Source organism: Plectropomus leopardus, chromosome 15, assembly GCF_026936395.1.
Source record: "Plectropomus leopardus strain MGB_pleo_1.0 chromosome 15, ASM2693639v1, whole genome shotgun sequence".
Lineage (NCBI taxonomy): Eukaryota > Metazoa > Chordata > Actinopteri > Perciformes > Serranidae > Plectropomus > Plectropomus leopardus.
The window spans coordinates 11481492-11604315 of NC_142190.1; the positions used below are offsets into that span (position 1 = coordinate 11481492).

At 37.9% G+C, this 122824-nt stretch overlaps 5 protein-coding genes, 1 long non-coding RNA gene and 11 other non-coding genes across 26 annotated transcripts; 12 read left to right on the plus strand and 5 right to left on the minus strand.

Annotated features, from left to right (window-relative positions):
• Nucleotides 1–26929: 26929 nt before the first annotated feature.
• Nucleotides 26930–37032, minus strand: znf346 (zinc finger protein 346). 4 transcript variants are annotated; one of them, XM_042499991.2, is made up of 7 exons: nucleotides 36915–37032; nucleotides 34224–34327; nucleotides 33196–33288; nucleotides 32490–32637; nucleotides 31426–31674; nucleotides 31237–31336; nucleotides 26930–30235 (listed from the first exon to the last, which is right to left on the minus strand). In XM_042499991.2, exons 1-7 carry the CDS (start codon nucleotides 36970–36972, stop codon nucleotides 29923–29925), a joined length of 1065 nt encoding a protein of 354 aa, XP_042355925.1. In that variant the 5' UTR covers nucleotides 36973–37032; the 3' UTR covers nucleotides 26930–29922. The 4 variants fall into 4 exon arrangements, with proteins under 4 accessions (XP_042355925.1, XP_042355924.1, XP_042355927.1 ...); XM_042499990.2 differs by having other exon boundaries at nucleotides 31426–31677; XM_042499993.2 differs by having other exon boundaries at nucleotides 27611–30235; nucleotides 31444–31674.
• Nucleotides 37033–38801: 1769 nt separating this feature from the next.
• On the plus strand, nucleotides 38802–38874 carry trnav-aac (transfer RNA valine (anticodon AAC)). Its single transcript has one exon. It is a non-coding gene; the product is annotated as a tRNA-Val (tRNA).
• Nucleotides 38875–41381: 2507 nt separating this feature from the next.
• trnad-guc (transfer RNA aspartic acid (anticodon GUC)) lies at nucleotides 41382–41453 on the minus strand. The gene has a single exon. It is a non-coding gene; the product is annotated as a tRNA-Asp (tRNA).
• A 1516-nt stretch (nucleotides 41454–42969) lies between these two features.
• Nucleotides 42970–66611, minus strand: st6gal1 (ST6 beta-galactosamide alpha-2,6-sialyltranferase 1). The gene is made up of 9 exons (XM_042481527.2): nucleotides 66349–66611; nucleotides 64216–64309; nucleotides 53582–53788; nucleotides 52689–53057; nucleotides 52294–52558; nucleotides 51977–52074; nucleotides 51108–51209; nucleotides 50638–50812; nucleotides 42970–49840 (listed from the first exon to the last, which is right to left on the minus strand). The coding sequence occupies exons 2-9, from the start codon at nucleotides 64225–64227 to the stop codon at nucleotides 49569–49571; spliced, it is 1500 nt and encodes a 499-aa protein (XP_042337461.1). The 5' UTR covers nucleotides 64228–64309; nucleotides 66349–66611; the 3' UTR covers nucleotides 42970–49568.
• Nucleotides 52955–53683, plus strand: LOC148187242 (uncharacterized). The gene is made up of 3 exons (XR_015778944.1): nucleotides 52955–53092; nucleotides 53413–53453; nucleotides 53557–53683. It is a non-coding gene; the product is annotated as an uncharacterized LOC148187242 (long non-coding RNA).
• Nucleotides 66612–67952: 1341 nt separating the features above from the next.
• Nucleotides 67953–68024, minus strand: trnae-cuc (transfer RNA glutamic acid (anticodon CUC)). Its single transcript has one exon. It is a non-coding gene; the product is annotated as a tRNA-Glu (tRNA).
• A 605-nt stretch (nucleotides 68025–68629) lies between these two features.
• Nucleotides 68630–68701, plus strand: trnaw-cca (transfer RNA tryptophan (anticodon CCA)). Its single transcript has one exon. It is a non-coding gene; the product is annotated as a tRNA-Trp (tRNA).
• Nucleotides 68702–69528: 827 nt separating this feature from the next.
• ncf1 (neutrophil cytosolic factor 1) lies at nucleotides 69529–77163 on the minus strand. The gene is made up of 11 exons (XM_088088752.1): nucleotides 77013–77163; nucleotides 76770–76850; nucleotides 76568–76643; nucleotides 74746–74911; nucleotides 74551–74609; nucleotides 74240–74362; nucleotides 73416–73523; nucleotides 73222–73339; nucleotides 73024–73137; nucleotides 71114–71289; nucleotides 69529–70804 (listed from the first exon to the last, which is right to left on the minus strand). Exons 1-11 carry the CDS (start codon nucleotides 77112–77114, stop codon nucleotides 70641–70643), a joined length of 1287 nt encoding a protein of 428 aa, XP_087944878.1. The 5' UTR covers nucleotides 77115–77163; the 3' UTR covers nucleotides 69529–70640.
• A 2102-nt stretch (nucleotides 77164–79265) lies between these two features.
• Nucleotides 79266–79338, plus strand: trnav-cac (transfer RNA valine (anticodon CAC)). Its single transcript has one exon. It is a non-coding gene; the product is annotated as a tRNA-Val (tRNA).
• A 139-nt stretch (nucleotides 79339–79477) lies between these two features.
• trnav-aac (transfer RNA valine (anticodon AAC)) lies at nucleotides 79478–79550 on the plus strand. Its single transcript has one exon. It is a non-coding gene; the product is annotated as a tRNA-Val (tRNA).
• A 71-nt stretch (nucleotides 79551–79621) lies between these two features.
• trnav-aac (transfer RNA valine (anticodon AAC)) lies at nucleotides 79622–79694 on the plus strand. The gene has a single exon. It is a non-coding gene; the product is annotated as a tRNA-Val (tRNA).
• A 1460-nt stretch (nucleotides 79695–81154) lies between these two features.
• On the plus strand, nucleotides 81155–81227 carry trnav-cac (transfer RNA valine (anticodon CAC)). The gene has a single exon. It is a non-coding gene; the product is annotated as a tRNA-Val (tRNA).
• Nucleotides 81228–81359: 132 nt separating this feature from the next.
• trnav-aac (transfer RNA valine (anticodon AAC)) lies at nucleotides 81360–81432 on the plus strand. Its single transcript has one exon. It is a non-coding gene; the product is annotated as a tRNA-Val (tRNA).
• A 1439-nt stretch (nucleotides 81433–82871) lies between these two features.
• Nucleotides 82872–82943, plus strand: trnad-guc (transfer RNA aspartic acid (anticodon GUC)). Its single transcript has one exon. It is a non-coding gene; the product is annotated as a tRNA-Asp (tRNA).
• Nucleotides 82944–83382: 439 nt separating this feature from the next.
• Nucleotides 83383–83454, plus strand: trnad-guc (transfer RNA aspartic acid (anticodon GUC)). The gene has a single exon. It is a non-coding gene; the product is annotated as a tRNA-Asp (tRNA).
• Nucleotides 83455–83580: 126 nt separating this feature from the next.
• On the plus strand, nucleotides 83581–102110 carry uimc1 (ubiquitin interaction motif containing 1). 7 transcript variants are annotated; one of them, XM_042498700.2, is made up of 23 exons: nucleotides 83581–83674; nucleotides 84018–84109; nucleotides 85861–86000; nucleotides 86366–86444; nucleotides 86994–87112; nucleotides 88136–88304; nucleotides 88512–88678; nucleotides 89694–90440; nucleotides 91019–91070; nucleotides 91267–91373; nucleotides 91618–91730; nucleotides 92198–92315; nucleotides 93060–93164; nucleotides 93582–93634; nucleotides 94632–94813; nucleotides 95093–95163; nucleotides 95570–95678; nucleotides 95831–96136; nucleotides 96680–96758; nucleotides 96847–96943; nucleotides 97158–97206; nucleotides 98050–98083; nucleotides 98988–102110. In XM_042498700.2, exons 2-23 carry the CDS (start codon nucleotides 84067–84069, stop codon nucleotides 99169–99171), a joined length of 3123 nt encoding a protein of 1040 aa, XP_042354634.2. In that variant the 5' UTR covers nucleotides 83581–83674; nucleotides 84018–84066; the 3' UTR covers nucleotides 99172–102110. The 7 variants fall into 7 exon arrangements, with proteins under 7 accessions (XP_042354634.2, XP_042354637.2, XP_042354635.2 ...); XM_042498703.2 differs by having other exon boundaries at nucleotides 95831–96094; XM_042498701.2 differs by having other exon boundaries at nucleotides 85861–85991.
• A 568-nt stretch (nucleotides 102111–102678) lies between these two features.
• Nucleotides 102679–121406, plus strand: LOC121952734 (hexokinase-2-like). Its single transcript, XM_042499549.2, has 12 exons — nucleotides 102679–102937; nucleotides 103558–103616; nucleotides 106817–106930; nucleotides 113224–113386; nucleotides 113551–113699; nucleotides 113873–113992; nucleotides 114148–114243; nucleotides 115215–115314; nucleotides 116836–117019; nucleotides 117463–117618; nucleotides 117966–118199; nucleotides 119530–121406. Exons 3-12 carry the CDS (start codon nucleotides 106817–106819, stop codon nucleotides 119720–119722), a joined length of 1509 nt encoding a protein of 502 aa, XP_042355483.2. The 5' UTR covers nucleotides 102679–102937; nucleotides 103558–103616; the 3' UTR covers nucleotides 119723–121406.
• Nucleotides 121407–122824: the final 1418 nt, after the last annotated feature.

Below are 122824 nucleotides of genomic sequence, written 5' to 3' on the forward strand. Positions count from 1 at the left end.
CAGACATATTTAAAGAAACCTCAGGCGCACTTGCACATTGGCAAATCTCCAAACTCTTTGTATGACCGTCCATCTTTCCCTCCAAACACTCATTGTAGCCCGAGCCAAGTAGGGGGCTCGAGGCTGCGCAATCAGATCCTTGGATCCCTCCTGGCGTTTGTTCCCCTGGCTTGTTTTCACTGTCAACACACCACTTGAGAGAATTAAGGGGAGCCAAGTACCTGGAGCTCAGGAGGTAATAAAGCAGTCAAAGCACAATTAAACCTTTAGAAACAAGTTGAGTCAAGCTTATTTCATTCCAATTCGCAACACAGAGATTCAGTTATAAAGGATGCATGTGTGCACTCATGATAAAGCAATGTGATGGAGAAAAAAATGCATTTTTAAAGCTTCTCTTCAGCTGAGAAAGCAGTTGATTCAACAGCTAATCTCTGAGATGAAGGACATCTGTTCCTATTCATGCACACACACAATGGTGGAATGTAATTGAGTACATTTACTCAAATACTGTTCAGATTTCAGGAACTTGAGTATACTCTTCTCATGCCGCTTTACACTTATGTTCTGCTTACATCACAGAGGTAAACATTGTACTTTTAAGTCCACTACATTTGTCTCATACCTTTAGTTACTTTCCAGATTACAGTTCTTAATCCCCTTCCTGTCCAGTGAAAACCATGTATCTCCAGATGTGTTGATATTGAAAGGGTAAAGGGTTCCTTTATATGTTGAGAAATTTCTGTTGCATTGTCTAACGTTGCCTGTGATCTCTGAACTCATTGGCTTTGATCTGACGATGATAAAGTCTCCAGGGTGAGGATCAATATTTCGGGCTGATCCAGTGTAACCAACAGATACCAGAGTCAAGACTTCCTCTTCCATTTGTCACTCAGTTTGGCTCATCTCTATAAACAGATATCTTCACATCAATGCAGATACATTTTTAGAAAAGCTAATATAAAGATAGCTCGTTGTCATATGAAAGTCAGTGGGTTTTGAGATTGCATTTTGACAAACTCATTTGCTGATTAGCATATTAACAACACAAATCGATGTTAAAAGAACAAACAATATTTACCTTGCACTAGTGAACAATATCAAAAAATCATGAAACATCTCTGCTGAGGTTACTGATGACAAAAATAATATAACAAGTTTGTTTCGATCTCATGCCTTTTTCGCTTCCATTTCTCTGCTCTGCGCTGAGTTGAACTGCCAGTCAGAGTGATTTCTTTCACCGACAGGCTCCACTGGGGCTGGTGCCAATTCATCATGCCAAATTGGCTGAAAAAAGCCGTCAATGACCGACTAGTGTCAACAGTGCAGGACACTCAGCAAAAACTAAGACGACAGACACTCACTGACAGCCAAATATTGACCGAAAGCTGAAGGCAAACTTGGTTTGTCAGGGATCTTAAGCTAAACTCTTTAAAACCCATTTGGATCAGCTGGAAAATGCATTGTCACCAAGCTGAAAACAGGGCTTTTTTTCTAACAGCACGAGAAGTTGACTTTTTAGAGATTTGTGGTTCTCACAGGACAGCCACGCGACAAACATATGATGATGTTATAGAATATGATGCATTGCTGTAGATTAAACTACCCAACTGACTATTAAGGAGTTAGTAGTAAAATGCAATTCAACGGTGATATTAAACGTCATATATAATAGTAAAACACTGACAGGGAATATTAATTGCACAATGAGTGCTTTTACTTTCCATACTTTAATTGCAGTTCGCTGGTAATGCATACTACTTTTACTTAAGTAAGATTATAAACGAAGGACTTATAATAAAGTTCAAACTGATGTGTTAGAAAATCACGTCTGATAAGCAAATGTTTGGTATTTCTATCAAAAAACACACTTATTAGTACAGTTGTACACACAAACACTCACACACACAAGCATATTAGTATAGTAGTACAGACTGTGTGTTTCTTGTGTGAGTAATCTTCTTCATCCGATGTTAAACCTCACACAGCCACTTTCACACTCCCGTCAGATTCCTTCTGCGTGGCTGAAAGGACGACTGTATCTGGGTGGGAATCAGTTTACACCACCAGATGATTCTGCCATGAAAGATGGTGTTGTGTGTACAGTATGTGTGTGTAACTATGTGTGAATGTGTGTGTGAGTGTGTGTGTGTGTGTGTCTGAATGCAGAGAGAACCAAGGAAAGTAAGTCAAAAAAGACTATTAAATATTTACTGACATGCAAGAGTTGTAGATTTTAGCTTTAACATGCATGTCATTTTGAGATACTTGCTGCATCAATTTGCTCTAAGTTATAAATGCATTTCATGAATGTTCCTGGCCAGTCTCATGAGACATAACAATTGATCATTTTATCCCATGTCGCGTCACAGTAAACCCCAACTGTTGCTGCATCCTGGATGCCTCATGACCTATGGAACAAAATCATGAAGGGATCTCTTTACGGTCAATATGAGTGAGAGGGAGTGCTCACAGGAACCAATAAGTCACATGGCTCACGGGTATTAGACTCTGAACTTCCCCTTTGAAGCAGCAACTTTCAGGGCTGAAAATGCAGCAAGCAGTAACATATAGGTGCCCCGGAGGCATCCTGATCAGATGCCTGAACCACCCCAACTGGCTTCTTTTGATATGAGAGCAGCTCTTTTTTAAGCTCCTTCACGATGTCTGAGCTCCTAAGTCTATTTTTAAGGCTAAGCCCAGCCACCCTCCAGAGTAAAATCATTTTGGCTACTTGTATCTGCGATCTCATTGTTTTGGTCACTACCCAAAGCTCATGACCATAAGTGCATTCCACCACATCACTGCTGTTGCTGTACAAAACTGCCTTTCCATTTCATGCTCCATTTTAACCTTCACTCCGAGATACAGTACTTGGACTCCTTCACTGAGGGCAGTAACTCTCTCCCAATCCAGAGGGGGCAATCCACCATTTTCCGGCAGAGAATCATAGATCTTGAGGTGTTGGCTCTCATACTGACAGCTCAGCTGCAAAGCGCCCCAGTGCATAACTGGAGGTCATGGCGTTATTAAGCCAACAGAACCACATCATCTGCAAAGAGCAGAAATAAAATTCTGTGGTTCCCGTACCAGACACCTTCCTCTTCCCAGCAGCATTTGAGATCATGTCCATGAATATCACTTTGTTAGGAGGACATGCATTCACTTAATCTGCTCTCTGTGATGATCTATGCTGTGTTTGAATTAAACTGAACTGACCATATCGTTGCAGATCTTCTGAAAAATTTTAAGACACTGTAAAGGGATGTAAATTCTTACTAGAGCTCCAAAGGGGTATTAACGAATGCAGTAGTGTAATGCTTTCGTATTTCCAGCTGTTCTTTTTGAAACTATTTGTTTGTTGCTGGTTTTCAAGACTTACTTCTTCCGGCTGATCAAATTGATTGAAAGGCTGAATGGCACAGGCGGGAATGAGAAGTCGATTTTGATATTTTAACTGAACTTCTTGACAATAATAAACGTATCCATTGCCAGACTAATAATTCAGAGCTCACAGCGGGAACTGATTTGTGAGGAAGTTTCAATGTCTCCTTCTATTTGTGAGGATTTTTCCAACACTCCTTGTCTTCTCTTGTCAAATGAAATCATCAATTAGTCGGTTAAGACTAAGAATTTTTTAAAATCCTTTTTATTAAGTGTTATATCATCTCATTTGAATTTTAGAAATAAAGAGCCTGAGTCATCTCAACACTCCAACATTTTCCAAATCAGTCTGATGATGCTAAGTGAGTACCCAGCAAAACAAGATCACATTTATACCCGTTGCATCATCAGAAAGGGAGGGAATGGGTGAGGTATATTGAAGGTTAGGGTGGATGTAGAGGGGGGGTTAGAAAGTGAGATAGGGAGGTGGTAGAGGGGAGGTAATCACGGAGGAAAAGGGGAAGGGGGAGAAGCTCGTAGGGAACAAAGAGGCACTTATACAACCAGCAGCAACAGCTGAAAACATCCTTAAGCCGAACTGGCTTAGAGTTGTGTTTGTGGTGTGTGCATGTGTGTGTGTGTGTGTGTGTGTGTGTGTGCATTCTGCATGTTGTGGCTGTGCATTTTTATTCATGTTTAAAATATTTATGAATGAAATTTAAAACGTGTCTATATAATATATGTATTTTGTTGAATTCTGTTATTCTAAACTGGAGAGTAAAACAAATACAGGCATAGCAATTGGATTTTTTTTACCCTGCTGCTCTTAATTGCGCTGAATTTTGCATAGAGCCCTTTTAAATAAGTAGTAAATGTATAAAAAAGAAGACCCAGGAGTCTTCAGGTGAAATTATCTCATTTGCCTATCCTCAAAGTATAAATATATGAGATTATTTCCCCTGAAGATGGACTGCCTAGGTTTTTCCCATGGTTGTCTGCAATAATTTGAGATATCTGGATCTGTTTTTTGTACTTTCACCTGCCTCTCCAAAGAGCACCTGTAGGACCAGCCCTCAGAGCAAAGCATCGCTTCCTTCTTCCATTTTAACCTAAGTAACCTACTTGTAATGAGGGTGATATAAGAAGAAATGGCCACAGGGTTATTAAAATCCAGATGGCTAATCCTCCATGGAACAAGAATATGTTCTCAAATTGCTTTAGTATGATGCTACAGAAAATGAGTGTTAAGACAACACTAGGATTCATCTTCTGGGGACCATGAACCTTAGTTTCAATACAACTGGAAACGATCTTTGAAATAAAGTCTTGGCAAGTATAAGATCTCACTGTCTTCCTTCTCTCCTCCACAGTTCCTCCCTCCTCCGTCCTCAGCATATCCATCACTTCACCACTCCTTCTCTCATATCTATGTCCCTCCTTCATTCATTCACACTCCCTTCCTCCCCTCCCATCCTGCTCTCCCTTATCTCCCACCCTTACTCCATGCCAGCTGTTGTTTTGAAGGGTCTGCAGGTCAGGATCCAGGCAGGACCTCTACAGACCTCAGCCAGATAAATTCAGGCTTTGTGAAAGGAGGAGAATATAACCCATTCATAATGATCACTTGTGTTTATTATTATTATATACTGGAGAACGAAGGAGAAAGATATGTGCTTGTCTTCAGTTTTGATCACTCGAGTTTATGCAAAACTCGAGTGATCAAAACTTAATTGATTTATCAAATGCGTTATTGAAATTAAATACCAATACTGAGTTCTACGTTTCACCTGCCAGAAGGTATGCAGTTGCATGAAGTAATATAGTGCCTAGCAAATAAAATTTCTTTCAGAATTTTGCCATAAGTTGTCTTTGTTGGCCACCCATACATGAAAAGATGGACAATGCATCTCTACTTCCTCCCATTGCACAAAATGCAGCCAAAATATCACAGAAACTGGCGCTGCGATCTTGCACTAGTAAGGTCATGCACTACAGCTGTATAGCAGTAATCAGCCTTTACTCCCCTTTTTTACTACATCAAATAACTAGTCAAAACCTAACTTAGAAGAAAAATGAACACTTGAACAAGCATCAACATCATGAGAACTGCTTAAAATTATAGAAAATATTTTTGAAAAAATACATTTGATGTGTACTTTGATTTTCTTAGTTTGGCCCATGTCCCATCTGCTAGCATGGCAGGCGTGGGGCTAAAGACCAAAACATCAGTCAGCAGAATCCTCAGAGAGACTGAGCCAGAAAACGACCAGAAAGGCAGACTCGTGTGTTGCAGTGCTGTATTCACATCCAGTGGCAATGCAGTCTATCGCCCATATTTAGCGGGTAAACCCATGTGCACTCATTAATTTTGGTGAGACAGGGGTAACAAAGGCAGGCTAAAATAGTCTGGTGGTCTGGTGGGAGCAAAGAGAGAGAGCTGGGTATCATAAGCATAGCAGCGGTAAGAACAGCAGTTCTCTGTTCAGTCTGACAACATGTTTTGTCGCCCTGAACGACAGATTATCACTAAATCCTGGAAAGATGCTTTCAGCTTCCAAGACCTTGACTCAATGTGAGCTTTGTCCTCAGCATCAGGGAGGGGAAGGTGAGTCTTTCTGAACCTTGACCTTTGAACCTGGAGGTCACATGTCCCTGGAAGCCATTTCTGAGGGCCAAAACTACACAGCCGGGCAGCTGGGAGGTCTCCATCTCAAACTGCAGTAAGAGTACGCGATTGTTCTAAAAGCGTTCTTTGGAGGTCTAAAACCAAAGAGCTCAACAGTTTAGCTTGACATGGACCCTCTGCTCCATGCTTTCTTTATCTTTTAGGCCAATTCTCCTAATGATCCCATGGTAATCTATATCAGACTATGGTGTCTAAAAACATTATTGTCAAAAAATATGACTTAGTAGAGCGAAAAACTGAGCAATACACCACCAGACAAACAAGACTTTAGAATGATGCTCCTCCTAATCTAATGTTGAAACACTGACCTTTACTATCTTTTCTGCTCTTGTGCAGCTTTTAGTGACACTGGCCAACCCGTTCTCATCCAAAGTCATCACATGGTGCTGCTCTGTCAGTGACCTTCTGCGTCTACTTATGACATTTTAGGTATACTTATGTGTACGCCATTACCATGATGTCAACAAATGCACATGGTGGGATATCAGAGCATGGTCCTTTTGTTTACACCACATGAGCATATGGCAACCAATGCGGACTGTCATAATGGTTGAGATTTGGCAACAAAGTACTGTTATTTTTTGACTGCATTGGCATAAATATTTTTAAATGAAATTTTGGAGATAAAAACTGTGTTGCAAAGGATGTTTTTTTGTCTTCATGTAAGACCATTTCCTCTATATTTCTGTCAAAGTTCGGCACTGACAGCATTTTAATGACGTTTTATGTAACATTTTCTTTCCTTTACCTCCCTTTACTAAACTACCACTAACTCTCTTAAATATTTTTATCTGCCGATCTCTGACATGACAGATTTTTCTTTTTACTCTGCGGTATTGTTTTTTGTGAATAAAACTTGTCCACTTGCAGAGCAGGTTGTCTCACAGAAGTAATTTGGGTGGCATCAATTATGTTAATGATCAGCTGCTCACAAACTCATGAGCAGGTGGCATTCATCAAGGGGAGACGACCTATTTACACCAGGTTTGTGTCACTATAAGACTGAGCAGAGTCTGACTACTGAAATGTACCTACAGAAATCCAGCACAAAGGTTGCCACTTGACCTGAAAGAAACTCTAACAACCAATATTCATGTTTAAGCAAAATATTTTTAGCTCTGCTGAACCTTATCAATCCCTACTTGACCATGTTTTAAAAAAGTGCAAGTTGAAGTCTGAGCTGCAATAATGGGTGGTCCGGGGATCACAGGTAGGAAGTGACCAGCAGCTGAACGACAAAGTTCAACTCAAGCAGTTAAGTCAAGCCACGGGGCCCTAAGTGAACAATGACCAAATTAAATCCCTCATAATGTTTCACTTCTGTGATGTAACCTTTCCTTTCCTACTGGCCTTTCAGTCAGGATATGGCCAAGTCAAGCAGCAAAGCCACACCACTGTGCCCAGTGAGTTAAGTCTAAGCCCCATTCAGGAACTCTCAGCCTATAGTCACAAAAGTCTGTGATAGAAACTTCCTCTCTCTCTTTGCATTTGTGTAATGACAGAGTTAAAGGTACTTTCAGACAGCAAGCAGTCACTGCTGCCATCTTGGATGCCCCTGTGGAAGATCATATGTGATGAAGTGCCCTCAAAGGCACCATTCCAGTGAAAAAAACAGGATGAAAAGCCTTTTAGATGCTCTTCCAGTGGAGAAACAAGTTAAGATACCAAGGGTGCACTGGACACAGCATGATTAAGTTGTCTTTTGGTTGCCCTTCCAGTGGTAGATGCCGTGAAATGCCCTTAAGGGTGCTATTCCAGTGGATAAAGCATGATGAAGTGCCCTCTAAGATGCCCTCCAAGTGGAGTATATGTAGTGAAGTACCCTCAAGGTTGCCATTCCAGTGGGGAAAATGCAATGAAGTGTCCTATTGATGAACTTTCAGTTTAGAGAACATAATGAATTGGCCACTGGGATGCCCTTCCAGTGGAGAAAATGTGAAAAGGTGGCCTCCAGGGTGTCCTTTTAGTGGAGAAAATGTAAGGAAGTTTGCTCTGGGTGCCTTTCCAATGAAGAAAACATGATGAAATTCCCTAAAGAGTGCCTTTCCAGTGGATAATATGCAGTGAGATGTACTCAAAAATGCCCTTCCAGTGGAAAAAAATGGAGGAAAGTGTCTTCAAGGGTGCCTTACCAGTGGAAAAAATGTGATAAAGTGGCCTCCAGGGTGTCCTTCCATTGGGAAAATGGGAGGACGTGTCCTCTACCAGTGGAAAATATTAGGGGAAGAGCCATCTAGGTTGCCCTTCCAGTCAAGGAAACGTGCTGATGTGCCTTTCATGATGATTCAAGGAAGAAGAGAAACACCAATACAACGGCTGATTCCAGACTTTTGAACTGTAATGTTTAACTTTTACATCTTGAATCCCCTGGTTTTCTCGGAATGTCTGAATATTTTCACCTCACTTATCCAGCAGTACAAACACGCTGTCATCTTCTTCCTGACAACCATGAAACCAGTGTAGACGTAGTGGCTTATGCTGAAACACAAGGCCGACATCCTGCTGCGCATAACGTGCTAATTAGATTTGGCCTGTGGTTGTTGCCGTAATCAAATCTATCCGGTGCTGCAGGGCCGAGAGGCTGAAACCTGATCTGAAATCCAAAATATGCAATCTGTTTCCTCTCGAGTCCTGGCACGCTGCACGATCTGTGCACCCCAAGTGTGTGTGTGTGTGTGTGTGTGTGTGTGTGTGTGTGTGTGTGTGTGTGTGTGTGTGTATGTAAGACTGTACATGTGGATGTGTGCATTTATTATTGTGGGTGTGTGCACCTTCTATCCTACTGTGCTCTGTTCTTCTCTATATTCTTTTTCTTTTTCCCTCTTCTCTATTCTGTGTAACTTCTTTTTTCTCTCTCTAGACTTCTCTGCTGTGGTCACTCAATTAAGCTCTGCTAGTCCTATGACTCTACTAAGTGTTACACCAACTAATTGGTCTGGTTGGCATTATGTATCAATTACCCCTTGTGTTACTTTGACTTTGCAATGAAAACTTTGTTTTTGTTTTTTGCGTGTTTGCATTGTGAACAAATAACCCCAAAACAGAAGAGAAAATTGAGTAAAAGGGGCCTGCGTTTAACAACAGCAAAATTATATCAACGTATCCATGTACAATCCTTTACAACCTCACTGTTAACTGTTTAATTTAGAGATAGAGTACAGTAGAATAGTCTTTTTCTGTTCCCATGCCTTCAGACTGTATCACAGCCTCCAGCTGACTGTGCTGTGGATCCACCTGTTCCTCATGCTCAGAGTTGCTTCCTGATCCGGATGTGGGAACGTGAGAATATGGATGACTCCGCAAGGAAAACAAGTCAAGTTTTTTTATCGGAAGAGTTGGTGTTATTATCCTCCGGATGGGTTTTGTGGTGGAATGTGGCAGAGCTGAAATATCCCGGAACAAAGGCTGTGCTCACTTCTCGTGTTTTGGTTGGCTTCATTTTCTTGTGTTTTGCTGTTTAAATGTGGTTTCGGGGCTTCGTGCTTGGTGGGCGCACAGAATAGAAAAAAAAAACAAAACAGAGAAAGAGAAGCACTTCCCAAACAAACCCTTTCCTCTGCAGTTGCACCACTGCTGTAAATGCTGTGGTCTGTGGATATTACAGTGACAGATTCCTGTAAGTCGCCTCATTCAGTCTTTTAACAGCCAAAACACAAACACAGGATGTTGTTGGGTAAATATTAAGTAGTTAGTTGTGTATTGTTTGACATATTTCTGTTGCGTGTGTAGCTCCAGGGAGTCCTTCCAATTCTGATTTTAACTGGTCTATACAATCCGTAAAATAACTCCATTTTTCTCATTTTATGGCATTGTAATCTAGGTACAATGCATTATTTATTTTAAAAACACATCTAATTGCATCTTATTTACTACAAAGCGATTTATTTTTTTAGGGGAAAACACATATAAGTCACCAAAAAATGACAATAAACAACATTATTTTTATGTTGGCACCCGTTGTTGTGACACAACTCAAGACTGGCAAATGATAGAAAAGTTTCACTGACAAATAGGAGAGCAAAGAACTTATAGGAAGTCTTTACTAGTTTATGAAGTTATCTATAAGAACGTGATATTTGTGTAGATTGTAACCAGATTTTAAGTTTTATTTTTAAAGTGCTATATTCAGTGCAGCTCGTTATCTTTTCTTAGCTTGTAAACCCACTGATCTACCAGAATATAGTGTGTCAGTGTTGCATAGGGCCTTGACTATACAAAAGCAAAGCAATCACTAGAGCAAATGTTTGCATTAATTTGGAGAGCACAATGTTTTTGTAACTGACAGAAATGACAGACAAAACTATAAGGACCCAAGGTTAGAAATGCTTTAGTTGTCATTGATATCCAACCTCTTAGTAAAGTGTCAAAATGCTGCAGATAAGATATGACATTTCTTGAGTGATATATTGGAAGTACTCAATTAAGAACCTGCAGTGCCTATAGAGGACACAGAGTCAAAGAAGGACAGACAGATAAAGAGATGGAGACAGAGGGTGAGAGAGGGAGTGGTCTTACTGTTTTCTACACTGGGGATGGGAGGTGGTGGTGGTGATGGCGGTGTTGGTGGTGGGAGGAACAGATTATGCAGAAAACCACTTCCAGAGGAAGTGAGTTTTAATGCTGACAGCGTTCCTGCGGAGGCTGTTATGCTAATCTGCCCCCCTTGTTAAACTCTGCAGAATGTCCGCGGTGGAAAACGGGAAATGTACCATGAAAAGATACAAACCAGGCCAGCAAAGGGGGAGGGAGAGAGAGACTTTGACTTTAAAGGTCCAGTGTGTAGGATTTAGGGTGATATACTGACAGAAATGGAATAGAGTATAATATTTATCTTTTCTTTAGTTTAGTCATCTGAAAATAAGAGTCATTTTGTGTTCTCTACTTTACAAATCGTCATTTATAGCTAAGCAGGGAGCAGGTCCTGGTCCATAGAGGTTGCCATGTTGCGCCGCTATGTTACAGTAGCCCAGATAGGACACACAGTAGTAAGCAAGTCCTCTGTACCTTTTTATTGTGGAATGGCTATATACAGTATTTTTACCAGTTTAAATTACCAGATCAGGACACCTCTGCAGATAATTCGGCTTTGAGTAAAAACCTCCTTAACGTCTGGATCTTAAGTTATCTGAAACAAAAGTTAGGACGCCTAAGCAGGTGCTGGACAAGCAACATTGGGAAACACTGATTTGTTTTGTGAAACTACTCTATTCATTGTTTTCACCAGTTTAAATCACCTGGTCTGTTTGTTTTCGAGAGGAAGAGACCTCGGCTTAAAATTTGGCTCCCAGTAAAAACCTCCTGAACAGTAAACAGTTTGTTCAGCACACAGTGTTTCCCAGAGAATTAGCACCTATGAGTGGCAGTAGCTGATGATGGGCACAGCCAGAATTCAGTTTTGGTGGATAATTGATATGTCGACCCAGTTAGAGCTGATCAGGTCGATGGATAAAGGAAGCAGCTGCTGCTGCGGAGGTGAGTGAAAACAAACTTCAAAACCCAGCGCAATCATCGGTTAAGATATTACTTTCACTGCGCCTGACATTCTGCTTCTCCGCCTGTGCCAAGAGTCACTTCACGCTCCAGAAGTGTGATGCAACAAATGGTCAAGTGGTATATATATTCCATTAGTGTGCCTAATAAATGGTACAGCTCCACCAATATGACATAAATACATGCGTGAGACTCTGACATGGGAGAAGTTTCATCTAGTTGCAATCTGCAATCCTCACCACTCGATGCCACTAAATCCTACACACTGCTCCTTTAAAAATAATTGTTAAATAATTAACTAATATCTGAAAACAAAACAAGCAAACATGTGCAACATGTGCATAAATAGCATAGAAAAAAACAAAATGGGACAATGGGAAAATTTAAAACAACCATTTCAGAAATCAAAACAAATCAAAAGCTCTCCCATCAGCAGCACAGAGCCTCCTCCACCGCCCGGACCGCTCCGAAAGCATCCAGATTGTTCAGTATCTGATGGTAAGCCTGTTCAACCTTCGGACGAGTGGCAACCAGTCCCTTCATGACCTGAACACCAACTGTACATCCTGCACCCTTGACCTTATTCTTCCGGGAGATCCAGACAGTGAGCTTAGCTTAGAGTGAGAGAGAAGAAAGAGAGGAAAGAGGGAGGATGCAGTGCATAGGAAGCATACAGGAAGCAAACACGGCACGTTTTTTATCCCTCCAGTGCCAATGCTACTGCACTCTTACCCCACCCTTGACATCTTGTTTTCAGAGTGGACTGAATCCACCCCCGACACCACCACCTCCACGTCCACCCACCCACCCACACACACACACACACATACACACATTTCAGCACCACACCAGATTTTACAGCTGGATGAAGAGCATCAATGGGAGCAGTGAGCGAGCGGCCAGACAATGGACACAGCGTCCAGGCCGGCACGCCAACCCAGGATTTCCTGGCTTACACCACAAAAAAAAAAAAAAAAGAAAGAAAGAAAAAGTCAGCCCCTTCCGGCGGCTCACTAAAGAATGAAACTCTTGTATGTACCCAGAAAAGAAAGGGCATGTTGGGTAATCTCACAATCCAGACAAGTGGTGTTAGTATCAGTTGGTGGGCACATATCAGGTGGTTTGTTTTTGACTGTCATTGTGAGTTACTGGCGGGGTCCGCCGCCCGGGCAGCTCGGCCAGTCTGACACAACAGGGCTTAAAAAAGCAAACAGGGGCGAAATGAGCGGTGCCTTCAAACGGGAGCGCCACCCCAACATCAAACACTCTGAATCTGACCCGATCCTCCCTTTCACTGTCGCATGAGCCTGCATGGAAGCTGTCAGGCCTCGTTAACGGAGAGACGCCCACCGCCAGCCTGTCTGCCGTCCCAACCGTCTGACCGTCTGAATGTCGGCTGGTCTGTGCAGCTCTCCGTCTGACATCTCAACCCTCCGTCTGACTGTCTGTCGCCGGCTTTCTGTTCGTCTCTGCTCCTCCACACACAACTTGTCCCTGAAGTTTCGAAGGAGTGGGGCAAACGGAGCATAAAGATTGGCTCCGAGGTTCAAAATATGGGGAGCTACAATGATCTCAGCTCCCCTCCAAGAGACATGAATGCCCCAAAAAGCATCATTTGAGAACTTTTGGAGGCAGCTCTGATCGTCACTTTTTGGAGACACTGTTTTATATCTGTGTTAATATTGTTTTCTTGTATCTTTAGGGTCCTGAAGAAAATAATAGACTGATAATAACTCTTTTAACTGTTAAACATCTTTGTTTTGCATTTTTTTGATATCTTTGTTCACACCGACTATCTTTCATTTTTGGACAATCTGTCTCAGTCTCTGTTTTTTACTTTAAACATGAATTGTTTAGTTTTTTAAGTTCGCCAAATGTCTCCAGAAGCTGCTCAAAATCTGTATCAACGGTTGAAGTGTTTCAGTCCAAAGTTTTAAACCGACCGACATAGAGCTGCAAGCATGGTTAATGAAGTATCAGTGAGTGAGGTTTGTGTGCATCTTTTAAGCAACACCTTGGTGGTGCTCAATTCTTTATTCATTAAACTGTGACAAAACAAAAACTCAGTCCCTCACTGTTTCACCCAGCTCTGATTTCCTGTAAACCAACTCTGCATCCTGTGATCTCCTGAGGAGCACAGCATTGGGGATTCCCTCATCCTTCCTGCCCTCCCTCCGTCTCTCCATCCCATCATCCTTTTACTTCCTCCTCCTCTTTGCAGGGGGACATAAGCCTCTTATCAACTGGCTCCAGGGAAGCTGAGTGGCTCACTAACTGTTTAAAATGTATTGCTTTCACACTTACGGTCTTTGAATGCAGACATTGGTAGGAATAAAAATACTTTTTGGTCATGTAAGCAATCTAAAAACAGGATTTACTACATTTAACAGTTTTTTTTCTCATATTAAAGCAACCTGAAAATATCTGAAATACACACAAAAACTGACCATCTACACTGTTAACGTTAAAAAGAAAACAGCATCTTCCTCTGAGGTATAAATCCAGCCTTACAGGTGGCTCAGACTCACCCCAGGGAAGTAAAAAAAACTCTACCTCAGAGAACAACAGAGGAGGACAGAGAAGGTTTTTGTGCCGAAAGGAAACAAGAGAAGCCACCGATTATCAGCACCAAAGGCAAAGATCCCTTCATTCTTAAAAACCCAGAGCGAGGCTCTGAAGCCTAACATGCTCTTTCATCCCCCCTGATTTGAAACACAAAAGATCCTCATGACTCTGAGAGGAGAGGTGGAGAAAATCTTTAATCTCTCTCTTAATTTCTGAAACAAAATAATCTTCTAATTTGTTTCAGTGGTTTTATATTTTCATGTAGGCAGTGCGAGTAATACAAACTATCATTATCTGAGAAGTTTACTTGTTGCAGAAGGTATGCTAGACTAGAGGAGACACATAGTTAAGATAAACAGCAGCAGAAGGCCTGATATCCAGTTGTCAATACCAATACTACGGAAACTCATCGATTTTCGATAAAAAAAAAAAATGCACGATGAACCCCATTTAAGCATAATGTAACCTTGAATTTTTCCAAAGAAATGTGGATGTTTATCTTTGATTCGCTTTGCTACGTTGAAACTATGTCCTACTTTTGTCAGAAAAGTTTGATGGCACCATTTGCATGCTGAATTTTGTGAATTTATTATTAATCCACAGTGAAGGCAAAGTACTTCTGTACATGACCTCTTTATGTTTTATAAACCCATTCTCAATCCAAGGTTATAAAATACAGATTCTTTGCCACAATGCCAATGGCAGACTTACGCTTCTGTATGAGATGCACCATGCTTTTAACTATTTCCGCTGTCTGCAGCGATACTTGACACTGTAAGCGACTGATGTGGTTTAAAAAGCGATAAAGTCTATAGGTCAAACAAAACTGGACTTTTATCCAGGACACCACAGTTCGTATCCAATGTGAAACCAAAAGTCAATGTTATTTTTACATAATGTCTTGCAATTTACATGCATTTGTTGAATGCTATACACAGATGAAGTGAATGGCTGGGTTACAAACACAGCACTGACGTTGTGTTACAATGTGTTTCAGATATGTGCAATATAGATACACACTACACTAACTATTAGATGCATAGTGTAAGTGTTGCAATTAAAGACCTGGAAATGAGGACAGGTGGGTTTTTCATTTCAAATGCAGTCATTGCAGCTGCACTTTTCACCAACTTTCTCATGTTGCTGTCATTCCACGTAAAACCTATGTTTCTCTTTGCATTTTTATGCAATAAATGTCTTAACTTTACTGATGCGTTTTTCATCAAACAGGATTAAAATGTCTTTAGTCCTGTATTTGGTTTAGTTTTTCGTTTACATAAAATTTTTCCCCTCCTTTAAAAAAAGTTATTATTTATTGTCTGTCAATTACCCCGGTTGTGAAATAAAGATCTGTTCCCTAAATAATAAACCTGCGGCTTTGCTTCCTGAGTGTTTTCTCCAGGTATTTGGCAAATCGTGTAATCCTGCTTCCTGGAACCTCGTACCCTCCACCCCCTCAGGTGAGGGAGAGATGCCCGGCACAGCGAGCGGACATCCGCAGACCATCATCCTGCAACGGGGGGGTGGGGGTCAGTGACCCGTGTCTCCTTAAACGACCAGAGGTTAGCCAAAACAGAGGTGTTGGATTCAGGCAGGGTTTCACTGAGCTCCAACCTGTAGCCTCCTGAAAGGAAGTCATTGTACTGTATGACTCTGAAAACATCCCTCCCTCTCTGTCTCACTGAGTTCACTTTCACTCAGGGCTAATTGTGCTGAGGAAAGAAATTTTTTTTAAAAACTGCAGAGTGAGACTCATTTAAAACTAACACTGGAAGTGTGTTATATTAATATAATGTAATATTTTTATTTAATTTAATTTAAGCAAAAATATTAATAAAGAGAAAATAGGTCGTATATGTAACTGCTCACAATAAGGTCTGTGGATTATCTTTAGTCACAGAGTCATAATTTCTGGAAAGAGACATTGCTGTTGAGTTTTTCAAATGTTTTGTTTTGGGGTTGGGTTGTTTTTTTGGGTTTTTTTTTTGCGCTCTGAGCACCACAAGCCCAGTGATATCTAGTTTCATTGTATTGAAGAGAAGGCAGACAACTCAATAGCCAATATCTCCAACACTCCTTGATAAGTAGCACCACATGTATGAGAAAAAAATATGTAGTTTTGATTTTGGGGTGAACTGTGTCTTTAAACCTCCAATAACTGTTTCCAGCACCAAATTAAAAAGACCTTACTATGCAGAATGGGCTCTCAGATTGTTATATTATATAACAATATTGACATTTTAACAACTTTGTAGACTGTAGTTTAATCTAAAATAATGCAATGATTATCCTGATTTTCTGTAAAATGTTGCAACAACAATCTGCAACAATTGTAAAATAGATGTACTGAAGTAAAAACTACAATAATCTGAAATTTATTTGAGTAGAAGTATGAAGTAGCATGTGGATGTTGTGGCGTAAATACTGTTTTTTGTTATGTGGGTGAATTATACTGTAAATAAAGCACATGCTGATGAACCCTCCCGTCCACAGACACTTTCACATACACTCCCACTCTCCTGCTGTCTCTTCTGAGCAATGCTAGTTGTATTAACTGCCGTTCAGCCTGCGATCTGCTTCACATTGAGAGGATCAAAGCCTGGGGGGGGGGGGGTTGTGTGAGCAGTAATGTGTTTCCACAGGGGAGTCCTCTCCCTGGGAAAGTGCAATAGGTTAGAATATCAATGAGACGTGCCTGAGAGCGTAACCGCTCACCTGTTGTCTGACTGCGGCTTTGGCACTTACTCTGCGGTCAGGAGGCCGCTTCAGCTTCCTCTCGACTCTGTCTGTTTCCCAGCAAACATTTTGACACTGAATAAATCATGCAAACATTACAGTGCCGTAGTGGAGTAAAGCTGCTGTGAGATAACTAAGTTTGCAGGCAGGAAGGTTTCAGTCCGTCATTTTTTCTGTTTCAGAGTTTTCAATAAAGCTGTGATATATTATTATCACTGTTTCACATTTAGCCAGAAGTGGAAGAGGTATTCAGATTCTTTACTGAAGTGAAAGTACTAATGCTACTCTGTGAAAATATTTGACTGCAAGAAAATGTCCTGCACTATATGGCACAGGTGTTAGTTCTCCCTTAACTTATGATGTAAAGTTGAGGCTTTAGCTGCGCTCATATGGAACCAGACATGAAGAAACATGAGTGACGATATTTTGTGATCATGATGCTGCACTTTTGACAAATACTGGAATGAAATATACTAAATAAAATAATGTTGTGTTTATCATTTTATATATTTTTTCTAGTAATGTCCAATAATTGCCCAGATTTTTGCCTTGCCTTTTGCCTGTATTTTTGTCTTTTGTGAAAGAGCTACATAACATCCAGTTGTACTGCAAATTCCCTTTCCAGGGGATGGCAAAAATTTTAAATATTTTTAACACTGAATGGCAATGCTGTCTACTATTGTCAGTATTCCCTGCTGGCTCATTTTACCGACCTGCTATCGTCCAACAAAATGATATCCAGTTTGCGAGTTCCATCATCACGGTTACAATAGCTGCCTGGCAGACATGAGCCACAGGGTAGATAAATATTAAAATATCATATCAATAAGTTAAGTTTCTATTGGGTTACTGTGCTGCAAAATGCTATGCAATTATTGAAAAGATGATGCTGTGTGACAGAAAAAATGCTACACCTACTGTGGGGGCAGCTGCAACTTAGAGTTATGTTGCAACTTGTTTCCATGGTTATTTCAGTAATGCATGAATCACGATCCATACAGATTCCACGTTTTTTGCAGCTTCAGATCCATTGTTTTCAATGTTGATGCGTGGAAGGGACACTAAAAAGCATGAGCCATTACATTTTTGACATTCGGTGAAAATCAAAAGCTCTCTGCATCTGGCAAAGTCAATCAATCACAGCATATCAGTGTTGATCATCAACAATTTTGTGTTAAAACATTTCAGATTGCCCTGTAGGACTCTTGGGTCTGCGCTGGAAACAATTCTGAGCCAGGAAACAGAGAAAACGGAAACATTCAGTTGATCCAGCTGTTTTCGCCCTTTCTCCCCTTCCTACTCTATCTGTCTCACCCGCTCCCCCACCCCCCTCCCCCCCTTTTCTCTCTCCCACATATCAAGTGTCCGGGGGAGAAGAGGGGGACGAGGAGAAGGAGGAGGAGAAGGAGGAGGGGGCTCAAACAGGTGTCTGACTGTCCCAGCAGCCCGTTGGTTGGTCTGCTACAGGTTTTACATCGTGCCCCCAGCTGCTCACTCATGCATGCGTGCACACACGCACACGCACACGCACACGCACACACACACACACACACACACACACACACACACACACACACACACACACACACATACCACCATTTGTCCATCTGTCACAAGAATTAGAAGTAATCCAGAGGAATTTTCAGATGTCATGGAAGAAGAGGTGTGTGCATGTGTGTGTGTGTGTGTGTGTGTGTGTGTGTGTGTGCATGTGCGTGTGTGTGTGTGCATGTGCGTGTGTGTGTGTGTACTTTACTGGGGCTGTAACCCGACCACCCGGCCACCTGCAGCAGGCTGAGAAACCCACAGAAAAAGAGGACTCACACTCTCTCACTCTCTCTTTATTATTGACATGCCTACAGACGCAATGTACAGAATGTGCAGGGGGTAGACAAAATAATGTAAACACCTCATGGAAAAAGACTTATGCTGACATAACTTCTTTTCAGATACACCCACACACACACAGACAAACACACACTAAGAGACATGACTGATGAGACAAAGTGATGAAACTATCAACGAACAGACACAACTACACACACACCTACAGCCATCAGGTAGCACAGGAGGCAGATGTTGGTGTTTCCCACCTGGCTGCCGGTCAGTAACAAAGTGGCTTGCTGACTGATGGCTGATGGGAAATGGTCCTGCTGCATGCTGGGGAATAAGCTGATGACAGCCTGATCTGCCTACCTGCTTTGAGTGGCTGTTTCTTCTCTGTAGTCTGCTGTTTTATAATATATAACAATATTAGTTGATTTGTTTTGGACATTTGTTGAAATCTGCTTCAAAAACAGCACCACCCATGTCTCACCCGGCCACAGTCCTGTTTGGAAATGCCATCAATTTCTTGCTAAAAACACACCGTTTTGGTGGCACATACAAATGTAATGCATATGTGGTCTGCAGAAACTTGCAATATAGTCTGATGGCTGCAGAAAGTCTTATTTACAATTTTGTTTTTTATAAAATGTTTTAAGAGGCAGTAATGATTTGTACATGAAGAACAAACCACTGAACGCACTGTAAAAACAAAGCACTGGAACAACTAATTAAATATTTACAAATTAGATCTGAATAAAGACACTTGCATGTGACGGGACTAAAACTTGTTAATTAAATGAAAGTTTAATGATCTCTCAAGAGAAATTGGATAATATAATCAAAACAAATTATCTCTACGTGAAGAAGAAAACTATTTCTTTTTACTAAAATACTCCACAGTGTTGCTGGACATGCAAGGCTGCTCTCAGGGGCCTGTCATAATTAATTTTCCAACTTTACTGTTGTTTCAACTATCTTCAGTTACTTCGTACATTTGAAGGTTTAGAACTTTTCTTCCGGAGTGTTTTGTTCAGTGTGATTAAGTAAAGCAGAGTCAGATGCTGTGATGTTTTTGGGGTTGATTTTTTTTTTTTTTTATTTGAGATGTGAACCCTTTCAGACGCCATAAAACTTCATGGGATTGATTTTTCTTTTGATCCTTTGAACACATGCAGCACATAGTACAGGAAATGGAACAAGACACCAGAGTAAAGAAAAGCCATGTTCTGTACCATGTTTCCTCGACCCGCTGCATTCAAAAAAGACCAGCGGTGGAAGAAGCACTCAGATGCTTTAACTAAAATAACACAGTATAAAATATTCTGTTACAAGTAAAAGTCCTGCAGTCACACTTGTTAACTATGGATTAATCTGATGACATCAATATTGTTACTAATACATACAGTTTCAAATATTAGCTAGGAAAATTAGCTAATTGTAAATTTTGAGAATTTTCATACAAAAATTACACAAATTGTTATCAAGATAGTTTTTTAATTTTCTGCCAGTCAACTAATCTAATTGATGAATCGACCAACATTTCAGCTGTAAAGTGTTGGGCAGTTTACTTTAGAGGAAAACATGTTTTGTAATATGCTCCTCATATGTTCTGTTTGCTAAAATCTTAATTTTAAAAAAATAATTAAAAACAAGCCTTAACTTTTCCATAATGCCTCTTTCTAACATACAGCAAGCAAACTCTGGTGACTGAAAGACAAAAAGTGTCCAACTACACCATTAGGGACAACAACAACATTCAGGTAGCCTATTATGCCTTGTTCTCAGTTTCTGTGACCGGTGTGATGACGTCTAACGTCCCAGACAAACACTGTAGTCCAATTTAGCCACTTGTTAGCAACTGTCTTTTTTATACCAGTAAAACCTTAGAAGTTCAAAAATTTGTAGTTACTATATGAATCCGTGCAGTCAGATAAAGCTGAAATCCTCCATATGTAAGCTGTGTTCAAAACTGTCCCCTCTTTCACTCAGTCACAATTCACTATGTATTATGTATTACATAGTGCACTATATAGGGAATAACCTAACAAGATTTCGGACGCTACATCGGAATTTTTTTCCCCCGCAAAAACACGACCACATTGTATTGTGGTAGACGGGAGTTGAATGTAATGCACATTGTATGTACACTCAACAGCAGAGAATTCGGACACGACTATAAAATGGTGAACACACTAGATAGTGCACTATATCCGTGATAGGGGACGCTTTCGGACACAGCTGTACACTACATTCAACTCCCGTCTACCACAATGCAATGTGGTCGTGTTTTTCCGGGGGAAAAAAATTCCAACGTAGAGTCCGAAATCTTGTTTGGTTATTCTCTATATAGTGCACTATTTAATACACACTACATAGTGAATAGTGAGTGAGTGAATGAGGGGACGGTTTTGCACACAGCCACAGTCTATGAGATGGATAAACTGAAAAAAAAGCCAAAAACTACATGCTGCTGTGATTGGTTGATTCCGCTGCGCCCACCTCCCTCCGAACGATCCATTCTAGATTCTAGCACAGGGTTCTATCATCAACCATATCCTACAGCCTAACAGCACGCATGTATGGAAAAACGAGGGTCCTAGATCTGCGGTCTTGAAACTCCAGCCTCCAGATACACCCTTCTCATTAAATGAGGTACAGCGGAGTTCCCGCCCCTCCCTCCATACCATACATTCTCACATCAACCATGGACTTGGGACAGCTATGTATCCCTTAATGCATTTTGCACCAACGAGCAGCAACAGCGGTCGCAAAGAAGAGTCACAACTGTGAGTTATCATTTTTTCGAAAATACTTGTTTTCAGAGATTTGAGGCCTCCAAGCCAACTTTGCAATCTAGCTAATGTTATTACGTTAGCATATCAGTAAGATAGCCTAGCTCTGGGGCGGCGACAATAACAAAATCCATGTGAATATATACATATTATTTATAATAATGATTGATAAGATACACACACACATACACACACACGTAAAGTAAGTTAAAATAACACATGTAAGTTATAATTTTTAGAAATTACTAGTTTTTGGAGTTGTGAGGCCTCCAAGCCAGCTTCGCCGTCTAGCTAATGTTATTGCATTAGCATATCAGTGAGTTAGCCTAGCTTCAGGGTGACGTCAATAACGACAGAATATATATACAAATATATGCATATTATTTATTATAATGAATGATAGGATGCACACACACAAATATTTATTTATTTATGGAGTAGAAGTATAATTTGTAGAAGTCTGAAGTAGCATAAAAAGAAAATACTCAAAGTATCAGTGTCTCATATTTGTGCTTAAGTTCAGTACCTGAGTAAATGTACTCTAGTTTAAAAAATAAAATTATTAAAAAAAATTATGCCACTGAATGCTGAAACCATCTCAAATTAAAGCGACGACAAGGTGACGCTTTGGGTAGCCAACTAATTTACTTAATAGGACACACTTTATATGAACCATACTGACGCCTTTACCAGCTGTTGATCCAACGCGTCCTTTTTCCTCTGAGTATAATGAGAGCAGAAAAGAACACCTGGATACAACATCTGCATTTATATTACAATTCAGCATCAGGTTTACATACAGACAATGACAAATATAAAGATTCATGACAGTTTAAGAGTCTCACAAACAAAATCTGGCAACCAAAGCATCTTTCCAGACAAGGAGCACATTCAACTGACAATAAAAGGACAATTTATTCATACTCATCCGTTGGTGGATTCTGTAAAATGATGCAGACTGCATTTTAATACTGACATTCTCGTTTAATTGAATTACAATAACGGTGGAGCCCATTCAGCCTGCAAGGGACCAAGACAAATTGTCTTGTCTGGCTGCTCTCACACACTGTCCTGATGTCACCCAGTGAGCTCCAAATACTGTACAGTATTGCACACACATACAGCTGCACAGCTACACCTTATTGACATTGGTATGTTATTTCAGCCATATGTGGGTTTTTTTCAAAAACAATTTTAATCAGTGGTGGAATGTAACTAAGTACTGAAGTCCTGTACCAAATTACAATTTTGATAGGCTTTGCTTGAGTATTTCCATTTTCTGCTGCAATTCAGAGATAAGTATTGCATTTTTAACTGCACTAGATTTATTTGCTTTAGTTAACAGTTACTTTGTCCATAAAAATATGCTGATTATGTGTTATGATGCAGTATGATACAAATCTACACAGTAGTTAAATTGGCTTCACAATGACAAATTGAAGGTACTCCATTGCATGCCAGAGGAAAATGTTGCACTTTTCTTAATTTGATAATATTATTTACTAGTTATTTTACAGATGTATATCATAAGCACAAAACATAAATACATTCATTATTACTAATTATCTACTTTTAATGTCCCACAATGACCAAGCAAAGCATATTTGCAAATGTATTAAAAGGAAAAAACCTGACATATCACATTGACATAAGTATTCAGATAATTTGCTATGACACTTCAGCTCAGGTGTCTCTCATTTCTCTTGGTCATTTTTGAGTTTTTTCTACACCTTGATTGGACTTCACCTGCAACTGATTGGATATAATTTGGAGAGGCACACACCTGTCAAATTAAGGTCACAATGAAAACATATCAGAGCAAAAAACCATGCTATGATGCCAAAGGAACTTACTGTATAACTCAGAAACAGGACTGTGCCAAAGTACAGATCAAGAGAGGGCTAACCCTCTAACCAACCCCAAAACTATGAAAAGTCTGGAAAACTGCTTTTCCCCAATGTCATCACAAGGGTTTTGATCTTAGCAGCAGTGTTAATGAAGCTCAATGTCTTTGCCCTTGCTTCATGCCTGAAAAAAATACCAGTGCTTTGGTGCTTTCTTAACACACAGACTTGAAATAAACCTCACATAGATTCACAAACATAAAGCATGTTTTTTTCAAACACACAATGGTCTTTGTTGCTGCATAGATACATGTTAACTTCAGTAAAGAGACGTACCTGTGCATGTGCCAACAGACAGTTTTTATTTATGCATTAACTGACCTCCACTGTGTGCTTGGCAGGCGCAGGAGAAAGATAAAGGAGGAGCAAGCTGTCTTTGTGTCTGACAACTTAATATCTGCATGTTAAACACACACAAAATTCAATTGTGTGTTGAAAACTTACCCCAAAGCATCACTTGGGGCTTGAACTCCAAGATTTGAGGCTGTCGGGGGTCAACAGAAGTGAAACCTCAGCCAGGAATGACTCGACGTTGTGTTGAGTTCAGAACAGTCTGCATGTGTTTTTATGTGCATTCATCTTTGTATTAGCTGTGGATAAACACTCGCTGACACTGACAACTACAGACTGCAGGAAAAACACTGAAGACTGTGAGGACTTAGTGTGTTTCAAAAGAATCCTTGTCCAGTCGTTGAACGTCTGAAACCCCTTCCTCCTCAGGCTAAAGCTTCAACAGCCTATTTTCATAAGATAGAAAGCTGTTATATTTTTTAAGTTTGTTTGGCGTGTTGTTTTTTTTTTTGACATGCCCCTTTCCTACTTTTTTGAAATGTGTTCTTGGCATCAAATTCAGAACAAGTGTATATTTACATAAAACAAAGTTTATCAGTTTGAACATAACTTGTCTTTGTACTGTATCCAATTGAATATATGGTAAAAGGTACTTGCAAATCATTACAAACTGTTTTATTTACGTTTTACACAACATCCTAATTTTTTTTTTCATTGATCATATAATCATATAATACAGCTAATCTACCCAGTAGTATACAAAGTATTTAAAATTGACTCTGTACTGTATGTTAGTGATAAAAACAGAATAATATGATAACACTGTGAAGGAGCCATTCTGCATAATGAGTACTTTTCATACTTTAAGAAATTTTTGCTGGAAATACTTAAGTACTGTCAATTAAGTTACTTAACCAAGGTATCAGAGCACTTCCTTCTGTGTGCTGAGCTCATTGCAGACAGGTCATATGAGGAAAATTAGTGTTTTTAAATAGGGTCTGAACCCTGAACAAGCCTTTATCAAAGCCAGTCCAGCACCAAAGAGTAAGTGCACCACCATGTGGACAGAAAAAGATGACGGAGTTGGGTGAAGTTCATTTCTCTCAAACAAACTGAGGTTAATTGGCAGTGGTGGACAAAGTATTCAAATCTTTTACTTCTTTCTTTAACACCCAAAACCTCAAAATAATTATTATTAAAAAAACAACACCCAAAACTTAAAATCATTAAAAAACTTTTCTTGTGTTTTTTATGTAAAAATCTTAATTTGTGAAGAATCTAAAGCTGTCAGATAAATGTAGTAAAGTAAAAAGTGCAATATTTTCCTCTAAAATGTAGTGGGGTAAAAGTATAAAGTGGCATGAAAAGAAAATAGTCAAGTAAAGATCAAGTACCTCAAATTCACACTTAAGTACAGTACTTGAGTAAATGTACTTCCACTACATTCTACCACTGTTAATGAAGATACTTTTTCCTCCTTTACTCAGAGCTTTGTTTTGTCTTTTTCAGTGTGCGACTGGATGAATGATGACGTCAGTTTCTTTCTCTGGCTTTTGTCTTTGTAAGCAAAAGCAGGAGTGTTAAAACACACAAACAACATCTAATACATGTACTTGTTGAAAATCTATCAACATATACTTGTTCCAAAATCATGCATGCATTAATGTGCTGCTTCAGCAGCTTCCATGATTCATTTTAAACCTTTTCCAATGAGACCTTTCTTTACATGCCACAGTAGGAAAAGCACAGGTGTAACTAATAACATTAATCATGGCTGAATTCAACTTGGGGTATGTCCTGGTATTGCTGCCTGCTGGCTCACTGTGACACGTTTAGAGCCATCGTTAATGTTACTACTATCACCTGTGCTTTTGTCAAAATGTCTGTTGTGAAAAAGGTCCATCACGACAGTATCTTACTCATGTTTTCATCCTTACAAAGAATCTTGAGACATCGATATCATTTAAACAACATGTGCTTGTTGAAAATCTTGTTCCAAAATCATGCACGCATTAATCTGCTGCTTTGACAGCTTTAATGACTTTAAAAAGGTTTTCCACATTTGTTGGGAAGCCAAGAAGTGACATTGTTGCTTGACAGCAGCTGATTGCACAACTCTTAACTGTGCTTGAATGAAGCCTAGACCTCGTTACAACTAAATCAGTTTCAGCAGTAGGAGACAGAGACAGTTTGAGTGAGTTTAGCAAGTGCAGTTTGGTGTGTGTGAAGTTTATCGTGTGTTTATTGATGCCATGTAAGTCAGTTTCAGCTGTAATAGTTTATATTTAACAGCTTTGTAGGATTTATTCGGATTATTGGAATACAGTATGTACTTTTACATACTTAATTTATCTCCTTGTTTGCAGGGAATTCAAATATACATACATACGGGCCGTGGGGAAGAACAGGCCCACCAAAGAGTCCGATCTGACCCACTGGACAACCCAATATTGATGCACTTGTGAAGATTAAGAGGTGCCAGGTTTCAGGAGCAAGTTAAACCGTGAGTAGCCTACTTCATGTCCATCTCCTCTCCTCCTGCATTTGTTTGAGCAAAAAAATCCTTTTGTTTTCATTCCTTTAAGCTTCATTGTAATTGATAACGATGATAACTGCATAAAACTCAGTGGTGGACACTAACAAAGTACATTTATTTAAATACTGTACTTAAGTATAGTTTTTGAGTATCTGTACTTTACTGTTTTGGGTTTTTTTTTGAGACGTATTACGTAAACGTAATACATTTCTATAAAAGCTCTTGTTACTGCTACATTTGCTTGAACACAACACTTTGTATTTTGTATTAATATAGGCTTTACAGCATATTCAGCAAGCTTTTCATTATACAGGTTGGACAAACAAGTCAGTGCATTCAGTGGGTTGTTTTAGTCATAAGGATCTGTAAATGTATTCTGATAATATACAACAATGCAATGAGATAAAAACAAAGTACTTTGAATACTTAAGTATTTTTTAAAGCAAGTACTCAATACTTTTACTCTAGTAATAATTTGACTCAGCAACTTTCACTTGTATTGGAGTAATATTTCACCCGCAGTATCTTTTTTTTTTTAATCAAGTAAGAGAGTTGTGTACTTTGTACACACCTGGTTATACTGTATACTGTTATATTTTCTAAAATGGTTGTTGTACTGTGAAAATCGCATACCGCAAAAACTATTGCCCAAAAGTTGGAAGTGGCGAGTCAGGGGTCAACACACATCTTGTGTTAGAGTAAAATAAGCAAACAATCCAACTCTCTTAAAACATTTTACTTTTTGCACATCTTTGCGGCATTTATTTTCCCTCAGTTATACACAACTTATATTGAAAGTAAACCTTAAATCACAAAACACCTAACACACAAATGATGGGGGTCAAAACAAAAAAAGGCCTTTGTATTTTATACACCATGAACTTTTACAGTATGTATGAGCCCTCTTTGTAGAAATACATCCCAAAAAAACAGGTTGAACATTCAATACTAAAATATTCAACCGCTCATCTTGTATAAGGACAAATGGACTAAAAAATTTTTTATTCTATATTGACATCACTTTCTAATTTGACATCACTCTTGAAAATTGATGTGGTAAATACTGTAATCTCTGCTATTGACAGTACTTACAGAGCTCAGAAAGAGTCTATCAGTCTTTTCTAGAGTTTATAAAGCCCCAATGCAGAAGCAAAGTATTTAAAAATCTTTCACCCTTCAGTAAAACAAAAACTCAACAGTACAAAAAAGCTTACACACACCGCTGTTAGAGATTTTAAATAAGAGGACAGAATCCATGTTTCTCATCATAATCCCTTCCATCCATCCAGACTCCTGAAAATGTTAAAAATTGACATCAATCTCTAAAAAAAGCTTTTTGTTGACAAATTCTGGTGCTCTTTGAAGCAGCAGATGATCTAATTTATGCTCTCTGAGAGCATGATAACTTTTTTTTTTTTTTTTTCAGCAGGCATTAATGATGAGCCTCTGATAAAGATTTACATTCTCACAATATTATTTGACCTGCAGGAAAATGATTTACTCCTTTTGCTATGCAACTTAAAGAAATTGTGGAAATAAATCATTTTACAGGGATACAATGTATGATTGGGTTATTAAACTGAACCTAAAAATAATCGTTTTACCAATTGTTTATTGTCTGTTTACAATGAAACTGTAGTGAACGAGAAAAAGTAAACATAAAGTAATTTGGGTCACCTGAACAGAAAAACTCAGCTCAGTCCAAAACATTAAGAAGAAAATCTACCAATTCGCAATCTGATACTTGATGACACAAAACAAGTGACAATTCAATGAAAAACAACCCAAAAAAGCAACTTCTGGAGATATTTTGGCTTTAAATAAAAATATATATATAAAAGAAATTAAAAAAGTAAAATGCAAAGTAAAATTCAACTAGTGATTAATATGATATCAGTTTTTAGAAATTAGATCCAGCACCAAGACAGAAAGTTTCTCTTTCCATCTGTCTGGACAGCGATGACGTTAACAAAACTGGCTACAGTGACTCATTCGGCTGTGCAAAACTTTGATTTTACTTCTTTTCCAATGTCTTCAACATCAGGTTTAGAAATAATTAAACTTTAAGAAAGCAGATAAAATTAATGCCTGTTAAGTTAATATTCAATCAATAAATAAATACAAATAAATAAATACTCCTATAAAATAAATCCTGAAACAAATAAATGGGGCAATATAAAAATAAATTTAAATATATAAATGTGGCAATGTTGTTCAATAGCTAAATGAATAGGTTTTTATTTTTTGAAGACACATTTTTCAAAGGACTCCTTATATTAATTTTAGGGATGGGCATGAGTACTCGAGTACTTATTTGGATATCAGTATTTGGGCTCGTTAAGCAACTCGGTGTCAGATGCTATCTGCTTCTACCAAGTTAGCTCCTGCTAACTGTGCAGACATTAAACTGAGGAGAGCGGCTCCTTAACGGCCCTTTAGTGCTGATTCTAACCTATATAACATAACGTTAATGGCAGCAACAGAAAGATGGCTGAAATTTCTTATGTGAAGGAAGTTGATGGAAGTTCTCAAATATGAAATTTACTTAAAATACGCATCCCTATTTATTTTATCTTTTTTTTTTCATCCAGATGAATGGGGTGAGAAATTGATGCGGTATTATGAAATAAAAGTACCCTGAAATAAATAAAAGCAGTCCTTTGAAAAAAAAGTTTTAAAATAAAAACCTATTTATTGAACTATATTGTATGATTTACATATTTATAATTACACCTATCTACATATTTATTGCCTCATTTATTTATTTCAGGATTTATACCAAAGACTGGTTTACTTAAGTACATATTTACTTATTTAATATTGACTTTACTGGCATTTCATAGCGAAGATGTTTCAATAAATACATTCACTGGAGATGCAAAACAACTCTATTCAGTTGCAGAGAAAAGTGAGGTGAAAAGCAGCTTTGCTTTGAATGTTCATTGATAACATGTGGCGCTCATACTAGATGTTAGTATTGGTTACATGTTAGTCAGGGCTAAATGATAACAATATCCCACTCTGTATCCGCCTGACTATACCAAAGTTTAAACAGAGTTTCTGGATTTAGACTTTCTGCTGTTTTTACGTTGATGTGTACTACAGCGGTCCTGAGCTGATACTAAGAATAGTATCAGGGCTGGTATCGGGGCAGAGCATATGTTAATCTACTGATATCGGCAGAAATAAAGCCAGCCTGTCATTAGTACTCTGCTGTTAGGTCTACCTCTGCCTGCACACAACTCAGTACGTGTCTCATTTAATGAAAATCTGAATTTTGCTGGTTGCTGACTGCAGATTGTTGTTAAATCAATGACTTTGCAAAGCTTCTTTTGTCACATGAAAGAAGAATTTAGAAAACTTATTTCACATGATACCCAGCCCTAATGGACTTTGACTTTCTCCAGTCAGTTCAAGTTTGTAACAGAAGACGACTCTCTTTTTTTAATTTAACTTAAAAAGTATTACTGTGTCCCGTCCTTTCACCTATTCACAAGTTTGATTCATTTGAGGAAAGAACTTCAATTGTTTCAATTGGGAACTGAAAATAATAAAATAGCACGCTGGGGTATTCCAAGGTCCAGATGACTCTGTTTACCAGATGAAAGCCTACTGAGGTCTATGGAGCTTGATGTTAATGTGTTAACGGGGGCTGGTTGTTGTGTGTCATTCCAAGTCCTGACTGAAACCTCTGCAGTCTAGACCAGCCCAGTCTCAAGTAAATTGGTCCTCCTCTGAGTACTCTGTGTCCTCCGGAGCGTACTGGTTATCTTCGGCTACGTACTGTGTGTCATCCGCCAGGGCATACTGGTCATCCCCGGGGGCGTACTGGTCATCCCCAGGGGTGTACTGGTCATCCCCGGGGGCGTACTGGTCATCCCCAGGGGCGTACTGGTCATCCCCGGGAGCGTACTGGTCGTCTGCCGCAGTGCACAGGTTGTCTCCGCCAGCAGACTGGTTGTCGGCCTCGTACGGTTGTTCTGCTGCGTCTTGGTTCTCTGCAGTGTTCCGGCGTGATTTTTTCACTCTATTAAAAGACATATTAAAGTTTATTTCGACTTCTCTCAGTCCCTCCAGGGTTTTGCAATGCTGCAAATGCAAAATTAAAGAAGTGTTTGACCGATACAAAGAGGGTCCTTAAATAAAACTATGCAGTAGAAAGACACAAATACTTTTGAAATTGGTGCTACATGACCAGAGAAAAAGGGCTGGTCTTCACTATTGCTCAACAGGCAGAAAACCTACAACTTCAAAAAATGCACCGCACCACACCAGACCAAAAGGCGCTGCCACTGGTAGGTGCAATGCAGTAACAGATTCTTGGTTTGTGTATGATCAGCGCTGCTTAGTTTTACCATTTGATCTCCGTTTTTTCGGCCTCTGTTTTCACTGTGCAGGAAACACTATGGTGTTCACTTCCTGTTCACAAACTCTCGCCATCACAGCTTAACACTAAAATGTGTCTCTTAAAACAATTTTGGAGAGACATTGGCAGTGCAATGACATAATCTTCATATTTGATCAGGATTGCCTAATTTTAACATTTGATCAGATTTCCGTCTGAGTTTGAGAGAGAGGTGCTGGTCTAACAGCCTGAGAGCCAGCAAATCTCTGTCAGTTGACATTCAATATGTCATCTTTCTAGCTGCTTTCTTAGGAGTAGCTTAGCTCGCTAACTGGCTAATGGCTGCTATCTCGCTGGTTAGGATCAGTGGTGCTTGATTACATGTTTCCACAATTCTGCCGACGTAGTTGTATGTGGATTTAAAATGCAGTTCTATTTACACTTGTGTTCAACATGGTCACATTGTGCCCTGACCCCCTCCGGAGGTGGTTTGGGCAATTGGATCACAATCTCAGTATGTTTTGGGTGCATTTACACCTGTACTTGAATGTGGTCAAGCTTTATCCAAATTCAATCCGATCATACAAAACACACTTTAATGCAAGTTGTATATTAGGATGAGTAATGAAACAAGCTAGCATTGAAACGTGATTATCAGGCTGAAAAGCTGTGTGTGCACTTACTGGTTCTTATGTTTGGCACCACTGATATGAAAATGGTACTGCTCCACGGAGTTCAGCTCAAGGTTGCAGACGGTGCACGGGTAGCCCTTCACTGTGGAAGCTGTCGACACACAGACAAGGAGAGATGTTAGTTTTCTTTAGGTCTGTAAGGCTGAAATCTTCCACACGGAAAAACAAAGACATGACCACCTGGTTCTGTGGCCTGACCTGGTGCAGTGGAGGGGCCGTACGTCTCCATCAGTTTCAGCTTGGTCATCTGTTTTCTATGCTTCTTGCCCACGTAGTGCTGCTGGGCCATGAGTGGGTTGTTGAAGGAGGCCTGGCAGATTGAGCAGAAGCGGTCCGGGTTGTTGTTGTTGCCGCCCATCGCCGGCATGCCGCTCGAATCATCTGCAGGTTTCTTCTTAGGCTGCGCTGTTGGTGGTGTTTGTGAGGCTACTGCTGGTGACGAAATAAAATAAAAATAATAAGCATCTTTACAAGCATCTGTTACAAAGGAAAACATGTAAATAATCAGAGCTGGGTATCTGTACTTGCACCCTCTTTAAGGTATCAGTCAAATTAACCGAAGTAATATCAGTAGTTCTTCAGTCAATGCCTCCATTTAATCTTTTTTTGTACTCATGTTAAAAAAAAAGACTATTGTGTGGTTTTTGCTCTGAGATGTAGTGAGGTCAGGTGCAGTGTATTTGATGAATTTGGCAGTTCAGCGTGCCAAGATGCCACCCAAACATTCAAGAGTATGAGGGCTGCCCCTTGAAAGTTGGAGATTCAAATCATCCCTCAGTCAACTGAGACTGCTTCAAGTCGAGTAGTCGTTTTTTTTCTGTACAGTGTACTTCTGTGTTGTGGTCCCCAGATTATGCTGCAGAGTGAGTGCTTTTGACTTTCACGTTACTCTTTGCAGCTTTGACATGCAGGCAGTGGCATGTAGGGAGACAAAGACTGCACTGAAAGGTCAAGTAGTTATGAATTTACATCTCATAGCAAGTTAACAGGATTCTGTCTTTGGCTTGTGTTTGATATCTAGTGTCTGCAAAAAATGTTGCACATTCACGATCCAATGTTAGCACATTTAGCTTGTTTACTATATGACATGAATGCTGCTGTCACACTGAACATCTTGAGGACCCCTTCAGACTTTAAAACTTTCTATGGAAAACAAACAGAATCGTTGAATATTCGTATTGAACATCAAAATTCAATTCCAGCTCCATAATTCTGAGTTGGGCACAGCCCTAGAAAGCACGTACCTGGGGCCTGGGGACCAAAGGTTTTCAGCCTCAGGTGCTTGGCGTGAACTTTGCCCTGGTAGTGAGATTCGGCCATCACAGGAGAGGAGAAGGTCATGTCACATAAATGACACGCCTTAGACCGGTCGCTGTCTCCGTTGTTACAGTCCTGTGTACAAAGACACACGCAGCAACATTAATCATTCATGGCTACGAGAGGCATCATTTGTCTTATTAAAAAAGGATGACATGTCACTGTACGATACATAATCAGCTCAAGAGGTCCACTATGTTACTATGTTCTCTGTCGGGGCTTTCAATTACATCAGCTGTGAGATGCGGTTAACTGATACACCTGTTCTTCATTGTAATATATATTTAAGATAAAATTAGGCTAGTTTTCCCTCAAACACATATGTTTATTTTTAATTAAGTGTACCAAGAGGTGTATACACAAGGATGCTAAAGTAAACAGAGGAAGCACTACTGAGAAAGTGGTGCAAAAAGCAGCAGCAACATTCAGGGTTAAACTTAAAATACACAGACCTCCTGCAGAAATGTTGACAACATCCCGGGATAAACTACTACTGTTTGCTCAAGATCAAAAATATGTTTTCAAGTTTTCAAGTTTTATTTTCAGTTGATGGTTGGCAAATGAACAGTGACTCAGAGCATTAGTTCAGTTTGGGATGACGGAAAGTAACTTCTGTGGTGTGTTTTTACTCACACTCTCAGATGGTGACTTGAACTTTTTGACCGCTGGCTCCTTCTCATTTTGGCTGGAAAGATAACGGCGCACTTTGTTGGCATGTTTCTTGCTCTGAAAAGACACAGGTGCAAATGTTTTATCACAAAATGGACAACAAATATCAACAACCCGATCCAACAGCATCTAATTTACTTCCAGAAGTACAGAAGTTTATTTGTCACACAGAGAAGAGGCGGCTTCTGCTTTTTGATAGCTGGAGTGTTGCTTTCAACGACTTTGGCAGATGGACAAAACATTTCATATTCTGTCCTGAACAGGAAAACACACCTCCTTCATGGTGAAAATGATACATAGCACTAGTGCTTAATCGAAGTACTGAGCAAATTTTTAAAAAAGCAGTTCACGTTTGAAAACATTTTGTCAAAATTGTTTTTGAAAATCCACGCTAAATTTTCTGAACATCTGGAAACGGTTTAATCTCTTCTTCTATGCAAACATAATTTTAGCTAATTGAAGAAACTACATCATCGTATAAAAAACGTTGTCACACCTCAACGCATTAGAGCTACGTTACCTCAACAGCTACAGAAAATAAATATGCCGTTATGTTACATTACATGAAAGGTTATTCACGGATGATTAGTAGTCATTACACACAACAAAATTCCATGACTTTTCTAAAATTTTTCAATGATTTCTACTTATTCCACTACTTTTCCAGGTTTTCCATAACTGGCACCCTGTTTTCAGTCAGCAAAAAAAAAGTGCATCACAGCCAAAAGTTTGGTTACTTTAAGTTGTTTCCATTTACATATTTTTCTGTTTCTGTGATCAGACAACTTAATTTGATCATATCTCATTGATATTACCTACCCTGCAGGCTTTATTTGGAAATGCTACTTAAGTAATAATAAACTCATTAATATGATGTAAGGTGTGGTATATACATCATACGCAGAGTTCACCCTTTAACACTGAGCATAGTAGCACCGTTAAAAATAAAATCCCCTGACAATGAAACAGCAGCAGACTGTGGGCTCACTGACCTGATAATGAGTCAACTTCTGAGACTCCGAAATTAGGACAGCACTGCAGACTTTACACTGGGAGTCAGAAAACAGGTCGCTATGCTCCTTTATCATCTTATTTACTGCAGGAGGAAAGAGAAACAGAAGATTTCAAATCAGGTCACATCTTTTGGGAAAATCTAATTATAACACAACGTGAAAAAAAAATCTGTGGCAAAAGTTCAAACAGCAACTCTGTTCAGGATTGTTTTCATTTATCAAGACAGCTCAGTAGTGTGCACCTTTAATAGTGATGAAATACTCTGTATTAGACTTATTTGAACAAGAACCTTATAAACAGACAATTTATGGAGTAGCATTATTCCCGCCCTAAGACATGTTAACAATACATACAAGTGCTCTGGCAAACAAATCTGTAACAGCGGACACGTACACATGTTTTCGGTTTTACTGAGTTTGAGTCACTGTTCTTGGCTCACATGATCAGGAAAAGTTATTTAACAACTAATGATACATTAGACAGGTGTGATTAAGTCAAGTTTTAAACCAGAGGATTTAACATGGTTGGATATGACATTTTAGGACAGGACATGACATGTCATGATGTCTTTTAATTAGTTGGTTTAGATGAGCACTATTTAATTAAGCAATTTCAAATGTTGAATACATTACTGTCAAAGTTTTAAGGCTTTGTGTCGTTCAAAGGTGTTCATTACAGCTTTATTAAAATAAATTCAACTGTGTCATTGCACAGAATATAGTCAGGTACTAAGACAACAAAATGCAGTTTTGCATCTAACCAGAAGTGCAAAAAGCAGTTAAGTACGCAGTAATGTACTGAATAATATATGATATGGGGAAAATCAAATATCACATTACCTTCAACCTCAATCTCACTTTTAAGGCAAATTGTATTGTCATTGGTATTTTCATATTTACACACTGATTTTTTTTTTAAATTAATAATCATCATCAATGTGACTACAGTGTTTAAGTAAATAAAAGCAAATAACAGAACAGCTACAACATAATGGGTAAGAAAATGACATCATTACTGAAATGCTGCATTTGAAACAAAGGAAAAGACAACACCCACATTATCAAAAACCTAAGATGACACCTAGTCTCATATCAAGATATTGATGTAATAGCAAGCATTGCAGCTATCGTTATATATATATTTTTTTAATAGTAAGAGAGACGATGCAATGCTCACTTTATATTTGGCACTGAGTGTGCAAGAGCAATAATAATGTAATGATATAATATATAATAGTTTAACAGTCACAGGACATTTTCTGCAGTACTTTAGGCTTTTTCAATGTTTTTTTACAGTGTGTTATTTGTGCTTTGACTGAGTAAAGGACCTGGATACTTCCTCCAACACAGCACTTCAGGAGTGCAGAAATAGTTACACAAAAAGACAAAAATGGAAGGGACTATTCGTTATTTATAACAGGGGAGATTTTGGTGCAAAGAGGGTGAAGCATGTCAAATATTTTTTTAAGCAGAGGGGAGGGACCTATGATTTTTATTTTGGTTTAGGGGAGGGGCATACAACTTTAAATGTCCGTATTTTCTGTTTATTATAATGCCATTTTTTTAAGAAACATAAGTTTTCTTTAAAAATTACCTAAATCACACCAATTATCATAACCAGAAACTGTAAAAATTGACATAATCATTAGATTTTCACATTTTTTGACAGCCCTCTATCACATTTTGTGGGACGAATGTTTACATTATAAAATAAAACAATCACCAAATCTTTGTGTAAAAGAGTGATATTTCATCAGAATCCCTCCATTCTGCATGTCTCACTGAAAAATTTGTCTGTACCAACAAACCAGCATGCAAGACAAGTTTTTTATTTGTGATTTCGGGATTTCTTCTTTAAATTTTCACTTTCAAACATCTCATGTTAAGTTGTGCTGTTGTTGTTGTTTTTAAATTTATCTACCTATCTATTTAACTACTAATTTATGGTGGAGGGAGGGTCGTGCATTTATCCCAAGTAACTCAAAGAGGCTCAAGGAAAAATATATTTGTAGCTTTGGGGAGTGTAAAAAAACAAACACACAAAACAAAGTCACACCTCAGCTACCTCCTCCTCTAGTAAATAAAGAGCAGTCCCTAAAGTGTGCAAACAGCAGAAATGCATGACAACCATTCAGCAACGGTGATCCAGCCAAACAAAGATGTACTGACAGGTAGAACAAATCTCTAACACAGATATTAGACACGTCTGCTTTTAAAACTATATATTCAGTCATTTTTTAAAAAGTTTAGCAAGCATGCTCTCCATTCAGAACATGTGTCTTGTGCTGCTGACGTTAAACGTCACACAAGTGAGATTGACCGTTATAATGTTAGCTAACCCGGTGGCCTAAAAACATGCATGTCTCGTGACCCAAATGTAGACATGTCCCCCTCTTTTTCCACTAGTCCACGGACCGATGAATTGATTCACGATCGTTAGAAAGCAACAACGGATGCAGACACGCTCTCATCGACCTTGGAGGTGAAACGGCCACAGCTAGCTCCGCTTAGCACAAACCTGCTCAGCCTGCAATGCCGGCTATCGTTAGCTTGCAGGGGGCTAACGGCAAAACTAGCAATCCGAGCCCGATCAACCGCGACTGAGACTGAGTGTACTGATGCAGGCTTGTTTCAAATAAAACGTTAAAACAACGAAGAAACAAGTCGTACCCTCCGCCAGCCCCGAAGGTAAATAAGGGAAATCGTCCGTTTGCATCTCGACGGCCATAATTTCTGCTCCGAGCCAGCGGCGTCCCTTTGCGCATGCGCAACTGACAGGTAGACAGTGGTAGAGAGGGTAAAATTACAGAGGTCTCACTCTGCCTTTGTTATCTAGGCTAAAATAACAGGATTTCATTTCCCCCCCTTCAAAATATGACCTTTACTTTCAAAAATAACACTTTCCTCTTTATTCAATAGTTAATATGCCATCTTCTAAAACATTTTATCAACAATTAATTTGCTACTTTCTTTTCTATTTTGCATAATAAGTATTTACTTAAGAAGTTGACATACAGTATGCTTTGAACCCTTGACACAAATCCAGTCTTTGAATAAACAACAAGCCATTAAAATTCATAAACAAAACATTAATCCCTTTTTTTAATAGTTACTTCTGGGCACTCCTACACTATCAATATCGCATTATTGATAGTTTTGGTTAGTAGAGTGAAGAATTTGTCCAGCGCAGTGAAGTAAATTAGTATAGCAGCTTCTAAATCTGATGAACCATCAGGTAGCAAAACAGTAAGAATAAAAAAATAAATAGCAAAAAGTGTTACACACCTTTGTATTGTTGATTATCTGTAGAAAATAGACCTAGAAATATAAGTATATCTGTGAGTGATTGTTGCAGATTTTATACCCCTATTAGGACAATGTATCCTCCGGGATACAGACACTGAATGCCTAATTATCAAAGTTGTTATAATACAAGTTATTATTTTTCAACAACATATAAAATCATCTTTAAAAAACAATTTTATAAATAAAGTTCCCCCCAATATATAATAAACATAAAAAAACACGTACGTCTTGGTTATCGACTTTGTTCACGTGGGATTATACTTTGGAATTTGCTTCCTATGTTAAGTATATTTTTGAATATTGGCATTAAGTCACATCACCTGAGTAGTTGACCCATCTCCCTCTTCAGTGTTTCACATTATTATCAAGTTCGCCCACTTAATGCCCCTCCCTCCACAACCTGTCAAATTACTGTATCTCTCAGGATACAGGAACCATTTTTAAAGTGATTCACAGTGGGAATTGTTTTTGTACTTGTAGTATACATAAAGAGCCAGAGTGCATAAAACAGCATCAAAGTAGAGCTTGTCTATCACAAAAAAGTGCCAGTGCCACACACCCCAACAGAGGTCCTAGCCAAGACACTAATGTCCTAAAATATGAGAAATGTACTAAAATCCTGGCAATGTCCAAAAATCATCAAAATGACCTGATAATCGTAGATACATTCTGAAATCCTAGTAATGTCATAATGTCCTAGAAATGTCCATTTATAACAGAAACATCCTAAAGTCCTAGATATGTCCTAAAATCCTAGAAACATGTATGGGACCGCTGCGATTGACCAATGGCCTCCTGTCATTTTGCAAAATTGCCCCCAAAGTATGTCTGATTTAGTCCTTAAAGACGATCTTTGAATCAGCCTGTGATTTATCCATGAGCTCAAGTTTGTGTTGCAGTTTTTCAGATTAATCCACTAGGTGGAGATCATAGTCTGTATTTAGACAAATAGCCATTAATGGATCAGACACACTCACACAACAGAGGGCAGAGCAATGCTTCTGTGGAGGGCAGCTTCAATACAGTCAGTAAGGGCAATATGTAATAATAGCATTTGAAAGCTGTCGTTTGTAATAGTAGAGCTTTTCAATACAGACTAAACGTCTAAAGACAAAATCTTGTAAACATACGACATGTGTCTTTTAGAGCTTCCCTCCACCTTTACAGTTCATTCATCTTCTCTAAAGCCATACACTGACAACTCATACACGACTTTACTTAATGTAGAATGGCGTTTAATGTGCACCATTAGTTTCCGTAGTGTAGTGGTTATCACGTTCGCCTAACACGCGAAAGGTCCCCGGTTCGAAACCGGGCGGAAACATGTTTTGCATTGAAGGACTGATACCTTTGATAACTGATAAACATACTGTTACGACGCAGATGTTAGCTTCTAATTCATCAGTTAAGGGGTTAGTTAATGAAAAAGCAACGTAAATTGTCGTTTTTAACAGTCTTTGTCTCGTCTTTATGTACTTCTCACCGTTGTCAAAGCATGTTTGACATTTAAGGTAAAGCCCCGTCTCTGACTGAAACCCAGTGTCACATTTGTAAAACCTGTAATCTATTTGTGAAAATACAAAAAAGTACATTTCATTGATTTTTTCCACCAGGTTTAAACCCACTATATTTAGATGGGTCAAATGTGGACTATATTATCACAGAGAGGCTAAATATGATCAAAAACAGATTCAGATTTGCAAAACCTTTATTATTTTTTACCTAGTCTAATGTGGTCATTGCAAAAATAAAAAAACAAAACAATAAAATCTTAATATTTTGCACTTGCACAAATAGGATAGAGATTTCCAAACTATTTTTTTTTCTTTTTTTTCAAACAATCCTTACCCTCCCTGTGATATCTAGTCCAGATTTGACCTGTTTTATTATGATGGTTTCTGATTAGGACCTGGTCCAATGTGGTCAACATGTTAAAAAAAATATTATTCTAATTTTCTAGCATGATTTTACAACAGTAGGAGGGATATTTTGGAGTAACATTGTCTGAATGCTGACAAATATAGCGAAAAAGAGCTCGCATGCAGAAAATTGCAAAAATTAATCAGGCAAACAGTTCTGATTTCCGAGCAAACACAACTTTTGCTGATGTCCCGAAACGGTCATATCCTACCTATAAACACCAGATCATGTAGCACCATTGATGACCCCCACAAATAAGATTGTACCGCTTTTAAACCATGGATGTATTATAAGGAAGTCTGGATACAGCCGTGGGGGCGGGGCCTCATTCATTTCTAAGCTTCTCAGTGGCGCATGTTTTAAACAATACTAGAAGTAACTGTGCGCGCTCCCGCGATGTGCATCACGATCAACTCAGCAACAACAACACAGTCTGATTGTAGCTAGCCGTTAAGATTGACGCAAGTTTTTTCGCTCAAACTCAACTCAGCTGAAGCCACAGAAGTCTTCGTGTAAGCAATACTTCGGCAGTCTTGTTTTTTTTTTCTTGTTTTTGAAGGGCGGGGCATGTTAGATCCCTTTAGAGCTCTGTCGTTGGGAAACGTTAGATATAAATGTAGTTGCGGTGATTGTATGGTATTTACGGTAATGTTAATGTTTGCTTACTAGTTAGCGTCCTAAACGTTAGGTTAACGCACTTAACGCTAAGTATGTTTTAATATCAGTCACGATGTTGCGCGTTGACTTGGACTAAAAGTAATTTTTAACTGATGTTATGTCATGCTCACTGAAGGTAATTAACTGTGTGGAGGCTAATTATTACGACTTAATGCTGTGGTATCAATAATTCCGACAAGCTGTGGATGTAGCAAGCTAAGCTAGCAGCGATTAGCATAATATTAGTCTTAGTTTTGTAAATTGATACTAACTGCGTAACCTTAGCTAACTAACTTTTGAGTTGATGAATTTATACCTAACCTCCTGTTGTGTAGTGGTAACACACTGGTCATATCTGAGAGAAAAACTGGGTCCAATGATGGCGGGAGTGTTGCCGCTTTGATGTTGCTTTCACAGTCACAGCTAACACAGCTACTGCAATAATGTTAGCGTTAGCCAACCTAGTACCTCAAAATTGTTGACCAAGAAGTATCTGAACAGTACTCGAGTAAATGTACTTAGTTACATTTCACCACTGTAAAGAGGATAATAATATTAACCTCAGTTTACAATGATTAATAACAAATGACTGGTGTGCAAGGTTGGAATAAAAAATAGCATTGCTTTTAAGGACTACATCTTAGGTGCAAAGTGTTATATTTAATTTTTTTTATATTACTGTGAATTTAAATGAAATGTTTAATATTCTGTACAATGTTGGAGGCACTTGTGTGTTCACCTGCGACGTATGCAGTGTCCAGTCAGCCACCGCTTTTCCACAGAGATATCAAAGTAAGTTTTTGACTCACCCAAAATCTTTATAACTTGCTGTATCTGTATTCTTGTCTGTCTTCTCCCAGTGGTTTAATCTAAGTACATTTCCTCAAGTACTGTGTTTAAGTGTGATTTTTAGATACTAAAAGCAATATTTACTAATAATCTAATACGCACTCTAAATGGGGCATGTCTGGTGTATTTTCAGTATTTTCCACTTCAATAATTAAACTGCATTTGTTTGATAATACAAGTTAGCACTGCAAACATAGTACTGTTAAATATCATAATGGTTGTGAAGTAATTCTGCTTTTACATTTTTTGTTGTATTCAAAGTGTAGAGCAGTTGAAAGTGTGTAGAATTCTCCATTTGTGTATTTACTAAAGGACTTGTTTTGAGAAAATATAAATGTTGCCAAAACTATCAAATACTGTGCTGAACAACAAATGAAAAAAATTCTAGATAGAAAAATATTGAACCTCCCCGTCGGGGAATCGAACCCCGGTCTTCCGCGTGACAGGCGGAGATACTGTCCACTATACTAACGAGGAGTGACGTGAAAAGGTTGGTGACCAAATATGGTCATGTAGGTGGCTGTCGCTGTCATTTGTCTTACTTTCTTTCTGTAAAATTTTCATTTCTCAATCATTTATTTAATTCACTGAATTTAACAGGCTTATAGTTTGGTCAGGCATCTAATCCCCTTTACACAAAACCATTGCTCAGCAAAGATGGGAAATACATTCAAAATATTTATGTAACTCCTTGAAACGTGGGCAAATTGGCTTTTTTTATTTTCAAAAACATGGAAAGAAGATAATGAGCAACCAAAGAAAAAATGACCCAGAAGTGAGAGGGAAATCTGTGAAAAGTTACCTTAACATTTGCCAAAAACCTTAAAAAAACAAACAAACAAAAAACAAAACAAAATATTTTTATTATTATTAAACCAACATCTTGGCTTAATTTTATGTTTCACCAATGAATAGCCTTGATAATAAAGATTTTTTTCATAGGAGTGCTCTGGGATAGCCCTTTAATACATATAATAATGATATTTATGAATTCATTGGCCATTTTTCCTCTATAGTCCTCTAATAGTCCTCTGCATCTACTAATATCTTTTTTTGCGTCTCTCTTGTTTACTATGCCGGTAATACTGTTTTCTTTGGTGCTCATGTTTCCAGTAAAAAAACGCAATGAATAAATTGTAGAGAATCTCACCAAGTTATCATTGTGAGTAGTATGTCCATAGTGGCAAAAGTTAGACACATATGCCAGCTATGCATATGCAGCTAACTAACGTTAACTCCAGCAGGTAGCCAAAACAACCGGGTTTTCTACATTTAAAGAACTTGTATAAAAATGAACTTAATCGCAATCAGACCGGGCATGTAATTTAGACAGGCATTTATTTGAAGCTTTACGGTATAGAGAGAGAATGAGAAAGACACATACACATTTAGATACTTCACAAATCGACAATGACGTATTTATTTTCTGAATGTCTATCCAGTATACATACAGACACAGAAATACAGGTGTAAATAAATGAATAAAAGCAGACACGTTATAAACAGTTTACTGTACAGAAATATTGAAGAAGGCAGCATATCTGTTAATGTCCAAATTAATTACCAACATTTATTTATTAATTTCTGCATCTAATCATTTATTTTTATACTTATGTATTAATCATCCTATACATATTTATCTATGTCAGATACCTTTTTCAACATCTATGTTGGGCTATATATGTATTTTGTTAAGTAATTCAACTATGTTATTATTTTATTATTATTTTAGCATTTTTTTCTTGTTAAATAATGAATCAGTTTTTCGTCCTCCACACTATTAGCAACTAACAGTTTGACCAGCAGAGGGCGTACTCCTTTGTCTTCAGTCTGAGGTATATGGAAGATTAAAAAAAAATGTTTTTCATTTAGTGTAGACACAGTTAAAACTCAGATAAAACTGAAATACATATAGTGCTATATGTGGGCCTTTTAAATCTTCCTTAGTTTCTTCATACATAATTTCCACAGTCTTTAAGGATGATTTCCAGCCTTTTTGTTCAGTTCTTTATTGACTGATGGCCTCAGTTTTACAGTTTTAAATACATAGATTTTCTTCATCTCAACATCTGGACATGATTATCACAACCTCCTGCTCACACACAGACAAAAGGGCTGACGTGACACCTGAAACATAAAGTCATTAACAAAGCATCTTGAAAACAGTTCACTGACAGCATTTGTAACAAAATTAGGAATCCTCAAAATAAAACTCTAATGATAATAATATTAATGATAATTAAAATAAATATTAATATTATTAGTCATCCAATTGAAGCTTTACTTAAACATGTACAGCACTGATTTTGGAGGCAGTGTCAAATGTGCCCAGGGTTAAAAATATAGTGTTACGAAACCAGAGAAGCAGAGTGAAGTGCATTTTATAGCCTGTGTGAATGTGAAATGTAATATTCAAGCAGTGGAGATTTTAAATCGATGGTGATCTCTTAAACTGGCCAAAATGATTTGTGTGCAACCAAAGAGTGATTTTTCCTTCTCAGATTGTTTTATCTAAACACGTTTTAGAGACCTGAGGAAGTGAAGTATCCAATAATTCACCAGAAAACAAGGTTAAAGAGGCTTTGCAGCATTCTAGTTTCTCTGTGAGGGTGCACTTAGGCACAGTGGTGCTTTGTGCTAAATAAATATCCACGATGGTAACATGCTGATATATAGCAGGTTGCATGATCACCATCATAAATTAACATATTAACATGAGAACAACTATTGGTAGATCCAAAGTACAGCTGAAGCTGATGGGAATGTCATTATTGCATTGGAGCAAAGGATTGATCCAAATTTCATCACAATCCATCCAATAGTTGCTGAACTCAAAACAACATATGTCAACCTCATGGTTGCACGAGAGATAAAGTCAGAATCACCAAAGTTAGAGATTCATCTCTTGACAAAATTTCATGATAATCCATCCTATGAATGTTGAGATATTTTAGTTTGGACCCAAAGTGGTGGATAATTTGGTTGATAAAATGTTAATAATTTGGACTAGTTTTTCACCTGGGAACAAGCAATTTATACATATGGCAATCACACTTAAGTTATTTAAGGTTTATTGAATTTAATTAAAAGCTGAACTCAAACAGAAACTGGTTAAAACACAAGTAAAAGGAAAAAGGGAGTTTTCCATTATTATGAAATGCTTATGAAAGTTTAATGTTGTATGCTTCGTTGCATGTTTCTGGTGAACATGGAAGCATTTTTTCTTAATTGCATTTTTGCTTTCACAGCAAGAGTGTGAGCTCAGTACCAGAGGAGAAAAATAGTAAATACAATCAATCACCACAGTTAACAGCTTAACATGCAACCCATTCAGAGAAAGCACAAGGTTGAAGGCAAAAGAGATGAAAATCTTTAAGCTAAAATAAAAATGTCAAAACGTTTCACAAATTAAATGAGCAGGAGTTGAGACAAGCGTGCAACTGCATAGGGAGAAAATGTTCTCTGTGTTTTGTCTGAAAGCAATGACATCAAGTATTTGCCTCCTAAATATACAATAAAGTCCTGGTAAAAACATGAAAACAAAATGATAAGAAAAAGAATAGCCGGCCCACTTTGTTCCTTGGAGTTTCTTGCTCAGGCTCTTAGTTCATACTGAGGTGAAACTTTGGCCCTATTGAATATTAGACAATATATATTTCTGGGAATTATGCCTGACAATGACTGGGTCTGTAGCCCAGCTTGTGGCTCTGTAAGGTAAAAACAGCTGCTGGAGGAGGGTGGTATTCTCAAAATCAGTGGCATCTTATATTGCGGTTCTCTTTTCTATAAAATCTAAAAATTCTAGACACATAATATCCATCCTCCAAGGACCCAACCTGTCTAATTCAGGCTCATTATCTTTGCATGCTAATGAGCTGGCTCATGTGATGTGCTAATAACAATATGCATGTTTTATTTCACATTTAGTGAAGAAAAGTAATGCAGTAAATGCAGAATTCATGCATGCAAATCATCTCTCCGTCCATCAGAGATGTAGAGTGTTTCCTTTGTTGCTACGCTGCTCTGGAGAAAACTTTTTACAGATGGTACACATGCGTCGTAGTAATAGAATAAAAGACATAATACCCACGAGGCTGTTCTTTACTGTGATAACACTAAAAGTACAACAGTGATACAGACGTGTGAGCAGACTAGAGATTTAGTTCCTGGAACATTTTTCAGACACAGTTTTGGAAAATTTGAGCTGCAAGATGAGACGCCAAGGTGTCATAATGTTGACAGATGGATGCGATTTCAGTTCCGTTATTGAACTACTCACACAACCCATGAAGAAGTCTTACTGGCTATTATCAGCCAGTTTTGTTTCGTGCTAACAGTGCTTGCACAAACCTCGTCTTTAAGAAAGAAATAACCAAAACATAGCGTATATTATTAATTCAGGTTGGGTTAGAGTCATATGAGGTCCAATCAGTTTGGCTCCTAAAGAAATTGCCATTTTGGGAAGTATGATAATTTGCTTACTTGACGAGACTTAGATGAGAAGACTGATACAACTCTCTTTTAGAGCCTGTTGTCAGATTAGTTAAATTTTGCATAAAGACTGGAAACATGCTACAGTCCAGCATATAATTCTCCATAAAACCATAATTTGTCATTTTTGCATTTTGGTTAATATATATACTAAATAAACAAGGTATGTATGTAACAAGGTATTTCTTTTACCTTTGGACAGAGCCAGGGTAGCTGTTTGCTCATGTTTCCAGTCTTTATGCTAAGCTAAGCTAAGCTAATTCTCTCCATGGCTCCTGCTACACATTTAGCATACAAACACTTAAGTGGTCAGCAAACTTCTTGTCTAATGCTCAGCAAATGATTTAACAATTCATATAGACCTCAAACACCGATGGGCGACAATGTATGTAAATGTGACAGGTATGGTATATTCATTTTGTAATACATATTTTTCAGCAAAAAACAACAACAAAATAAACACATAGCAAAAGAACTACTAGCATTCTTTTAAAGGGACAGTTCACCTCAAAATCACAGTAGATACATGCTTCCCTCTGAGCAGTGATATGGTTGGTGGGTGTAGTTTGGTAGAAAGAAAATAGTTCCTACATGAAACTATTCACAATAAGGTCTGTGGATTGTCTTGAGTAATCGGGTCATGATTTCTGGAAAGTTGAGTTATTCAAATGTATTTTGTGATGCTTTGAGCACCAAAAGCCAAATGCCATATAGTTCCCTAATTTTGGAGAGAAGGCAGACATCTCTATAGCGTGTAGCATTTATGTATTTGGGATGAACTTTCCCTTTAAGGTCTCACCAGAGACTGCAAGGGAGCTTATCTACTATGTTAGATAGAAGCTACCTTACCAAGTTTATGCAGATGAATATTTGTAAAAATAAAACTCTAGTTGTGCTGCACATGGCTGAGTCACAGAATCACATTATAGATCGTCCTCCTGGGTATTACTGCTGTAATATATACACTTTATAAGAATTATAAAAAGGCTATTTGAAACAGGTTGTTACATGGTTGACTATGTTGGTACAAAACAGTTAGTCTGTTTAACTTGTAGGTTTTTTCTGTATTGTTGGATTATTGTTAAGTTAATTGGAGTTAAGTCATCTGCAGGCAGTATTTTCCTCAATAAGTAGATCCAGTGACATGTGTGTGCAGGTATGTGTGTGTTGTGTGTAGACATACATCAGCTCTCTGACCACTTGACTCACTCCACAGGTTTCTTAAAGGTGCAGTTAATCATTCTTTAGTGAAATTTCCTTGTTTTTTTTTCATACTCCACAGTCAGATGAGAGATCAGTTTCTTCTGTGGATCCAGAAAAGAGTCTGTGCGTCTTAGTTTAGGAAAAAAAGACCAGAAGCAGAGGGAAATATACACAGACAACTACAAAGCTGTCTAATTCATAAACTGTATCTCATTTAAGCGCTAATTTGAGCTAATCACCCAGCCGACAGATTGCAACCTCCATGTTTTCACTGTATTTTGAGGATGTTTACTTCTTATGTTGAGTTTTTTGTTGTCAGACTATGTCCACAATAACTCATTTTTTGTCCACATTTGTGTTTCAAGATCACTTTCTTAAAGATCTTTTGTCCACACTCAAAAACCTTAACAAAATGGCTACATCTCTTCTTTGTCCTCCTTTATTTTGGAAAACTTAAAACAAATCTGGAAAACTCAAGACTTTTAAATATTTTTAAAGGAAAGAAACGGAAATACATGCTTCTTAAGACTTTTCAAGACCTGCAGATAGTTTAGTTACAAACGAACAGCAAGCTGAAGTTGTAAGATTTATCCACTCTTGAAAACATTTTTGGAGAGAGGAGAGGAGGAGACGCATTTTTAAATTTAACCAGCTTAATGTGGGCGTACTTTAACTGTGACTCACAGGCTCCTTTGTGTGGCGTGGAGTTGTGGAGACTACTCACCACAGTAAGTAAAGTCTGAGAACAAATGCAATCACATTTGGAGGAAACTGCTGACTTCTAGCCAAGTGTTTATCGAGCTCTGAAAATAGAGCTGTAAAAAAAAATCCCCAAACTAAAATCCAAGCCACAAGAAACTTGTCTGAAACCAAAGCAAAACCGCAGCATTTTCTGTCTTATTCATGCATATATGTGCCATTTGATTGTACGTCTTTATGAACTCGCAAGACTAATTTAAAGTGAGCTGAGTAACAGCAGTGAATCAGATTGGTCCTCAGTATGATCGGATGTTAGGGAAGCATTATCGGCAGTGAAAAACTGATCCAGAAACTGATCTAGGCACTACCACAAAACAAAGAAAAAACTACTCCACAGGCAGCTCCTTTTAGGACAGTCGAGCTCAATGTGAAACAACAATCAAAAGGAAAGTAACATTTGTGATTTGGTTTCAAAGTAAAAATCAAGATGGGAGTGAAAGAGTGAGCGTAGCGCCTCACAGTGTAATATCTTACAGTATATACACAAAATGTAAAGGCCCTCTCTGTACAGGTGTGCGTGGTAGTTGTTTTGTAATGTGTGATGAGGAATGAGGTTTATTTGGCTACAGACCCACTTCTCTGGGGGCTCGGTTTACGAACTTGGTTTGTTTCATGATTAGATTTAGATTAAAGGACCATACCACTAATTTGACATGTTTCAGTCCCATAAAACACAAAATTGTGTGTGTCATATTACTGATGTGCAGTTTCCAGTGCCTGCTGTTTGCATTTAGACTTCAGACTTGATTGATATACATGAAAGTGTGAAAGCGTAATGCTCATTAGTAATCTGTTTACGTACAAAAATAGATGTCGTTCGTTTTTAATATTGTAAACTGCACTGCTCTCATACTTCCATGCATCATTTATGTTGGCATATACTACACATCCAATATGGCACTAGAGGGCAGAGTCAAAAGTTTCACTCCTCAACAAACTGTGGAGGAGGTCGTAACAATAACAAGTTGTAGACAGCAGTGGTCTGCAAGGCCATTTAATACATCACGACATTTGGACTGAGAATTCTATTCACTAAATTTTAGATTTGTTCGATTATGCCATGTTTTTTAAAAGTGTTCTTTGGCTACTGTAGTATCTCAATTTCTGGTGATACTGCTCCGTTTAGTGCATGTCCGTAAGCCATCGGAAAACACAGAATACGGACATACTGGGTGCAGAACATACACAGAAGGCTCCGTATATCTTATGTTGAGCATAATGAGCCTTTTAGAGATCATCATTTTTGTTTATTTTGTCACTGCTAAGGTGCAATAAGAGACTAAAAGTATATTCATGAACATTTATGGATGCAAGAGTTTACCACAGAAAAAGCTCAGGTTAAATACTCAGAGGTGGATTCATCATAATATATTATTTCTTCTTATTATTTCTTCTGTTTCTGGTCTTCTTATGGGATTTGTAGAATAACAATAGACTTGTACTTAAATGGCAATGCAATTACATCCTTTGTTTACTGTGACAGATAATGTTTCTTAATCAAGTTTCAAGTCTTTCTTTCTTGATTTTGGTCATTCATATTTAATCAACTTTAAGTACTTAAGGCTACATTGTAGTTTATTTTTTCACGCCCCATTGTATATATTTATTTTACCTCTTCCATAAATTTGCCAGTAAGTGTTGACGGTGGGCAGGAGCTGATTTTTGTTTGAAAGATACTGTATCTAAAACCTGGTAGCATGCTTTGTAAAAGACTTGGCTAATTAATTTCTCTTAAAAGTATACATTAAAGTAACTGCCGTAAACCTTAAAAACAGTGGCATGGTCCTTTAAAGATTGATTTCAGAGATGAACAGTATCAGTGGAACATCCTCATAAGATTATGTGTGAACAGCAGGCACATCTATCAGTTGACGCCAGTTTGTGTGTGTGTGAATGTGTGTGTGTGTGTGTGTGTGTTTGTACGTGAGTTGTTTACAGCCTATAGCAACAGCATGTAGTATTTATAGTGAGTGGCACAGCGTTCCTTTTGTTCTGGCAGTGAGAATGAAGTGTTCATGCGTCTGTCCTCATGTTAACGTGTCTTCATGCTCATTGTGTGTGTGTGTGTGCGTGTGTGTGTGTGTGTGTGTGTGTGTGTGTGTGTGTGTTTGTGTGCTTCACTATTCCTGTATTTCCCAGTCAATGGTTGGGTAAACCTCCAGCAGCCTGGGTGCAGTTCAGCTTTCTGAACCCAGGCAGCTTGACGCGCCCATGGGAGTAGATGTCTCGGTCAGACCCCTGGTTCATCCGCTTGACCAGGTTCTTCTCGTACAGCAGAGGGTGGTAGGCGCCAAGTGTGCAGGCGGCATCATAGAAGCGCTGGTAGTAATGGCAAAGCTCCGTCTTCCTGCGGGATGGCAGGAACTCGTAAACGTGCACCAACTCGCACAGCGACATCATCAGGACAGTGCCTGGGGGGCATAGAAAGTAGAGAACATTTGATCACATTTCTTTTACAGAGGAACTGTTTTAAGTATCTGGCGGTATTCTTTATTGTACGTGACAGCATTCTTTTACTGAACTCTATGGTGTTTCTTTCTTGTACTCAACTGCATTTCTTTACCATACTCTTCTGAGTTTCTTACAGTACTCTACAGTACTCTATTGCTTTTATTGACTGCATTTCTTTACCATATTGTATAGCTTTTCTTTACCATACTTGACTGTTTCTTTACCGTAGTCTACTGGGCTTCTCTAAAGTGCTCTACTTCATTTCTTAACTGTACTCTGCTGTGTTTCTTTACAGTACTCCATGAGTTTCTCGACCGTTTTCTATTGAGTTTCTTTACCATACTCTACTGTGTGTCTTTACTATACTTTACTGCATTTATTTAACTACTCCACTATGTTTAATTACTTCTCTGCACTGTGTTTCTTTTACCATAGCCTACTGTGCATCCTAACTGTTTTCTTGTGCCTTTTATTTACTGTGCACTACTGTGTATCTTCATCATATTCATCTGCCTTTTTTTTTTACTGTTCTCTACTGCATTTCTTCTTCTCTACCATACTCTACTTTCTGTTCATGTTGGCAATACACAGACTCGCTTGACTAAGATGGTAACAAATCTGTATTCTCTCTCCTCTCATTGCCAAAAAGCAGAGTGCAAAACATTCAAGTAGTAGCTTCTCATTTTCAGCTGGTGCAGACCATCACTTTAACCAGTCAAAAGAAATGCTTTAATGAGAATGTTGACTTTTCAAATACCGAGCAGGCCAGAGGAAGGCGGGTTCTTCTGGATGGGCTCGGCCATGTTGTCTTGTATTCGTTGCCAGACCTGCCACTCAAAGCGAGGATGCAGGATGTAGAAGGGCTGCATAGGATGAACCCTCCTGTATCTCTGGTACTGGGTGAAGATGGGATAGTCCGTCCTGTTGTACCACTGTAGGGGGGGTCACAGAGTACAACTGAGACTTCTTTAAATCATTGTTTAGTACTATGGGTTTACATTCCTGTGTCTGTACACAGCTGAAGTTAATGATCAGATGTTCTTCTTCTCTCTGAGAAAGTTCAAACTGTGAGCAGCCTCCCAAAGTTGAAGGGGCAGACATGGGGCAAAATTTAATCTATTGAAGTCAAAAATGGCTTTTTCTAAGGGTTAAGGATGCTTTTGTGTTTTCATTCTGCTGACACTGTGTGAATGCAGCATTACATGTGACCAGGCCTTTGGACCATACCTGAGTGAGGTCAGCAGAGAAGGGGGCGGGGTCCCAGGCCACCAGAGCACCCGAGCTGTACAGAGAGCTCGACAGAAAGCGATGGTCATCAGATGCCATCACCTATAGCACAGGCGCACATTAATTTAAATACAAATGCAATATATCTATAGCTACAGCATAGGCTGACTATTTATTTCATTAAAAATGTCTTAATTCTAATAAACAGTCTTTAATAAACCCACTGAAGAGCTCCTGGAGTACAAACTTGTTTGATTCAAAACCTCTCATCCTGTAAGTCGGTCAAACCATTTACAAACAGTCTTTGGCTGAATGGAAACTGAGATACATTATCTCTGCTCCATCAAAGTGCTTTCAAGGGCAGCTTGAGTACATATGTGAGATTACATCTGTTATTATTTAACCAAAATAGAACTGAAGTTTCTCATCCTCAAAATTGGAAATGTTCAAGCTTAGAGAAAACCGCAGAATCTGCCTGAGAATCAAACATTGAAAATAGGAACTGCGAATAGCTTATTTGGCATACTTAAAGGTTAAGGTCATGCTATGGTCATTACCTGTACTTGCAATTATTTGAAAATTTATTCTTAAACTTGTAGTAAATGTAAAACCCAAGATAAGAAAAAAACTGAAGACTTGTGCTAAGTTTACCTCTTTCTGAAATCTGACATTTTATCCATCATAAATATTCACGTAAACCACATAAGGATCTCGTCAAAATAAGTTTGGGGAAAAAAAGCATTCATCTTTAGGTACAGCTTCCCTTCTTTGTCTTAACTTTTTATATTTAATTCTGAGTGCTATACAAACACATGAGGACTATCTGTGTCAGTTGCCGTAAATATCCTTTAGCAAGTCAGTGTGTTTACCTGTGAATTGATGAGGCGGATAGTAGTTTTTGAACCGACATCCTTCTCATAGCCAGTGGTCGGCGCGGCGTTGAAGCGCAGCACAGCATCATGAGAGTCTGTGGTTTAGTAATAGTAATAATATTTTTAGGAGAAATTAAATGTTATTGATGCAACACATGTCTGTTTTTACCTCTGTAAATAACTAACACAAAAGTGAAAGAGAACGTGAATGTAAAGATGTCCAAATGTTTGTTTTTCTTATCAAAGGTTTTTAAAAATATCTGCAGAAACCATTCATTCATTCTTAAAACATGATTATGCTAAAAATATCTCACCTATCTCTTTGCCAAGTCCAGAGTTGCGGAGGGACCCTGCTGATGACACCACAGCACAACTCCTGTACGGCCCCAGGTCAGAGGTCAGCTGGTTTGGTGGCAGTTGTGCGGCCCAGGGCACCGACGAGAAGGGCTGGAGGTCAGACGTCAAAGTTGTGACCTCTACCTTCTCCTTCATCTGGCAGAGAAGCTCAGGACCACTCAACTTAGGCCTGCTAGACACTCCGCCAGGGCCGGAGAACTCGACTCCGTACTTATTCATTGCCTGACAGAAAAATCAAGGTAAGAATTATGCCAGTATAGTTAAAATATTTAGAGTACAGTTACATTTTGTGATTTAAATCAACTATTTATTACAAAAAGTTCAATTTTTCTCCACCGAATACTAAAGTTACCTGGTAATTCTGCACCACCTTCCTCAGTCTGCTTCCCAGCATGTTACTGGACATCTCGTCATCCCACACCTCTCCCAAAAGCCCGTGAGGTCCGAAGAACTCAGCATCCCCCACTCTGCCACTCAGCTCCCCTCTGCGGCGGCCTCCAAACAGGGTCTCCAGGGCACGCGTGAAGGGGCGCGGCAGCAGACGAGAGAAAAACCCAGCGGTCTCCCGCTCTCTCGGCTTCCGCTTTGACAGCCCTTCCTCGGCTTCATGGGTGTGGTTTGGGGAGGAGAGGACAGGGATTGGACGGTGAGGGTCACCTGGGACAACACCTGGGAGCTTCTGAGGGTCGATGTACATGGGCTTGGCTCCGCCTCGCAGCACCTGTGGGAGATAGAGGGACGCCGATGTCAAGTCAAGTAGGTCAAACATCCATGGTCACTTTTATGATATTTGAAGTGTAAATGCAATCACCAGAATTTAGAGTGTTAGCCTCGTGTTCGGCTATAAATGAACTACACTATGACTGCACGGCTTCAATGTCATAAAATCATATTCTGTTCTGATGTTCTTAAGTCTCATTTAGCTAGCAGCTTTTTAAGACACGTAGAGCAAAACATGAAAGTATCTTAAGCTTGCGTTAAACATAGACCTATTTTCAGGCATCAAACCAAAATTCCAGAAAAAAATAAAAATTGAAAAAAAAACTGCTACATTCTAACTAATTTCTCGGTTTTAGGACTCCTTCCTGCACTACTCTATAGTCATCAAGCATCTCAGGTAAGGAAATCACTCCTCATGGGACTAAAATGATCAGAACAACAGAGGTAAGAGCATTTTATTGACTTTTCTAACTTAAAAAATGGGTGTGGCTTTGTGTTAGGTGACAATGAAATATGGCAGCAGACCTTGATGACAGAGTGTGCACGAGGCTGAGCCCGTGTCCGAGCCTGGACACCAAAGATGGCGTCAGTGACGGGCACGCTGTTTTCAGCACAGATGGCGTAGAGCAGGGCCATGGAGATGCAGAAGAAGGCCATGCAGAGAACTCCACGGCGAGCCCGACGCCTCAGACGCCACAGCAGGCTGACTCGGTCCATCGCCGCCCCAGGGATCTGCAGAGGACATTTACAGTTTACTGTCTGGTAAGTCTGTCTGAACTTTTAAAATGTATCCAACACTTTAAATCAGGATGGCAACCGTTTGCAACAGCTGGGCTAAGCTAATAAAACAGCCTACTGTGTTTCAAGTATCAATTTAAGTAGTTGAGTTTTTTCAATTTTTTCAAAAAATCAAGTTTGAGCAAATAAGAACTAATGTGTAATTTGTTTTAATTAATTTAAATGTTTTTAAAGACGTTTTTTATACAAGTTTGTTATCTAAAAATGCAAACTGTTTCCACACATTTCTTTAGTGGTGTTTGTTGGTGTTCCAGTTTTTTGAATTGCATGCTTTTTTTGTATCACGTTCAAAACATTGAATTTTGGAGAAAAAGAAAATGACAGGCCCATTTTTTAGAAAACACTGCTCATCTGAAAACAGCTGACAGACACAGTTAGAGACTAGCTGATGAACACAGTGAAGCATTTAGCAGCTGAAGGGACAGATGCTTCCTTCATGAGGTGAGGACTAATGATGAAGTTTAAAGAGACAGAATATTGGACTTAGATTTATCAGTTGGACACAAAAAAACCACTGCGAATGAATACTGCTCTGTGTGGAAATAAGCAAATGTTTGCAAACAAGTTCAAAATATCGATTTTAAAAGGTGTTTTCACAGTTTTGTGCCCCAAAGAATGCATATATTAATTTGTATTTCTCTTTACTGTGAGGGTAAATTAAATCTTGACTGATGTGGTCTTTGAAATCACTTGATGGCAGCACTTATCTGCGCTGTGAGGTTTTTTTTTTTTTTTTTTTGCCTGAGCAAGTGGGTCAACAGGATCTCCTTTCCCCTCATAAAAGACAGACTGCATGAGACAGAAGAGGAAGCACTGAAGCTCCTTTCCTCAGCATTTAGGGAGTTTGTGGCTGACATTTACACAACTCCCAACAAATAAGGAGAATAATTCCTGGAAACAAAAAAATAAATCCAACCAACTATATTTGCACATTTTACTAAGGTAAAAATTATTATTTGCAATTCAGTCTTCGCTGGAAGCCTTCTTCACGTGTGCTGCGTTTTAATGTGACCTATTATTGAGCTATTAATCAATACATTTATTAATCAATTATTGATTCACATAATCATTTGAAACTATTTTTGAAAATTATTCCTTTTATTTCTCATTTTAATGTAAAATAATGGAAAAATTATTGACTTTAATTCAAAATAATGGTGATATTGCATTATTTATTTATTGGGTTATCATTCATATCATTTCAAACATAGTATATATATGAACCATGTTTATTGATTTTGACAAAGCCTTTGATACAATGAATCATCAGATCCTGCTGACCAAACAAACAGTGCTGTCCTCTTATCAGTCTTAACAGTTCTCAGATGGTTAACCACTAACATGACTGGTTATTCCTCTAAAAAAATCTATATGTGTGACCCTATTCATTTTGCAAAACAAACTCTAAACATCACAGAAACGTACAATCATACATATACATATCTTGGTGTATCCCTCAACTGTCATCCAAATTATTGACACCCCATTGTGCGCTTTACTAAGACGATCCATCAGAAATTGTCTGTCTATAATAAGATCAGAACCCCTCTGTTTCAGACATACAGCATATCTACATGCAGTCATTCTCTCAACAGTATCCTACTGTCTCCCATTTTGGTCCCTCGCCACAAAGGAAACCATTGAACCAACAGCTAGACTATTACAGATCTTACAAGATCCATGAAAAACTTCTTCTTTGGACTCACCACTGCACTCTCACAGTCTAACTTTTCAGAATTACACAAATAATCCAGCCATTGAATTTTACTTTCAGATCCAGAACAACTCCAATCTTAAACTTCCTGCTTCACTTCCAAGTCACAACACAAGACAAGACTCATTTTTCCTGTACCGCCTTATGAAATCAGTTATTGTCAGACATCATTTTTTGCACCTACGCTAAAATCTGGAAGAAGATCTCATAGTACCTTAGACCAATAATGTCTATAACTCATTTTATGCATAAATATACACACTGTTTGATAGGACATACTTGCAACCACTGATTCAAATCTCACACAGTCTTGCTTATGCCACTAAAGACCTTTACTCTGTAATGTCTATGTAGCTGCCTATGTTTTGTTGTTGTCTTGTCTCTGTCTGTCTTGTCCAGTTTTTAACTGGAGTCTAACTGGAGTCAGGCCAGTTTTCACTATAACACACCTGATGTTACTTCTAAATCCTTTCCTGTATAAATAAATAAATGAAAAACGTACACTCACACCATGACAGTCTGTCCTCCGAAGAGCACTGACAACTGTAAAATTAGGATCAGTATCAAGATTGTTTATATTAAAGTTAAGTCCATATTTTTTATAGAAAGACAAGATATTTAGACTAATGCTACGGCTGTTGTGATGTTCTTAATGTGGCAGCAGTGTTGTTGTTGAGCTCTGGCTTTGTGCAAGCCAGCTGCTGTAGAAATAACACAGCGGGAACATATTGATTGTATAAGTTCTCTGCATGCAGCCAGCTGTGCAGTCATGTGTAAATTTGTTTTCCATAGGGTCTGCTGTATGCGATAGATTTCATCGATTTCTGTCTTCTTCCAGTCCATTTGGCCATATTGTGTAGTAGCAGGGAAAACTGTGCCCAGGTGACATGTACTGTATAATACTGGATCCAGGGTTTGATGTTGTTTCTCCATCCATTTTCTGATGCTTATCTAGGTCACGGTGGCAGTCGGTGAAGTAAATTAGCCTCCCACCAATAGCTGCATCCCCCGCTCAGGTGTTCCCAGGCCATATGGTGTTAATAATCCCTTCAGAGTAGACCAGGAACAAGCTGGGTTCACTCCCAGTTGAACATGCCTCCACTGGGAGGCATCTCCTCCAAGAATCACCACGTTATTATGATGGTTTTTATGTCCATGGAAGTCGTTCTTTCAGGGGAAATAGCTTGTCGTAGGGTCTCTTTAGACAAGTTGGTTGCAGATGAGAAGCCAAACCAAGAGTTATTTCACCACAAAGTAAATATTTTCTTTTGCCTCATCACTTGGAAACCTTGCATCAGCTGATTTTGAGACATTCTAGTACCTGCTGTAGAAAACGCTGAGTCATGTAAGACTTCCGTCCGTCCTGGAGGGATTTATATTTGCTCAGTGATTACATTTCACTGTATCACTGCAGCTTTTTGTGAGACTGAGCCTCACTCTTGAGCACTAGCTCAGCCACAAGGCTTTAAAAAAATCTTGGACTGTTGGTGAGGCCTAAAGATGATGGTGGTTGGTATGTTAGGGTTTTTTTTTTCTTCAGAGCAAAATATCTCAAATCACATTGAGATTGGCTGTTAATATTTGAATGAATACTACTGTATTTGTCATTATTATTAATATTCATTATGTTTCTTTTATTTTTGCGGTAACTGATAATTGAGGCTTTGGGGGATGTAAACAGGAAGTATAATGTCAGTGAGGTCTGCTGTGTGCTACAACTTGAGTCTACTTTTTGTCTGTATTTGTACTTATTTTAGGCAAAATAGCACAATTAAAAGTATGCAGAATTAGGTATTCCTGAATGCACTGTGCCTAAGGATGTACAGACAACTATCAGTGGATTACGCTGATAATGAAGAAAACCTTAAAACGTGATGTTTCTCAGGCAAGGTCTGCAGGCATAAGAGATGTCTTTTTTCTGTGCTGATTTATGGACATTGATTCATGTTGCTATATGTCTGTGCATTTTGATTTGACTGAGTTATAACTCCTGGAAGAAGTATGATGTTCGAAACAAATGGCAGCAAGCTACTATAACTAACCTCTAGTTGTTCTTAGAGCTCCTGCACCTGTGTGTTTCACCTCCCAACTCTCAACAGTTTGCAAATCTCTCACGATCAGGGGAAAATGTGCACTAGATAGATAAAAATCTATTGAAGAAATTAACTTGATTTCATTCTCACCCTTCAAAGGATACAGATGAATATAATGAAACAATTTTGATTATTGTTTTAGTCTTATTTTTGGTTTTTTTTTGCTAGACCCTCGTGTTTAATATTGAACACCTGTCCGTAAACCACTGATTTCCTCTTTCTTCTCCTTCACTCATTATTATCACTGTTATTATTATTATTATATGATCATTACGTCTGCAGATGTGCTGTTAACATCGATTAAATCTGACTGGTAGTCAGTTCAAATTACTGTAAAAACACTGTGGAATAAAAGGGCAATCACTGGCTCCTGTAATGGACTTCCCCCATTTTCTTCTCTCTCTTTTTTGCTCTTTCTCTTCAGGCATCTCTCGTCCCGCCTTCCCTCCAGTTTTTCCATCCTCTGATGAATCAAGCCATCTTCCTCCTCCTCCTCCTCCTCTCTGCTCTTTCTCCCTGATTTCACCCATCACCCCAGGCAGTGATGGCCTGCTCCCATGTCCTTATTCTCCTTTGTTGTTTCATTCACTCACTTGTGTACAGTATTTAGCAGCAAAGATTCGGTTAGAAAACCTGTGTTTTTTATGTGGTTTGTTTTATGTTGTGTTTAAAGGAAGTAAATGTCAAAGTTTTTTTTTCAAATGACTAACAAAATATTCTCTCACTCATCTGTAGTGGTAATCACACAGATAGTCTATGGATTATTAGCATGATTATGCAAGGGAGCATTTTCACAACTATGAAGGACCACAAGTGTCATTATATTGACTGATAATAAAGCATTTAATTCATTGATATCTTAATGGATAATAAAATAATTTAATTCAGAAATCCATTAATCCATAAATAGTAAAAGTAAAAAAGATTTCTGAGATTAAAAAGGCAATCATTATTTTTTTTTTTTTTATACAGCAAAGGATTTAAAAGTTAATATGTATGTTTAAAAAAAGTAATACAAGTTATTGTTCTAATGTAGTTTGGGATCTGGTTCCAGATTTTAGTGAAGGTGTGAAACAATGATTTTTATCCATAACTGTTTTTATAAGGCTTTACGGGGAAAAGTGCATGCGAAATTGATCTAGTGATGCTTTCTTGTGTTGTGACTTGGAATGAAGTAGGAAGTGTAGGATTGGAGTTGCTGTTTTGGATCTGAAAGTAAAAGTCAATGGCTAGATTATTTGTGTCGTTCCTAAAAGTCAGGACGTTAGACTATGAGAGTGTAGTGCAGTGTTGAGTCCAAGGAGGAAGCTCTCCATGGATCGTGTGAGCTCTGTTATATAGTCTTGCTGTTGGTTCAATGGTTTCCTTTGTGGTAAGGGACCAAATTGGGAGACAGTAGGATATTGTTGAGAGAATGAGGTCATGTAGATATGTGTCTGAAACAGAAGGGTTGAGATATAGTCTAATGTCTAATAAATGTACAGTTTCTAATTGAGCTTCTTAGTTAGATTCTCAATATGGTGTCAATGAGTGAGATAACAGTCAAGGGATACACCAAAATATTTGCACGTTTCTTAGATTTTTAGTGTTAGTTTTGCAAAATGAATAGGGTCAGATATATGACACGCAGTTGTCATTTTCACAGCCAGCGCCCATGTTTTTTCAGTACCAACACCCTCTGTGTGTCAATCGACATGAAGCAATCATACCATTGATCAACAATAACCTGGCCCTGTATTTTCATGCTATTTAAAGGGCAGCCGATGTTTGTTCTGTGGAACAAACGCATAGTAATTGCATTGATCCGACATTTTGTTATCCGACGTTTTGTGCCCAGCGGGCGGAGCTCTCCATGACTTCTTTTCCTCCGCTGCAGTTTGTCACTCACAGGGTGGATAACTGTCTCTTTAACTAAACATTTATCAAAATTGTTGCCAGTTATTTTAGGGTTTATTAACTGATCAATCGACATTTATTGCTTCAGCTTTAGATTAATCATTTGTCGAAATAATCCAAATTCATGTCTTTACACGACAGCTTAAGAGCTCCCAAAGTTAGTGTTGCATGAACTTTTCAGGAATTCAAAACCAAAAAAAAAAATCATTGGGTTTCTCTTTACAAGCTACTGAAATGGAACCTCCTGACGTCTGGTTCAGTCTGTGAATGAACCATCTGTCCTTCCAGCTGAGATTAAACAAAGAGACTAAAAAGACAGAAAAGATTTCAATGATTGACCTCAGTGAGATAATAAAGAGGCTTTTGGGGGAAACAGCTGCTTCCACTTTGCTTCAACTGAAGGAAGGAGCTGTTTGGATCCTCTTTTATGGATGATCATAGGGACCTAAACAGAAAACATTTAAAATTGAACATTGAAATTGAAATTTAAATGGTGAATTATTGTCCCAAAAAATATTGCCTATATTAAAAGCGTCATTTGAAATTATTAACGACATTATTCAAATTGTATTTTAAGTGGTGCTGAAATGTGTGGCACTTTGCACCGTACATTATGACAAAAACATTGCACAGTATCCTACAAGATATTAAAACAACTAACTGAATGAATGCTAACGAACATTTATTCACTTTGTATTTAACATCACAACTCATCTCCATTTAAACACACACAGTCATGTGGTTACTCTCTCATGCCTGAGTGCACACCATGGATGTATTATAAGGAAGTCAGTACACACACAAATTTACACATATACATGCACACACACACACACACACACACACACACTCCCAGGCTTCTCAGGATTTCTCGTGTGTCCAAAGGCACCTCTCTCATTTATCCTAGATTGAAGATATCAAGCCAGTGTGACTGTGTGTGAGGCTCTGACATACTTTCTGCATTGAACTTAACAGTCGCGTGGACATGCATGCAGTTCCATCCATTAAGTCTTAAGGGCACACGTGTGTGTTTTGTGCACGTGTGTGTGTGTAAAACATGATCAGAGCTAATGGTTAGTCTTCCTCCTCCCATTTTGCTCTGATTATCTTGATAATAATTTTAACCGGCTATTATTTCTAGTGACAACTAGCAATGATTAATTCAATTTATCACACACATACCTATACTTTCAAGGCTCATTTATACTTTCTTAACATATAAAAATAGATACATCCATTTCAAACATTGTAAATGTCATGCCCTAATACTTCCATGTGTTCTGTATGTGGGCTCAGATACAGCCAGTAGATGGCACGAGAGTGCACAGTGAAAAGTTACAGACAACAACAAACGAGGCAACAGTGGAGGAGGTTGTAATAATGTACCTTGAAACAGAGGCAGCATTTTCGAAAGCAGTGGTTTGTGAGACAATTAAATACATATGGACAGAGAATTCATTTCACTGCATTATCAATTTGTTGTGTTACGCTTTAAAAAAAAAAAAAGAAATCTTGCTTGAACTACACCCAACGCCCCGTCAGTCTCCAGTGGCACTGCTACGTTTCATCCATATCTGTAAGCCCTCAGAAAAGGTGCAAAAATACGGAAGAAATGAACACAGACAGAAGGCTCCAACTGTGTCTGTACCTTACATTGAGCATAAATCAACCCTTGCTCTCTTTCTGATGGAGATCAGACCAGTTTTATCTGTATGATAAGTATCTGTCGCAGGGTTACAGACATTTTGGTGCCTCTCTCAACTAAATAACAGTATTTTAGCATTTTAATTTTGAACTTGTTTGCAAACAGTTGCTTATTTCAACATCCAGCAGTTACAGAGCAATATGAGCATTACTCTGGAGTCTTTATGGTTACGTTCAACTGAGTCCAGTATTCACTCTTTTAGCTCAGTTTTTGGTCTCCACCAACTCCTGCTGTGTTCACCACCTAGTCTCTGTGTCTGTCTGTATCTCTGAAAATGACACTGGGGGCAGTGAGTGTGAACCACAGCAGTAAATTTTTGGGCTTTAACGATAAACACTGAGCTGAAATTCACAATAAAGCTCTGTTAAAGCCAAATGAATCTTCAGATTCAGCTAATAATTCTCTATAAATTCATCACTGCCAAAGACACCCAACACATTATCCTTTCATACATTGTTCGGTTTTTAAAAATATTGATTATAGCTGCTTTAAGTTCTGCAGTTTTGAATCAATATCAGCACAGTTGAGGTGTGAATCACCTGAAAAATGAGGCTCACACAGCTGTGGATCTCCGACATGGCTGCCAGATGATGTGATGCCTGAATGAATGAATGACTGAATGAAACAGCTGCATCACGACAGCACTGCAGTCTGCAGAGCTTCTCAGCCTCAGACAGATGGTGTTGTCCCCCGATATCTGCTTAAAGATGTCACCCTAATCCCCTTCACAGACACATACAGACAGGCACACACACACACACATAACTACACAACCACACAGGCAGTCAGAGGTGTGTGCGTGTGTGTGCGTGTGTGTGTGTGTGTGTGTGTGTGTGTTTGTGTGTGACTGTGTGTGTGTGAGTGTGTGTGTATTATGCATGGGTTTATGGAGCTATAAACTACTCAAGATTAAAAGGTAGGAGTGTGAGTGTGTGAGTGTGTGAGTGAGTGTGTGTGTGTGTGTGTGTGTGTGTGTGTGTGTGTGTGTGTGTGTGTGTGTGTGTGTGTGTGTGTGTGTGGTTTTTTTTAATCCGGCCTGGCGGAGTATGAGGGAGTTGGATGGTTATGTATGTGTCAGCAGCAGCAAAGCTCTGAATCAAACCACACAGAGGTTGATTGGTTGGTAGCTGTCGGGTGCAACGTGACATTTATGTTTCGGCCGATCAGAAAACCAAATCTAGCTGCACGGCTCTATGTTGTCTTCTGCCAAATCATAGATTATGACAGTTATAGGAAAAAATACTGAGAATCAATCCAGTCTGGTCGAGCAGACTGGAAAATTTCAATGATGAGGTAAATCTGTGCTGGATTGACATTGCAATCCCTGGAGCCACACCACATGCATGACTAAAAAGTGGTCACACTTTAAGTGGCAGAGGTCAAGATATATATATTTAATCCCTGATATGGGTCATAAACACTTAATCCTACATTGCCCCAGGATCATTTAACAGTGCACTTCCTGTTTCGAATGTAATGCTGACTGTGTTTCAAAGCATTTCTTTTAGCAGATGAGTGCAGTTAAATTTGCACGACTCCTACTACTGTAAATGTATCAGAGCAGTGAATGAATAATGGCACGTACAGCAGCTGTTACTACTGTTGAAGCTGTGAGTCATCTGCACATCTTCTCTCAGAAAACACACATTTGTGAGGGGAGAGCCACCTGAGTTTTCAAATACTGACACTGTGAAATTTTAATTGCACACACTGGACTGGACTGATGTTTGCTGTCAGCTGGCTTGAAGCAGTGGTGCAATAAAATTAAGTACATTTACTCAAGTACTGTGCTTGAGTAGAAATTCAAACTACTTGCACTTTACTTGAGTATTCCTGTATTATGGAACTATTTTTTCACTCCACTACTTGTCAGATTGGACCTTTTACTGCACTACATTTATCTTACAGCTTCAGTTACTTTTCATATTATAGCTCTTGGGTTGAGAAATTGTACTCCTTAAGCTAAAACTCTTATAAAACCCTCATGGCTGAAGTCATGGCTGTTTTTCTGACATCATAGCCCTTTTTACACAGAGATCACACTAAAGAGCTGCTCCTAAGTGTCTTTTTTATGCCTCCTTTGCATATTAACACAGAACCAAACAACGGCGACATGATCCTCGAGTGTTTGATTTTAAATAGCATAGTGGCATCGCAGACCCAAAACAAGCTGTAACGTTAAACACAACAGTGTCGGCCTAGTGTTACATGTAACACTGAGATACCAGCGGCAGTGCTTTATGAACAATAACAATGGCACTGACATTTCAAATAACAATCCTTTACCTTTTCTGTTTTATGCCAGCTGGTCTCGTCATCTGCTTGGAGGGTAAGGAGCTCCCAAATCTTATTGTTTTCCCAGTTTCCGGATATTTACGTCTGCTGTTCTTCTTTGACTTAGCTGATAATTGCTACTAGCTGCTTTTTAAATCTCCCACAGCAGGTATCGCACATAACACATAATCAAAATGTCACACCCATCCTGCCCATGGTCCAGTCCTGCTGGCTGTCCTTTTTTATACAGACACAGTTTTGGCGCTGTGACTACCTGGTTTGCTGGCTCAAAGGTGAGACAACGTTACGCGGTTCTCACAGGACAGCCATGCCACACACGTACAGTATGATGATCTTATAGAATATGATGCTTTGCTGTAGATTAAACTACCCAACAGTATATAAAGATGTTAAATTTAGCATAAACATCAACAGCAGTTGCAGGCAGCGTACACATTAATGCAGCAGTAAAATTAATCCAAAAAGATCATATATGATAGTAAAAACACTGACTTTTTACTGCACAATGAGCACTTTTACTTTTCCACAAACTTTTTTTTTTCAATACTTGCATACTTTTATGTAATTAAGATTTTTAATGAGGGCTTTTCACTTGTGGTGGAATATTTTCACAATGTGGTATTAGTACTTCTACTTAAGTACACAGTGGTGATGTTACCTTGTAGCCCATGGTGTGTGTTGAACGGCACGCTGTGTTGCTATTGTTGTTGCTTAGAAACAGGCTGCTGCCTTCAGGTTTCCCTTCATTGCCTCTGTGGACAGAGATACAAACAGTAAGCGTTCAGCATGAGATTAAAACTTAAGAATCTGTCACCTCTATGTGCAAACTTGAGAATGAAAGCTACTTATTACGTTTCTTAAGACTTAAAAATGCTCTTAAATTTGGTACAGTCACTCGCAGATGACTCAAACACCTCCTGGGTGACTGTATGAAATCTAATTGGTCATGATGAATATGTGTAATTAAAAAAGGTTTTGCTTGTTCTTCGAATTTGGACTGTTGGTTGGACAAACATTGTGAAGGTATCACTTTGGGCTCGGGGTTATTGTGAAGGCATCTCTCTCTTCTTTTCAGAATTTTTACAAACCAAACAATCAATCAGTTAATGGAGACAATAACCAGCAGATTAATCCATAATGAAAATAATCATTAGTTAATGGTTCAAATTGAGCTCTGCTTCAACCAATAAGTAAAATCCTGCTTTTACATTGATGCATTAGTAATAATGATCCAATGATGTAATATATAATATTATAACAGCATAATATAACTGCATTTGCTACATTTTTCTAATTTTACCAGCATACTTTAAGTAACATTTTCAGTGAAAGACTTTTACTGCTTACAATGCATTATTCTAACAAATAAATCTTAATATAACTGCAACACAAAGTGCTTGCATTTTCAGCTCCCCATAGATCAGATTGTAACATTTAGGGTATACTTTTAGGAATTTTAGGTGTAGCTTCTCTTATATTTCAATAGTTAAAATCTCTACAATTCAAATCAGTGTTGAGGAGTACCTAGTTACATGCAACTAGTTAAAGTAATTAAATCACAAAATAAATGTTACTAAAGTCAGTTAGAGATTCTGTAAAAAATATGTAATTTAAGAGTTACTGATATGTTGGTGATTACAAAGGGTTGACGTATGAAAAAAAAAGTTTCCGTTAGAAGTTTATATTACAAATAAAACTTTCATTCTGTTGCTTTAAATCTTTTTGTTGTACAGGAATGCCTTCCTTTGACATATTTTTGGACTACACGGGTCAGCAAACACAACATTTATGCACATACATTTTTAGGTTCTTTTCAGCTTTAATGTCTGGTTTAAAACATTTGTCAGACAAGTAATCAAATGTAATAAGTTACATTACTTTGATGAAATAATTAAAATAGTTATGTAACATGACATTTTTAACAGAGTAACTAGTAATCTGTAACCTATTACATCTCAGAACTAACGTTCCCAAACACTGCTTCAAATGCAAATCTCGTTACTCTTTTGCCTAATCTAATACCCACATAAATCTGCTTATTTAGCTCCTCAATGGCAAATCCTAAAAAACCCCAACATTATAATTCATTATGACACCATCTCTAAGCTGTGTCCATTACATACAACAAAGCTTGACTTTTCTTTAACCAAAAACATTTTTTATCACTATTTATCACCATTCAACTTCCATTACTCAGAGAAATAAAAAATATGATCTTTAGCTTTTGTAATCCTTCTTTTGTGCAGCAAAATTTGAGTTTCCCTTTATTCTACCTTCAGTAAACATGCCTTGCTGTACTGCCTCTTAATTCATCTTATCTAAAATCATATTGTTGCACTTTTTTATTTCTCTTAGCACATGAGTTTTTATTGTGTTCTGTATTGACTGGATGTCTTCTTAATATAGTTATTGGTGGTAAAAATAAATAAATTGTGATTAAATATTAAAAAGTAAAAGAAGAGGGATTTGGAGGAAAATACTATAAAATAAATTAGAAAAAAATCTATATTTTATACCACAGAATGAAACTGTATTGCACAGAATACACTTTACACATCATAATTTCAAAAATAAATCACAGCAGTTAATGAGATGCCAGGTCATTTGCATGTATATATTAAGGGCAGGCCATTATCAGAAACCATGCCAAGTCAACCCAGGATCATTTCAAGAACATACTGAGATCGATCGATTTATGGATTAGTAAATCAATGTATAGTTCTGTATATATGTGCCTGTCTTATCTGTCTAAATTTAGCTTATCTAAGGTGTTACGCTGCTATTCATTGACCTGTGTTGAGTGATGCTCCTCCGTTGCCAGCCCGCCAACCGCGTCGTTTCTCTGATTTATCGTCTACACGGTACGGAGCAGGTTGTTGTTCCCGCCGCCATGTTCCCGGTGAGTCGCGTGCGTCGCGGTCCCGCCGCTGATGTCCGTCCGGTCCGTGGCCGCTGTCGGTGTCCGGTGGCATTTGGAGAAGTGCAGACCGGAGCGGTTAGTCCTCCTCTCTGCGACCGCACAGGCTGCAGCACCGAGCGTCGGGCTGGCGACAACTAGAGGAGAGCGTTTCCGGCGAAACTTTCAAAATAAGAGCGGTTGATGACTTTTGGATACTTAAGTAAAGGCATAAAAAATGTCGTACAAATGCATAATAGTGGATATCAAATTGCAGGAGCAGTAAATAGTCAGATGTTGGTAACAGTGAACTGCAGTGGAGGAATGTCACGAAGTACATGAACAAAAATACTGTACAATTTGTATTGTATGCGCAGCAAATTCAATTTTTTGCTTCTTTTTACTCATACTCTACAACAATGTAAAGTCAAATATAGACATTTTAATAAATGTTTTAAACCCACACAGGAATAGAGTTAGTAATGCAGAACTAAAATAGGAAACAAACGTATAAAGAAATACATGCATAAATAAATAAATGTATATTATCTACAAAATACATTTGTGGATAAATAAATATTAAAATGTATGCAGAAATTGCATTTAAAAAATGAATAAATACATTAAATTAAAATAAACATAGTTGATAATTAACTAGGACATAAATATCTTAAATGTATTTCAACTAGATTTATTTATTTGTGTATTATTGATTTATTAGTAGACTCTGTTTTAATTATGTTGTGTATTAACGTAAAATAGTATTTTTCCACATCGCTACTTTCGCTTGAATAAAATATGTGATTACTTCTTCCATCATTGCCTGTAAAGAGCTTCCACATTTCTGGTGTCAGAAGCGGCATACACTCCTTTTTACTATATTTTGTTTTGAAGGGATGGGATAATGACTTGATATCCGGGTTTTTCTTGCTTTATTCTGTGAAACTTGACAGACTTCTCTGCAGCAGCCAAGACACGCAATCTCTCTGCAGAGGAGAGAAGATGAGGACACATTGCAGAAACTGAGATTTTTACTTTTACAAACACCAATCTTTCCTCTGTCCTGTCTTGATTACTGATCATCGAATTCTATCATTACTATTGCCACAACTGTATTAATCTATAGAAGTACTGCTGGAGGATTGTTGATAATTTTACAATGATGATGCAATGTTTTTATGTAAACCATGTCTTTTTTTTGTTTCATCACGCTTAAATTTTAGTTTGAGGAGTCAAATACTAGTACTTAACTGCCATTATGTTCAAATGGGGTAGAACGGGGTTGGTCGGCACATTTTTACTTTCACTCGAATAAAAAATTGTATCCAATAGATTCTCTCTCACTGAAAAGTGGAAAGTGTCAGGTAGAAACGGAGTGATCTTACTCTCATTAAGCTTATTCTGTTAAAAAAGACATGGACGTTTTCTTGTTTTCGTGTAGCTGTTATGGGTAAGCTTCTGCCCGCACAAGCAGGTTCTTTTTTTAAGCGAAAAGGTAGTTCCCTGACCGGGAATCGAACCCGGGCCGCGGCGGTGAGAGCGCCGAATCCTAACCACTAGACCACCAGGGAAAGTTATCAGTAAGTTGGGCCGGTACCGTATTGTTTCTGATACCAGGACCTTGCTGTTGTGTGTGGTTGAGTGGTAGATGGCCAAGAAGGGACAATAAATCTTTCATGTCAGCTTTTACCACGGAATGCGTTACCTCATCGGTTACGTACGCGTGACTTATCGACACGTGCTCTCACTCTTGTTTCAGGAGGCGTGGCGGTTTACTTCGTTATTGTTTTTGCCTGAAGTGAAGCAATGGTAGCAATGACAAGTTGCTAATGTGAAGTCATTAAAACTTCCATTGCGTTTGAAAGTCTGTAATCAGTGTTGTGGTTACAGCTCGCAGGTCAGTGATGCTGTGTTTACTAAGTTATCTCCATTCTGTAAGAATTAATGCTACAGGTTTGGTTATACCTTTTATTTCACTCACTAGCTTAGCTAACCGTTACTTACCTAGCTTGCAAGCTAGCTGCTGTTTCTGCTTTGCTTTTCTTTATATTATGTCACGGTTGCCCGTGAATGTATTAGTGTGGAGAAATATGACGGTAATCAGAATAATGGTGAGTGGTAACCTATCTCGACAGTAGTATGTTTATTTTTCCATATATTTATTTCCGGATCTCAAGACCTCGTGGCGCAACGGTAGCGCGTCTGACTCCAGATCAGAAGGTTGCGTGTTCAAATCACGTCGGGGTCAAATGTTTTCTTCATAGTAAATGTCATTTTTTGTCGCCTTTCATTTGGTTGACACTACGGTGACACGACAGCACAGTTGTTGAAGAAGTAATCAGGTGTTTACTCTGTAGAAGTGGGTATGGTGCCGCATCCAAATGCTTAGTGATGGAGGAAGTATTCGGACTGCCCATATGTAAAAGTATTAACTATTAAAAAGAAAGAATAGTAAAACAAACGAGAAAATGACCTCTCTCTCTCTTTATATATATAGATATTTTTTTAAGCATATGTAATAACCAATGTTTACTTACTTTTTGGGACTTTGTGGTACAATTATTGCCAAATTGCTTATTGTGGTTTTTCTTGTGATTTTGAAAGAAATTAAACCAATTTTCTCTGGTTTCAGAGGTTTGAATGCTAGTGACATCAGAATGCACGACAAGAAAACTGATGGCAATCCAGGTGTTAAAGGTTAGCCTATGCAAGTATAATCAGGAAGATGTAAAGGAAATTATCCAAAGTACTCTAAGCAAAATGTCCCTTGTGACTGTCAACACAAAGGAAGATTTCATCAACAGAGTGAGAACTTTTTGTCCTTGACATCCTCAGCCTCATTTTTAAATGTACTGCAGGTAGATGACTTTGGGGATTTTTTAAGACTTTGAGGCTTTTTAAAGAGAGACCTACATTCTCCCTAACCTGTCCTTATTCCTGTTTGTCCCACAAAACCTACAGAACTCTGTTTATGATATAAGGAAGTGTAGCCATACTAAAAGCAGCCTGATATAATCAGGAAAGTTATACTAAAATGAGTAAAATGTTTAGATTGAAAAGGCTCAGTTCAAAGAGTAAAAATTTGAATCAGAAATATTTTATTGATCCCTGGGAGGAATTTGGAATCTATAAGCACAGGTTTTTAATACACCTCCAAAGTGAGAATTTGTGTGTGCATATTAGGCACTGATACCTTATATTGAAAAAATGAGAATAATTTGAGGAAAGACTGCAGAAATAAACATTTTGTTTCATGATTATATACAATTATTAAGCGAATAAATTAAAACAAAGCTCTATAGATGCTTGGAAATAGATGTAATACCTGCCACACAGAAGTCACAAACAGAAATGTAATTATTTTCTCCGTAAAGAAAACTCTAAAAATCATAATAACGGTACAAAGTATATTCACCTTTTGCCTTAAACAAAATATAGCTTATAAAATATAGCAACTAACAGTGAGGTAGAGCTGAAAAAGCAAGCACTGCAAGGTAAGGTTGTAGGTAAGCTAACTTGACATCTCAATAATAAATGTTGTTTTTGGTGATCATGTTTTAAAGGAATAGTTTGACATATACAAAAAATACTTTTTGCACTTTCTAAAAAAAACGAACATGCAACTAAAGTCAGCACGGCTTAGCTTAGCGTTGCATAAAGACAAGAAAATTAGGGTTAACGGAAGGTAAGTAAATCTGTAAAGCTCAATTATTAACTTGTACTTTATTTAATTCGTACAGTTAAACTAAGTGTCAAAACTACATTTTGTCATTTTATGGGGGTTATGATTCAGACTATTTTTTGCCTCGTACCAGTAACTTCCTTTAGTCTCCACTGGTTCACGGGCAACAGTCAAGAAATAGTCCCGCACATAGCCCACCTTAACATGATGTCTTGTTGTTTTAAAGACATAACATGTTGCACTTAGTTTATAGCTGTTTGCCACAGTGTTTGTCTTGATATGACAGCCAGACATGTTGTTTTTTCTTTTCACCGGATTTATCGACAATAAGAAAATATAGAATAACATTTGTTATTTCTAAATAACAATAAAGTCATAATCAAAGGATAAAGTAGTTTCAATATTTTTTAGCAATTTTCTTACCTATATAAAATATGGTAACCTACTTATGTATCATAAACAGCTATTTGGTTATAACTTTTACAATATACTATACATTCCCATGCTAGCTGGTGGAACTGGAGCGTGACTTGTGGATGCTGACTTTCTTGCGGGTGTTGTCGCTGCAGCGCTCCATGATGAGCTCCGCACTTGGACGGGGAGGGATGACTGGAGCCTCCTTCTTCAGCTCGCTCTCCGAACTGGAGCTGGACGTCTCGGGAATGTTGTCTGTTGATTACAAATGACACAATTATTAGATCTTGTACATGGGTGGATCACTGAAAGGGCCTTCTGGGCACAGGCCCCAGGGACCCAAATTAGTACTGACCAGGAAGAGACTCAAAATGAGCAAAAAGAGACACTAAAAGACTTCAAGGAGATACAAAATGATCACAAAGTGACACAGAACGACCAAAAAAGTTACAAAATTACTTCAGAGAGACCCAAAAGACTTTACAAGATACAACATTTAGATCTAAGTGACAGCCACAGACTAAACTGCCCTGGAAACATGTCAGTCTGAAACACTTTCATTACCCTGGTTTTTCCTCTCCATCAGCGGCGACTTTGCAGTGTTCTTGGAGTTCCTGTGCGGCTCTGCAATGCGGCTGCCCTTCTGCTGGAGGTATCGACGGCTGTTCCTGCGGTAGGTGTCCTGGCTGAGCCGCTGGCGGGACTTGTTGTGGATGCTCTTGGCATTTCGGATGGTGGACCTGAGACATGAAAAAGGACACAGGGACTTGAATGGTAAGTAGAGTGTGTGGGTGTTGATCCTACAATAGTTCGTCTGCTTTCAGAGTGAATCTCAGATGTTGGAGATGTCTGATTTTTTTTTTTTTTTATCAATTTTTTGTATTTTTTAATACTTAAAATGACAAACTTTGAACTCTTTACTCTTGAGTTACATTATTTTACTTGAGCAGTTTTTATCAATGCCTATTTCTACTTCTGCTCTGCTGCATTTCAGGCTTAAATATCGATACTTTTTACTCCTCTGCATTTGAGGTTTTTGCACTGATTAAGATTTTTGCTCAAAAACATATAAAATGTCCAAGTAGAGCTAAAACAATTAATCATTTATTACTAAAAAATAACCATTAGATTAGTCCATAATGAAAAAAAATAGGAGTCAATAGTTCACGAGCTCCACCTCAACCAACTACAACAGTTAAATCCTGCTTTTATATTAATGCAAGTCATAGGGGAGGTTTTTTTTTTGCATTTAGTGCTTTTACTTTTAATACTGTAAGTACATTTCTTGATTATAATTACATACTTTTACCGAAGTATATGCAGGATGGTAACTTATAACGGTGTATTTTTACACTGTGGTATGAGTATTTTTACTTAAGTAAAGGATCTGAAAACTTTCTCCAGTACTGAAATGATAAAAACTCATTTGGTCGAAATAATCTGTCTACAAGTACACATATTTAAAGGAACAACTAAAAATATAATAGTTAACATAATACATATAAATACAATTTACTTGTGATTTTTATCAAATAAGAAATGGTATTTGATAGATGTCATCAATTATTTAGGCTTTTAATGGTTGTAATGCAAATGTATTGTCTTAAATTTTGTACTTTTAGTCCCAAAAACAGATACTTGATGGCAGTGTGCAGCAAAGAGGAAATAAATCACACACTGTGGAGCAACAGAGTGAACTTCCCTTTTGTCTTAAGTGACTCAATATAACCGCAGAGAGAAACTATGTGCAAACATCCGTGGATATCAATTTATTACAGTGGAAAAGTAACGTTTTAGAATGAAGTACTTAAAAAATATGTTTTAACAGTAGCACACAGATGAAGTGAATCATGCATTTTTTAGATATCATACTGTAATTAATATATATTAATTACAGTATGATATCTAAAAAATGCATGATTTATAATAAACATATATATATATATATACATACATATTACTATAATATACTAATAGTATCTATAGTGCTGTATTATACAAGGGATGTGTTTTACTATATAACTGCAGTTCACCTATATCTTATATCCTATATCCCATCAGTGGAGGGAAACACACTCAGATCTTTAACTTAAGTAGAAGTAGAAATACCACACTGTAAAAATCCTTAACTACAAGTAAAAGCCTGCCATTAAAAACTTTACTTAAGTAAAAGTGTAATGGTATTATCATCAAAATATACTTAAGGTACCAAAAGTAAAACATTAAGCAGAATGTATCATTTATTTGTTAAATTATAGTTTATATTATTATGAAAAGGGGAAAAAGAAGTACAATATTTTCCTCTGACATGTAGTGGAATAGAAGTATAATGTAGCACAAAATAGCAGCACTCCAATAAGGTAGAAGGAAGTCAAAATTATACTTCAGTGTAGTACTTGAGTAAATGTATTGTGTCACAAAATGATATACAAATCCTCTGTTTTTAGTGTTATCCTGTTTAATCTCTGACATACCTGCGAGGTGGTGGCCTCTTTCCCTGCAGGTTTATCTTCTCAGCCTCATATTTCTCTTTCTTGCCGCCTTTTTGCAGGAACATGGACGGGAAATAACCAGTCTCCTCTCCTTTTCTGTGACAAACAGCATTTACAAATGAATACGTTCGTATCCAGATTAGATAAACAGTTAGCAATGTGGCTGTACAGATAGCATACCTGACGACCCACCAGCCATCCAGCAGCTTGTGAATAACCTCGACAGTGTCACCGATCTCCAGAGAGATCTCGTCCTCCTGCTCTGATTTGTACGCGTTGATGGTGACGTGCAGCTCTCCTGCAGAGACACAACGACATTGTTGAAAAGACTGAAAATGCATTATTTATTAAAGAAAACAGTGTAGACAGCTTGCCTTCGTAGTTTGGTTCAGCTTCTTCAGCCTCCTCGGGTCCATCCAGAGGCTCCAGGTAGGACGCAGGAACCCAGCCTCGTTTCGACTCACTCTGGCAGAACCACCAACCTGAACACAACAGTAGAACCACAGCAACTTAAAACCTGACTTTATTTATTAAAGATAAAGGGATATTGTTAATATCTTTCCAGATAAGATTTTCCTATTAAGCTGAGCGAATTCACTCAGACGACAAAGTAGAATATGTCATGGTTACCAGAGGAGCTGTGTGGAAAACAAAAAATTACATAAGTATCAATAAATACATAAATACAGGGACAAGAAAAATGAAAATAAACAAATACATACTCTAATAAATAAATAAATGCATAAATAATGAAATAAATGGAAGGTTAAGACCTCCTATCTCATTTATGTAAAGACATATAATTACAGAAATAAAATAAAATATAGTTGTACAAAAATGTAGAAATAATTGAGACATTTATTTATGTCTAAATTATCAACTTTTATCAATTAATGTATGCATTTATCTATATATTTCCATTTGTATTTTAACATTTGTTTATTCATTTAATATTTGATTTATTTATTCATACATTTGTTTATTCTTTCAAGTTCATCACATCCTCCGTCACCTGAAGTAAAGGTGGAACGCTTCCATGTTTCTCATTCAGCTAAAATTCAGCTTTGTGTATGTGTAAACTTTGGGATTTGCACTTCAGATAAAAAGAAGCCTCTGTGGCTTTGAGTAAAATTTGGCTGCAGAGCATCAGTTTGTAATGACTGGCTGCACTGGTGGAGTTTGGGCATCAACTTCTCACCGTTCTGACTTTTCTCCACAATTTCCACCAGGTCTCCTGTATGCAGGTCGATCTCATGCTTTGACGTCTTGGCGAAGTCTGCGATCACTCTGTAGGTGTCCAGTATGATGGGGCCAGAAATCTCTGAGAGGTAAAACACATGATTGTATCTTTTAATTTTGCCTGAACAACATTTAAAGGAAAATAATTTTAAAATGAACCCAGCAGCTGGAGACAAAGTTGAGCCCTGTATGTTACAACTAAAGCTATTATCAAAGCATTAGGTTTTAAATAAAGTAGTTGTTAACTGTGGGACCTAAAATGACTCTTACCAGATGCATTTCCTCTGGCCAGCTCCCTGGAGACCACAAATGTCTCATTTCGTTTCAGTCTAAAGAGAAAATTATCCTTTGTCAATTTACAGATACGCGATTTAAATTCTTTTCTCTTTGTTTGATAATGTGATACATCTTCCAAGTTTAGCACATCAGCTCTAATCAAAGCAGAAGTGTGTGTGATATACTGACGTGTTTTGGGCAAGTGGGTTTTCGTCCTCGGGTCGGACCTTGAGGAAGTTGGAGAGGTGTTTGCTGCGGGAGATGTGAGGCGGCAGGTTGACGAGCAAGTGGAAATACTCAGCTAAGGTGGTCTTTCTGGTTTCTGGGGACTTCTGGCTGTAGAGCCACCGCGACGCTGAGAACACAAACACAACCATGTCAGTCACAGGCAAAAAAAACAAACAAACAAACACAAATACACATGAAGATTTTTGGATTTTTACTGTAAATGCTCTTTTAGGCACCCACCCTGTGTGTGTACTCATAGTACTTATATCTTTCATTGAGTGAAAGCACTTGAGCCTTGAGGAAAGAAGGTGCCATACAGTGCTCTTGCTCGGCATCAAAATGTATTGGTTGTACTGTTGTTCAAGTCCCTCTGGACCTTTATCAGGAGTATTTTACTTACCGGTGTCCCTTGATGACAGTCCAGTGGGTTCAAAAATGTAGTTTAACCTAAAAGTGATGCTGAGTAAGAGCAGTGTGTGGGACTTTCTTTTCTTACGACTCAAGTGATACTTTCCAACACACCTGCATCTGAGACAGTTGGATGTGTGAATATCTCATTAAAAAAAACACTCTGTAAAAGCATTCTGTTAATAAAGGTCTGACATTCAAAATATTTCACTTAAGGTACAAAAATATTAAGAGCAAAATGTACTGAAAATATGAAAGTGAAAGTACTTGTTGGGCAGAATGAGTTTTATTATTTTAAATAAATAATATCAATGAAATACTACAACAAAAGCAGGCATTTTAATGCCATAGCTTTTGGAGTTAGGGTACATTTGAACTTCTTTAAATACTGTTGGATAGTTTAATTTGGAGCACAGTGTCATCGTTTATAAATTGATTACATGTTTTGTTTGTAAACTCTTAATTTGTAGTATAGCCATTAACTCCAACTGTCAGATAACTAAAGTGAAGTAATAAGTACAATATTTGCCTATGAAATGTAGTGAAGTAGAAGTATTATATACTACTTATTATATACTTTAAGCATAGAAATTAAATACTCAGGTAAAGTAAGAGTACCTCAGAATTGTACTTGAGTACTGAGTTACTTTTACACATCTGCTTTTAAGAGGTCGTAATTTCCAGAGCAGTGCAAGTCGGCTGCTGTTGCATCAAGATTTGGGTTTTGTCGTTGCCTCACTTTCTCTACATTGCAACAAGTTTTGTTTTGTAATTAGATTTTCACAAGGGAGTTCTGTTTTCAAGAGAACTGGGACATAAAACCTGAACAGGAACAGAAAACAAATATGCTCAACATCAGTGTCTTTTACGATGCCTGCTGTCATTAAACATTTAGAGCAATTCGCTGCAGTTCCTCTAATGCACGCAGTAATTACAGTGTCCATAAAACAGCTCTCAGTAGCCACATTAGCTTCACTTCTTGTTCTTTACAGCTGCCAAAATTTCAAAACAGTGGTTGATATCAGCCTGCTTAGCAGCGTTCTCAGTTTCTGTAACGAATCTAAAAGGAGAAGTAGATTCAGCCACATGTGCTTAAATATCTCCAGGTGCTTCCTGACAAAAGGTTACAGAACACAGAGTATAAACTGAAAATTATTTTAAAATGCCTCATGTACTTCATACATATTTGGGTCATCTTTTAAAACTTGTCTGTGATTAGGTGAGTAATTAATAGTGTTGTAATTGTCCTGTGCACTCTGCAGCTTCTCAAAACATCAAAGTTATAAACTAAAGAGAATGGCATCATACAAAACTAAAATGATAAGATGTAACACAATCTTTACATACAAACATAGTGAAAAGTCATTATTTTTACCTGGTAATGACGGGATGATTCTGTCCTTCTTTTCTATTTGACCAGCCTCGATGGGAAACATCTCCTTCAGAGATTTCTGCCATCAAAACAAAATATTTTTAACTCAGATTCAGGAAGAGCTTTTTCTCATTTTTGGTTTACTTCATTTGTAGAAGTGCACAACTCAGCAGAGATTATACGTTGTAGTGCAGAAGGAGCTTACGTGGAAGGTGTAAATCTCAGGATACGTCCTGTAGATCAGCTTTTCAGAGAGGTCGCTCCATTTCACCATCAGCATGTACACCTGCACATATTATATCACACTTAAACACAACAAGATGTACTTTTTTCAAAATCTTCTATTTAGATTCTGAATGCTGATTCAGCATTACGACTTATTTCAAAAAGAACATCTCTAAATGTATAGTTTTTAAAGGATTTGCAGAGTAAATGTTTTGAGCCTTACGAAGTGCTGACTGGGAAATGAACGTTTCTCGAAGCCCAAAAGCTCCACGTGCCTGACGTAGTTCCCCTCCATGCTGAGATACACCCGACTGACAACTGACATAACACAACGAGGCTTTTATACTCTGTGCGTTTGTGCAGGATGTCATCAACATGAGTTGGTTCCTCTTTACTTGACGACGAAAGTCATTTAACTTCATCACAGAGAAAAAGAAACAAGGAAATACTTTTGCCTTCCTTTGATGGCTGGAATAATAATAATGATAATATTTAAACAGTCATAATAGCAGTGGCTGCACTAAAAGTGGAGTAAAAAGTAGATGATTTCTTTCTGAAATGTGATGAAGTAGACGTCTAACACTTTGAAACCTGAGCAAATTGACTTGATATCTTTCAAAAACATGGGATGAAGTTACAACCCACAAGACAATGACTTGAAATTTAGCAAAAAATTTAATTAAATTTAAAAAAATAAATAAATATAAAGAGTGATGACTGTGGTGTGCTGTCATGCTGATTCCTGATTCCTGTTCTAAATGTCTAGCTGACCTATCAGATTATGTGGTGGGATCTCCTTGTTGTGTAACTCACATGAATCATCTCACACCCCCTCAGAGTTATCTCGTGACCCTTTAGAGGGGCTCAACCCCTTTGTAGGGAACCACTGGACTAAACTAACTAAAAGTACATAAAGAAGTCAAAACTAGCTCCAACTTGAGCAGCTACAACCGAACAATGCTGCTTATTATCAAATGTAATCATGTCTGATTGATATATTAAATATCAGTCACAGGTAAAAACTACTGCAGAACGAGTACTTTTACTTTTAAGAAACTTTCTTGGAAATTGTGAGGTATTTCTGGTCCTGTATAATGAAGCTTTACTTAATTAGGATTTTAATGCAGAGCTATTACTTGTAATGGTGTACTTTTGCATTGTGGTATTGGTACTTTTTTTCTTAGTAAATGATGTGAATACTTTCTCCACTACTGCATATTGTATTATCCACTATAATGCCAGTGTTCTCATAATATACTATCCGTCAAATACTTAAAATAAGATTGATAAATGAAGAAATTGGTATGTACTGCAGTTCACTTCAATTGTATTAGATTGTACTGATCATTATGTTTTCTTTAAATAACTGCAAGTATAAATATTGAAAACAGACTAGACACTGGAAAACCTCCCGGTACTCCTGATGGCCACTCCGCCCCTGTCTGAATGTATCAGCAAAAGTAGTAGTACTAATATATCTACTGCAATCGAGGTCAGAGAAACAAGGATACAAGAACTGGTAAACAGTCACATTTGAAAATATCCTGAAAGTGAAGAATTCCCCTCAAAAATGTTTCTCAATAGTCCAAAAGGGGAATCACTGTGTTGATTACACATTGACTGCATCCCTCACACACACAAAAATACATCTGTTATTTTTGTCACAACTATTCTTTGTGTCACGCATGAGGGCTTTCAACGGGGCTTTCAGCTTAACTTGTGATTTCCAAAACTTTCAGCAAACATTCAAAGAGGAACAAAAACAATGTGAAAAGAAACAAAAGCAACCCCACACAAATACATTTCCTCCATTGTGGCCACTGAGAGAAAAGATTTTAGTTTGCATTTAGATTTAATTTACGTCAGACGTAAAGTCTCAAGTAGTCACTGATATTGATGAAAAAGAAAGATAATCAATAAATTAAGTAATTTAGACATAATCTGATACATACAAATTTTATAATTTTCTGTGTGTTTCATGTTTCACAGTGAAGGTGTTTATATTTGGAGAGAGCGGATGATGAGACATCCAGAGTCACATCAGTGAGTCACTGCAGTTTATGAGTCACACATATTACTACATCTAAGGCCTTGTGTGTTTGTATTACTGACAAAAGTTTACTCCGATCCATTACTTAAGTAAAAGTAACTCAATGTAGAAAAACTCTTACTTGTATATCTTACTTTCTTCATTCCTTTTTGTCATTATTGTAATTTGACTGTCCGTCCTGGAAGAGGGATCCCTCATCATCCAGTTTTTCCTTAGGCGATGTGAGGGTCTAAGGGCAGAGGGATGTCATATGCTGTAGAGTAGAGCTCTGAGGCAAACCGTGTTTTTGATAATGGGCTTCATAAATAAAATTGACTTGGCTTACTTTTTCCTCACTCCATTAATATTGGCCTATGTAAATTAATAACTGGCAATATTTCATATTGTACATTTTTTGGAGATACATCACAATTTTTCGTTATAGCGGTTTCCGTAGTGTAGTGGTTATCACGTTCGCCTCACACGCGAAAGGTCCCCGGTTCGAAACCGGGTGGAAACATTATTTTCCCCCCTCCCAGACTACCGTAAAATTGAGGTCCAGAGCAAACGTACCAGGTAACCTGTACTCTTTACAGTAGTCTTTCGTTTTGACCAATTTAATTATTTTCTCCTGGATGTCCGTAAACGCCGCATGCGGAGTTTCCGTAGTGTAGTGGTTATCACGTTCGCCTAACACGCGAAAGGTCCCCGGTTCGAGACCGGGCGGAAACATTATTTTTCCCCTTCTTCATGGACGACTAATATCTGATTGTCCCTGAACGCAGCACGTGCATCAACGTCGTGTTTCCGTAGTGTAGTGGTTATCACGTTCGCCTAACACGCGAAAGGTCCCCGGTTCGAGACCGGGCGGAAACAGTGACAGCTTTTCATTATCATACCTCACAGACATCACGTCTCGTGACGTCATGACCATTAACTGCTGCTGGCGATGATCAAGAGATATGTAACTTCCGATGTGTCCATAAACGCGGCACTCCGGGGGGAGAACATGTGTGGTGCATGGAGGCGGCGGTCATAAGTACTTAGCACAGACAGGCTACACAGGAGCACTTACCAAAAACACCAGAGGAATAACCGGCTTCCCCTGTGGTTGTGAATGAATGTGAATGAAGTACGTCTTTGATCAGTTTTGTAGCGTACGACTCCTCACGAGGCTCTACGGCTCTGCCATACGCCGCCAAACAGCAGAGCACCACCACACCGCAGTGCCAAGCTAAAGTTGACAGGAGGCTAACGTATGCATTAAGGTGTGTGTTTTGCAGCCTCGTAAACAGGCCAGGCTGCTCTCTGTTAGCTAGCCTCACTATCACGGTCTTAAACGCAGTCATATTAAAGTGAGTATTTCAGACTTTACTTGTGCTTACGCAAACCTCCGTTGACACTAGTATGTTTGACTGACATCTAGTGGTAAAGGCCTTGTAACATAACTTCATAACCTCAGCATTTTTTTTTTACTGAATATAATGTTTAATGACTCATATTCCCCCCTTGTTGAGGCTTTAAAGTAAAAATAATCGTCACATTTATGCCGTGTATATTGTGTACCGGCTTTTCGATTACAGTAGATAATGTTACAATTAACTGAAATAGTCAGGCCCCAGAAACGTGCTTTTTATGGCTCCGTGGTAAATATGCTGGATGTTTTGTGCAGCTTATATAAATCTATATACCTTATACTTATTAGAATTTGACCTGACATATTTGGCAGAGTGTAAAGTTATACCATTTATTAAATTACACTAAGCAAAAAATTCAATGCAATACTTTTTTTTTTCTTTTTTTTTTGTTTGCTGCCATTTTTCACGTTTCAGTTGATTTAAGATTTTTATAAGCACATGAAATTCTCTCAAATTTTGGAAGCAAATTTGTTGTTATCTATGTTAGTGAGCACTTCTCCTTTTCCTAGTTAATCCATCCACCTGACAGGTGTGGCACATCAAGATTTTGATTACGCAGCATTATTGCTACACAGGGACAATAATAGGGCGTTCTAAAACTGCAGAAAAAAGTGTTGAATGAAATAAATTGTTAAGTGTAATGTTTCAGAAGTAGCACATTTTAGTCAATGAAAAACAGGCCTTGTGGCAAAAAAAACTAGATAATAAACAAAAAAAGGAATAAATAACGTCCTCTGAAGGGACAGGGAGTCTCATCCACCACAAGTGTAGGTATTTGAAAGGCGCAGGCGGTTCACTGGAAGGGAAGGAAAAGTTTGATTTGTGTCTCGCGTTTCCATAGTGTAATCCTTCCAGTATGCCTTCATTTTGATCAATTTCATGATTTTTTCCTGGATGTCCCCAAATGCCTCGCAAGGAGTTTCCGTAGTGTAGTGGTTATCACGTTCGCCTCACACGCGAAAGGTCCCCGGTTCGAAACCGGGCGGAAACATTGGATCTGTTTTGGAGAGAATCGGTATCCAAACTCTACATATTTACCATACGTCGCTTTCAGCAATTATTAACCAAGCATGGACGACAAATATCTGATTGTGCTTGAACGCAGCACTTTTGCAAACATCGAGTTTCCGTAGTGTAGTGGTTATCACGTTCGCCTAACACGCGAAAGGTCCCCGGTTCGAGACCGGGCGGAAACAAGTGACAGCTTTTCATTATCATATCTCAAATTTCCTGATGTCTTGTGACTGTCCGCTGCTGCTGTCGATGATCAACAAGTCTGTAACTTCCGATGCGTCCTTAAACGCGGTCCTCAGGGGGCGCACATGTGTGGTGCTGCTCTGCTATTTGGCAGCAGATGGCAGAGCTGTAGAGCCTCCTAAGGAGTCCTAAGGTACAAGATTTAACGAAGACGTACTTCATTCACATTTACAACCACAGGGGACGCCAATTATTCCTCTGGTTTTTGGTAAGTGCTCCTGTGTAGCCTGTCTGTGCTAAATACTTATGACCGCGGCCTGCAGTGCCAAGCTAAAGTTGACAGGAGGCTAATGTTAGCATTAAGGTGTGTGTTTTGTGTGTTTTTGATCCAACAGCTCTGATACTGAAAGGTTTTAGGATTACAGTCTGCTCTGTTAACAAACTTAATTCCATATTGTGTTTTCTGACAGACTGAGAGGATGTCACAGTGATCAGATGACTTCTACAGCTCCTCTGAAGGATGAGCAAAACACATTGGTGTCCTCTGCAGGGACAGGGAGTCTCATCGAGACGGGAGGTATCTTCAAGTCATGTTCCCAGAGTCTTTATAACCATTTACTGTGATGTTTTGTCTGAAAAAAGTTAAACAAAGTTGCCAGTGGGCAAAATGTTGCCTCAGACCACAGCAAAAGGATTTTGTCTGTCTCTGACACTCTTAAAATAAATCAAAAGAAAGATATCCTTATGCATTTGTTTTTTTTCCATCTGAACTTGCACCCAACTGTGACTTATGTGTTCAGCTACAGCTCTTATATAGACAATAAAATGATTTCCAGTATGCTTGTATTTTTCTGTTTACTTGGATTACTTGGATACTTGGATTTTTGTCATTCATTTCCTTATAAATACTTACATCTTTCAGATGGAGTCTGCTGTTTGTTACATGTGCTGTGCTGCATCATTTACATGTTTACTTTGTCAATAAAAAAAATCATTTGCAAAATAGACCAAAAAATAATAAACCTGAGAACCTTTCGCTGCCATTAAAAATAATTTTGGCATATGAACTGTTGTTGAAACAACTCAGATACAACTGAGGGCCATTTGTGTAGTAGCCTACCTGAAAGGTTGAGCCTAAGGTGTGATAACAATGGCACGTGTGGGTCTTAAATACTAACAGCCCGTTGACCGTGTATGTCCTCCAGGTGCGGGAGGTTTTTTTGTATTTGTATTTATAATATCGTTTCTTTGAACTTTTCTTTGTTGTTTTATTGACATTTTGACGTAATACGTATGTAGTGTTACACTGTTGTTAAGGTACGACTAAAGTAATTATTGAAAGGTTTTTAACCTCATTTAATTCAAGTATAAGAACTTTCCTCATGTAATAACTGTTTTTTTTTTGTTTGTTTTGTCACTCGGAAAATCTATGTATACATCCTCGTTAGTATAGTGGACAGTATCTCCGCCTGTCACGCGGAAGACCGGGGTTCGATTCCCCGACGGGGAGAATATAGTTTTCTTACGCGTCACATGAAGGAGTCTTCACAAACATGTAGTCATACAGAAATAGTGAGTAAACACTATGACCAGTGCTTCTTTTTATGTAACGTTTACGACCCTTAGTCATCTTATTATTGAGAAGTCGAGTTGTTGTTGTACAGGCTTGTGACCAGGAGGTGGCACAGTAGTTACCAAGGTATATATAGGTGAATGGGATTTTCGTTAAATAATACATGTGCATATCAATGCAAGAACAATTACTTTAAAATTGTCTTTAAATACAGGAAAACGTACCCAGTTAGCTGTTCAATGTGAAACAAACCTGAAATAATAGTTTTAATGACACTAGGAACAGTAATTTACTTTCATAAAAAGTTATACAGGAAAAGAGACCATACCTCCGGTGTATTAATATCACTGTTATGGTCAAAAAGTACTGCAGTTCATCCTCGTTAGTATAGTGGACAGTATCTCCGCCTGTCACGCGGAAGACCGGGGTTCGATTCCCCGACGGGGAGAATATGTTTTTTAAAAAAAATATACATAATATAATTTTGTTGTACAACAATAATGAAGCATTTTTTTCCTATTGAGTGATTGTCTGTCCATAAAGGCGGCATTAAAGTGATATCGACCGACAGCCCCTGAAGGCATCGCAAATGACGTGCCTACGCAGTAGTCACGTGGTTGCGTCAGCAGAAACAAACATGGCGCCGCGAAAGTGAGGAAAACTCTGATGTGAGTGTTTCTGTACTGAATATTTTTCGGTTTATTGTTGTTTTGTGTAGCCGTTGAACTAATAAGCATGCGTTCAGGCAATGGTGTTTTTTAAATCACGGCTATTTTTTTTAAGAACACCGAAAATGCGAACTTTATTTGCGGTTTCTGGGGTCTCGTGAGGTCAGTTTGTTTCCCCATCAACCGATGCTCTCGCGCTGTGTACTTTAAGCTAGTGAAGTTTTGACGGAAATCGGCCGAGTGAGACTCTAAACATGAGCTGTACACACCCGTGTGTGAATTAACCTGCTTTCAGCCGCTTTAGTCTCTCACTCTAATCATTTGTTTTCATTTTAACACTCAGGTGAGTTAGTTTGGGGTCCACGCTCGTGCCATTCCGACCCACCGGACAGATGAGAGGAAGAGGAGGACACTCTTCGTCATCAGGTAAAACAGGTAACTACTGCTGCTGAGAGTGGACGAGGAGGGTGCTCTGTTGTTGGCTTTGCTGCCGTTTGAGGGTTTTGTTAAATACATATCCTCTGAAACTGTGTTATGGAAGCTGTGATTTAATCCGCTGCACATTTATTAGACATTAAAAGGAGATTTCCACAGACAGGCAGCCGAGGTGTCATAAGGGTTATCTTAGTTTGAGCTTGGAGACCACAAATGCGTGACAGAGAGCCTCCTTTATATTTAAATGACTCAGACATTAGCACGAAATTAGTGAAAAGTACAAGAAAATTAACAAAAACAAAACCAACAAAGGGAACGTACAAATAAAAAAAACAAACAAACCAGGAAATTACCTGGAAAAATATCTTTAGGAAAAAAAATAAATAAATAATCGCAAATATATAAATATGACAGTTATAAACATAGCTCTGTGGACATTTTTCACTAGCTATAAAAAGAAAAAAAATTATATCTACTTATTTCTTAGAGCTTATAGACCCCAAATGTATGACTGAGAGCCTCCTTTATATTTAAACGACACAGACATTAGCAAGGAATTAGTGAAAAGTACAAGAAAATAAAAATTTTTAAAAAAACAAGGAAATGACCTGGAAATAAACTCCTTGAATAACTAAAATGATTTGTAAAATAATTTTAAATATATAATTATGACATTATAGATATAGATCTGAACACTTTCCCTAGCTTTTTAGAAAATTATTTTCTGCACATACTAATTTCTTCTGATTTGCAGGACAGTTTTTGTCAAGTTGCCCATTGCCTTTTTACCCTTTTTTTGAGAAAGAGAGAGGTTTCAAAAGGTTGAAATACTTGTGAAAGGCGTTTAAATGGAACACCAGAAAGTGCTGTCGATCCAGATTTCAAAGGGACAGAAAATACATGAATTGCATCAGATATAGCACAAAGCTTGTTTTAATCTTTTGTCCCTGGCCTCCAAATATACTGCACATAATAAATGACAGTTCCACCTAACAATAATAAATACGTATAATAATGTAATTTATGTAATTACTAATTTCTTGCAAATTTATGGGTCATTTAAATGTGAAGGAGGCTGTCTGACATACATTTGTAGCCTTTAAGCTCATCTATAATAATCCTTGTGACACCACAGTTCTCTGTTCATTTTAAAGTGTAAAATGAGCGGAATTCCCCTTTAAATGTCTGATAAATGTGTGCAGCAGATTCAATCACAGCTTCAACAACACAGTTTCAGACAATACACATTAAACAAAACCCTAAGCTTGAGCTTAAAGACTACACATGTATCACAGAGAGCCGTGTGTGCAAACTAGTAGGGGTGGGTAAAAACACTTAACATAGGAATTTCAATTTGATTTTGAATTTAAAAATCCCCCCCAAATAAGTTTTGTTTTTTTTCGCAACATTATGTTGACATAAAGAGGAAAGGCGATCCTGCCAATCCATTATTTTGTACTTCACCTTAAAGAAGGCAAGCATTTAGGCGTACTTCGTATGGAATTACTTAGTATTTAACTTAACCAACTATAGTTAAACATTGCATAATAAAGTAAAGTATTTTGTTAAAACTTCATACAGAGTGGAGCATTAAACTCTAGCACTTACAAACATGGCGACCAACCAGCACACACTGTATCTCTTTTTTTTTTTCTTTTTCAGCAGTGATTTTAGTGATTAGAATCTGAATTGAAAACTTTTAAATTATGCTATGCTTATGTGAAGCTTTTTGTTTCTGTGTTGTGACAAAGTTTCTCAGCAGCAGACCAGGATGGCTCTGAGGAAGCAAATACTCAAGGATGCCAGTGACATTCCCACTGGAAGCCAACCAGCCGACGAAAACACGCAGGAAGATGAAACTCTCAACGACCAAGACAACACTGTAAAAAATGTGAACATGAGCTTGAATCAGCTGAGATAAATGCAGATTCATGTGTCTAAATCCAGGAGTACAGCATCACTTGTTTTTAAGCATGTCAGCAGTTTTAGCTCAGGGATTAGTCAGTGCTTTTCATATACTTTCCACTTTTCCCAATACTGTCCCAAAGTCAAATTGGTAGTTGGATGAAACTTGAAATATTTTTAACAGCAGATCTGATGATTCAGCTGTAGCTTGGAAGTTAATTATGACTCATTGTTGTGTCATACCTTGAACATACTTTGTTGAATTTTTCAGCTAAAAACTCTCTCCTGAGGCTTACTTGAACTCTGGAAAATGACGTCAATTAAACTTTGTCTTTGTGCCTGTCCTTCCAGGACGAGCTCTCATTGTCACTTCTATCGTCATCAAGAGAAAAACGCAAGAAGGAGAGGGAAAACAAATCCAAACCCAAAGGTACACGAATTGTAGGACAAACAAAATAATTACCAAACATTGACTTTTAATGGTTTTTTTTCTTCTTTGTTTGTTTTTAGTTTGTGCAGAATAAATACTGTTTAACATGGAGAAAGAAATTTAATGACAAATAAGTTAAAAAATTGAAATACAAATGTTCTTAGTGTCACTGTATTGATGTTGAGGCTAGTTTTATTCATCACATCATCACTGCACATGATGATGTATGTTGTATATTTTGTTGGTATAGTGACGTCAGTCTGTGTTTAGGTGCATATAACAAGAACTAGGTTTAACGAATATTATTTTTTATATTATTTTGTAACAACATTGTTTTTTGAAGCTAATTTTACTCCTTTTAAGATTCTGAATAATTGACACAATCAAAAGTGTACTGACAATACAGTGGAGTACTTTACAAAGAAAAAAACCCTAAAGCTCTGTGCTAAGAAAGCCACAGCATTAGTATAATTTCTGGTCAATGTGAGAGGCAGGCTTTTATGAATAACCCTGACTTTTAACTTTACAGCACTGTCCCTTATTTTTCAGAGATGACAGAGGAAGAGATGATGGCCTTGGCTCTGCGTCTGAGCGAACAGGAAGCCAGCGTTACTGCACTTAGACTGCAGGAAGAGGAGGAGGCCGTGATGAAAGCCATCCAGGAGAGTGTGAGTGCAGAGGAGCTTAAAAAATAAATCCTCCCTTCATGAATGTTGTAATATTCATTTTTATTATTTTGTCCACCTCTCTTATGTCAATAATGGTAAACTAAGTAACGGAAGCATCTCTCTGTATAACAGCAGTGCTGTTTTTGCATGTTAGTCTTAGCCTAGTGACGATGCGCCAGATTCAGTGCATAGTGACAGATAGTGGATATGGATGAATGGAAGAGGCGCCGTCAATTTACTGCAGACATTATAACAATAATCAACACAGTGAAGTACTAGTTTACAAGTAGTAGAGGGTGTATTTCTACTATTGCGATATTTGTACAACTTCTGCTCTTTGTTGCACGCTCTCAGTCAGTGAGTCCTCACAACAGACTGGATTTTCTTTGGAAAAAGGAAAATAACTTCCGTTGCAATAAACACTCCAGTGGACCTGGATCAAAAGACAGTATAGTTTAGTGACATTATTTACTTAGTCAAAAAAGTGGAAATTATTCCTTAATTTGAAGTTGTTGGAGTTTTTCTACCTGTATGTGCACATTTTCAACAAAGGGCAAATATTTGTACTAGACATATAAGAAATGTATCAATGGGCCTTTTGAGCCTCAAGAATGACAAATTATATATTTTGATAGCGAAAGATATGGATTGTCACATCAATTGGTTTTTTCACTTCTAGTTAGGATAATCATCTTTGAAAGACTTGAATTACAATTCCCATAATGCTTTGTGGGATGCCATGTTGCCATGGAGTTGGTTTGCTAGCTGGAGGTCAATACCGTTTTTATGCCAATATTTCTTCACATTTTTAGCTAATTTGCTGAATGTACTATTAGCTGTTCCTGTTTGCAAAGTAACTGTAGCTGTTACTGTAATACTGTATTTCAGAGGAGAACTTCTGAGTCATGATTCTCAGAAAAGAGGCTGTGATTTTTGACCCAAACTGCATCAATCTGATTGAAAGATTTCAAACAGTATCTGGTTAAATAACTAATGCAGAAGTGCTGTTTTTTTCTCTTGTAGATGGTCAGCCAGACACAACCGTGCTCACAGAGCCTGCTCGCCGATGCCGAAGCTTCACTCAGGATCTGCTCTCGACGAAAACTCTTGTACTCAAACAGAAAGAAGGCATCTGCTAACGAACAGGGAGCATCAGAAGACACCTGCACGCCAGAGACAGATGTGAACCAAGGTAAGTCACTGAAGACTGTTGAGTTTATGTTGGTAAATATCCTACACTGCTTAGTTTCCTTATGCACCAGCGCTGGCAAGTAAAATCAGAGGAAATATGCAAAAACAGAAATATACAATTTTGCCATGTAGTCAGGCCAACTCAAAGAATAAAATCAAACTGCTGAAATTACAATGAATTTGAAAGCAAGCTGGAATGTACTTCCAGGAGCAAAAGGAAGTGGCGATGAAAGCAATAACAGGAGTAAAAAGCGGAAAAGGAAAGAAGGAAGTCCTCTGCTGGAGATGCCGGACTTATCACAGACTCAGAAAATCTACTCTCAGGCTTCACCCTGCAGCTCCGAATGTCCCTCAGTGCCTCTGGACTCACCGCAGGTTTGTCCAAAAATATTTTTGATTTGTCTTCACTTTTGATCGACCTGTTGATAATATTTAGGAGGGTGTGAAATTTAAGTATTTAGTCTATAAAATGTCACAAAATACTGCAGATCAAAGTTTCAAAAGCCCAAGCAGATGAAATCCCAAACCAAAGATATTCAGTAAGCAACTAATGATTATTTCCATGAATGATTATTCTGTTGATATCATCACTTCCCAGAGCCCAAGGTGAGGAAAGCTGCCAAAACAGCTTTCCTCAGATCTCAAAGATACTCAGATGACAATGATTTAAAACAGAGAAAAGCTAAAAATCCTCACATTGGGGTTCCTGGAACCAGCAAATGTTTGCAGTTTGTTTTGTTAAATATGCTTAATTGATGATCAAAGTACTTGTATAATTATCTTTCGATCAACTAAAAGATTTTAAGCCTTAATTTCACTTTCAATGATTAAAAAGAGAAAAGCAGCATATTAGCAGGATTATCAAACTGTTGCTGGCACATAATCATTACAATGATAGAATTTGATTTACTGTGATAAAAGTTTATTAAAGAACAGCAATCAGACTCTGAAAAGCTTGTTGAGATTAATAAGAAATCTGAGAAAATGATAATTTTAGTACACTGTGTTTTTTGTAATTGTCATTCGTAAACTGGCTTTATTCGTTCTTTCTATACCATGTGTTATGCTCTTATGTTTATGAAATTACAATGTGTTGGATGAAGCAATGAACTTACAGAACTTACTTTACTGTTTTGGTTCACTTCACTGCTCTTATAGTTATTTTTAGGGGAAAAGGTGAAAAAATCTGTTTTACACTACCTGCCCAGCAGTAAACTCTTAGAAACTTGCTGGTAAACATACACATTAAGCAGCTAAAGAGACAGATGTTTCCCTCAGGAGTTGGTGGAGACCAAAAACAGAGCTAAAAGAGAGTGACTGTGGGACTTACATTTATCAGCTCCAAATGAATGATAATGTTTGTACTTGTCTTCTCTTAACAATACATCAGAGCTGTGACTCGACCCAGATCGATGACTGTCAGCTCCGTAAATCCCCTGTCTTCTCCTCCACTGGCTCCAGAGCCGAGGTTCACATCCCCCGGCTGAACCAGGACCTGCTGGAAAGTTGCAGAACGTCTGGGTTTGTGTTGTGCTCTCAGGACAGTTTGACCTCAACTCAAAAGTCTCAACCTGCTGAACCCAAGAGCCCGACGTTTCCCAAAAGTCCCAAATGCTCCGGTAATCACACTTTGTCGAAGAGTCCCAACTTCTTAGAGACTGATCAGGAAGACGATAGAGAGACGGAGCAGAGTCCTGAGTATTTTAAAAGTCCAGTATTTGGCAGGATTACTCAGCATGAGAGGTCTCCAAGTGCCTGCAAACCCCCAGACCGTGTCTGTAACTCAGAGTTCATGTTCTCTTCTCAGGGGAGTTTAACCCCCTCTGTGAGGTCCACATCCTGTCAGCCTAAGAGTCCAGTGTTCCCAAGAAGCCCAGGTGTTTCCAAAAACGTCGCTCCCTCTGAAACATTAGTATCGAGCAATAGTCCTGTTTTCTCAGAGACTGACGGAGAGCAGACCGAGCAGAGTCTTGGATGTTGTATAAGCCCAGTGTTTGGCGGGACTCCACAACAACAACAAAAGATTCATCTTGATGAGCAGAAAGACTCTGTGAGTCCTTCAGCTGCAGGTCTCAGAGGTTCAGCCACTGAAAAGAATTCAACCACATCCAGTGGTCCCTCTCAGAGTCTGAGGCAGGTGAGTTCAGGTATCCCATAAAGTCCCTGTCAGGTGGTCGAGAAGTGTCTGAAACAACTGGATTTTTGACACTAATATTGGTACATTAGTGTTAAAAATAAATATACATATATATTTCTTGTATATTATATATATATATTTCTATCTCATTCTTTTATTTATTTCAGTTTTTATTCTGGTATATATTTGTGTATTTATTTATTGATACTTAAGTCATTTTATCATCATCCATACTCTGGTAAACAAACTATGTAATGGGCTGTTTCTAAATGAACAAAAACTTTAATTATTTATTGGCTGACATATTTTGCGTTACCTGTATATTGGCCGATATAACGGTGTAGTTGATGTATTTGGGGCAGCTTTAATCTTGTCTAATTTTTCTAATCTTAAACTCCAATAAGACGCATGCTCTGCAGCATATCTATCATATAGTATTTTATTCAACCCTCCAAGTGGCAAAGATTTTTTTCCTCTCAATGATAATTTTTTCCTCAAACTTGCAATGTGATTTTTGGATTTTAAAGGGTATTTTTCTCTTGCAGTGTAAAACAACATTCTCTGTTCTTCCTGATTAGGACAGCAAGATAAACAATCAAGAAGTTGGGTTTAACAACTCATCTCAGTCAGGTACAGTGTTACATCACACACTCTGCTCCCTGTCGGTGTCTTTTCCTAATTTAACTTTACTAACATTTTGATGTTAAGAGTCATCATGATGGTGTCCACAGCTCTCATGATGACACTTACATTGCTGATCTGAATAGTGTGGTCAGAGCCTGCTGGTCAGTGGGTCTGGGATTTTAGATTTCTTTTGTGTTTTTAGATGATGCAGAGGAGCCAAATCGAACGTCCAAAGACTGGAACTCTGCTGACGTGGAGCTGACCAGTGATATGACGCTACACTGGTCTGACGAGGACGACGATGTCACGGTACACAGGCTCACTTTCACTGTTTCAAGGCCAGAGTACATTTAAAGAAAAACTTAGAATGCTTTCGAAGTAAATTTTGAGTAAATCTTTGCTTCCACTTCTTCCACTATTTTATCATAATGGCACTTCTTACTGTGTGTAAAAGGCTACATGCTCAGTTAATTCACTAAGTCTGAAACAGAAGTATGGAAATGAAAATCAGCTTTTTTTTGTCTCTCTTTATCGGTTCCTATATCTGTTGCAGCCGGTGGGCTCACCCAGCCCCGTCTTCCCAGAGGAGAGACGTGTTCATCAGGCAGACAGCCAGGCTGCTTCCCTGAACCATACGACTGAAGCTTCTCCAGGGACAAACTGCAGGTAGGGAAAACACAAAAACCATTACAGGATCACACTTTCTGTATCACAAAGCAGGCTCACACAGGGAGTTATTACCAATCATAGAGCATTTTTATCTTTTTTAATGAGTTTTAATATCTGACAGGTTGTTACTATGAAATGTTTTTAAGTGAAAAATTACTTGATCATCAAATTGTTATACAATATTCTTTACTTGTAAAAAAAAATATTGGTATTTTTATTTAAAACAAAGCATCATATTTTATAACCCTTCTATCTTCCTTATGCAACAATATCAATCTGTAAATTAATTGAAACTGTCAGATAAATGTAGTGAAGTAAATAATACAATATTTCCCTCTGAGATATAGTGTAAGTATAAAGCATGACATTATTTAAATTCCACCACTGCATACTTGTCTAATTAAAGAGTACAGGGAGGTCTCTTTGCTTACTGTAGTTCTCTCTGGGTATGTTTTCACACTCAGACCTTCTTCCTCTTCTACATCTGCCGCGCCTGTGGAGCCTGGAGGCAGGCCGATGGTGCACTACTACTGGGGAGTTCCCTTCTGTCCACGAGGCCTGGACCCAGACAAATACACACAGGTAAAGATTGGTGCACAATTTTTCAGCTGCAAAGTGTTGACAGTTTTTATGATCAGTTTTGCAAAATGTCCTGGTGAATCATCTCTTGATGCTGCTTTTCCCTGTTTTAGTCATAACCTGAACATCTTTGGACTGTTTAAATGCAAAAAAAAAAAACATTACAGTTCGTGAGATGTAAAAATTGGTGTATCATGACAGCAAAACTGCTCCTCTGGAAATCTAACTGGCGAGATAATCAATCATTGCATACATATAAGTATGTGACTTAAACATCCACTGAAAAGCCAGAAACATCATGGATGGTGAGGAGACTGTAAAACTCCTGGCATTAGTATATGAAACCACCATAAATGTCATATATCTGCATTAATATCATTCATTATCTCACATGGTTTGAGTTTTGACTGGAGCACTTTAAGCGACATAAGCTCTTCTTCTTCTTCTTCTGCAGTGGGTTAATTGAACCGCCTAGACAATTAGAGCCACCTACTGTTTATCTCCATGAATCAACTCTTATTATTTAACAGTAGTTAACAGCAGTAATTCATATTTTCTTTTCCCAATTAGCTGAAAATTCAGTAAGAAGTTGTGTGAACTTTGGATGGAAACTTGGCTTATCTGTCTTCTATCTTTAAGTATATTGATAGCAAAAAATGCAATGAAATTAAGTAAATTTGACGTCTATTTTATAACTTTGTCATCTGTCTGTCTGTCTGTCTGTCTGTCCATCCATTCATCCCTCAGGTGATCCAGGCTCAGATGGAGGTGTATGAGAAGAGTCTGAAGCAGGCTCAGAGGTGTCTGCTGAGGAAGGCTGAGTGGGGGGATGCCATCCAGCCACAGCCAGAGGTACCATACTTACTTTATTTATTGGTGTATTTATGGACTTTAATTTTTATTTGCTGTATAGGATCTTGATCTTGAACATAGTATTCTTTTAATTTTACTGTTGTAGCCAGTGGAGGTTGAGACAGTTTTAACCACTTATTATGCACTTCGATAGTTTTAACATGCTAGAAGTTTAACGTGGCCAGTGGCAACCAGTGAAGAGATGTCTTCAGTAAATAACAGTAGGACTGACTTAAATCTTTAAAAGTTGCATTTATTTTTTATTGTAGAAGGTGAAATATGTATATGTTGTTGCTTCCTGCTCTGAGCTGAGGACACCAGTGAGCAGAACATTTACAATAACAAAACTGTTGTTTTCTGATCTTTAATTAGTTAAACTGTGAGTCATTAAACAAGCATTATTCATTTTTTTCCTAGAAATCCCCTTCACCTGAATCGCCTGAATCACCCCAACTGCTTGTTCCTCAAAGGTAAAAAACCTGCAAGAACAGTTCTTCTTGGATAATGGATAAATTTATTGTTAGCATCCTGTTAAACTTATGGTCATGTAGGAAGTGTTCAAAGATAAGTCTGCAGTGAAATCCTCCTAACCAAGAATATAAACACTGTGTCCCAATTATATATTACAAACTAACTCAACTAATGCAATAATCATACAGTATTTACTGATAACTATTTTGGTAGTAGGTATACAAGAAAGGAACAGTTCAGGGTTCGTGTTGATAGACACCAACAAATTGAAAATTAGTTTTAAATTCCTAATAGTTGTGGGTTTTTTTGCCCTTTTTGCAGATCAAGAATAAGACAAAAATAACAATTTTGAAGAACAAAATTTAAAAAGAAAAAAGTTAAAGAAAATGAATTTAATACATAATACCTAGTAGCTAAATGAATGTTTTTGTATGTCCACATATTCATTTCATCAGCCTTGAAAAGCTGCTTTACTGTGTACACACTTTCTGTACAGTGCAGTAACGTCTGTTCGCCACGAGATGTCGCTAGTGTGTCACTGAAATGCAAACTTAAATAGTGAGTTGTTGGTTAGACTTGAAGCAGCAGGTCAAATCACACTGTACAATATATAAAATAAAGAAACGCTTTACATTTTCAGTGGAGAGGCTGTATACTTGGCATATTTACTCAAAACTGAATTACACAGTCTATCAATTATCAGAATAGTTGTTGATTTAATGTTGTGTGGCTCTAAACTGATGATCTGTAGGTACCATTTGGTTAAGAGAAACACAAAATGACGAATCAAATGCACACTTTGTGAAACGAAATATACTCATGTATCTCAAATGAGTAGTTTGAGTGCACTTCTGCGGTCTGAGTAGCTCTGCTGTCACTTCCTGAGGTCTGCACACAAGTGTGATTAAATGATATTTCTCAGTTTGCATTTTATGTTTTATTGAAACATTTATCGTCTCTTGATCTGTGCTGTTTGTTATTTAAACAAATTTTCAGGCGAGGCCTCAGACCGAGAGGCAGAAAACTGTGTGAATCAGCTGATAGCCCATCAGCTGAGGCAGAGGAGGAGGAGGACAAGAAGGAGGAAGAGGAGGAAAGACAGAGCAAAGAGGAAGAGAAGAAGGAGGAGGAGGATGGAGAGGTACAGGTGGACACAGATGACTGTGAGGTTTGTCCAGGTAATTAAGCTCCACCTTTTCTTTGGACTGTTTTTAGGATTTAAGTTGTTTTAGTTTTCTGAATGAAGCTGTTAATCTTAAAATTCAAGAAAGCAAAGAAAGTTTTTGTGTTTTCCAAGCGACCAACCACAGATCAGTAGGTGATGGCTGTATTAAATTCTCACTGGGCAAGGGAACTGATCTCTTTTGTGACTGCATTATTTCCTTCACTGCAGGCTTTTTTTTTCATTATAAACAAAAAATTCTGACAGCCAGTATGTCTCCGGTTTGTAACAACAGAAACCCAACTGACTGACAACGATGACGACAGGACGCAAGATCTGATGATGGACACTGACGCTGGAACAAAGGTGAGTTTAAATGCTCCATTTTTAATCTGCGCTCAGTGCTCTGATAGATCATGAAATACTGGACTTTATGAGATCATCTTACAAGTGGAAGAAAGTACATTAAAATCTGTTGGAAGTAACGCAGTATGTGGGGAATATTACTAAAACAACGGACAGACAACGATGGCGTTTAACCATGAAAAAGCAATTGGTCAAATCAGTGTTGATCAAACTAAGGTATCACACTTAACAAAACTGTAGAATCAAGTCAGAAGTAACACTTCTTTGTAATACTAAGTGTGGGCTTAATGTACTTTGGCTTGTCTCACCACAATAACACAGAATTCTATAGATCCTATATAGATGTAAACTATTTTTATCACTTCTTCCTCTTAAATTGGGACTTTTTCTCTGGTTTGGATTTCAGTCTGATGTTAAAAAGAGTCGAGAGCAGCCGGAGGTCGAGATGATTCTCCGCGATGACTCTCCAGCTGGGGATGAGCTGCAGGAGGAGGAGATGGAGGTGGAGGTGGACGGTAAGGTTGCCATCTTAATAACGAAGTCAAAATACTGCATTTGTAGTTTGTTCTGACAAATAAAACCAGTCTGGTTTTGTGGAGGTTGAAGTTTAAGAAATTAAACAGTGTGTCATCAGGAAATAATCTTGTGTTTGTGTGACTGCTTTCAGCCCTAGAGGACAGAAAGACGAAAGGAGACGTCCCTGTTGGCAACAGCAGCAGCGATATTGGAGAACAACATGTAAGAAATGAAACGGTAGAGGATAAGGATCCAGATGTGGAGGAGATAAAGGATCGAGACCTTCAAAGGTCGATGTCTCCTGAGCTGGAACCAGCCACCGTCCCTGAGAGCCCTGAAACCAAAGTGGACTGTCCCATCTGTCAGGGGTCTTTCCCAGTCACGGAGATTGAGATGCACGCTGCGTACTGCGATGGTGAGGTGGCTGTTGTCGATGAGAGGAGACCTGAAAACAACTGTGAGACATTATAAGACTCTTGATCCTTTAGTTTTACGGCTCTAAACTACATGGTTTGATTCTATCATTGGTTTAAATTAGTGTTGTAGTACTCGAGATCGGTCTTGGTCTTGTCTCGTAATTGAACACATTTTTGACTCGGGTTTGTCTCGGCCTCTGACATAGTGGACTCCAGATTTTTAATCGAGAACGGCAGAGACCACAACGGATTTATTTATTAACATAATTACTGTGGTTGGATGTAAAACTTCCTTCTTTAAATCCAGCAAATCACGTAAGTCATTTGTAGTTTGCTGGTCTTGGTCTTGACTTGGTCTCGGCACACTGGTCTTGGTCAAGTTGTTGGCTCGGTTATTATGGTCTTGACTACAACACTAGTTTCTGTCGAATGAGAACGTCTGTATTCTCTCTCTCTCTTAGAGAGATCAGTCGGATGCAACCGCTACAGTTAACCCATTAAAACCAACTCTTAACATCAGTTTAAATGATGTCATCGTTGTTTTGTTGCTGGTTTAAAGTGGCTCCATCCTCTTGTCTTTACAGTGTCACTGAAGCCACGTAGGAAGAGAACACGAAGAACAGAGACGACTGATGAAGAGACAGACCCCTCCAACGCTGGCAAGTAAGTAGGTATGACCTGTTGCATAGAACGGGAACGACTCAGTGTTTTCAGACATTTTTTATTAAATTCTGTCCTTTTGTTTCCACAGGAACCGAGAGAAATGTTACATCTGTCAGAAAGCTGTTCCTCTGAGAGACTACAACCGCCACACAGAGATATGCATCCAACGGCAGGCATCAAAGACTGTAAGCCTTTTTACACACTCAATAACACACTAATAACAACACAAAAGTGAAGTTTAAATATAAATTAAATCAATAGATAAGCAAATTGAAATTTCTCTTTGTAATGCAGAAACATGTGGCTCAGCCCTTTTCACATTTATTGTCTTACGTTTTGGATGTGATCTGTATGATGATATTGTAGAATTTTTTTAAATTTACGTTTCCAACCCTCCAGAAGGGAAATCTGCTGTCGGCTCTGGAGCAAACAGAGAGCAGAGATTCAGGTGAGTCTGAAAGTCTTTTAAAGTGTAACAACAACAACATGCTGCTCTGCGAAGCTGAACTTACACACAGTGGTGCTTTAAGCCTGATGCTAACACTAGCAGGCTAACATGCTGATGTATAGCAGATATAATGTTTAACCCTGTTTACCATACCAGTTTAGTTTATTAGAAGATGGCGCTCTGATCAGATTTTTGAATATTCGGGTAATTGTAAGAAACAGTATCTTCGCTAGAGCTGAAACTATTGGTCATTTAATCAATCACTCCATTGTCAGGACATTAATCTGCAACTTGATCCTTGATCACTGATTATTTGTTTCACTCATTCTTTTGGCAAAATACTGAAGAGTGTGTTTTTTTTATACTCTAAAATGTTAGGATTTTACTGCTTTCTCCATTTATTGTCATTGATGATTTAATATTTTTATGGTTTTGATGGTTGATGGGAAAAAACAAGCAATTTAAAGACGTCAAGTCAGCGTTTTTTTATCACTTTATTGGCAAAATGTTGAATTAAGTAATTAAGAAAGTAATCATCTGATTAACTGATCATGAGAATGTGCCAGTTTGACTTTTATCTCATTGATGACACACTCACATTACAAGATAATTGGGTCGACTGACTCAGATAATAACAGAGAGTTGTGATCCTGATCTATAGTTTTCTGGTTTACAGGTAAACCTCACAAACTTTTTTCAGACCTGAGACATTTTCAGATCACCGTCTATATCAAGACTTGTTTTTGGAACCTCAAAAACAAACATATCAGCAATGAAAAAAAAATCATTAGTCAAACTTAAGTTGATTCACGTTTTTACTGAATTGTTGTTTTCTGTTTACAGATGCGGGGCCATCTGGATCCAAAGTCCAACCAGGGTAAAGAAGTCTTAGAAAATCTGTTTACATTATGATTTAATTTACAGTATTGTTTATCTTTGTGGACATTTTGATCCAGAATCCCTCACAGTGACAGTGGGATTGAAACCTCCATCACTCTGTCAGTGTCAGTATTGTGTGGACGGCTGGGGTAAAATAATCTGATACTCAATTGCCATGTTAAAGCTGTCGTATAAAACATGTCACAAAGACTTGCAAGTATCTATTAATGCATGCAACTTCATGATTTCTTCAGTGTTTACCATTGAAATACACAAATGTTAAATTGGCTTAAAAATTTTCATGCCATTTATACTTATTCATTTTGGGCTCTGGAAGATTGAATGCTACACAGTCGAGCTCCTCCTCTGTGTTTAAATCCAAGTACTAAGTTAGTTGTAAATACGATGCAGCTAGGTTGATGTCAGTCATCGTTTTCTGAGCTGATTCCCTTTTAAATTTTATTAAACGTAGTAAAATGTGCTTTGTCCAGGCAAAGTTGGAAAACTTCCTGTCAAAACATAATGTACATAATGTCCAAATCTATCTGCAGAAAAACGAGTGTATTTTGGTGACATTAGCAAACCGCAAAAGACCTTCAAATATAAAGACATTAACTGTGCAAGAATTTGCCAAGTATTAGCAGTAACTTTATTCACATAAGCCTGTCACTGTAAATAAAGAGAGAAAGAAAATTGTATTTAAAGTGCATTATGCCGTCTGACTGATACCTGATCTGATTCAACACACACAGTAGGCAAAAAATAAGTTCATTTAATTATTAAATAAACATGCCTAGGCGAAGGATGTCTTTATGTACCTGTAAAATTGTCTTAATCCAGTTCAGATATATGTTTTTTTAACTACCGTGCATCTGTAATCTTTTGTTTTTGTTTCATTTTAGAGATGTCATAGATCTGCGAGATGATGACGAAGATGAGGATGTGGCAGAGGAGGGCAGCATTTCAATGCTCAGAATCAGTAACTCTCCCATCAGGTCCTTCACTCCGATCTCGGAGGCCACCGGCTGCCTTATCGACTTCAAAAAACAGCAGAGAGTCAAGAAGCCGCGCCAAAGACGAAGATGAGGACGACCTCCTGCAGGAAATACTGTAAACCAGAGCCTTAACTAAAGACCTACTGAGTTTTCAGGTTGGATGTGACTTTTCAGTTTGAAAAGGACTTGTTTTAAATTTCACAGCACCTTCCTGATGTCACATGTATTTATGCAGGTCAGTGAATACAAACTGAGCACTTGAATGTCAGTAATGTTCATTGACTGATTTTTTGCCACCGTTTGTTTACGTTGAAGGTGTTTCAGACTACCTCTTTATGAATTGAAACATTTCCTTTTTGTTACATTGGTTTAATGTCTGCCTAACGCTATGATTACAGCACCATGTCTCAACCTTCTGAGTGTAAATCAAAGTCATACAAACAACATTTTTCTGGCCTTTAACTTGAAACAAGAGAAGTGAAGTTATGTTTGCAGCTGACTGCGAGGCCACTTGGCCCACTACTTTGGTCTGAAATATCTCAACGACAGTTGAATGGATCACCATGAAATTTTGTAAAGATGTTGTTATGATGATGATGTTATTTTGTCCACAAGATGAAACCTCGGCGATCGTCTGATGTTTCATCCAGCGTCTCCTACAGGTCAGAACACACTATTGTATGACAGAATCACAGGAATCCCCTAAAAGGTAATGACAGAATTCAGCCTCACGTGTATCAACACAACATGCCAAATATTTCCAGGCAAGTTTCTGCATGAGTGGATCCTTTCGCAAATGTACTTGCCGCATCTAATTTCTGAAAATTGCTTTGCTATCTGTACACATGTTCACTGTAGCTTTTGTGTGCTGATGTTAGCATCTGAGCTAACATTTAGCTAATACAAATATTGCCAGCTCAGTGTTTTCCTGATTCCAGACCTCCGAATGACTGCCCACAACATTTCGTAAATCACGTGGGTCTGGTTATTATTGATGTAAAAACAAACGGACCAATCAGTGCTGATTATGAATGGTAATGTCATCTTCCTTTACCCAAGCCTAAAAATATAAATCAGATTTTGTAGCAGTTGTAAATGTAGAGGCTGCAACTGTCCATTCTTTTCATCACAGGCTCATCTTCTGGAAAAAAAAGGTTGTAACTTCCTAGAGCTCTGAATAGCATCTTAAAAACCTGTTTTTAATCCAACCAAAAGTCCAAAACACAAAGATTAAGATAATTTAATAATTATGTCTGACAAAAAAGAGCAGAAAACTTACATTTAAAAAAACTCGAACCTGTAGAAGTGTAAAATTTCAAAGTAATGAATATCTGCCAACTGATTTGTTGTCAATCAATTAGTTGTTTGGCAACAATTTATGTGGATAGTTTGTCTGCAGATAGTTTGCAGAGTTCTTGTTATATTTCAACAGCTTATTAGTGGAGATTTGTCTTCTTTGCTTTATTCTGTAGATGTTTAACAGATTATCTAAAGAGTGTATGTGACAACCCATAAATATACTTACTCCCAGAATAATTTAGCTGAACTTTAACTTTATACTCATTGTTTGCTGCATAGGTTGAGTGAATAGTTCAAGCTCAATCTGAAATGTTACAAATACTCAGTAAACAGTACATAGGCAGACTATCCAAATAAAGAGTTCTCAGATGTTTCAGCTCTCTGTGGATTAGATGGACGCAGCCGTGCAGGTTGTCGTGAATCAATTTACAGAGAATTTTCTTTCAGTCGACATCGGACTGAATTGAATTGGATTATCAGGCTCGCTAAATGTAAGCATGCTAACATGCAGATGACATCTCTGAACATAGGCCTATCTCATTATGTTAACCAATGCCAACATTAGTATTAATCTTAGTTGACCCTGCTTAGAGGTACTTGGGTTAGAACATGGCCTTTCTTCTGGCACCACCCTCAAGACAAACACTACATTTTTTTCTGTGCAACAATTTTTAGTTTCTGGTCTGTGAGCTTTCAAAAATAAGGAAAAATGTAGATTTAGGTTTCCATATTACTAAGATCAATCAACAGTGACAAGACTGAGAGCCTGTAGAGCCCTGACAGCATTCCTTTTTAGAAAAAAAAAGCCTTTCTGTCTACTTTTTTAATTGAAGAGAAAATTTAAAATGCATCAAATGTGAAATCTCCAAATTTGATCAAATCTGAGCCTCTGTTTTCATCCTTTGTCTTGTTTCAAAAGTTAACATTTGTTAGCACATTAAATAAGAATCAATTTTTATTCCCTGTAAGAACTCATATCACTTTATCTCACGACGACTCTAACATGTAGTATGTGGAAAGAAGTGCAATGCAGTGCAAGCCTAAAAGTCTTGTTTGAGATCAGAAACTGCTCGCTAAGAACAAAGTTTTGTCCCACTCAAAGTGATATTTTATGATATTTTGCAAAAAGTCAATTGATGTATTTTTTTGCCACATAGATACAGTGTTTGTCTAATCCATCATGTTAGTGTGTTACAGGCTGCCACACACGTTACATTTTAGTCTTATTTCCTGTGAGACTTTGAAGCAATGCAGCAATGAGCAGACTGTTGTTTTGTAAGACTCTGTCACAATGTTCAGTTGCACCAACGGGGCTGAAGTTTAAGAGGGAAAAACTGTTACTAAAGTTACCGTGAAGGATATCCTGTGTGAAGATATAACTGTTTTATCTCAATATTTGACCTAAAGTGCATGGATACACACTCGTATGAAATACTAAAACATGTCAGTCTGACACAGTGCATATTAATGTGCTAAAATTAAAACCCTGAACAAAGAACACTGAGGGGATTGTAATCCTGAGGAGTTTCAGCCGGTTGCAATCTGCAAACCTCACTGCTAGAGGCCACTAAATCCAACTAAATTGTACACACTGGGCCTTTAAAGTAAAGTAATAATAATAATACTACAGTGTGAAAATACTCTATAAGTTAAAGCCCTGCGTTTAAATTTCTAAATAAGTAAAAGTATAAAAGTGTTAACATCAAAATAAAGTACTGAATGTATGAAGCACTCATTTTGCGAAGTAAGTTATTTCAGATCAAATTTGAATTATATTTCTGGATTATAACCATTTATGCATAAATGTGTTCATTGCTTAGGCCTAAATCTTGCAGCCAATAAAGGTAGAGCTTATTTGAATTACTTTATATACTGCTGGGTGGATTGTGGTTTCACATTAGTAATTGATTAAGTGTAATCCTGTAATAATGCATCATAATTTATTTTTCAGTTATTATATTGTATTATTAACCTGGCTCTACAAAGTAACTAAGTTGTCAAACAAATATAGTGCAGTTAAAAGTACTAATATGCGTCTGAAATGTAGTGGAGTACAATTCTAGAGTGTCGCGCAAAGAAAAGACTATAATAGCTTTAAATTTCCTATTTGCATAATACTTAATTACACTACGCCATACTTTATTCTCTTAAGAAGGTCGCAACTATAAATTAATTTCAAGCGGCTGTTATTTGGGGTTAACTGATCCCAGATCAGAAGCCTGGCTGTGCTTCTTGTGCGTCTTTGCGCGCAGAAAGAGACCCGCTGCCAAAAACTAAACAGGCTCTCCTTCGCTTTCCGTTGAAGCTCTTTATGACTAATAAACGGTGTCCTCCCAGTGAAGCGACGCAGTGGTTTGTAAGTGGTCTCAGCTGTTTGGATCCGGGCACCACCGCCCCCGACATCTTCTGCGTGTCAGACTAACAACGCGCCTCATCGTGTTGCGACACTGATCCTCAGATGAAGTGGGTGTAAAACACAAACTGAGCTCTCGCTGTTTTCTTTTTCATTAAGGAAGCGGACTCGTGTCAGGTTGAGCGGCGCAGCGCGGGACGCAAAGGTGAGTTACTTTACTTGAGTTTGTGCTACATTTTTTGTGCAAAGATAACAGTACGCCTTTGCATGTGTGATGAGCTGTGCAGATAGATATTCAGCTGTTTAATCAGGTCCCAAAGTTTCCATGAAGAAGAAGCCAAAGCTCATGAAAGCACATAAAATGAGGATTATTCCTTTTGTCCCTTTTAATTTAGTTTTTAAAGAAAAAATGTGACTCATTTGATTTTTTTCATCCTTTCTCTTAAAATGTGAAGCTCTGTTTATCAGTGTATTTTTACTCTGAGACTTTCTGCTTCACTTTAAAGGAGCCTTAGCCCCAGATTTGACCCTTTAAGCTTTGCATTTCTTCGTGTATGATAGGAACTGGCACAGCGATGTTGACATTTCATCAGCCCATAAACAGACTGTTCTGGTGTGTCTTACTGTCACCTTCAGAAATCTAAAATGCTACTTAAAAGTTTATTAAATTGTGTCAATTTTTCTGCTGATCTCTTAGTGAAAATCTACTTTGTTACAGGTTACAGAAGAGAGTTTGGATGAACTTCACATTTGACAATTGCATCAGTTCAAGTTATTTTTAACATGAATAAGTGAGGGTTAAAAGTGTTTTACATTCTGTTCTAGTTGTGACTCTGACGAGGCGTGGCTGACATCTATACAAACTGCATCCAGGTGGAAGAAAAGTGAGTTACAGGTTTTCATTCATGCTAACAGGGATAGTGACAGATATCCATGTGCAATGAGATCCCCTTTGTTCAAATAACCTCCCCTATGAGGCAGAAATCAGCATATTGCTTGAAGTAAACTTAAGCATGGGATTTAAAGAGCAACAGTCTTTCCTATAATATGAGCCTAAAGGGGGACTCCGCCCAAAAACAAAACATAAACTAACTCCAGAGTGTTGACATCTGCAGGACCCTCCTTTGACATCACAGATGTCAAAACCTTTGTGTTACTTCTTCAGGACGCATTCAGTGGTTTAGTGACCCAAGCAGTGCTTGAACAAGTATATTTATTAAGTTCTACTTAATCATTTACTTAAGTATTTGCAACATCATGAACTTAAAGTAAGTTAACCCCTTGAAACCTGAGGTAACTGGCTTAATCTCTCTCAAAAACATGGGAAGAGGGCAATGAGCACCTTACAAGAAATGGCCCAAAAAAATAGCAAAAAAAAGTTTAAAGCTATGTGAAAATAAGGGGAAAAGCCAACAAAGTGACCCCAAGAAAGTGCCAAAAATATTATGATTTTTTTTTCTTTTTTCTTGATTTAAACTATTTAATTAAGAGAATTATAAATGTAGTTGTCTGGACATTATTCCCTTTTTTTTTTTTTTTTTGCAGTTTGCAGGAAATTTCTTTCTAAGTTGCTTATAATGTTTTATCCAGAAATTTAGCAAATTTTCTCAGGTTTCAGTGGTTTAAAAATTAGTGAAAAGCATGTGAACGCAGCCCAGGGAAACTAATGTCGGTCCAGGTATTAAAGGGTTAAACAGAAGAATGGCCCCTACCAATGTTAGATTAACAAATTTTGTATCACTATTATTTCTGTATTAAGCAGCTCTTTAAAGTTGATACACTAATCATGTGTTTGTAAAACGCAGCGGACACTTTCCCTTCAATATCTAGAATGTGTGATGTGTGTTTGTCTACCCTTAAGAAAAACATGAAAGTAGCAGAGGACTTTTATTTTGACAAAATTAAAGACATTTGCACCATAAAAGCCAGAGAAAAGGCACAAATTAATGCAGAAAAATCTAGTAGAATGCAGGAAATTAAGTATTTGATGCTCAGAGCTCCTTGTAGTAAAAAGTAAAAATATGAAACAAGTTGATCTGCTGGTGATGAAAGAGGAAACGTCAAATTGTCGTCTTGAAACCATGCACCCAATTTCATGGCAATTTTCCTCGATATTTCAGCCTCGACCACCTCGAGTGGTGAACTGATTAACATTACTGTCCACATGGCTAATATGACATAATGTTTGTTAGTTTGTCAAAACAATGACAAAGATTTCAGCTCTGCAGGTTCAAGCCCAGTTGAAAACAAAAGAAGTCTTGTTGGTTTCAGGCTCCAAAGCCAATATTGATTAAAGCTGAGTCCAAACACAGCTGCCAAAGCATAACAAATATTTAAGGATCATTTAGATCATAAGAGTGACAGCATCTATAAAAAGAGTCATCAGACTATACTTCCTTAGGACCTCTGTATTGCTTTAAATATTACGCCCTTTATGCAGTTTTATACGTTTATTGAAAGAATTATTACTTGTTGTAAAATACGTTGGACTGCCAGAGGGACATGCAAAAGAGAGAAGTAGCCACAGATTCCCAAAAGTTCATAAGATGCTGTTTTATTATCTTGTGCCAATAGAGTAGTGCAGGAATAAGCCTTGAAACCTGGAAAAGAGTTGGCATTTTAGCACTCAAGGTTCTGCTGTCTTGAAGTCAACAGGTTTTTGAACAGTTTTTTTGGTTAAATGCCTAAAATGAGGTCTGTGGTTAACACTATCTTAAGAGACCTTCACATTCTGTCCTACAACATAAAATTTTTCAGTTAATACCACACTTAGGAAGCCTTTAAAGCCTTTAAGTGTCTTAAAAAAGGTTGTTGCTAACAAGTGGCTAAATGAGACTACAGAGCGTCATCACACCGAACTTGGCTTTATAGCCTTGTATCGTTGCAGCATAGCTCATGTTGTAATCTCTTTTATGTACAAACCCCAATTCCAAAGAAGTTAGGACGTTGCGTAAAACATAAATAAAAACAGAATACAATGATTTGCAAATCCTTGTATTCTGTTTTTATTTACGTTTTACACAACGCCCCAACTTCACTGGAATTGGGGTTTGTAATCTTAATAAACTCTCTCTCTCAAGTCAGTTGCCATCATTTAACAGCCAAGTTAAACCTCTCATGAGGTTTGACTGTCAGCTAACTGTTGAATGCTAACAAAGTATATTTCTTAAAAATTGCAACTTTCTCTAGCAGTTAAGCACAGAAATGGATACCTGTTTATCTTTAAGCATCAACAAAAACAGCATCACATTAAAGTTTTAGAGTGAAATTCATTTATATATGCTAATCATTAGCTCAGCACACATGCTACATGCTAAGCAGTAGCCATAATGAATTTAGCCATATACATATATATATATATATATTAACAAGCTATGACTATTTGAGCAAACAGGTGAAAAACACGAGTGGTTTGAGACAATTTCATGCAGTTTTAGGATTTTTACTTTTGGTACAATTTTATTGTGTTAGCCAGGATAACAGTAGTGAGTCTCTACAGACTGCATTGACTGAATTTGTATCCAGGCTAGCAGCATAAGGCTCTCTATGGAGGTCAGTGTTGGTTGTCTTTTGAACCAGACTGAAATGTCTCAAAAACTATTGTATTAATCACCATGTAATTGATGATGAATCCTACTGACGTTGGTCATCCTCTATTTTTTTTTTCAACATAGCGCCATTATCAGGTAAAAGTTTTTATTTGCCCAATACTTTTATTTATGACAAAATACTTTGCAAAACTAAAAACTTCCTTTCCACCTGGAATGTACTTTATGTTTAGTACTAATTAGTAGCCTAAATGTTGGCATGCTAACACACTAGCCTAACCCGGTGAAAATGGTAAATCTGCTAAACACCAGCATGTTAGCATTGTAATTGTGAGCATGTTAGCATGATGATTTGCATTTAGCATATTCAGTACACCTGAACGTAGCTGCTTGCATTCTCCAAACTAGATTAATTCATTAGGGCAATGGCAGAAGTCTCAATAGTGCAGATCTGAGGCTGTCTGCGTGGCTTTATGCCAGTATAAATTAGACATTTCTGTTTTTGAGTGAACTGACTTTTTAACTTTACTTTCTAGATGAGCAGCACAGCGGAAAACGGTGGCAATGACACACACATTTCCAAGAAGGCCAAAATGAGTGGAGACACTTCTAACCTCTACGAAGGCATCCCTCCAGATACACTCAGTAAGGTATGTGTCAGGAAATATATTTGTTGTTGTTGTTGTAATTTGTTTAAATTCTTCAAACAGGCTAACCACTGTCAATATTAGCCCAGACCACAGCATGGAATTCACCATGAAAAGGGCACATTTTATCCCAAAATGCTGAACATTTAATGTTTTTATTTGAGCAATGTAAACACGTCTTTCTGGAAATTAGCTCTTTAGTTTGTGAGTTTTGAAATTGGGCAATTATTTTCCACAAAGATGTACCAAAATTAGCTTTATGTAAAACATCCGATCATGTAAACTTATGCATACATTTTTTTTTTAAGTAAAATGTTACAACTAAAGGCAATGGTGGAAATTTACTAGATGTCTAATGTCATTCTGCCCCCTAATGAGTAGTTTACTTTTGATACTTTAAATATATATACATATACATATATACATATAATTTTATTTATTTATTTTTTTGCTCATAATTTTATACTTTTACTTAAGATTAGATTAGATTTTGATTTCAAGACTTTGACTCAGTAGAGTTGTTTTTTTTTCACTGTCCAAATATTACATTCAAAAATTTGGATCAGAATGCAGACAGGTGTTGGCATTCAGTCTTAATACAAAACTACATGTGAAAACGTGTTTTCATACAAAAAATGAAACTTTTGTGAAGAAACAAAATTGAAGACCTGTTGTCGTCAAAGAGTTAATCTTTTAGTATTGTTACATGGAAAACTGACTGTCAAAGTGACTGCATCAGTATGATTGTGTAAAACGTTTATTTTAGTGTCATTTATAACATTCTATCTCTGTGATTTAAGTCTCGTTACTCACAGTTTGAAGCCTGTTTTGGGAAGTCAGTGCTGCTGCTGCTGAGGGGATTCTGATGTTAGGAAATCACAGAGACTGTATCAGTCTGATTCATGTAGGAGGTTCAGTCACAGGGTCATTCAGTGACAGATGAACTGTAAGAAAGGAACTTTATGTATTTTACAGTAGATGACTTCCAGTTTTCAGTTTTATGATCACAAGTTGAAAGATGTGAGGACAGATGTAGGAGTCACACCCAAAACGCCTCTTTATTCCCGAAAAACTCCTGCAGATTTCTCTTAGTCAACCATAAACTATGAATTGCATATACTCAAGTACTGTACTTAAATATAAAGTTGATGTGCTTGTGCTTTACTTGATTTTTTTCTCTTTTTTTGCTACTTAATACTTATATTCCACTTCATTTATTAATATTGTACTTTTTACCTCACTACAATTATTGGGGAACTTTATTCATTATTCAATCATAATACAAAATATAATCAACATTTAAAATATGATATTGGTACATCAAAAATACTTTAATGATCCCTGCAGTGTATACCCAGCGGTATATAAATAGATTGAAATTACTCCCAATTTTACCAGCTGTAATATTAAAATGATGCACACATTAATGCATCAATAAAATATTATCATTCAGAAATTAACCATTCTGCATAATGTTTACTTTATATTTGAATAGTAATTCTCACTGACGAAGGCAGTGGTGAAAAGTAACTAGGTACATTTGCTCAAGTACTGTACTAAAGATATGATTTTACAATTTGATTTACAAAATTTTTACATTTTTACAAAATGATTTTTACAAAATGATTTACAATTACATGTCTATGTCTGTCTTTTTTTCTATTTTTCTTATCCCTAACTTTTTTTTCCTCCCCTGTACTGTGAGCATTGCCAACCCGGAAAAAATTCCTTGTTCCTCATTTGTTGAACTTGGCCAATAAACGTGATTCTGATTCTGATTTTAATGGACTTTCATGTTACTATCCACTACATCTTGGAGGCAAACAAAGTATTTTTACACAAATACATTTATCTTACAGCTATAATTACCTTGGGCATCAGAAATAACACAGAATAGATGCTCAGTTTGTTAAATATGATACTTTATAAATCAGTTTTAATTATGTGCTGACACAGTATATGATAATATAATCCAGTTACATAAAATTCATACATTTTGCTGCTAACAGAGTATTTCTGCACTGTGGTATTGCTACCTTCAGTGACAGATCTGAGTATTTTTCCACCACAGCTTCAATGTTACTGTGCATTTTAGCAGAGATTTACTATATGTTGTAGGCTGGCCCGAGTGAATGTAAAGAAAGCCTTTTGACTGTCGGAGCCATCAGAGTCTTGATGGAGGAATGAAGTCAGTCACGTAAGCATGTGAGGACATGAGGCGAAGAAAGAATGATAAACATATGAGAAAAGGGGGTGAAGAAAAAGTTTAATGCTGCAGATAGAAAGAGCAAGACGAGGCCTGAACAAACACGCCTCTGGAAAAGTACTGTAAGTTATGAGAGACAAAGAGGGGAGGAGTGCACAATATGTTTTATCCCACACTAACTGTTAGTGTCTGCAGAGACAGACTCCAGATCCTGATCCTGATCCTGATCCTGATCCTGTACCTGGGACCAGGTTTAATGCAAAGGCTATCACACAAACTATATGGAGCTATTTTATTTGTGCAATCATAGTAATGATATTAAAACTGTATTTATATGGTCCATTTCATATACTGTAGGTGACAAATACACAGAACAAGATGCAAAAAAATAGAAACATCGAATATTAAAAATAACAGAAGATTACAAAAGGACAAAATGATGAATGAAAGGACATTATTCTTTTGAATTGAAACTTCAAAAACTGACCTCTATTTTTAAGTAGCACTTACTTTTTTTTTAATCCTCGTGGTAGCGACAGTGACAGCGACAGCAATGGCCTGAATCATTATATTTTCAGGTAGTCTGTCAGTTTCTGTCTGTCCCATTCTTGTAAACACAATATCTCAGGAACACCTTGAGGTGTCAAATTTGGTACCAATGTTCACTTGGACTCAACAATGAACAAATTAGATATTTTTGGCCAAAAGTCAAGGTCACTGTGACGTTGCGTTGGCCTCATTCTTGTGAATGTAATTACTCAATAGAGCCTTCAGTGAATATTCTCAAATTTGGCACAAACATCCAGATGGACTCAACCGTGAAGTGTTTAGAGTTTGGTGGTCAAAGGTCACTGCAACCTCACAAAACATTGTTTTTGGCCACAACTACATACACTAATTTTCACAAAAGTGTTTACACACAAATTTTAATAGGATAAAATGGTGAGTTAATGACATTTTATATCCAAAAGGTCAAAGGTCAGTTTCACTGCGATAATTTTCCGCAAAAACACTTTTCTGGCCATTAATCAACACCATAATGCAGGAACAGAAGGGAAGACATTTGGTCACACACTGAATTTGTGATACTAATCTAATCTTTGTGATACTAAACTTTTGGGAGCTTGGCTAAGCAAAGGGTTAATTAGGAATATGCTGATCAGATTAGCTTTAATGGTCTATTTTAGATGTCTTTGTTTGTCCATGAGATGTGCCAATACCTGACCCAACTGACAGATGAATGAAGCTTTTTACCCAAAATTTCTTCCCAAATGTATCCATGACATATATTATCTCAACGTGATCCACTCTGCCAGGGAATCAGATTTTTCCCAGACAGCAGCAGGACTGTTGAAACTTGTCTGATCTATTTCAGCGACTTACAATAAAAAACGTGAGAAAAACCAACCAGCCTGCCAAGGGAAAATATTCTCTACGATACCACCACACCACAGACAGATAGTGGCGAAACTGGTCCTGTTTGTGATCCAGTCTGAGCCTCCATGTTGAAACTTGGATGTATAGCAACACACAAACTCACATCTTGTGTAGACACATTGAACAAACTCACTCACACAGCTTTAAGGGTGTGTTATTTTAGGTGTGTCAACCTACTGGTACAAATAAAGTAACCATAAAATTACCTCAGCTTATATTGGAGGGTTTAGTTTGGTTCAGTCCCTGATGAGGACACGGATAAAAAAATTAACATGAAAAACAAAGTACAAGAACACCAGAGTGCTCAGCTTTGTGATTTTACTGGCGTATTTTATGTTGTAGGATAAAAAATGAAAGTCTCTTAAGCTAGTCTTGACCACAGTCCTTATTCCAGACTTGTTACCAAAACCCATTCAAAAACCCATTGATCCCAAATGTAACGTTACAGTTGACATACATCTTTAATATCAATAGTAATATTTTCACACACAGAAAAGAGGTCACAGCATTTTACAGTTAAATAGGCCCCGTGCAATAAGTTAAGTAAAGAAATGGCCCAAAACAGACATGTTTGTTTCTCCAAAAGCCTTTGTGAGATGGTCCCCTTTTCTGTAGCCTCAAAAAATGTTACTATAAAGCCAATGGAGCTCCTCTTGTGCTCAACTTCAAGGTTGACTTTATTATCCAAAAAGGAAGTTCACTTTGTTTTGAGTGCCAATACAGGCAATACAACGAAAGCCGTCCATAGAAACCGGACAGGAAGCTGCACATCATTTCTGGATGATGTGTCCTATATGCCGCCCCAGAATCTTTACCTAATGGGGACCAGCGTTTGTCTCGGTAACAGTAGGTTGCAACACAGCAGATTGTTAAACGAAGTGCTCTGTAGGTGTGATCATACCTGTACGCCACACTGTAGAGTGCAATGTGATAATGTAGAAATATAAAAGCAGCTTGGTACGTTACAGCTGCCAAGTGCAGCTTTAAAGGAAGTGGAAAACAGGAAGAGAAATTAGTATTGTTGTCAGCCTCTCTAGAGGACCATAACATGTTGTGCCAGCCAGGTCTCTTCCTGTAGACTCACATTTCATTTAACAGAAACATAAACAGTAGGCTTGTACATGTCTTTTTATTGTTTTGTTTTTTATTTCTATTGGGCTTATACAGTAAATCACTGAAAAATGTGATGTTACTGCAGGTTGTGTTATAAATTAGGTGGTTGCACCTTCAGTAGATCAATATCCAAATGTAAAATTAGAATATGTAAAATCTGTGGATCAGATTACTTATGTTTTGTTTATTTGCTGACTGTTGTAACGTCTGTCAGCCAGGTGATGTCATATGTTGAAAGGGTGAGTGACTTCTAATGTAAAGTGGGAGGATTTGCCCAAATGCTTTACTGTATGAGTCAAAAATCACACTCTTTCTCAAAGCCAGATCTTAGTCAAATCTGAACACACAGACATAAAACACATATTGGTATAATTCAGTATGTCCTACGCTATCCAAGGATATCATTATTCCTGATGTTGATTGAAAACATCCATAAATCCATGTAAAAAAAACATAGAGGAAAGATGCTTCAGACCTTGCGTAAGGTTCATCCTGTTTTTAATTTTTTTTTAAGTGTCAGAGAAATCCAGTAATAATATTAATCCATGGCTAGACTGCAAACAGGAACTATTTGTAGGTAATACAGCATACTTTTAATGGTGCTTATTTTCCAACAATTAAAAAATAAATATAGGGTTAAAAAGGCTCAAAAGAAAAATCAGTATCTTCTTGTGGTTAACATTACAACAGCAACATATCTATCTGTTTATGAGAATATTATTACACATTCAGTGACACAGACATGTCACGAGTCGAGTCCTTTCATGAAACATGACGTACAGAAGCAACAGGCGGGTCAAATCCGCCACTTTTCTTTGTTCAGGATTTTTAACAATTTTAATCACCAAGTAGGGCTCCTGCTGGTAAAACATGTGCTGTCTTATAACTGGAAGTACAACATATGGTTTATCTTTTGTTCAGGTGTGACCTGAAGTGCAGCATAACTTCATAACTGATGATAATGATACCTTAAACATGAACACAATGAACTCAACAGTGAGAGATAACCCCACAGGATACACAGGAGGAAACGCTTTTTGAAGAGGAATCAAGTATTCAACTTCAAACACTATGTTAAGTTTGTCAGTGCAAAGACTGTTGTTTGATACTGCAGATTTCAAGTAAACACTGCCATCTTGTGGATTAATATTTAGGATGAGAAATCTGATTTGTTTCCATTTGTTTTTTTAAATTTCCGATTTCATTCAAATTATTTCAGTCCTGAAACCTTTTTATCGTAGATCAGTCTTGCCCTTTGCAGCTTTGTTTGTAAAGTGCTGTGTAAATTCAAGTATTATTATTGTTATTGTCATTATTAGTCGTAGTATCAATAGTTTGGCTTCCTCACCAGGATTGAGTCTTGTTTGCTTTAATGTGCACAGTCTGCGACAAAAATATAACAGTATCAGTATTTATCTATGTATAATAGTGTTTGCATACACATGTTAAAAAAGCACACTGAAAACAAATCTGGTGGACAAAAGACAAAAAGGGGAAACATATTTTTTGGGTCTCTCTCTCTCTCTCTCTCTCTCTGCAGGTTCAGGAGTACCTGGAGCATTTCTGTCTGTCTCTGGAGAAGCTGCGGGAGGTTTCTGCTCGGCTGAGGAAAGATCTGATTCGAGGGCTCGGCAAACACACTCACCACAGGGCCGCCGTCAAGATGCTACCTACCTTCGTCAGGGCCACGCCGGACGGAACGGGTAAGTTCATATTACTGCTGATATTTGATCATTTACTTAATGTAACAAACACGAACATTCTTGATGCTGTGCTAATTTGCACTTTATTTAGTTAATATTTAAAGCTATAAAAGACGCACATACTACCTGCATCCCTTGATCAAGTCTGTTGTTCCTCCGGGCAGAGAAAGGCGACTTCCTGGCGTTGGATCTTGGTGGAACGAACTTCCGAGTGCTTCATGTGCGTGTGGTGGAGGAGGAGCAGAAAGTGCTGAAGATGGACAGTCAGATCTGTGCCATCCCGCAGGAAATGATGCTGGGAACTGGAGAACAGGTGACTCAGACAAAATGAGACAACATTTAAGTGATCACAGTCAACATTCTGGGCCATTCTGCATAATGAGTATTTTTACTTTTGCTACGTTAAGAATATTTTCCATCTTTATGCTGTTTTAAGATGCTCTAGATGTCAAAGTTAAAATTGTGTCTGTCTTTCTGTCTGTCCAGCTGTTCGACCACATCGCCGCCTGTCTGGGTGATTTTCTTGCCTCTCAGAATCTGAAGGAACAAACTCTTCCCCTGGGTTTCACCTTCTCCTTCCCCTGTGAACAGTTGGAAATCGACAAGGTATCACTGTCAGGATGAGAATACAAAAATATTCGTGCATGAGGATCAGTGTTAACTGTAGTTGTTTTTTTTTTATAGAGGAAAATCAGCTTATTCTGTCAAAACATTTTTGTGTTTTGTTTTAAATGTGCGCATTAAGTGTTATCTCTGCACAGAGCGTCCTGATCCGCTGGACCAAAGGCTTCAACTGCTCCGGCGTGGAGGGCAAAGACATTGTGAAGTTACTGAAAGATGCCATTCACAGGAGAGGGGTCAGTCTGAATACTGAGGCTCACAAAGTGAATTTAAAGAAAAACTAAAGATTTGAAGCAATATTATGAGCACAAGAGTGAACTGTCACATTGAGAGCTTCAATGACAAGTTAATTAAAATTATCTTGCAACTATTCTAATAATCGAATCACAAATTGTCAAGCTAAATATTGCCTGGATCCAGCTTCTCAGTTGTGCGGATTAGATGTTTTTCTCTGTTTTATATAGTTGTAAACCAGTGGTGGAATGTAATTGAGTACATTTATCAAAGTACTGTACTTACGTACAAAGTACTTGCACTTTACTTGTCTTTTGTGTTAGTGCTAGGGTCACCTCCTCCTCCACTACATCTCAGAGAGAAATATTGCACTCTTTTGACTGATTATCTGAAATATTTCATCTCTTTGAAAATTAGGATTTTGTATTCAAACTATTCCTTTTAAATATGAATAACTGTTCATTAAACTGCCCCCAAAAGTAAAACTGAAATTATTAGTAAATTAATCAGTTTGTTTAATTCATTTTTCAAGCTAAGCATTGCCTGGTTCCAGCTCCACAAATGTGCAGATATTCTTTTTTTTCCCCTTTTAATGATGTAAAAAAATCGTAATGTATTAGTAATAATGTTTTTGTTTGGACAGTTAGTAGAACAAAGCAAACATTGTGAAGCTGTTATTTGGGGCTGTAGTTATGGCAACATTTCTCACTATTCAGAGTAAGATGAGTCTATTAATGGGGGAAATAAAAAGCAGATCAATCCATAATGAAGCTTTTCTTGTTTGTTTTGTTTCTTTGCTCAGACTCTGAAAAAAACAAAAAACGTGTAACTCTGCAGTTTAAGAGATGGATGTAGCACGACGCGTGTGTGTAGGCAGGTTATTTGGTGTACAGATTATAAATAGGAGGGCCATAAACACACCTGTCTATCGCTCTCTCTCTCTCTCCCTCTCACTCGCTTTCTCTCTCTGCAGGACTATGATATAGGTTCGGTTGCCATGGTGAACGACACAGTGGGCACAATGATGAGCTGCGGCTACAAAGACCAGAGCTGCGAGATCGGCATGATCATCGGTAATCATTTATTTATATACCATATATTAACTTCATATATGGGAAGAACTAGTCAGATCTCTTACTTAAAGGTGGAATCAGTGATTCTGGAGAAAGATTTTAGATATTTGATCATCCCAACAAATACACGCCTCCTGTTAGAGCTCCTACAGAAGCTGTGGTTTACCGTCCCTCTCGCTCTCACTGCCTTTCTCTTTATACGCCCTTGGCCTCTCCCCTGTCCGGTGCACAGGCACTGCATGATCGTGTTGTGTGGCTCCCTCCCGAGTTACTTGTTTGTTTCACATTTACAGAATCAGAGCTGCATATAAACACCAGATTTTGTCAGACATAGAGCAGACCGTCAGGAAATATTTGCTAAATTTAACAACATGTGTATTAAATTACAATTACAGGCTGTACCTTCAAGTACAAGTCACAATTCTACATTGAAATAAATACTCTGAAGTACTCTACAGATAAAAGTCCTTCTTACAAAATCCTCCTACCATAAAAATATATATTGACATAAGCATCAAAATATACTGTAAAATATAGATATGAAATGAAATATATATATAAATTAAAAATATAATACTTTGAAATATATTTTATCAATAAGTAGAACTGTCTACAGCATGTCAGAGTAATTTGTAATTTTTGCCTGATGGTGTATGTGTGTGTGTGTTTGTTTTGTTTTTCTTTTATTGTTTGTTTGTTTTTTACTTTATTGTATATTTAAGGTTGTTACAGCTGCTTTTGTGTTTTGTTTTTGTTTGTTCAGCTTATGAAAAGTGGTTCTGTAAACAGAAATTGGAAGCACATGTTATTGCGAAGAACCTAATAACCTAACGAACCTAATAAAAATAAATTATGATATAAAATATATATACTTAAATGTAGACTTTGTCTGTCACTGTAAACTGAACATAGAAGGACAGAAAAGAAGAGGCATGTGAGACATGTTTATAGTGACTTCAGTACACTGTAGATACCTGTGTCTTGCAGGTACAGTAACTGATATTGGAGGCTGTTCTTCACTCTAAAAGCTCATTGTGGAAAACATCGTCCTCTCAGGTGTTACTAAGACTCACAGAGCATGTTATTTGTCACCTCTCAGACATAATGTGTTTTACCTGGTGAACATGAGAGGCTGCTCAACAGCTTGATCACATTAAATATAATGAGGGCCGTGTTTTAGCAGTGAAACGCCTCCTCTCTTCTACTCTAATTGGTTTGATTTGAAAGCCTGCTGGAATATGAGGCAAACGGTAGTTCTCCCTTAGGAAATGAATACACCACACCTGTGTGTGTGTGTGTGTGTGTGTGTGTTTGTTTGTTGGAGAGACTGAGATGAAAGGACAAAGGTGGTGGAAAACAAGCAGGAAGGTTTGATCATTGTGCATTTTTTTTCTGAGTTAGCGTACGAGCAGCTGTTATAACTACTTTCTACTTCTGCCTCTACTTCTACTTCTGCCTTAGTTACTTTGCAGATTCAGATTAATAATACAAAATATAATAAATAAATGAATGACTTAACAGGTACGGGAACCAACGCCTGCTACATGGAGGAGATGAAGAACGTGAAGCGTGTGGAAGGCGAGGATGGGAGGATGTGCATCAACACAGAATGGGGCGGCTTCGGAGATGACGGCTCCCTGAAAGACATCCAGACGGAGTTTGACGTGGTGGTGGACGAGACATCCATCAACCCTGGCGTCCACACGTATGTACAGCAGGTCCTTTGGAAAACACTGAAGTGATTAGTTGCTCTTTGGAAAATGTCACACTATTTAAAAAAAATAGACAGACTGTTTTACATTGGCTGTTTACAGCTTCTATCATGAGAGGTTTTGCTTCTTTTCTTTGAATTGAGTCTTGTAGAAAACCTCTTGTAGACTAAACAATCAACTAACACAAAAGATTAATCTGTAATCAATCACTGTCCGTGGCAGCTGATTGGTTGTCTGATATGATACATTTCAGTGGTTATTCTTGACTGCATGTTCAAAAAGTAACTTAACACATAGGCCTATCGGTTCCTTTTTTACACATTTTCTCTGAAAGGTAAGTGCTTATGTTTTTTAAACAAGACGACGACTGCAGTCAGTTGTCAGAGATTGATTTCTACTGTTTGTCACCCAGATTTTATGTTGTCTTCTTGTGTAGCTTTGAGAAGATGATCAGCGGTATGTATTTGGGAGAAATTGTTCGGCGGCTGCTGGTGAGGCTCACAGAAGAGAAGGTGCTGTTCAAGGGACAGGCATCTGAGGCGCTGCTGACTCCGGGCGCATTTGAGACAAAGTTCATGTCTGCGATGGAGGAGTGAGTGTTTGATAAATCTTCTTAAATTAAAAGTCTTTTGTTTCGATACTGTTGTCTGGAGCGGTAAACTTTCAGATCTGGTACTGAAAAGTAATCCAATTCTGTATTTTCTTCAAAAGAAAATTCTGATATTTAAAGTTTCTGTCATTTGTTTTGGCTTTAGTAACATTATCAGGCAGCAGTTCTTGAAATATAGTTGACGAGGCTTTTCTTCACTTCACTTTAAGACAGTACCAGGCGTTTATTAGAGACAGGTTATAATAGACATTAGAGTTCTCTACAAGAGACAGCAAACTTGAACACAGACATATGTCTGTCCTCACTTCCTGTCTTTGTCTCTGTTTCAGGGAGGACGGTGGTCTGAAAAACTCCCAGAATATTCTGACTAAGTTGGGTCTGAACTGGGACTCTGTCGACTCCCGCGTGGTGCGTCTGATCTGCGACACCATCTCCACACGCTCTGCCAGTCTGTGCGCCGCTGCCCTGGCAACCATTGCCAACCGTATCCGTGTAAACCGCGGCCTGGACCATCTGAAGACCACCGTGGGGGTGGATGGGACGGTCTACAGAAAACACCCCAAGTAAGACAATAAACAGACGCCATGAGAAAGTAGTGTCAAGGACAAAGGTTTAATGACAAATGATGTGTTTGGTTGCACTTTACTTTAACTTCCATTATTTATGACAATATCAAACTTTATTTATACAGCACTTTTCAAAAGCATGTTACAGAGTGCTTTATATGGTTGAGCCAGGGCTAAAACATTTCAGAACTGCAATGAGTCAAATGAAATCAAACTGTTTAAAATAGTACAAAAACAAAATTTATTTTTGTTAAAATGAGTCAAGCTCTCCTGCTGACTGTTCACATTTCTGATTTTGCAAATCTGTAAACTGACCAGTGGACCTAATGCTGCAGTTTCACTTAATACTTGCACTTACCTGCTGGCAGGATGATTGACCTAACTCACTCTAATAGACATATTCCTACATTAAACCTGCCTCTGCACGAGGCCACATGTATGCTGCATAATATTTAAGTGTCTAATACCTGTAGACACATTGATTATAGTGTGTTGTAAACCATTAAATGTTTACATACGGCTGTCACCAGTTTAAAATGTGCGCTTGGAAGAACAAAAACCGTCAAAATTAGGATTTTTTTTTTCCTTAACCTTTGATTTGTTGACCTCTGGTAGATTAAAGATGTGGGGAGAAATTGTTCTTCAGTAAACAGGTTTGACTTTTGTTGAAAATCTTGATGCATTCAGGGACCCTTCATTTGTTGATATATTGAACAGCTCGCTGCTAAACACCAACATTTTTTAACACGTCATATTTTTTCTGAAAAATGACCCTCTTGTCTTGTTTGCAAACTCTCCTGTAACTGAAAAAAGGAGAAGTGTGAAGTAAAACAGGACTGTTCACAAATTTATCAGTAAATGTTTAGAACAGCGTCCATCGTTTTTTATTTTGTCGGTTACTACAAAGTCAAACTACCACAGAAACAGGAGGAGGAAGTTGTTGTTTTTTTTCCTCTTTTTTTCTTTCTTTCTCAATTTTGTGGAGATATGAAATCATTTTTATTTTTGTGTGTGTGTGTGTGTGTGTGTGTGTGTGTGTGTGTGTGTGTGTGAGGGAACAGACAGGAGGCGGCGCTGAGTGTTGACACATTCACACACTTCCTGTCTTTGTGCGTGTTGAAGGAAAATACCATGATTACTGTTTAAAAGTCACTTCTCTTTCTTTCAGTTATTTCCTTTCATGTATCTAAAGATTAATTTCTGCAGCATTTAAAACATTTTCTCATATCAACAACAGTTTGCAATAAATTCTGCTTGTCATATATTTATTTTTTCTTTCCTCACTCTTATCTCTCCTGTATTTTCTCTCTTGTCTCTCCTCCCGCAGTTTCAGCATTGATCTCCAGGAGATGGTGCGCCTCCTCGCCCCTGATTGTGACATCACCTTCCTTGTTTCTGAGGATGGTAGTGGGAAGGGCGCTGCCATGGTAACAGCGGTGGCACAGCGACTTGCTCTCCAGTCCCGGCTGTTAGAGGACAGCGACGGGGAGAGCGAGGATGAAGAGGAGGAAGTTGAATAGAGTAGAGAAGATGCAGGTGAAACGCAAGACTTATTCTGTTTTTAAAGCCGGCAGTATTCTCATTCAGCTAAATTTGTTAATATGATATTTAAGTTTTCCTCTTGCACAACTAAACAATGAATCAGACTTCAGTTACCTTTTCAGTTTGCTGTAACAACCTTTGTAATGTTTCTGAAACATAACGGTTCCCCGTGGAGTCTTAGACCTCGAGTAGCGTAACGGAGCTTTTTTCTTTGAGTGCCAAAAAAATCAGGAAAGAAGAAGACTGCAGCTTGTAAACATGGATGCAAACAACACAGGATTTAAAAACGTTAAATGAGGAAGGAAATATATTTAACATGCCTCGAAAATTCACAAAGTATGTCTTGTTGAGTAATACTGACTTTAAACTTTAATTTGTTTACAAGAACTCCCCAGGGCACCTTTAAGCCAATCAGCATGACAGCCCAGTGTGTGATTGACAGGTGATGTCAGGGAAATGCAGCACAGTCACCTCTTCAGCAAATAAGTGAGACTAAATTTTAAATAATCATAAGCAGAGGGGCACTCAGAGCATGCAGACCTACACAAAGTCCAAATGCCCTGTCTCACAATATTAACAAAAGTGAAAAATAATTTGTTTGTTCACCCTGTGATTTGGATCCTCTCCCAATCCCCCAAGTGTTTTTGTTGTTGATATGAGTAATGCAGATTTTTTTAAAAAAAAGATCTTTTTGCCTCTTGTTCAATTTAAAACGTTTTTTTAATCCATCACTTAGTTTGCGTTTAACATTGCTGTCAACTGTTTACATGATCACTTCTCTGATCCTTAATGTGGTTGAGTTGAAACTGAAGCTCCACAAAAAAAACCTATAAAACAGATTTAAGATGCTAAAAAACGGATGCTAACTCAATCAGTGTAAAATAAAGTATTCATACGTTTGGATTTATATCATACAAATTAAAACTTTAAGTTCTTGGTCAGCTGTTTTGTAATTACAAATCACTTTTTTTTAACAATCTTAGCAGCTAAGATGATAGAGACAGTCAAGGGCATTAAAACAGAAATATGTATATCAGCTGATATTACATTAGGAGGATTACTGGAAACTAAATGTGGTGTTTTCATGTGTTTGCACTCTTTGATATATATATATATATATATATATATATATATGCATATACACACATACACAAAGCAGCCGTTGACCAATCGTCTTCTGTTTTTAGGGAAGAGGAAGCAGCTTTTTCTGTCAGCTACTTTTGCACAATGCTGTCAAGCTCAAAGTACTTTTACATCTGTTGGGGTTTTTTTTTGGCTGTATTGAAGTGTTTGATGCGCTGTCCAACTTCCTGCTGCAGTGACAAACAGCACGACTTTTTGTGCAGCAAAATTTACAGCATCGACATTGGTGTTGATGCAACAGTGCAGCTTAAATTACAGTTTGTTGCTTCAAGCTTTGACCATTTCAGTTACCCTAAAAAATCTAATTGTTGTATCACAAAGATAGAAATGAGTCACACAGAGGTGGACAAGAACAGAGAGAGAGGAAGAGGAGAGTAATGTGATGATGAAATTTATTACTTGAACCTGCTAACCGCAGTAATGTTTCAGCCTTTTTTAAAATAGCTTTTCTAATGTTGCTAAATAAATCACTGCTGTTTGTTTCATATGGGAAATAAAGGTGCATTTTTCTAATAAAAACTGGTACAAGTTATTTGTCTACAGTCAATCTGATGCATGGACATGACCATCAACCATCTGCGCCTCCCTTTTACTCAAATTCGCCAAGAATTTCCCCCATTTTTGGATTCTTCTTTTACCCTAGAGTTATTATTCATCATAACACAGGGTGAGTAATTGATGTACAAATTATTATTTTGTGGGTTACGTATTCCTGTAAGCCGCATTGCTTCGAGTTCATATCAATCTTGTTCAATTTACTCATAAAAGCATAAATTTATGTGGAGTATAAAGAGTGACCGTCTTTTTGTTGAGAGATTAAGATAATTCTCGAAGAAAGTGACACAGCCAGAAATGTTGGTTTTGGAGCTGCCTTCTAGTGGCTGTTAGTGGAACTGCAGCGGGATGCGCTTTAGTGTCAGCTTGCAACAGATAAGTGGTAATCAACCTCACTCATTAAACTTTGACATTTTACAAAGATGAAAGTTGTTTCACTGTGCTTCCTATGCTCATTATTATTATAATCACTTAATTTTATTTCAGGGTGGAAATATCATCAGTATGCTTCTTTGCCTCCTGTCAGCAGCGAAGCCTCCACCGCTGTGATGCTGCAGCTCTCATGCAGAGGACAAAGTGGAGCTGCAGCCTGATGTGTTGCTGCAGCCTCCTCCTGCTGCACTGATGGTGATTCAGGGATGAAAGTCAGGAGCCGCTCCAGCTGCTCATCTCCGTACTGCAGCACCACATTCAGAGCTGTAGTTTTTATTTATTCATGCACACAGACCATGTAAATAAGAGAAGAAATGAAGGTGCTCACAAGATGTTAGATTTTTGCGTCTTATAGCTCCAAGAGTTTTCTGTAAATTAGTATATGAATTACGTTTCAGGCAGTGGTGGAACGCAAGCAAGTACATTTTCTCAAGTACTCTACCTAAGCACAGTTTTGAGAAATTGTACTTCACTTGTGTATATAAAAGGATAGTTCACAATTGTTTTAATTGATTTTCATTTGCCAGTGTTTTTCACTCTTTTTTTACAGTTTGGGTTAGTTAGCCACATGCACAGCCTCAGACATGGTGGACCAGGGACTGCATTCATCTGCCTCCTCTCCCTTTACCTGTCTGGTTTGGTTGAACCTGCTAGAGGTATAAAACCTGCTCTGGCATGGCTCTCAGGGTCACTGGAGTAGCCAAGCTTCTCTACCACAGTAAGATTACAGCCCAAGAGAGGAACAGCAGATTTAAATGGAAGGCATTTGTCAATGGCCTATGGTCCCTGGAGGAGCAAAGGGTTTAAGTCAGTTCACATAATCTGAACTGGGGTTGTAGGTGGTACCAATCCATGGACGGTATATTAGATACACTCGATGTCAGTCGGCACGTCCCCAGTTTGAAGAAGCAGGTGACATGGAAGCTAAGCAATGCACCGCTGCGGAGGTG

What these genes read in the sequence shown, in the direction of transcription:
- znf346 (XM_042499990.2), bottom strand. Translation starts at nt 36,972, where the DNA reads ATGGCCGTCGAGATGCAAACGGACGATTTCCCTTATTTACCTTCGGGG. An exon ending in AGAAGTTGACTCATTATCAG is followed by an intron (nt 33,289 to 34,223) that starts GTCAGTGAGCCC and finishes GTGTCTTTTCAG; the next exon opens with AGCAAGAAACATGCCAACAA. An exon ending in GGTGCCAAACATAAGAACCA is followed by an intron (nt 30,236 to 31,236) that starts GTAAGTGCACAC and finishes GTCTTTTAATAG; the next exon opens with AGTGAAAAAATCACGCCGGA.
- st6gal1 (XM_042481527.2), bottom strand. An exon ending in TGGACTTGGCAAAGAGATAG is followed by an intron (nt 52,075 to 52,293) that starts GTGAGATATTTT and finishes ACTAAACCACAG; the next exon opens with ACTCTCATGATGCTGTGCTG. An exon ending in TCTCTGCTGACCTCACTCAG is followed by an intron (nt 50,813 to 51,107) that starts GTATGGTCCAAA and finishes CCCCCCCTACAG; the next exon opens with TGGTACAACAGGACGGACTA.
- ncf1 (XM_088088752.1), bottom strand. Translation starts at nt 77,114, where the DNA reads ATGTCAGTTGTCAGTCGGGTGTATCTCAGCATGGAGGGGAACTACGTC. An exon ending in CTGAGATTTACACCTTCCAC is followed by an intron (nt 76,644 to 76,769) that starts GTAAGCTCCTTC and finishes TTTTGATGGCAG; the next exon opens with AAATCTCTGAAGGAGATGTT. An exon ending in AAGAGGCCACCACCTCGCAG is followed by an intron (nt 71,290 to 73,023) that starts GTATGTCAGAGA and finishes TTCATGTCTCAG; the next exon opens with GTCCACCATCCGAAATGCCA.
- uimc1 (XM_042498700.2), top strand. Translation starts at nt 84,067, where the DNA reads ATGAGAGGAAGAGGAGGACACTCTTCGTCATCAGGTAAAACAG. An exon ending in GATGGAGGTGGAGGTGGACG is followed by an intron (nt 95,679 to 95,830) that starts GTAAGGTTGCCA and finishes GACTGCTTTCAG; the next exon opens with CCCTAGAGGACAGAAAGACG. An exon ending in AACAGAGAGCAGAGATTCAG is followed by an intron (nt 97,207 to 98,049) that starts GTGAGTCTGAAA and finishes TTCTGTTTACAG; the next exon opens with ATGCGGGGCCATCTGGATCC.
- LOC121952734 (XM_042499549.2), top strand. Translation starts at nt 106,817, where the DNA reads ATGAGCAGCACAGCGGAAAACGGTGGCAATGACACACACATTTCCAAG. An exon ending in GGCCACGCCGGACGGAACGG is followed by an intron (nt 113,387 to 113,550) that starts GTAAGTTCATAT and finishes TCCTCCGGGCAG; the next exon opens with AGAAAGGCGACTTCCTGGCG. An exon ending in AACAGTTGGAAATCGACAAG is followed by an intron (nt 113,993 to 114,147) that starts GTATCACTGTCA and finishes ATCTCTGCACAG; the next exon opens with AGCGTCCTGATCCGCTGGAC.